This window comes from Callorhinchus milii, unplaced genomic scaffold (assembly GCF_018977255.1).
Source record: "Callorhinchus milii isolate IMCB2004 unplaced genomic scaffold, IMCB_Cmil_1.0 Scaffold14, whole genome shotgun sequence".
Classification (NCBI taxonomy): Eukaryota; Metazoa; Chordata; class Chondrichthyes; order Chimaeriformes; family Callorhinchidae; genus Callorhinchus; species Callorhinchus milii.
In genome coordinates this window covers 12172328-12274921 of record NW_024704755.1, presented here as the reverse complement: position 1 = coordinate 12274921, position 102594 = coordinate 12172328, and the positions used below count along the sequence as shown (strand labels likewise).

The 102594-nt window shown below is 41.5% G+C and overlaps 3 protein-coding genes and 1 non-coding gene across 4 annotated transcripts; 2 read left to right on the top strand and 2 right to left on the bottom strand.

Moving 5' to 3' along the window:
• Window positions 1-5151: 5151 nt before the first annotated feature.
• On the top strand, window positions 5152-18147 carry LOC103176126 (glucose-fructose oxidoreductase domain-containing protein 2). The gene is made up of 3 exons (XM_007889520.2): window positions 5152-5263; window positions 8336-8688; window positions 14675-18147. The coding sequence occupies exons 2-3, from the start codon at window positions 8436-8438 to the stop codon at window positions 15574-15576; spliced, it is 1155 nt and encodes a 384-aa protein (XP_007887711.1). The 5' UTR covers window positions 5152-5263; window positions 8336-8435; the 3' UTR covers window positions 15577-18147.
• A 7048-nt stretch (window positions 18148-25195) lies between these two features.
• LOC103176118 lies at window positions 25196-28420 on the bottom strand. Its single transcript, XM_007889508.2, has 2 exons — window positions 28226-28420; window positions 25196-25475 (listed from the first exon to the last, which is right to left on the bottom strand). Exons 1-2 carry the CDS (start codon window positions 28414-28416, stop codon window positions 25196-25198), a joined length of 471 nt encoding a protein of 156 aa, XP_007887699.2. The 5' UTR covers window positions 28417-28420.
• Window positions 28421-39356: 10936 nt separating this feature from the next.
• LOC121850172 lies at window positions 39357-39551 on the top strand. Its single transcript, XR_006085487.1, has one exon. It is a non-coding gene; the product is annotated as a U6atac minor spliceosomal RNA (small nuclear RNA).
• Window positions 39552-49640: 10089 nt separating this feature from the next.
• pard6a (par-6 family cell polarity regulator alpha) lies at window positions 49641-102348 on the bottom strand. Its single transcript, XM_007889510.2, is given in 4 exon segments — window positions 49641-50394; window positions 50397-50672; window positions 99643-99865; window positions 102124-102348. Coding segments are annotated over 4 exon segments (1128 nt in total). The 5' UTR covers window positions 102187-102348; the 3' UTR covers window positions 49641-49828.
• Window positions 102349-102594: the final 246 nt, after the last annotated feature.

The following is a 102594-nucleotide window of genomic DNA, read 5'->3' as shown; positions in this document are numbered from 1 at the left end:
AGTACAGGTTTATGGGGGAAGGGCAGGTAATGGGTCTGAACGGATTGTGCTTAAGGGAAACACAATGGACCAAGTGGCCTTTTTCTGTGCTGTAAATTTCTATGGTTCTGTGATTAATTTACTGCTTTGTCAACACAGTTTTCTTAATTCTTGAGCCCTGTAGCTCAGTGGTTGCCTTCGCTCCACCGGATCTGGCCTCCCTCCTTGTCCCCCGAATCCTCTGCTCCACCATCGGCGGCCGTGCCTTCAGCCACTACACCCCGAAGCTCTGGAACTCCCTTCCTCACTCCCTTCGCCTCGCCCCCTCTCTTCCTGTTTTCTGGTCTCGGTTAAAGACCTTTTTTTTCGACCGCGCCTTTGGTCACCTTCTTCCCCCTGGCTCAGCCCCGGGATCCATTATTTTGAAGCACTCTGAGATGCCGTTCGGTGTGGAGAGCGCTATATAAATCTAAGTTGTTGGTTAGAGCACTCGCCTCACAAGTGAGAGACCTGGGTTTGTTTCCTGGCAGAGCGAAACCTTGAGTGAGTTTCCTTACTGATAATAATCCCTCAAGAAATAAAACAATAATTTGGTCACTTCAATCCTCGATTGTTTGTGGATTTGCTGCCACATTTCACCCACAAAATATACAGTCAATTAACTTTACAGTATATTCTGTGAAGCTCTTTGAGACATCTAGAAGATGTGAAAAGCGCTGTATCAAATGCAAGCATTATTATTGTTGAGTTTTGTGTATAATTCTCACCCATAATTACCGAAGTAAAGGATTAGGAATAATATACGGAACATGTAAATAAAAACTGCAGAAAACACTTAATTAAAAATTTTACTTTATTTTCTTTAAAATTTAGTACAGTTTAAAATATTTTGATTATGGTCTTGAGGCTAAGCACGAGGAGAATAGCCTCTTGATATTTTACCACCCTCCTTAGCTCTGAAATCTTGAAGGTAAATTTTAGCACCACAGGTAGAAGAATTGAATATGGGTTTGGGACGGTGCATGTATAGGAAGTGATCATGAAATTTACAGAAGATCCTGCAATCTGATGAGTACAAGACTTGACCCTTATTATTCAAAGGAGTCTGTCTGGTCTGAACTGTATTGTAAAAGGCACCCTCTCTACAGATTAATCTTTAAATGTTTATTATCGAACAGTTGATTTGAGAGGGCTGTAAGGGCAGTTAATATAAAACAATTGTGCTTAAGTTTTTTTTTCTAATTGCCAACTTCTTAAATTGATAGTGGGTTAATACAGAAAATTGTCATGAGATTAAAATGATTTGAATGCGTTTTTACTATGTTTATACGCAGCCTGGGCAAAGGTGTAGGTGACCCGATGATGTGAGCTAACACAACGGATGCAGAACAATGCTGCATTGTATCAAGTTCAACTGATTCATTATTCATAATGCATATACATTTTACATTTTCATTCTGTCTTTTGTGTTGTTCTGTGACTTCTGTTTCTTCAACTGTGTTTTGCCCCAATTTATTATTTAAGTGCTATGCCTGTAGGGTTCTGTGATAATCAGGGATGATCTGCTCTTCTTTAGGACTGGAAAAACACGAATGATGTTGTCTGACAAGTGCTGGCTCCTGTTGCTGCAGCAATTAATTGGTTTGGATTAAAACTTTGTTTGGAGCAAAGTTCAACAATGCTCCTCCGTGTATCATAAAACAGAAGGGATATAAACAGTGATATGTATTCTTCAGCTAACTTCAATAGTAAGTCTTATACTGGAGTCCTGTAGCTCAGTGGTTAGAGCACTCGCTTTGCAAGCGAGACACTTGGGTTCAATCCCAGGCAGAGGGCGAAACCTTGGACAAGTTTCCTTACTCCACACAGAGCCTAATAATAATCCCTCCAAAACAAACGAAAACAATAATAAATTGGTCTTTTTCAATCCACGACTGTTTGTGGGACACTGCTGTGCGCAATTGCCGTATTTCACCCACAAATATACGGTCAATTCACTTTGCAGCATATTCTGTGAAGCGCTTTGAGACGTCTAGAAACTGTGAAAAGCGCTGTATCAAATGCAAGGATTATTATTATTACACTTGTTATAGTGCATTAGCACATCATCAAAAGGCCATGAAAGTACATAACAGGATTTACTATAAAGTGTATTGACTGTTCTGGAAGTGAACATAACTAGGAACTACTTAGAGAATAACACAACTGGAACTACTTGTAATCACTTTCCTCTACCTCCATTTAGTTTACTCTCCTGGAGACTTTGACACAAGCTAGGATATAGTTCAACAGTTGCCTCAATACCTCACTTGCAGCCAACACGCACATGTAAATTTTCCAACACGTTCTTTGATAACGATTGGGATAAGGCAACACTGTTGTGTTTTTAATTCAACACTGGAGCCCAGGGGTGTTAATTGTAGTGCTACATTAAAATTGCGTTAAGCCTTTAGGCCATCAGGGAACTTTTGCATCCCCTGCCCATCAACAAAACAACATTCATAAACCACTCAAACGTCACTTCTTGTATTATTGTGTGAAGAATTCGGAAGGTTTGCAGCCCTGTTGACTTTCGTGTGTAGCCTTGGATTGTGTATACAATGTACACATTTGCTTTCAAAATACACAGTTTGCTACGCTCTACAGTAATTCCTGTGAAGCAGTTGGAATCTCAAAGATCTGATGAGGTGTTATGTGAAATGCAACGATTATTTTCAGTGATTAAAGAATAACAATCTGTTGTGCCAGCATAAGACTTGTAAAGTATAACAAGAACTCGCATTTATCGAGCTTCCTTCATGTAGGATAATATCTGGAGTCCTATAGCTCAGTGGTTAGAGCACTCGCCTTGCAAGCGAGATACCTGGGTTCAATTCCAGGCAGGGCGAAACCTTGGACAAGTTTCCTTACTCTACACGCCTAATAATAATCCCTCGAAAAAAACAAAAACCAAAATAAATTAATCATTTTCAATCCACGACTGTTTGTGGGACACTGCTGTGCACAATTGGCTGCCGCGTTTCGCCCACAAATATACAGTCAATTCACTTTACAGTATATTCTGTGAAGCTCTTTGAAACGTTGAGAAGACGTGAAAAGCACTATATTAAATGCAAGGATTATTATTATTATCTTGGCGCACTGCACAGTGTTAGGGTTGAATTCTAAGCAAGAAGGGAGGGAGAGGTCATAATAGACGTGGATGAGAGGTAGACTTTCAGGTCAGATTTAAAGAGGATGAGGCGAAGGAAGTCAGAGGCAGGGAGTTCCAGAGATTAGGGGCATAATTGTAGTGCAGAGGGGTTTGGGCAAGCCTATGTTTGCTGAGTGAAGGGGTGGGCAGAGAAGTGAGGTATGAGGACATCAGAGAGATAGGGTTGTACTCGGGCTTGAAGGAATTTATATTTCAGGGTGAGGATTTTGGAAAAATGTCAATCCATTTGGAGTTAGTGGCGTCCAATGAGGATTGGGGCATGTAGAGTCTTGTAAGTGTTGTGCAAGAAGCCATTCCATAATAATGGGTGGGACATTGGCCATTTCTGTGCTTGATGTCAAAGCTTCTCTGACATCAGCAGGTATCTGTAAGCAGGACTGGTTTACCCAGGTTTTATGGCAGATCTATTCAGAGAATCCGACGAATAGCTTCACTGAGCATCATTTCTCAGTGTGACATTCCACATGTATGTCTGAGGATAGTGGGGTACACCAAATGTGAAATTATTCAAAAAGAGGCAATGGCAGCTCAGTTCACAATCCTGCAGTGAAAGATGTACCGCAGAATAGAACTCTAGGATATTTACATCGCAAGAAGTTTCATTGCATTTGTGCTGATATATGTATCGTTTCCTTGCTCTTTCCCCATTATGTTTTAAACTCATCTAAAAAATTATTTCTGGCTACACCTTAGGCCACCTCCCCTCACCCCCGTCCCCCGGCTTCCATACCGCAAATTATTTTGAGATGTTGTCCTATGTGAAAGGCAAGATGTTATGGCCTTGGCGTCAAGAATGATTTCAGATCAAGCATTCCATATTGTAGCAACCTTCCTAGAAGAAAAAAATCTAATTCCCCCTTTCCTGCTCTCTTGGTTCAACAATCAGTGGGAGTAATCTTTTTTTACACTTATTTTCGGTCTTGAGCATGTCATCTGTTCCGCATTCCTATAATAAATACATTACGAAACAAAATGTAATTTGTTTCAAGAACAACTTAGATAGATTTCTGCTCGAAAATAATATCTCAGGGTACAAATGTATAGTTTGGGACGTGACATGTCTCGCGACTGCCAGGATGGTGGAAGGCGAACGAGATGGATCTTGGTCTTTCTCCTGGCAAATCCGAATGTTCTTATGTAAATGGGCGGAAGACTGTAGCTCAGTGGTTAGAGCAGTCGCCTCGCAAGCGAGAGACCCGGGTTCGATTCCCGGCCGGGCCGAAACCTTGGGCGAGTGTCCTCACTCCACCCGCCCGATGACAGTCCCTCAAGAAAAGAAACAAACCACAGTAAAACCGGTCACTTCAATCCACGGCTGTTTGCGGGACACCGCTGTGCCCAAACCGTCTGCCGCGTTTCGCCCCTCAAAAGATACAGCCAATTCACTTCACGGTCAGGCGCTTCGAGGCGTCTGAGACGCTGCGCCCTGTCCAGCGCCGCGGGACGTCCTCCCGGCGTGAAGAGGCGCTGTACGAGATGTGAGCGTGTTGTTGTTGTTGTCGTTGTTGTATCACAGGCAAAGGATCATCACAGGAGCACAAAAGTCACGTGGTGCCACCCACCCTCCTGGAATGTTAATAGCCTTGAGGGCGGGGGGGGGCGGGGCGTGGTGTGGGCGGGGCTCCGCATGCTAATGAGGCGCGTCGCGCGCATGCTCATTCGCGGGCGAGCGGCGGCGGCGCATGCGCACCGCCTGCCAGGGACGGGAGTCGGCGGACCGGGTCGCAGGGCGCGTGCGCGGCCGGAGGGCGGTGCCGGCGCAAGTGGCGCGAGTGGGTGGGGAGGTGTCGCCGAGGCGCGTGTGCGCGGCGGCGGTTGGTGGGCGGGAGGGAGAGAGGGAGGAGAGAGGGAAAGGAGTCCAACAGCCGACCAACCGCCGCTTTTGTTTCGTGGCCTCAGCCTCTCTCCGGACGTCGGCAAAAGCAGCAGCGCGGCGGCGGCGGCGGCGATCTCTCTCCCTCTCCACATGGGGGGCAAGAGTGGGCGGGGGTTTCGGGGTCGAGTCTCTTGAACGTTGGGGCCGCGGCGCTCGGCGACTGACCGACCGACCGACCCGACCCGACCCGGACGGTAAGAGCTCCTTTTTTTGTGTGTTGTGTGTGTAAAAAAATAAGAAAACACCGACTCGCTCGGGGTGGGGGTGGGGGGGGGTTGGAGGGACGGTCCGGTCCGCCCGGCGGCTCACCCCACCCCAGGCCCCGGCTTGGCGTCACAGTGTCAGTGTTCCTACCTCAGGGCCGGTCTGTCTGCCGCCGGTGCCGCCGGTGCCGGTGAGGCTCAGGAGGAGGAGAAGCCGCCGCCGCCGCCTTCCCTGGACTCTCACCTCGGGAAAAAAAAAAGCCTTTCAAACCGGCGCCGGGGCTCTTTGCCGACCACCGGGGAGTGAGGGGGGAGGTGGTGGTGGGGGTTTGGTTACGGTTTGAACGCAAACAACCCCACATACTCCCGTTGCTATGGCAGCCCCCGGAGTGGGCTGGTGGTGCTGGTGGTGCTGGTGGTGGGAGTGGGGGTTTCGACGCACTGATCTTTTGTGGGAGTTATGGTTGTACGTCGTGTTTTTTTTAAAAAAAAGCCTTTCCAGGGTTTAAAAAAAATATATACTTTGTCCGTCTTTTTTTTGAAGGGTGACCATAAATAAAGGCACGTCGGTGGAGGGGAGGGTGCAGTTCCCATGGGTGCCGGGCACGTCGATTTAAGTGGCTGTTATTTTATTTTAATATATATGTGTATGTTCAGGTTATTTTGCACGAGTTCCTCAGGCGGTGAGTGCCCGGGACAGCACGACGTGACTTTGACTTGGGCCGAGGAAGGTGGACACAGCGGCCCAAACGGACCCCCCGGTTCTGCTTTCACCTGATTATCTGGTCAGTGGGTGACCCGGTCAGTCACCCTGTGGTGATTGCTTAACGTGTGTCCCCCCCCACTCTTCCCCCAAAGCCTGGGTTTGTGGAGACTATTTACATGTGGAGCCGCAGTTGGAAGTTTGGACGTGTTGGCTCTTTTTGTGTGTGTGTGTGTGTGTGGTTCGCTTTCTTTTTTTTTCGCGAGAGGTGAGTGTGGATTCTTCAGCAACTGTGGCGTTCAGGGAGTTATCAGACGGACTGAAGTCCACCACTTGCGATAGTAACAGGGATCGATGTTGTAACGCGACCACATTTATTCCGATTCAGTTGCTGGAGAAACAGGATGGGCAGTGCCCTGGGGCTTCTGTGCTTGAATGAAACCCCGAATCTCTCAGTTGTGCTTTTTTTTTGAATGTATGGGAGCTCACGGTGTGACATTTTATTTATTTGATGAGAGAGAGAGAGAGGGGGGGGGGGGTGGGGGGAGCCTGATTGTGTTTGGGCTTTGGAGTTTATGTGGGGGGGAAAAAGGTGCGAAATTCAGTTCATTCCAAAAGAATAAACCGTTTCACAGAATTAAGTCTGAGTAGTTCTGTCAGAAGCTTGACTATCGTATAACGTACAGTGATCTTTCCCCATCATTAAATCACTGGTTCAATTTGTGGAGAGCACTGCCTCCGGTCTAAATTATTTCTGTATCGTGATGCCTACTGTGTGCTGATGCAGTTTGGGCAGTAAATCTCCCACAGTGTACAATAAGTACTTTTTATCTGGGGCAGTTAATGTTTGTAAGCCAAGACTAACCTAAACAGTTTATTGAAATCAATTTTCAGGTGTATCAGAGAATGTAACTGAATAATAGTCCTTACACTTGATACAAGAATTTCCCCAGCACCACAGGGAATTGCTGTAAAGAGTAGTGAATTTGTACTTATAAGCCCTCAAAACTAATTGCTGAGCTCCACAATGTGAGGTAACTAAATAAATATGCCTATAACTGAAGCACCATGGGCTAACAAAAGCATCTCAATGCTAGTTTCCACGCTGTTGTGCTGTTTGGATTAATGGGTCCGATTGGCTAGTACACCATTAGGTATCATTATGATTTAGAGATTGAACAGTAATATAAAAAAAGGCAATAGGCATTATTCATAGTTTGTATTTTAGAGAATCATTGTCGTCTCTTGTTGAATATCATAGAATCATCATAGAATTATACAGCACATAAGGAGGCCATTCAGCCCATTGTGTCTGTACCGGTGCTTTGAAAAGAGCTATCCAAATCGATTCCACTCTCCCGCTCTCTCCCCATAGCCCTGCAAACTTGCTCTCCCCAAATAATTATCTACTTCTCTCTTAAAAATTGTTATCGAATCAGCTCCACCACCCTTTGAGGCAATGTATTCCAGATGCATTATGTGCCTGGGTTTTGTACAGTAATATATCCAGCTGGAATAAGTAGATTAATTTTTGGAAATTACTATATATGCTGGTACTATTTATCATGAGTGCAGGGTGATTGGAATTTTTTCCTCAACTTTCTCGAAGGTACTGTCTCTTGCTAGAGTACGCATGGTCTCACCTTTTGTACATAGTCCAAATGTTCATTTTTCATATGCAAGTTTATCCATTGTATATACTGGAAAGCAGCTTGCTCTCTAGTTTCTATGAATAACTGCTCTGTAACTTGGCCACCAGAAGTAGCATTTCTTGGGGAGGACTCTTCCAAGTTACTTGGCCTCCGCTCAGCATCTCCCTAGTGATATGCTCAAGATAGCAACATGTGAAGAATTAGAGATGCAAACATGTTTTCGTAATGCATTGAAGCATGAAAATGCTCAACTTCTCTTTCAAGTGTGTTGAAAGTACAGAATTGGGATTAGAGTAGTTCGCTGCAGTGGAGGAACCAGCACCATCTTGGGTTTGATGAGCTTGATGGGTTTTTGTGCTTTAATTCCTATGGTTCTTGGTAAACTAGAGTAAAACAGCTCTGTATAATGCTGTAAAAATGCATTGAAGTCATTTGAATCTGGTGGTAATCTTTTGGTACAGAAGGAGGCAAGAGTGATGTTACCTGAGACATTTAACATGCATGTAACATGAGGTTGTGAATGTTTCCCCGATCTAATTGTACCATTTGGAACCACACAAATTGTAATTTGCTCCAAGAATGAGATTTTTAAAAATCAATTTTGATATCTATTATTTTAGTTATATAATCCAAATATTGAAATTTGGGGCAAATACCAGTGTGTATCAGAATTCAGTCTCCTTAAAACCTTTTATTTTGTCTTTACAGCATGCACAGAATTACAGCCTGTTCTGAGTGTCTCCAGATGAGTTGCTGCTTCATTTTACCTATGAAGGCTGGTTGCTGATAGAAAGGGACTGTTTGGAAAATGCTCCCGGGTGTAGGTGTGTTTGGGACAGGTAGCACTGCGCGGGTCTTGGTACCTCTGTTGCGAGCAGAAGGCTTCACTATCGAGGCACTCTGGGGAAGAACAGAGGAAGAAGCCAAGCAGCTGGCAGAGGAAATGAACATTTCCTTCTACACAAGCCGGACTGATGATGTTTTGCTCCATCAGGATGTGGATCTTGTCTGCATCAATATACCACCCCCTCTCACACGCCAGATTGCTGTCAAAGCACTAGGTACGGTATTTCCTTTCTAATTACTGTAAGAAAGCTTTTGATGTAACAGTGATATACTTTTATGGTGAAGGCTTTAAGGGAACCTCACTGCAATGCTGCTCTTCTACCATTTTGTGTGTAAAGTGTTTGAAAAGAAATGCAGTAAATTATTTAAGTGGTTATATTTTTATAAAGAGTCTATTTTTCTCCATTCCTCTGATGGGATCTTACCCCTTTCTTGACCATTGTGACAAGCAAATGATATGGTACTTTGCTCTTGTCTTGGCAGAATTACATACTATCTTGTTCTTAGGATGTGTGTATAAGAAGCCTAGATAACTAACTTTTGATTTTCTCTATCTTTACTCCTTTTCCCCCCACCCCATCTATGGGTAAGAATCTGACATGCTATTCCTTTCCTGGTGAAATCTAATTTGCACAGTACAAGCAACCCCAAATTCTGCTGCTTTGATGGCACAAAACATTTGATAATTAGTGATCACCAATGGTCCAGATTATGGTAGGAAATGTTGCAATGTGCTTTCGCTTCTTCTGCAGTTCTTTTTAGTTGTGGTATATTGTTATCAAACAATTATCCATTAGGTTGTTGCTGCTCTAGGCATGATCATTCTTGCAAAGAAGCTGATTTGTGCTGGGTTACAGTTTCACAGTACTTTGCCCAATTGTTTTTATTCTTCCAGCCCAGGAGATGCTGAGTGCAGTTGCCGTGCTCCAATTAGTGCTCTGGCTAAAATCAGTAAATTCAGCACTGAATAAGACTCAAAGTTGCAGCCTTCTAATCTTTATTGTTTAGTACATTTACCCAGTACATCATTAGGGGAGTATAAAGTATCGTACGGTATATAGTAAAGTCTTATTACAAAGACTACTGTATACCGCAACAAGATTAGATTTTAATTCCTGGTGTGAAATTTGTTGCATTGCATAAACACCAGGATAATGTGCTTTAGCTCCCGACTGTCAAACTGCAATTCTTAGGTTTGTCCTGGATTATTGTAGTTTTCACAATCTATCTAAAAACAGTTCTGAATCATTAAATGTTTGCAAAGTTGGCATGTTCACTTGAATTGCTGGTGAACAATAGGGCATAAAAATGAGCATACATGCTTTTAGAGCCCAATGGAAAGTTAATTTTAAACAAATATGCTTTTAAAATAAATCACAGCTATGAAGTATTAGCTAAGAGGTGGTATAGCAGCTTGAAGTGTATTTAAACACTTTCCTGAGTCTCCAGCAGTAATTGTTTCCTTGATTAGACTCAGCAATAATTCAGCTTCCTTGAATAGGTTCCAGGAATGATTCCGTTTCTTTGAGTAGATTTTAAGTAGTTGCGTGCCTTTCATGTGTGCACATGAAGCTTTAATGGCAGCTAGTAAAATACTGTACCCTCAAAAGCTTTTTACTGATGGATTTCTGCCTGGCATTTTGTAAAAGTGAAATTTTATGAAGGGTCCAAAACACTGACTGTCCACTGCCTTGGGACGTCCTCCCGATTTAAAAGGTGCTATACAAATGTAATTTTGTTTTTGATATTGCATGCACTTGTACATAACTCAAACTCCCAGTTTGGAGATTAAAAAGACATGTATATAAGGCAATTCAATATCTGATTTTACTGCATTGATGTTCAAATTACCTTTTTTTTAAATTCAACATTCTAACCCCGCAGCACTGCTTTCGGCTTCACATTTTCTTTCTGGACCTTTGTCAAAATAAGCCTTTCCATGAGGTTATCACAATGAGGTTATTCTCGTGTTATCTTATGTATATTAATGCCTGGAACAGTATGGATGACTGCCTGCCAAGAACTAGCCTGTTTTGTGTGTTTTTTTAATCTTTGCCTTATTTTCAGATGGCATAACTGAGGAGCTTGACATTTTCCAGAAGGGTTAATAAAGATGTATCTGTTCTGCCTATTCTCCGGCTTCCGGTGGCCTTGCAGATTGAATAATTGAGGCAAATCTTTTGTGACAGTTTTGATGTCAAGTGGATGTTTAAACTACAAGAATCAAATTGAGTGGGGTTGGTTGTGGGAGACTTGTGCTCTGAAGAACTCCTATGGAGACCTAGATTCTCAAGAATGAAAACATTGTATTTTTTTGGCCATTTTCCTTTCCCATCTGCTCCTGAAATTGGTGACTCTTCAAGGGTGCTGGTATCCTGCTGGTTCAAATAGTTTTCTTTCATGTATAAGTATAGATACTGAGTTTCAGCTGGACCAGATTATGGTCTTTACCCAACAGGTATGCTTTCTAGGTAATGCTAGGAAACAATATCACCTCTGGTACAGTGTCAATTGTCAGTGTTGTCCTAGCTAAGATCAGCCAATAACACAGATTGGTATTTGTAACCTCCTGGGCTGCAAGATTGGTGATCATTTAATTTTGGAGGGATTGGAAGTGATATCTAAGGTTCTTCTGGGAGGAGTAGATATGCATGTGTGGGGTTCATACAGCTATGTATTCTCTCTTAGCCCTATTGAGGGTACCTGCAACCATAGAAACTCTGACCTAACTGCTGCCCTACTTTATAGCATCCAAACTGCAGATAAAATTATGGTGGGAGATGACAACTAAATGGTAAGTTTCAATATTCAGAAAAATAAAGTGAACCTGGAATATGTCAAACATAAGTCAAGTGTGATGTAAAAAGTTGTTGGATATGAACCTCATTCTGCATGTAGAATGCTATATAATTTGACTATTGCCTGTGCATTTTGAAATCTCCTTCGCTTTTGGAACAAAGATTACATTCAACAACTTGCTAAATCGTATCCACCACTTCCCCTGAATGTCTGGCTGGTATATTTTTGTAGAATTGTTGCTTGTTGAGGCAAAAGCAGTAAACTTTATATAGAATGGTAGCTTGTTAATCAGGCGAAGTGAAGCTATAGAGCTTACATTCTACTGCAAATGACCACACTTCTATTGTCTCCTCTCTGGGGCTCCCGTTGGAATGAAGTTAAGCAGTCTTGCTTCTTGGCCAACCTGTTGTGAGTTTACTGCTAAGTTGGGGCAATCACCAGGCACAAAACTGTAGTAACAAGGCACACCCTGAATATAAAAGAGCAGTACAGTCACATGAAAGCATAATGTTGTGCCCATGCATACTAAAAACAGGTGCTGAGCAGCGTGCAATGTTTTTAAATCTGATTTGTTCATGAATGGATTGAAAAACTCCAGTAAGTTAATCAGTTCTTTATTTGACATGGACTTTATTAATATTAACTATTAATATTTGTCTCTTCTGCTGCCACATCCAAATGATTAAATCTGTTATTTCCTTTTAAGATAAGTGTTCTAGCCAAGTTAATAGTTTTATGTAAAGTCTGAAGTAGAAGTGCAGCTGATGAGCACAGTTCAGAGGTGCTTTGGGATTTTTTTTGAAAAATGGTCTCCAGTGTTTGTTATGAAGATTAAAACTCGGGTGTGATAAATAATAAAAATACAAAAGTCCCAAGTAGGAGATCTGTGGGGAAAATGTATATTTGTATGGTCTGGGGAGAGCTTCAAATCAAATTTAGCTGTAGTGACTGTGGTGTTACAATAACTGCTACAACAGGTAAATCTCCACAAAGGACTGGGAATTAATCTTTCACAATTAATATGCATTAACATTAATCTGTGTTTATCCAAATGAGTAAGCTTTGCTAACTGTTCCCTTACACCCTCTAAAAATCTAGAGCATAGTTCTCTATGTTGAACTATCTAAGAATTTGATCCGGTTGCAGGCATTAGACTTGAACTCCTTGAACATATTCAAGACTGAGATAGATAGATTTCTTATTGCAAAAGGGATTAAGGGATATGGGGATAAGGCAGGGTCAGGTTATTAGCTGGAGTCAGATTAGAAGATCAGCCATAATTGAATGGTGGGGCAGGCTCGAAGGGCCGAATGGCCTACTCCCGCTCCTACCTGTTATGTTATCTCTGATGTCTGTTCTACCAGGACATGGTTCCTGTTCCAAAGGGTGGCGATCAACCATCTCATAAGCAAAAATGTCAAAGCCAGGGTTGCCAACAATTTTTTCAACTCTTCCTGGTTTTTCAAGTTTTTAATCAGATCACTTGGACCACTTTGGTAATGGGTAACAGTTGATATCTAAGTTGAAACCTTATTGTTGATCCCTCCAGGATAGGTGTAGTCTGAAGGCTTTTTCCTGTTGTTCAGCTATTGTCGGATGCACATCTGTGAGGAAGGAATGTGACGCTTGCTAACTTCTTGTGATAATTAACTCCAGTTTCCTGGCAGACCCAATTCCTGTACAAAGTGATGGTGGCATTTAAGTTTTCTAAATTCCCAAAGCTTGCCTCTCACTTGTCCATATAGACTTTTGGCTTGCAGTGTAATGGAGTCAGTAAATTGAAGGTAAATAATGTTGTGCAATTACAATATTGTAACCAGGAATAGAACCATCGGATTGAGCAACGTAGGTATATAGGAGTCCTGTAGCTCAGTGGTCAGAGCACTCGTCTCGCAAGCGAGAGACCTGGGTTCGATTCTTGGCAGGGTGAAATCTTGGGCAAGATTCCTTACTCCACACGCCTGATAATAATCCCTCAAGAAAAAAAAACAATAATAATTTGGTCACTTAATCCACAACTGTTTGTGGGACACTGCTGTGCGCAATTGGCTGCTGTGTTTCACCTACAAAATGTACAGTCAATTCACTTTACAGTATATTCTGTGAACTGCTTTGAGACATCTAGAAGATGTGAAAAGCACAATATCAGATGCAAGTATTATTATAATGGTATGTCTGATCTATCGCTAGCAAAAAAGTAATGACAAAAGAAAAATGGTGCTATAAATAAAATTGAATTAGACTGTACAGGAAATCTTTTAAAAGGTACTATGTGATTTCACTTATGTTTCTGTTCAGATTTGTTCGCAAAAACAATAATCCTGTTAGATTGATGGATTCATAGAATCATCATAGTATTATACAGCAAAGAAGGAAGGCCATTCGGCCCACTGTGTCTGTGCCGTCTCTTTGAAAAGAGCTATCCAATTGAATCCCATTCCCCCACTTTCTCCCCATAGCCCTGCAAACTTGTCCTCCCCAAATAATTATCTACTTCTCTCTTAAAAGTTGTTATCGAATCGGCTTCCACCACCCTTTCAGGCAATGCATTCCAGATCTGAACAACTTGAACAATTCTAATTTATTGTTAGGAATCAAGATCCTTGGTGAAGGGACACAGGCAGAAGTGCAGTACCAAAAATAAGACTAATCCTGACATTTGATTTAGTGTCTTATCACATCTTTGAGACATCTCAAAGCGCTTCACAGAATATACTGTAAAGTGAATTCAATGTATATTTTGTGTGGGTGAAACCAACATGAAGAGCAACAGTAAAATCACTTGTGTTGTGGTCAATTTAAGCAAGTTTAAGAAAATGTTTCAAATGTAGAGATCCTGGGATTGAGTGAGTTAGTAGAAGATGGGGGTAGTGAGTGTTAATTTCAATATAGGAGGAGAAAGATAATCTTGCCAACATACTTGAAAGGATCAAGAAATAAAACTTCAGAGGAGCAATGATCATAGCCTCAACCATAAAATCTACTATACATAAAGTGAGAGATTTGTTTTTACAAGAGATATGATGCTTTATAACATTTCAATGTTTCTGTTAAATTTTCTCCCCTCTCCTGAAGGTGTTTGCTCCTTTTACCACTTGGAGTACAATCCCAGGTGCTAGCTTGTTTCAGTACCTCATCAAAGTGGTCATTGCTTTAGTGTGAACCTGACGGTGAATGTTAACGGGCTCTTATACCGCAGGGATCTTATAGTGGAGTTCGATTCTATCCCCTGATGTTCACACTCGCACACCTTCCGGCAGGAAGACTGGCACCTGTGAACCCATAATCCCAACAGGAAGAAACAGGAATCTAAATGCCTTCGGGAGAAGAGAAAATTGACAGGGGAGAGAAAAACCTTGCTTTATTGTCTGTTTTATTTAATTAAGTTTTGTCCTCCCCCAGGTATTGGGAAGAATGTTATCTGTGAGAAAGCAGCTACTTCAGTCGATGCCTTTAAAATGGTGACAGCGGCTCGTTACTATCCCAAACTCATGAGCATTGTGGGTAATGTGCTGCGTTTCCTGCCTGCATTTATCAAGATGAAGCAGCTGATTGACGAAGGTTATATTGGCAATGTAATGATCTGTGACGTACGTGTATATTGGGGCAGCCTCCTCAGCAACAAGTACAACTGGATCTGTGATGAACTGATGGGCGGTGGTGGACTTCACACGATGGGCACCTATATTGTGGACCTCCTGACTCACTTGACCAATCGTCGGGCCGAGAAGGTCCACGGGCTCCTGCAAACCTTTGTCAAACAGAGCGATAACATCAACGGGATCCGACATGTCACCAGTGACGATTTCTGCTTCTTCCAGATGCTGATGAAAGGTGGTGTCTGTAGCACAGTTACGCTTAATTTTAACATGCCTGGCTCGTTTGTCCACGAGGTCATGGTTGTGGGATCATCCGGACGTCTGGTTGCTCGAGGCGCAGACCTGTACGGGCAGAAGAATACTTCCTTCCAAGAAGAATTGCTGCTTGTCGATACCATGGCAGTAAGCACCGCTGGGCTGCTGGAGAAAGCTTTCAGCGAGATCCCCCTCTTGTATTTGAAAGGAATCGTTTACATGGTGCAAGCCTTAAGCAAGTCCTTTCAGGATCAGGAGGACCGTCGCACGTGGGATGGCAATCCCGTCTCCATGGCTGCCTGTTTTGAAGACGGGCTGTACATGCAAAGCGTTGTGGATGCTATTAAGAGATCGAGCCGATCTGGAGAGTGGGAGGTTATTGCAGTAATGACGGAAGAACCCGATTCCAATCAGAATCTATGTGAGGCCTTGCACCGTAACAACCTGTGATGCAGGAAATATCTCACCAAAAACTGAACTTTTTATTTTTTTGGAAGTTGTTGTCCTTAAAGTACCAAAAAAGTTCAGGTTAATTTTGCAACTGCATCAGGGGTTTATTTAAGGTGTTTGTTCTTACTCTAGAATTCACTGATTTTTAGCTTCAGCACATAGAGCTGAAAAGATGAGATCAAGTGGGTCAGAGGACCTTATTTATCTGTACCTCTCTGTGAACTATGTGAAAATACCCCGTCCAGGCCTCTTGGCATTCGTTTTGAGATTTTTAATATGAATTATGTCTGCTGTTCACACAGCTGTTTTATTTTCAGCTTGTAGAATGTCCAATAGTAGCTGACACCAAGGTGAGAACAATGGAGGAGGCCTGAAAGTGGTGAGCACTTTGTTCCTAAAATAACTATGAATAAAGCTGGTCTATTCAGCACTTGCCCTTACCTTATGCATTGGTTGTAAGTGGAAATGCTGTTGAGACTGTAAGTCAAATTCCTGGTGGCTAGATTGGCCATTGAGTGTAAATCCTGTACTGCTCAGTCATACACTGTTGCCTTTATGTAGACTTCAATTCATTCAAACACAAAAGAATCCTAACATAGGTTGAGCTAATTTCTCTCATTCTATTGAAATCCAAATGCTGCATTAATTGACTTGTCTGAAATATTTATATAAACCTATGTTTAAATCCACTTGCCTGCATGCAAGTGATGACAGCCTTAGGTGAGTTGTGGGTTGTAATTGTGACTTGGCAGTCTGATTATGTAGTATGTTTGAGAGGGGCTGGCAATAGCCCAATTTTTTCCACTTTTAGAATAGCAGTTGTGTGAAAATTCTCATGCAATGAAATCTTTACATTTCCCAGGCTTTCTTTTGATAGCTTTGATTAGAGAAGGTGGGCTGTGTAATCTGTGGTAGCTGTGATGATCCACTGAGATAGAAAAAGGTAGCAATTTATGGGTACCAGACTCTTTGTGATGTCTCCTCGCTCCCTTTCCTTAATATATACCATGGATATCTATGCATATTCATACATGCATATCCATATCAAACCCTACTTTTCTTTTTTTAAAGTTCTGATGCTCTGTGTGGTCTTGCTCTCATGGCATAACTGAATGTGATTATTCACTACAGTCAATGATCTATGATACTATGTGAAATAATTTGCAATCATTGTTTTGAATGGCAAGCGCTTTGTTTAAGTCCTTTGCAAGTCAACTGTTGACTTGTTTGCTGAAAGTTGTTTTTATAAACCACATGAGTTGGTTTTACTTTGACACTTAATATGTCTTGAGCAGTCACACTAATAAGGTGGGGGAAGAAAGAAACACAGTTTTTCTTTTTTGTTTCATTTCAATGTTTACTAAATAGCAGATCACTTCAAGCAAAACTGCCCAGTATTTGCTTTATGTAGTAAAACTCATGATGAGGGCAGAACTGCACTGGGGGGAAGGGGGAGATTAGGCTCTTAGCAATTCCAGCCTAAGGTAACATGTTTGTGTGTTAATTTGCAAGAGGAATGCTGTGGTTTATGATTCATTAGAAATTATAAAGAAGCTATATTTTTTTTCTAGTTCCGTTAAGTCATTCAGTGTCCATTGTATTTGAAGTCGCATTGCAAAAATGGCTGGGATGTTTTTGTATTGTACTCCATTTGTTTTATGTTTTATAATGTTAGTAATGTGCTTAAAAACAAGTTAGGGTATTGTAATGATCATTCAAACAGTTTTATGGACCCACAGGTCTGTCTTGTTTTTAATATATCAAGTTGCATATTTTTCTGTAGTTGTTAAAAAAAGAAAAAAAAAATTCAATCTCTTTGTGTATGTTGACTGGAAGAATGGATATTTATTACAGTCTTGGGTGATTTTATTCAAACTGCTTTAATTTACATAAACAGTTTAAGTTGGGATGTTAGTGTTCAAATACACAGCTGGATTATTTCATTGAAAGTCACACAAACTGTATAAATAATTGATCAACAATAGATATTTATTTTTGGTTATAAATTCAGATCTATGGGTTATTTATATTGAGGCTCATTTGTTTTTTTCTTTTGATGGGAACTGAAGCATTAAATCTGAGGTAGATTTTATTTTGAGCATTTCAAACGGGGAATGTTTATTTAAAAATATTTTTCTGTAATTGTACTTGTAGTATTCTGGTAATATATACAGGGTTTGGGGAGATAGATTTGTGTCCGTATTACGTACTTTGTGTTTTACCTGTATAGATTTTCTATACAAAGAATAATAATACTTTGGTATTCTAATGGATAATGGAGGCACAGGCTAATTGTGCTTCGGACATAGACTTTTGATGTCCTTTTTAAAAAAAAAAACAAAAGGTAGTATTCAAGCAGTACAAACAAAATTTGGAACTAAACACTGAATTAATACCTATCAGCATCTCTAATGCTGTATTTTTCTGCATCTAAGAACCCTAGGCTCCACTGTACTTCAGAAATATTAAGTGCTCCAGGTTCTAGCATGTTGGTTAAAACTCTTGTTGGGAATGTTTCTGAGCCAGATTAATTATTGCTGTCAGAAATAAAACCATTGATGTATTTTTAAATTGTTTTCTGTGTGGTGGTTAATGTAACTGTCATGTGATAATTGCAAGAATGTGATGTGCAACCTATTTCCCGGCACTATTCATTTGATGATTTCATCATCCAATATGTGCTCATATGTGGTTTACCAATCATACGAAATGTGACCTCTAGAATACTGGGATACCCCAAAGGTCACCTATCACCAGTGAGATACCATTTTCATGACGTGTAACTGTCTCAAGTTGTTTCACATCACCTAGTTTTGTGCTGATGCTGCTGCTTTCTTCTACAGCCAAATCCGGAGGGCTAAACTCATCACAAAAAATTAAAAATCCTCAGAAATCGCAAACTACAGCCTCTGAAATCCCCACAATTAATCCTAAACAATTACACCAACCAAATAGCTACAACTTCATTATTACACAATACATTAGCAGTGGTTAAAGTTGGATTTTGAGAGAAATACTCCAACCCTGTTTATTCTGCTATTAATATTCTTTGAATATTATACTGTAATCTTCATTCAATGTTAATCTGTGCAAAGATATTCGCAGATGTTATTCCAAACATTTCTCTTCCTCACACACTGAGCAAATAAAAACTTCATATTTACACAGTGATGCAGCATGGAAACGGGTCATTCGTCCTAACCTGTGTATAAACCAGTGTTTATAAACCCTGCTATACCCAGATTTTCTCTTCTCCATATATGCATTGTGTTTTCTCTTAATTGATGCTATTTGGTTCCATGTTTGGATGTAAAATCCAAATTTCATATTTGTATAATCAAATGCTTACTTGAGTATAGTATTGTTTCAAAGTACTGTATCAAACGTTTGGTACTTTATCTTACACGTTTTCACAGCGAGTTTTGTTTTGTGGATACTTCACATCAAACTTTTTTAACAATGAGAAACCATCTGTTTGTGTGGCCAGTTTGAGTTGTTCACCATTTGTTTGCACATAATAGGGTGAGGACAGAATTGGGTTCAACTGTGATTTTTCTCTCACTCCTTTCTCCAGTTAACTAGCCTGCCAATGCTTGCTCACATGATAAATATGATTATTTGAGCCAGTGAGCAAACAGCATTGGATCTGTATCCAAGCAAGGACTTGGCACCCTTAAATAAGTGGCATAGAGGGGAGGAGATTTTTTTTTTTTGAACCTTTTTTTTGGTGGGGTGGTCCTGAACCTGCACATTTGTCTACACTCCTTACATAGGCACGCTAGACTTCACTGCCTGCAACAGTTTATAGTGGTCTCCCATAGAGCTTTTGAAATGAAAGTTAATATTACTGGGACCAGGATTGAACCTGCACAGCAACTAGATGTCAACCTGGCTCAATTATTAGCATTCTCATCTCTGAGTCAGAGGGTTGGTTGTTCAAGCTCCACGTCTGAACTATGAACTTGTGTAGTCTGGGCTGACACATCAATACAGTGCTGGTGAGGTGCCACGTTGTTGGAGGTGCTATTTTTGGATGAGGTGAACTAAGGCCCAGTGTTTGTGCCTGTTCGTGTAGGCGTTAAAGACCCCTTGGCACTACTCACCAAGAGAAGAGAGATTCTCTCGGTGTCCTGATCAACAGTCCCTCAAATAAAATGAGCAATTCACTTCATGGCTGTTTGTATATTTTGTAGGTAAATGAGGCAGCCAACTAGCAAACAGTAATGTCCCACAATCATTTTACAGTAATATCCCGTGAAGCGCTTTGATGCATCGTACTGAGCTAAAAAGCTCTATGTGAAACATGTAAGTATTATATCTAATATCCCAGATTAGGACTGCAAAGAAGAGCTGAAGCATTGGCTGTTTGGTTGTTTCAATAAAAGGTCTGAAGCCACTAAAAAATGTAACTGTCATCGCAAGCTACAATAGGAAATTTCTCAGTTCCTGTTTTGGGAAGCTCTTCCTCATTAACAATTTTTCTTTGTAGTTGAGTGGCCTGGAGTCAGCGGGACCTGACTGAGCAAGCAGATAACAAGAGGAAGTACAAAGTAGTGTATGAGGTAAAAAAACAGAAATGAGTACACACAGTGTTTATGGCTTTTAAATGGTTTGTGAGTGATATCACTGAAATCCACATTCCACATTGGATCATTTGGTTGCAGGCTTAGCTGCAATGGGTACAGCTAGTTTATAATAAATGAAACCGGCAGAGAAATGCAACCCTTCTCTGCAAAAAAAAATACACTAAGCAAGCGAACTGCCAATTTACTGCTGAAGGAAAAGGTCCTATGTTCACATCTCTTCATGCTGTGAGTGGAAGTGTGAAAGATGCATTCAGGTCTAATTGGCATATGGTTTCTGAATGCTATATTGTACCATTGAAACCTGCAGGCGTTGGTTCTCTATTGTGTCAATCAATGTAAAATCTTTTAACAGAGTTGTTTTCTCAATCTTTTTCCCCCATTCGCCCCAACTTTCATTCTATTGCAGTGCTCTCACTGGTGGAAGAAATCTTCCAACTCACTTCAAGGCTGTGTTTCCTTTGTGATTTGAAAGAAGAAGGTGAAAAATGTAATCTTGTTACATGCCCAAACCTAGGGAGACCTTGACTTCGACCTCCTTGACCTGCCTGCCTTCCAGGTGAAAAATGGAAATAAGAAATAGAATTTTAGTCGTTGGAAGAAATAAATGTTCTGAATTTCATTTGAGGACAAAAGCTTGTTTAAACATTAACCAGCATTCAGTGCCGGTTGGAAAAGTTCTGCTACTGTAACTAAACACAGGTGCAGAACTCTCTCAAGCCTGAAAGCACTATTCGGAGAGGACAATTTTCAGTATTCCTGTGCTTTGCTGCTGGTGTCACTATCACAGTGCAAATACTAGCTGGGTACAGTACAATATGTGCAACTTTTATCGACTTCTTGTTACAAACTATGGTGTTTCAAATCCCGAAGACAATGTCCGCATTGTGTTGCCATCAGAATGTCTCAAGGCAGCCAACTCACCTGAATGCTGGATAATAATAATCCTTGCAAAATTCATACCCTTTCTCAGTAAAATTATAGCAAGGCTATGTATGGTATGGTTTTATATGTATCTGAGCTTTGAGTTTCACTGAAAGCCAACATTTAAGATTGATGCATGTTCACTTTATTGCACCATTTGCAATAATATAGTTTATTGCGTTCTTCCCGTTACACTGGAGTCGGAGGGCAAAGATGCATTTTTGGTAGTCACAGAGGCTTACAATCAAAATCCTTAAGGTGGAGAAATAAGTAGAATCAACACTTCGCAACTGCTTAATAACATGCAAGTCAGCTGGCAACTTTGAACAAGAGTATGTACTTCATCTGAAACAGCACCACAATAATTGGCAAACTATACCGTTGCCCAGAAAACACTTATTTATGAGAACTCATTTCTTTGTAAGGGAATCTATTCTTGATTATAACTAAAGTTAGTAAGAAGAATTCTTAGTGACTGACCTAATCTTTACAACTAAAGTAATACTCCTCTCCTACTACTTGCAGTAAAATTTGCAATCAAGTACATTGAGAAGTTAATTTTATAGATGAATACCTTTTAAACAATGTAACTGATGTGCGTTTAAAGCTGTTCCATTATAATGACTCCTGGTCAGATAAACTATACACAATAGTGATCCTTTTCTACTTGAAGTGATGTGTATCTTTCTGTTGTTCTTGTATTTATTTTATTTAAAACCTTTCCCATCGCTTTCTCTATTTACTTATGCACAAATGTAAATTATGTGCAAATTTTGTATATCTTTGTGTTGCAATTACCTGGTGTTGCGTATTTTTAAAAAAAGTTAAATTGTAAACTCACACTAACTACTGAAAAAAATCTTGCAATGTTTTTACTATATCTGATTAATTAACATTTTGGCTGTGGAGACAGTGGAGGTACCAAAGGAGCTGCACAAATACTAAGCATCTTGTTTATATCCAGAGAGACTTGCGTTGACTTGTTGGGTTGTAGTTTCTCTGGTGTGCCTAAGGAAAGGCTTGGTGAAGTTCGCAAAAGGGAATCCTCTTTATTTTGATTACCTGTGTTAATAAAAAGATACTTATTAAATGGACGCCATTTGTCCAAGAACTTATTCTGTGATGACAAAGAGTTTGAGCAGAAATCCTTGCCTTTGTTTTTGCACAGATGCCACATGAATATTCCTTACATTTGCTTGCACAATTTCCAGCAGTGAACAGAGGAGTTGCACCATAAAAATATGGAATTTGTTGGCTACAGCAGCCAGTGAAATTTGGTCTGCTGCCAAGTTGTATAATGTGTCCAAATGACCTCCACAACGAATCTTGCCTTTTATACACAAGTATACTCATTTCAAAGGTCAGATTTCGTGGGGGCGTTTGATTTGATCTGCTGAAAAGCCATGGCAAAAGATTCAGTAACATAGAGGCAGATGTCTCAAATATCTTCTGGCTAAGGTCAGCACATGCAGAACTCACAGGCTGAGTGTAGGATTATTCTGCCTTGTGACTGTTCACACTGTGAGTGCTGGTGATCATGTAGAGCCAGGTGAGGGAGTGCTAACTGACAAGTCACCTCAAAGCACTTGTCCTGGCAGGAGAACAAGGCCAACTGGCCCCTGTCCTGTGTCTTCTATTGCGCTTGTGCTTGCAGCGGGCGTGTTACCTGGCTGTTGAACTGTTGGATGGCTCGGAACAGATGGCTTTGTTTTGTTCTCATTAATATTTTCTGATGTATCGTGTTCCTCCTTAACAATATCCGGGACAGGGAGTATATTAAATTCTGGGTTATCAAAATTGATGTAGTGGTATAACAATCTCCGCTGTTTACCTATAGGCACTATAAAACAAAGCACAGTACAACAAAAAGAGAAAACTAGAAAGTACTTGAGTTACGTTTAAAACTTGTGTAACAATTAATATAATATTAACCATAATTCAAGAGCAGGCAGCTCGGATGAAGAACCTTGGAACCACGGTAGTGATAGCTTTGTTATATAAACTTTGATAAACAAATGTTTCTCTTGATCCCAAGTCAAAGTCCATTACAATCATCAGGATAGCTCAAACTCTGCAAAATTACCCCTGATAAGAGTCAATTTGCTGAATGAATTGCAGGATGCAAGAATAAGCTTGCGCTGTGGAATTGCAGATCATGTGAAAGGCACAGAAATTAGATTTTGTTTTAATAGAAAGCACGAGTTTCTTATGTCTTTAAAAAGCAACAAAAAAAACCTTCAATGGAAACGTCTACATTTGCAGTGTTTTGAAAAGCACTTTTTAGTTGGAATTGTGAAAAACGTTAAGAAAATGAAGTTAGATATTTATTGAATAACTTCCCTAGTTGTCTGGTGGGTATCGCTTGGTGGACTGGAACAAAACCGTGGACTTCAGAAAGTCACACATGCAAATCCAGGTTTGTGCTGAGGCAGCAGTCGAGAGCTACAATCAGGGTTGGTGCCCTCTGGGTGAGATAAGGTAAAACAACAACAAACAACCACCTGCATTTATACAGCGCTCTTCTTGCGGAGCAGCATCCCGGAGAGCTTGGCAGTGTCAGAGTCTGACGCCAACCCAGGGGGAGAGGGATGTGAAAGGTGACCATAAGCACGATCAAAAAGGAACATCTTTAGGCGGGATTTGAAATTGGGGCGGGAGGGGGCAAGGTGAAGGGATTGTGGGAGAGTTCCAGAGCAGAGTGGCTGGGTCAGGGTTACCCCCTCATCGCCTCCATCAAGTGACCAGACGTTGAAAGTGTGCATGTGCTGAGGGCAAATTCAGTGATAAGCCTGTGGTAAAATGATGCACACTTTGGTTCCTGGTACACACTGAATTTACGTGTGAATTATAGCCACTTGGGTGGATACTGCACCTGATTTGTCTTGAAGAGGAAAAAGGAATAGAATGGCAAAGAATAATTCAACAATGGCTTTTCACGTCTACACAGCCACTATTTACACATCTGAGTTTGCTATCATTATATAGTAAACTATTATCTGACATTGCACAACCTTTGATTAGTCATTACTGCCTCTTTAAAGAACAAAACATGCTGGTCACTAAAATAGTAATAGTCCTTGCATTTGATATTATGCCTATTATGTCAAAATATTTCAAAGTACTTCATAATTACTGTACAGTAACTGTTTTTCCTAGAGAAGTTGTGCACTGCAAGGTCCCATAACAAACCATGAGGTAAATAATCAGTTAATGTGGAGGAATAGGGGCAAGACACCAGTAGAAACTATAATAAATAATAATCCTTGCATTTCATATAGTGTCTTATCAGGTCTTTGAGATATCTCAAAGCGCTTCACAGAATACACTGTAAAGTGTAGTGACTGTATATTTTGTGGGGGAAACGTGGCAGCCCATTGTGCACAACAGTGTCCCACAACAGTTATGGATTGAGTGATCAAATAACTTTTTAAAGGGATTATTACCCCCGGAAAAGCGATCCGCCAATCGACTAACAAACAGGTTGCTACCTACTGCTTGGTAAACAGGCGTGTGGAATAAGGAAACTTGCTCAACGTCTCGCCCTGCCTGAGGACTGAACCCAGGTGCTCACTGCTTGCGAAGGGAAGGCTCTAACCACTAAGCTCCAGGACTCGATAGCAATCAAAGCAAAAAGTGCATCATTCCCTTCGATCGCAGATATGTTTTAAATGGAGTCATAGAAAGCTGGAGCAACGAAAACAGGCTATTCTGCCTGTAGTGTTTACACCAGACACATTTATCTACTGTATCCATTTATACCTATTCTTGTTTCTATTGTATCTATTGTATCCAGTCTTCTACGTATTGTAGCATTATTGTATGTATTGTAGCATTATTGTATGTATTGTAGCTGTACTGTATGTATTGTAGCTATATCAGAATCATAGAATCTTACACACAAGATCCCAACTCTTCTCTCAATGTCAAATAGTCTATGTCTCATCTGAAGGACAACACCTCTGACAATACTGGAGTGTCAGCCTAGACTATCAGCTCAAGTCCCAACATGGGGTGTGAATCCACAGCCTTCCGTCTCCGAGGTGGGTGTGCTGTGAGCTGAGCCAAAATGATACCGAAAGTAGTTTGTCAGTGGCATAGGAGAGCATCAATGCTCATCTACAGCTTAGCCCAAGAAATACACAGGAATCCGTTCTTTTTTCTGTCTTACATATTTTGTTAGTGTTTTCGAGAGCTGTGGTGGAGGCCTTTGGAGAAATGGCTGGGTTATTTTGTACCACAACCCCATCGTTGCGTCTCTTTTTTTTAAGAGCTCTCTTCTGCTGTGGGGTAACGGGGAGAAGATCTGTTTTGCTGCAATCACAATCATTCCCTTTATTGCAGTGTTCTCTTGTGAAGTCCTGGTGTTGAAAAATATGAACCTCTGCACTGGCCCTGGAGATACAAACCACATGCAATTAATAATGACTAACCAAAATATTACAAAATGCAAGGATACTTGAAGGAAAGCATTGAATAATAATAATAACATATTATGGAATTGATCCCACAAACAAGGGTACTGAGGAACTCAGGCTTGTCGAGTTAAGACAGTTGTGTAGATCTCGCTCAAAAGTGTAATACATTCTGTCGTTAATGTTTTAGTATGTTTATTCATCCGCATTTCGGTTGCACTCGTCTAGTCAGCTGTAATTGCAGGAGCACCAATCCCACCCATGACTTTACGTGAAACCCATTTCATCTCTTCCAGAGGTAACCATCAACTGGGGAATCCCATTTGTTGAGATTAAAATTGGAATTCATGACCAGATACAATCCACACTTAACGTATTTTAATACCTTGTAATGAACTAGTTGTAATAATCCTTAAATTTGATATATACAGTCTTTCATGTTGGGAGGACATTACAAAGCATTTCACAGTATATCATAACAACAACTTCACTTCTATTTTGTAGGTGAACCCAGTAGCCAACTTGTGCACAACAATATCTTGTAAACAGTCATGAAGTGAACGACGATTTTATTTGGAGGATTGATTGTCGGCTAGGACACTGGTTGAAATTCCCTTTTCTTTTCAAAATTGTGCCATGGGATTTTTAACATCCAGCTGAAAAGGCAGACGGGACCTCAATTTATTGCCTCATCTAAAGGACAGCACGTACCACAATGCGGCATCCCGGCCCGCAAACTACCAGAGTGTCAAATTTATACTTTGATTTCAATGTCTCAATGTGAGGCTTGAACCACAGCCTTCTAACTGGGAGGCCAGGGTGCTATCAAATGAACCAGTCTGACATACACATTTCTGGCTCCCTTTTTTTGGCATTTATAAATGAACAAGAATATAAATACAACACGTCCTCCCGACGTGAAAAGCGCTATATCAAATGCAAGGATTATTATTATTATTATAAATAACCAGCCTGGCTCACTGCTAACCTCCGTGACAAGGCACAGTTCCCACATTTTGCAAATTTCTTTTAAAAATATGTCTAGAGGATTTACAATACCAGCGAGTCTCAGAAGTAGACATTTAGAAAATTATTAAAATCTACACTGGCATGAGACCTTGCATTGAGATCCCATCTTCCTGTTCAGTTGAACATTAAAGATCCCATGGCACTATTTGACAACAGAAGGGAGTTTCTCCCAGGGACCTGGCCAGCAATCCCCTAGAATAAATTTGGTTGCACATTTTATGGCTATTTATGGGATGTTGCTTTGTGCAAACTGGCTGCCACTTCCACCCATAAACAGTAAATCCTGTAAAGAGCTTTCAGGCTTTTCAAACAAGAGATAAAGCACTATATCAACAGCAAAGATTATTATTACCAGCTAAAAAGCAGCTGTAGGATTGAGTGATGATTGTTGCAGGAACTACACTGAAGGTAAGTAACACAAACAAGTCTGCTGAAAATCAATAATAGTGTTCAGTCGGGCTGACCTCTCATGAGCAGCATAATAAAGCTTACTTAGATTTAGGGATTTTGCGGTAAACAGACAAACTTGTGAAACGTAAATCTTATTAACCTTTCACATTTTAACTAAAAAATTAAATATGCTCAATAATTTTTTTTCAAAAGGGCAATTTGTTTAAATACCTAATATTACAAATACTATTGGGTTTCAGCGCCTTGGGACATCCTCCCGACATGAAAGGCGCTCTCTAAATGTAATTTGTTGTTGTTGTCAGCCCAGCTCCCTTTGTAGCACATTTGTTTCTGGATCTAACAATTCAAGGTTTAATACAACACAAATTTAAGGTTTAGATCGCATATACAACAACAACTTGCACTTATATAGTGCCCTCCGATGCAGGGTAGCGTCTCAGAGTGCTGAAAATATCAGGGTAACGGGCAGTGTAGGCTGGAAATCCAGTGCTTTACTAGCGGAGGGCTACACTGTTGGAATGCCAAACTTTGAACAAGAGATCTTGCCAACCTGTGAAGCGCTTTCGTACAATTTGACTGAATAACGTACTTTAAAAATCCAGGTTCTTTAGTTTCACCGCAAACGTAAAACACTTGCAAATTATGTTAATGCACTTTTGATAGACATCATGGTCGATCAGATCACTTGTAGCCCGTGAACTCTCTGCATCACACAGAACAGCAAAAAGAGCCTGAATTCTGTAGCTAATTCGCAATGATAATGAATCCTTAAAATACATTTATCATTTGAGAGTACACTGTAATTGCCTCCAACTTTATGATGTAATTCTTACCACTCTGACACAACATTCCTAACAGTAACAAGCCTATGCGCTGTTTGTTTGTTTGTTTATGCTATTTTTCAATGCTTTTGAGAATTTGTTATGTGATTTTGCAAATTACTATTAGTAATGTTTTCAAATATTCTCATGGTAAAACATTGTCTACCGCTTGCTCTACAGAAGTAAAAATCCTTTTTCTCCAACAACTTTATCTGATTATTCCTAAGCGTTCTTTCTGTGATATGCAGTTATTATTTTATAAAAATGTATCTGAAAGCAACAGTGGAAATTGGGTACCTTATGTGCTATGTATATCCTAATATCAATGCAAATCCTGGCAAGCCATTTGTTCCTCAAGATATTTGGTCCACAACAGCATTTGCAATGATTATTTAGTGTGTCCTCGCAATGCAAGATGTCAACTTTATTGATTCGGGTGGGGATAATACTTATGTTGTCAGCTACATACTTTGCCATCTTCTTTTTAAATCCATAAGTGCACAGTAAGCTGTGAAGCATTGAGATACTCTGGTAGTTCTTCAGTTCAGGCAGAAACTCCCCATACAGTTTCATTTCCTCTTCATAGACCTTGGCATTCACCAGAACTGCTTTCCCTTTCTCATCCCACTGAAATGGCAAGAACGCACCAGAAAGTGTCATTTCATCCCCCAAAAAGCAAGGGGAAAGTTACCTGCTCAGTGAGTGAGTGAGTGAGTGAGTGAGTTCAAACTGCAATGCAGCAGAATACACTCAAGTACATTACACCACTTCAAATGGTCGGCTGCAAACAAAGTGTGAAAACAAATTCGAAGTTTTTGCTTTTATAAATCGCTCGCCTTTTCACAGTAAAAGTTTTCATACAGATGGTTCAGTCAGTCTTGGAACTGAGCCAGGAATGAGAGCGTTGACTGCACTTGCTCACTCCCCTCGCTGCCAGCACCATGTAACAGGGATCAGCAGACAATCGGTTCACTAAACTGTACTCGTTTTCTCGTATCAACACCTGAAAGCGTGTGGAGTCCACCTGGACGTGACATTTCTGAGAATGACCAACACAAGCCCTGTGGGCCCTGAGCAATTCCAGTGGCATTTTCACCTTCTGGAACGTGGATTCAGAGGTGGTTCAGGCTGGTGGGGAGAGGACTTTTCAATCTGTCGGCTCAGAGCAAAAAAAAAATCAGTTTTGGATAGTTCTCACACAAAGCTCGTTCTGATTTTACAAATTAAAAAATTTAGAGCTGGCCATAGGATTGCTCCCCGGCTGGTTTCTCGCTGTGGCAGATATTTACCCCTGTAGGATTGCTGGTTGAAAGGTAGCACTGATAGATATGATATATATATAATATATTATATATATTTTAAAAATCCTTCCCCTCCCTCCTATATTACATGGCAGTAATATAGAAGAATCCTTATGTGTGAATACAGCACCAATAACTGAAGCCAAACGCACAGTTACTATCCTTTACAGGAAATCCTGTGAAGCACTTTGAAGCACTATAATAATGGAAGGACTCAAAGCACTTCACGGAGAACTGTTGTCAAGTATAGTGACTGCATATTTTCACATTGCAGTAATTTTGCCTACAAACATGGACACCGCACTCGACAGTAAACCCTATAAAGCTTTCAGATATTTCAATGATGTGATAAGGTGATATCAAATGCAAAATATTATTATTATATAGAGCAGTGGAGGCTGAATGGGAGGATTTAAAAGACATTGAGTCAGATTGGGTCAGCACTGAAGCCAATTGATTGAAGAGAGAGCTTGGATGAGTGTAATGTTATTGGAGGGTTGACTAACTGGACTGATGAGGGTTCCTTCTCAGCTGGTTATCTGCAGCTGAGAAAAGAGACGACAGACTGGCCAGAACCTACCTACCTTTACTGTCTGTTGGAGGTCGGTCGGGTGAGTAAATGGTTCAGAGCCACAGAAGGCTCAGGAAGAGGCGGAAGGAAGGAATAAGAGTAGAAATTGAAAGGACCCAGTGAGAGTGACAGAGGGGGAGCAGAGTAAAGGGGGGAAGAGTGGGGGCAGCTCCAATGGTGGGGTGGATAGAGCTGGGATTTATGGCCTGGGATCTTGCCAGGTGTGGGGGGAGGAGGTTAAATTGGCTTTGACACACCACCAAGGCTCACACATGAATAGTGGCCATGAGGAGGGAGGGGACCAGGAGTAGAGTCAACTGGTCAACTGGGAGAGGATTAGAAGCAGCTGTTGTGCTTGTGCTCTCTGGAACTCAGTCTCTCCTCCTTCTAAACCCACCTTAACACCTCCCCCACCCCCCCACCATGTGCTTTTTGTCCATCTCTTTTTTCCCCCATTTCCCCTCTGTCCTCCTGAGCTCAGTCTCCCAGTCAGTTACATGACAGGTACCACATTAATGTGAGTTGTTGTCATGTGTGGAGCTGCTCTCACTCTCACACCACCTGCTCCAGACAGACAGACAGACAGTCAGAGTGTATTTGTTCAAACGTGTTGGGGTTCTCTCTCTCTCTCTGTGTCTGTGTATCTGTCTTTTTGTCTCTCCCTCTGTGTCTGTCTCTATGTGTCTGTCTTTATCTCTGTGTCTCTCTCTCTATGTCTCTCTCTCTGTGTCTGTCTCTATGTGTGTGTCTCTGTGTCTCTGTCTCTCTGTGTCTCTGTCTGTATGTGTGTGTAGAGGGTGAAGGCTCTGGTGGTGTTGAGGTATCGCTATCGTTAGTGGGTGTGTGTGTGTGTAGAGGGTGTGGGTGTGTGTGAGTGAGTGTGTGGGGTGTGTGGTGTGGGTGTGTGTAGAGGTGTGTGTGTGGTGTGTGTGTGTGTGTGTGGGGTGAGTGTGTGTGTGTGGTGTGTGTGTGTGTGGAGTGTGTGTGTGTGTGTGGGTGAGTGTGTGTGTGTGTGGGGTGTGTGTGTGTGTGTGTGGGTGTGTGTGTGGGTGAGTGTGTGTGTGGTGTGTGTGTGGTGTGTGTGTGTGTGTGTGGGGTGAGTGTGAGTGTGTGGCAGAGACTCACAGTGAAGGCGCGCACCTCCGGCCTCTCCAGCATTGCCCAGAGTTTGGCCAGAAAGCGGGGGCTCAGGTCAGTCCTACTCTCCGGGGACGACATCACCACCAGGTGTGACTTCCAGAGAGGACCGAGGAGGGGAGAGAGAGAGAGAGAGAGCGAGAACTCTAGAGCGAGGCGTGTGGTCACCATCGTAACCATAGTTACAGGATGCGACCTGTACACACCCCCTGAACCCCTTCTCACCAAACATTGCCCCCCACCCCTCACCCCCCCTGTCTCCTGTTAACCGAGCAGTAAGTAAGGAAACGGTTCCGTTAGTCCATCGGCGGAACGCTTTCTGTCGATTTATAACCGCTCCGGGGGGGGGGAAATAATAATAATAATAATAATAATTTGGTCACTCGATCCACCCGGAGCACCGCCGGGCGCCATCGGCTGCCACGTTTCGTCCGCAGATTACGCAGTTACTGCACCTTTTGTGTCGGTATGTTCTGCGAAGCCCTTCGAGACGTCTCGCGGACGTGATAAGGCGCTCTGTCAAACGCGAGGAGTTGTTGTTGTTGTTGGTGTTGTTGATGATAATAATAATAAATGTTGCGTTGCCCCGAGTCCTGTCGATTCGAGTAACGAATCTGTCGCCCTGTGCCGGAAAGTGGGCGACGGTGGGGGGAGAACGCGCCGTTCAATTCATCTGCCATTTTATTCAACACGGGCGTCAGCCTTGCTCGGTCGTTGGCAATCTCTCTCTCACCTCTGAGTCAGAAGGTTATGGGTTCGAGTCCCTCCTCGGGACTTTGAACTCAGTCTAGGCTGACGCTCCAATACGGTTTGGGTTTCAAACTTCCTCCAAATGGAGAGAGAGAAAAAAAATTCAGATTTTAAGTTTTGTTTCTGTTTTTTTTTTAAAAAAAATTTCGATCTACTTTCAAATTCTAATGACGTTGTTTACAAGGTGCTGCGTGACCAGCTGACAGCACCGATACCTTCACTTCGCGAGCGCGCAGTTACTCAGGCGCAGGGCGTAGGAAATGACATCATTGGCGATCTCACGACCGAGACACGGCCTGGGATGGAAAGCGGGTAAATTCAGAACAAATCTGCGGAAACAGTGAGCGGGTAGTAAACTTACTCCCGAGGGAGGCAGACGGCGGAAGCAGAAAATGTTGTTTGTTTCGAGAACAAATTAGATAGATTTCTGCTAGAAAATAATATCTCGGAGAATGCAGTATATACAGTTTGGGACACGTGTCAAGCGACTGCCAAGATGGTGGTAGATGAACGAGACGGACCTTGGCCTTCTTTCGCCAGCAAATTCTTATGAAGTCGGCCATTCTTGCAGTGGAACCGATCAGTAAATCTCATTTAAAAAAAAGGTAAAATAAATATATTATCTGTTGTAATTTTTTTTGGAAAAATCAACTATAAAACAGCAGCCCTAAAACATAGAGGTAACCACCAGAGGGCAGTCACAGAAGCTTTGCCTCGGAAACTCAATGCTTATACGGTACTTAGAAATCACAATAAAATGTCTTATATAAGAAATGAACTGTATCTAAAATAGATTTATACCTCAGGCAGTGGCAGCAAAAATGAACATTTTGGTAAATTGTTCAGCACAATTTCTAAACCAGACTCATTGTCACGTTCTGTTTCCCACTGTTCCCCTCATCAAACACTTTGTATGTTCAGTTTCCTCAACAAGGTTAGATGTGAGGTCTCAAAATACCTGTTTGCTGATTCTAGGCTCTACTGTTATTAATCGTTCCAACACAAACTTGCCCCAATTGGAAGAGGTTGCAAGTGCACATGGTTCAGAAGTGCCCGGTTCAAAATGCCTCCCTGCCACCACACATGCCAATGGTGGAGCCCACCTCATCAAGATACCTGAACGCCTTTGGGTCCACCTGGAATACTGGCTTTCTGCAAGTTCTCCCATAATGGTTGCCTGAGAAATTCTCCAAGAGAATTGAAGCCAACCATGATCAAGAGTCAGGAGGATTTCCTGTCCATGTTTTTGTTGGCACTCACCCGTAACTGCTCCACTATATTAAATTTATCCTAAAATAACCTAGTGAAAACCTGTCTGCCCACGCATATATGTGAAGTTCTCACTCAGAGGTGCAATAAATTCTGTATCCTGCACCTTCCCATCAAGAACCCAATGTCTACACTACAAAGTGGTGTTAAAAAATACCCGAATGTATGTTTTATTTAGCAATAATGTACTAACAAGATCAGAAGAGGAGTTTGGATGAAAAAAAGCTCTATGGTTCACATCCTAGAGTAAGGAGGCAGTGCACAGAAGAGCAGTGTTGATGATTCTGAACCCGTTACCGATCTTGGTAACATTACAATCACTAATTAACCTTTTATTCTGTTCTCCTTATTAGTGAAGTCCCCTCCACAGGTCTATATCGGCTTCCTATGCCTTTATGTGAAAAGTCTGTCATGCCTTGTTGATCAGTTATGTTTGTAAAATTCCTATTAGCTAGGGTTGAAATTGCAAAAATATGAGGAAGTACAGCCTTGGCATATATTTAACTGAGTTCTTATTTATTTATGTGTCTTAAGCTATTTATGTCTCTGCTTCCCTGGCTGCTTGGGCCTCTAATCTTTAGAAGTATATTAATAAGTGTTGTTGATGTGTGCGTGCGTGTCCTTTCTCCTGCTCAACCACTGGTAACAAGAACTCTGTCACTGCCTGGGCTGCCAATTATATTTTAAAATGTATTTACAGAAGATGGTAAGTCAGAATACTGAATTAAATAAATTTAAATTAGCGCTGGGACTGATTATTAAAATCAATAGTTTCCAGAGTATTAACTGTGGCTGTTCAGGGACCGAGTAAGTGGTGTGAGAAATTAGCTCAACGTTCTGCATCGGAAATAAATGAGACAAGTGAAACATCTTCGAATAACGCACAAAGAAATGCAGTGGTGTGTGCACTCGCACAAAGTGTATCAATGAGAGTATTCCACAGGCCATTGGAAAGGCAAGACCAGACTAAGTCTGAGTAACCTATATTTAATAATTCATCTTTATTTAAAAACTTATTCTTTAACGCCCTCTGCCATGCTCTTGTAGATCTTCGGAAGTGTTACATGAAACCAATCAAGAATTGTGTTTGCGATTGCCCCATTGGGTCCGTTTTCACCAAATACAGGTGCAGTTTCCCAGCCAGTACATCCGCTATTATGTTCGTTTTTTTTCCTATGAGTTGAGTCGATGCTCTTAAATGGATCGTGGAATGAATCTGTTGAAAATCACTGTGTATTTGTTTGACCTACATCTATCCAGGCCAGTATGACTAGTAATGATCACTTTTAATTTATTTAGGGAGCTTTTGAAATTCCTTGAGCAGTGTAGTTTTTTGATAGGTTACTTAATAATGCAATATTGTTTCTGAAAGTGCAGAAATTTGGGAGTGATGCTAAACCATTTTTCAAGCCCGCTATTATAAACTCCTGCTTGGTTGGGCGTGACCTCTTGATTGTCATCAAGACTGGGGAGGAGAGGAATTTCAGAGCTCCAGTTCCTGTTTGTTTGGGGCTTCTCCAATATTTCCAGGCTGCTCGTTGTAATCCGTGTTCTGTTCCGCTGTGGTCTATGCTTATTCATCTGTGTCAACAACTTGGTCCTAATTCCTTGCAGTCATAGCTCTGCTTGCTCTTTGCTTAGGCTATCTACCAGCAGCGATTCTGATCTGAAGTCTCCTGGACCGTGTGCGTGCGTGAGCATGCGAGTCTGCGTGTGTCTGTGTATGCATTTCTCTGAATACTTAGAATAAACCTTTTTTTTGGTGCAGCTGTTGGGAGAACATCTTAAAGGCTCTTCACAGGATTTACTGCAAATTGTAGTGATTTTGCATTCTTTTTTGGCTTGCTTTTAGTCTGGTATACATTTTAAATTCGTCTTTATGTGCCTTAGCTTTTCATTTCACTGCATTTATACAGCGCCCTTCATGCAGGCCGGTGTCCGAGCACTATTTACACAGTAACATTTAGCTCAACTACAATTTTTACTGGGGGAGTAGATCGGTTTTATTCCAAACATTGACTGACAGCCGAGGGCTTCAAGGCCCACAACGGTGGCCACCAGAGAGACGGAAGAGTAGAGTCAAGCAGTGGTCAGGTACGTCTGAGTTTTATAAGTCTCTCGACTGGAGCGAGAAGGTAAGACATACTCATAAAGGTAATCAACCACTGGAACAGGTTGGCAGGAAAGGTCAGGCCACAGGACTCATTTAACAAGCAGCTGAATACTGTGATTGGGGTGGGGAAGGGTAAGGTGTGCGTTCTGAAGGATGAGATCAGAGAAGGCGAAGGATTATCCAAACCAATCTTGTGATTTTGTTTTTGTTTTGTAAAGCAAGGTGGCCGAACAACATTTGAGGCCCTGGACAATAAAGATTTAGAGGAGGAAGTTGAGCAATTTTACAAGGAAAGTAGAAGTTAATTACGTTAGAATATGGAATTGGGGGTGGGGTGGGGAGGAAACAGACTTTGCTGGAACAAAATAAAGTTTGGCTTCTGCGCTCTGCTCACTGCAGCAATGGAGGAGCAATGGAGCTGCAATGAGAGTGGAAGCCTTTAGAGGTCAGCACAGATCCATTGGTCAGGGGGAGCGAGGGAGCAATTCCGTCCTTCACAACATCAGCTGATTTATGGAATTTCCTCCTTCTAATTTGTCCTGTAGCTTTTCGCAGTGATACACGTGTGGCACTGACCTACAATAGTGACAATTCACAACAATAATAATTATAATAATATAAGGATTCTGATTATTACAACTCACAATAAAGCCAATTTACTCCCACAATTAATTGTAGTCGAGTTAAATGTTTAATGAGACCGTGTAAATGACTACGTGCCGTAACATGAAAAGCTAAGGCATGTAAAGAAGAATTTAAAATGTATATTGGACTAATATATAGTCTGATAGGCATTTAAATATCGGGTTGAAATGCACCTTTGGACCTTTGCGATCGATATGCTTCAGATTTCTTACGATCGAGGAAACCTTTGAAGCTGAGGTTCAAATTCAGCTTTGCGTCTTTTGGATTGGATCTTCAATATCGGATATTATCGATGTTAAAACCATTTTACAGCTGCTTAGGATGTCAGAAATATCTGGTTGCTGAATGACATTTTGTGATTTAAATCCTGGAGCTTGATGCCCCTGGGCTTGGGAGGGTAACCCGGACTAGCCCTGCTGGAATGTGAACATGAGTGGACATCTACTGTCCCCTGTCTCTCGCCACTTAAGTTGTTTGCGGATACATTGAGCTTTCTTTGTTGTTCATTTCGTCACAGCAAACGGATTGTTTTCGAAGTGTTTTCCTTGGTCTCTTCGAGGGAGGAGACAATTGAAACCTGTTCACAAATTTGCTCGCAGTCTGCCGGGTTGGGGGGGTGGAAATCCCTTTATATAACGACAATTTGCGGTTATATAGCACCCCTCACGCAGGGTAATGTCCCAGAGCGCTGTATGAACATTAATCAAGGGAAGAATCAGTTAGTTTACCAGGAGAGGTGACATTCACAGCAATCCCCAGCAGGGCAGATTGTGTTTTATCCCCAGTTTCCTGCCAGGCCAAGCCGGTGTGGTTGCCAAGACATTCCAGGTTGATCCTTGAAATTTCAGGGAACCTTGAAAACATTCTTGGGTGTGTGTTTTCTGAGGGAAAACACCATTGCATTTGAGGTGAACGTTTGCTATTGTCATTGATTTTAGCTGTGACAATAGCAGCAATCCACCGAACTAAAAATATCAGTGAACCTATAAATATAGACTACGTAAGACAGTCACACCTACATTGCTGGATTACTGGGTGGGGTGACTCTTTCATTATGTTATGACGCTGTACAACTAGGCAGAACAATAGCATTTTTCGCAAGCCTGTGTAGATTGTGAAGCTGAGGTGTGGTGTTCACTGTGCATAAGTTCAGAGCTAACTGACTGATTAAGCAAAGCTGCAATTTAAAACAACATTTCTTGGTTTATTGTCTAAGATCACAAGGCAGGGTAGGATGAAGAATTTGTTCTTGTCTTAACAGACTTTCCAACCTATAGTTCTCCCATTACACCTAGTTTATTTTTCGCGTTTCCAAGGGTAATAATCCCTTCATAAATAAATAATAATAATAATTTGGTCACTCAATCCACGACTGTTTGTGGAACACTTCTGTGCTCAATTGGCTGCTGCATTTCGCCCACAAAATATACAGTCAATTCACATTACAGTATATTCTGTGAAGCGCTTTGAGACGTCTCGAAGACGTGATAAGGCGCTATATCAAATGCAAGGATTATTATTATTAAATAAGATCAGTGTCCTCAGAGCAGGAAGCTGTGGTTGAAGCAAAAAGCATCAGTATATTTAAGAGAAAACTTGAGGGAGAAGGGAGTGTAGGAGAGGCTCACGATGAGTATAAATACCAGCACAGATTAGTTGGTCCAAATGGCCTGTTTCCATGCTGTATCAGTCTATGTAACTGTATGTAATCCTGTCTTCACTGGAACCCCATTCCAATCGTTGAGCTGGAGCAATAAATAACCTATTCAAAATATTTTATATCTAATTCATTTGCACTAAGTGGAGGTGCAGGTGATAAGCAAATGACTTACTGGCTCCAAAATGCAGATCCACAAATATTTACAGGCAAATTCTTAGGTGCAGCACATTCTTGCGTGTGACTTACGACCAAAACATGCCAACATCTCGTGACCTGCGTAAGTTTTTTCTCAATGTCACTGTTCAGCCAAGTTTGTTGTGTAGCAACATTTGCTCCAACTAGTTGTTTTGACTACCAGCTCCTAGAATTGATCCATTTAGTTACACATGGAACTTTAAATGCTAATTTATTGACAATTCCCGATACATCAATGAAGCTCGTCTTTAAATAGTTGTGGATAAAGGCCTGTAGAATTTGTCTACTTACCAATTGACCTGTCTGTTTGTGTTAGAGATTTGTTCCACAGATATTCTGTTTTGTTTGTAGACTTTCACAAGACCAGTGGACAAATGTGGACAATAATGTAAATAGACTCAAATTTCTTTGTTTATTTCCTTTGAGGTAACTATTTAATGAGCAAAGAAACAAACGTTAACTCATTATTCAAATAGTCTCAGTCGTGCACCTCCATATCATCTCCTGAAAGGTTTACACAGCCACCGCACTCCCATCCCCATTGTCAGACCCTATTTTACCATTGGGACAGGTATACATTCTGACTCAATGCCATTTGGTGAAACGGTATTTGCACCAGATTTGCACGTTCCATTCTATGCCTATCTCCTCGGAGGTGTTGAAAGGCTTCCTGTTTGCTGCCATTCTTTGCTGGTGTTATTGGGGTCAAGAACAGGGAGAGAGTTCAGATGCATTTGCTTTGCACGATCCATTCTTTGGATCACAATTAAAACCTATCTCCGTAGTAAGTGGTTTAAGCTGGGAACAATGTAAAGAGATACCAGGCATTTCCAATACTTGATTGCCTTGCAGGTCTGATTTTATTCACTCTCGTATTTTTGCAAAATATACAAATTTAAAAAAAGTTTAATGAATACCCTTTTCACAGCATCAGGAAAAGTGATAAATAAAAAAAAGTTACAGAATACTTAATATTAATAACAATCCCTACATGTGATACATAGCACCTCTCATGTTGGGAAGACATACCAAAGCACCTCACAGGATATACTGCGGAGTGGATTGATTTGTGGGTGAAGGTGGCAGCCAATTTTATCCACAGTAAATGCCCCTAACAAACTGCCATGAAGTGAGTGACCAATTGTATTTGGGGGATTGTTGGCCTGGACACAGGGGGAGAGAGAGAGAAACTCCCTTCGCTTTTCAAATAAAAAGGATGTTGGGTGCTGCTGGACGTTTCATCAATGCTATCTGTGTTGCTCTATGATTAGCCCAGCAGGAGGTACTCATCAAGCGGCCAAGATAGACTATGATCATGTTTTCTTTTGTCTCTCCAGGGGAATGTCTCAACTCACCTCAACGCGATGGTCTAACTAGCTTTCTGACCTTTGAATTAATACATCACACAGCTGAGGGAGTGACAGATCTCTGTGGTACATGAATCCATCACCTGGTCAGGAGGTAAGTACATTTCCCCTTATGCTAGTAGTTTTTGTTAGTTCGAATCAGTTGGGGACTTTACCTCCTTTGCCGCATGCTGCAGAAAAATGAGGTAATCTTTCATTCATGTTATTGAACTTCTGTCGGGGGAATAGTTATTGCGTTTGTCGTATCCTGCGAGTGACAAAACAATTACGGTTACAATTACATAGAGGATACTTACTGGGTCTTAAGTGTAGTATCAAGTTCATACAACAAATGGACCAATACATGAGTGGCAACAACATGAGCATCTTACAACTGGCCAGGTTCATAATTTGCATCAATTGTCACATCCCACGTGGAATATCCCATTTACACTCAGATTTGCTCCAGCAGGCAGGCCTGTCTTTATTTCTGAAATCCGAGGTGAAAAATCTATTTAACACATCTGTCAAGTTCTGACCTTCCATAAATACATTTTCTGGGCTTATCCTAGAAACAAACTCTGTGGTCTTTAACACACTGTCTCCCGCTAACGTGTTGTATGAAAGGAGAGAAAGGTTAGCCCCCCGCTCCCCCCCATAAGAACAGAACAACAACAAAAGAGGTCTCGAAGACATGATAAGGCCCTGTATCAAATAAATGATTATTATTATTATAACTCTGTGGCCTTCCACACACTAATGGTTAAGGCATTGCCAGCTACTTAGTGGCAATGTGCCATTTTTTTTCTCCTCCATGGATGAGTTGGGTCGAATGGCCTGTTTCCGTGTCATATCATTGTATGTAATGTAATCAAAACAGTTCTTTAGATCTCACTTCCTTGTGTCTCCAATCTGCTTTGACCTCTTACTTCCTTTAATATAGCTTTCAGTTAGCTTTATACAATTCTGAAAGTTTACTGCGTTTTATTTCCTTGTACATTATTGCTTAAGATATTTCTCTTTGGCTTTTTCAATTAGTTTTATCTCCTTATTTATTTATGCTAGTGTTGCTAACAACATCGCGGAGGTGGTGTATTCGATTAAAGGAACTACTGAGGCTTTGAATTAACAATAATGCACAGAGTGTCATGAATCCAGGGATGTTTCATCATCAATTCAGCTCCTTCGCACTTTCTGGCCCATTAACTCTTCCAAACCATTAGACCCGATGATATCATCAGCATATCCCGTTCAAACACACATTTTAAATTCTGACAGGTTTGGGCAGGACAAAGCAAAATAAATCATCGATGTTTCTCACAACCTTTTGTAACGGGGAGACAGACACCTCTGCCACTTTTTTTTCTTTTGTAAATATATTTGCGGTTTGTTTTTGCACAAGCTAAGTTTTCAATGGTGGTATTCCCTTCTGTGGGAGATGGATGTGATTGATACCTGATGGACTTGCTGCATTAAGGGTCTGATACACGGTTGCTATGGCAGTGTTTATTAATGGAGCTCCTGTGAGACTCGGAGTCATAGCCAGGCTACTTTTGTTGTATGAATTGCTAAAAGCTATTATAAATGGTGCCCCTGGGGGAGGTCTGGTAATCGTGTTTTCAGTGAATCCTTGTTGCGGCCAAACTGTATCTTAATCTGAGATTGAAGTTTCAACATTAATGGTAATAATAATCCTTGCGTATGATATAGCATTATCTTCACTTCTTCAAGACATCTCAAAGCGCTTCACAGAATATACTGTAAAGTGAATTGACTGTTTGTTTTGTGGGCGAAAGGAGTGCAGAGTCCTCTCAAATGCTATCTTCAGCAATGCTATGCCATCTTGAGATTCTACCCTTTGTGAAGAGCCCCATTTAAATGCAAGTTGTTGTTGATGTAATTGAACGATTTTCGATGAAGAATGTTCACTTCTGTCCGAAAATGAAACCAAAGTAATCCATTAAAATAAATGCAGTCATTACAAAAGGACCTCTTATAAATAATCAACAACAATAACAAACAGCTTGCATTTGTACAACGCAATTCATGCAGGATAGCGTCTCGGAGGCTTCACGCTGGTGGAGTTGGACACCAAGCAGAGGGGAAAGGGGAGGTGAATGTAGCAACAATCAAAGAGATAGGTCTTAAATGACAGATAAAGAGGGATCGAGGCAGAGGGAGTGAACCTCTCATGTACTAATAGATATAACTACAGTCATCAAACAGTCCCATATCTCCACTTCATCAGAAATAAATTAACATCTCATGGTAATGGATTTCATTGGGTGTCGGACACCTGGCTGAACAAAAAAAAGTCAGTTTCAACATTGCATTTCAATTGAAATTTAACGCTGATTAAGATTTCTCACGATAAGCCTAAAGAATACTCGAAACACAATCTTGGCTTTTAATTAGCAGTTATATTTGTTAGATAAAACAAATTGTGTGGATAGGATTCCAGTGGACAGGATTCCTGATCTCTCACTTGGGGTCCCCGGCTTTGTGGTTCTCCAGAAATAATTGAACGCCCAACTTTGAATTGCACTTCCCTTCCGAGATGTTGCGTGCCACGCAATTTAGGATTAAAAGTACGGTGCTTCCCTCCTGAGTTATCAGAAGCAGTTTAATAATATCTTCAGGGAGGCTTGGCCCTCTGAAATGCAACACTCAGAAGGTTTTTAATGAAGCAGTTTCCTTTCACATGAAGATGAAAGTTGCTTGGATGTGAAAGAGAAATTAATTTCCCCTGACAAGCCAGCCTGCGTTCTTGCAGAACCCAAATCATTGCTAATTCTTGAGCTTTATTGTTTTTTAACTTTGTGTTACATTCCGGTGAGTATCTTCGGGCCATGTTTCTTATCACTTTCTTCCTAAATGAGTATTTGTTTAGGAAAAAAAGGCTGTAGATACTGGATCCATTCAAATTTTCAAGACTGAGGTGGATAGATTTTTGTTAGGTAAGGCTATCCATGGCAAAGGCCGATTGGAGTTGATGTATAGGTCAGCCACGATCTTACTGAATGGTGGAACAGGCTTGAGGGGCTGAATGACCTTCTCCTGGTTCCTATGTTCCTAACCACATGTGTTATATGGCCAACTTGAAACCAAATGCTGAAGCCTGTGAAATTCCTCGCAGCTCACAAACACTTGTGTATTTTTCCTGCCTTATCTCAGCGCAGGCTGCTCCATACAGGAAAGAGTTAACACAGATTATGAGCCACCCATTGATTTTTTTTTTAGAACCCGAGCTTGTCCACTGGGGACTGTAAGAAATATTCGATATCAATAAAACACAAGCCTGTATTTACAGGAAAGTAGTTTAAAGGGACTGCAAATGCTTTTTCCAACAATTTGATAATGAAGCATTAAAGCAGTGGTAGAGTCTGATTAAAAGCCGTGTGGATTGTGGTGCAGAATGGGACGCTGATTGCTGCACCTCTCTGCCCTAACTCAGTTTTTCCATTAGTTGGAATGGCTGGTTCTCACCTTGTATCCCAAGCGGTTTAAGCTCAGCTTTAGATCGGAATGGGAAGAAAGATTAGCCCTTTCTCTTGGTAGGGCATAGGACCACAAGATCGGTTTGGATCAAGAAAACCCTTCTTAATTGATCTCATCGCTGTAGAATCATGTTGCGTCTTTTTTTTTAATAAATGCATCCAGTGTCCTAGCCTCGACCACCCTTCCTGGCAACCTGTTTAGGTCGTTAATTAGCCTCTGGGTAAAGAAAAACTTCCTGGTATCTGAGATTAATGTTTGGCAAATTCGGGACTGTTTTGAATGAAAATCTGCAATTTCAGATCCTGTCTCTATTTCAAATTTAGATTTGTTTTTAAAGGGGGATTGGGTTGGTTTTGTTGTAACAAAAATCTTTTTTTTTAACAACAAAACTGTTGTTTTGATCTGACTATTGTGAATACACTAGGATTGACCAGGTCTTTTTTTTCTAAGGTGGGTCCTGCTCTGGTTCACTTACCACTGATGACATGTGGCCACAAAATGCAGAAAGATGCATTTCTTTTTGTCTGTAACCAAACATGTGGGAGAATCTTTTATACACGATAAGTCAAAGCCAATGACACGATTGCTCAGACCCAATAGGGCTCTGTGATGGTACAGGGCTTTCGATTTGTCTGGTGAAACAGTTGCAATTTTGAAATTGTTGCAAAAACATGTTATCTCATAAGCAAAACAGACAGAACCTTTTGCATCTTTCAACAAACCATCCACAAATGTTCATAAAGATCCTGTAGCGCTATTCGGGGGGAAAAAAAGAAGCGGTTTCTCCCAGTGTCCCGGCCAACAATCTCCCAAATAAATTTAGTCGTTCATCCCATGGCTGTTTGTGGGACGTTGCTGACATTTGGCTGCTGCACTTTGCCCACAAAATACACAGTCAATCCACTTTACGAGGTGATAAAGCGCTATATCAAATGCAGGGATTATTATTATAATTAACAATATGAAAGTCATAACTTTTGTGTATTTTTAAATATCTCCACATATAATTATAATATTCCTTGCATTTGATATGGTGCCTTTCGCGTCAGGAAGAGTGCTTCATAGGATCGACTGTAAAGTGAGGTAACTGTGAATCTGTGTAAGGAACTATGAGATTATATGGAGATTCTGGTTAGATTTGTGCCCATAGCTGAATCTTCAGATCCAACTCAATAACAAGTAGGATAAACTACAAACACACAAATTATGAGAATAAGGAATATTTGCACAATATAACAATAGATACAGATGGCAATTCTATAATTCTGTGTATATAACACACAATTCTAGTATAAACTAGGAAAAAGGAGCAGAAGTGGAGGGGTTACAATAATCCTTCCGTTTGCTGTCGCGCCTTATCACAGCGGAAGGACAGCTCAAAGCGATTCACAGGATTATACGATGAAATGGAGCGACTGTATTTGTAGGCAAACACGGCAGCACACTTGCACACAGCAGCGTCCCACAAACAGCCATGAAACGAGTGACCAATTCTATATAGGGGGATTGTTGGCCGGGAAACAGGGAGAAACTCTTGGACCTTCTGACTCCAAGGCGAGAGCACTGAGCCAGGCTAACACAACAGGAGAAATATTGCTGAGGAGGGGGGGGGTGGGGGAAAGAAACAGGGAATTGTAATGGAAATCCAAATAGGAAAAAAAAACACACACAAAGGATAAAAGAAAATCTCTGCATTCTAAACCTTTTACAATTGGCAGCGAGTTCAATGTTGTAACACATTTGCAGATGTCCAGATGTCATGTGTGAAGCAGCGTGGCTACAATCTCACAGATTATTGATGTCAACAGAATCCCCTGGGTGTGTCGCAGCCTTTGTTGTGGATTCCTTCCACAGTGATGCTCTTTATCTGTGGCTGCCGTGTGATACAGATTCTCGTCCAGAGGACTCTGTTTATGAATTTTATTCAGGTTTTCAGAGATTAACATTTGTGTAGAAGGCTGTCAGCCCAGCTCCGCTGGTAACACTCTCGCCTCTGAATATATAGGTTGTGGGTTCAAGCATTATGTCAGGACTTTGAACTCACAGAGTCTAGGCTGACACACCAGTGCAATCCTGGGGGGAACAACGTGTTGTCAGAGGTGCAATCCATTGGATGAGCATCAAAACAAAGTCCCATCTACCTGTTGAGCTAGATGTTAAAGGTCCCATTGCACTATTCCAAAAGAGAAGGGAGCTTCTCCTGGTGTCGACTCCAAAATCTCCCAGGAACAAAAAGGTTACTCACTACCCTGCGTGACGGGCGCTATATAAATGCAAATTGTTGATAGCTGTTTGTGATTTGCTATGTGCAAATTAGTCACTGTGTTGTCTACAAAGTACACAGTCACCACACTTTACAGTAGAATCCTCTGTGGTGGTTTGAATCATCCTCCTGACATGAAAGTGCAATCTGAAACACAAGGCCTATTATCAGTGTTAGTGTTCTTCACACGGAACATTCTTAAGGCAGCGTCTAATGTACAAAATCTGATTTCATGTCAGTTTAATTATCGTGGTAGGATTGCACTTCAAATCAAGCCACTGGGTCACAGGTCTTTGGCATCACCTAATATTGCCTAAAAATGAAACTTTTGGATGGTTATGTGGCTTCTTATGCTAATTGGACCCTCCAGAGAAAGTGGCACAGATGTCACTTCCCAGAGGAAGAGAAATCAGCAAAGCTTCTTGTGCACAGCAAGTGATGTCAATGGCATTTACAATGCAGAGCGAGCGAGAGCGATACCTTACATAGGAAGTAACGTCAACTGTGACCCAATAATCTAGAAGTCAGGTCCAGCTGAGATATTGGACCCAGACGACTGTGGTAATGCGATTGCTCTGTAGCTTCTCCACAGAAGGGGGTGGGGAGAACACATTGCAGTATTTACAAAGATCCTTTGTGCGATGCAGCCAACACAAGCGGTTTAATATCAGGTCACAGTGATACAACCCCTCCTGTACTACTGATCGACCTTCTATTCTGGAGAAAAACAATGCTATCTTTGGAACGTTGCATTATCTGAGACAGTTTAGCACAAAACCTCCTTTGTCCCAACGCACCAGACTGGCTCAAAATAATTTCTGTAAGAGGACACTGTTTACTCATCGAAACCTTCCAATTCCCAGAGGACTGCCAGAGGTTAAAATAACTCGACGGTGATGTTTGAGCCAAAGGTACTTTACTCCTCCCAAAAGTGGAATTTTGATGGCAAATAAGAAAACTCTTCGGTTTACATTTCTACATATTTGTTTTATTTCCTGGCCAAGTTTAAAAGAGACACCTTGTATGGTTCTTTACTCAGAGAGCCAGGATCTGGGGTAGTGCAAATGGTGCAAACAGTAGTTAGAGGAATGCAAGTGAAATTTCACTGAATCAGACACGATCATCAGATCAGAAGCTTCCGTCAATACCCTGTGGCCAATCCCTATCCTGGCTGGGAACCTTTGTCTTGTACAGAATACTTTAATTAATAGATCTTAATGGTATTGTATACATTATACAGTGTGTGGTCAAACTTACAATGTAGGCAACCATTAACTTGAGTTTTATTCTGCAGTCTTCAGTTTCCAAGTCAATTTGAAGCTATGAAATATTGAGTCTGTTTCATCCCTTTATTTAAAGCCTAACATTTCTCTACACATCTAAATATTGAAATAAGAGTTGTGATGACATTGGAAAAATTGGCTGAAATGAATCACTGAACTCAGCGTGCAGGTCTGGAGTAATACACAGCTGAAATGGTGATCGGCGAAGCATACTGGATTAATGACCGTTTCTCTACTGATATTAATTAATTCAGTGCCCTTACTCTGTCAGACTTAATAACTCCACTGTCAGTTCTCCTAATGAGGTCATTAGCACTCAAGAGGTTAAATGTGTACAAAAAAAATTATTGGAATTTTTAGCAGAAAGGTTTGGAGTATGGAGATATGCAGGCTGTTCCCTTCCACATACACATCCTACCAGCAATTAATTGGTTGTCTGATCATTTGGTTTCATATACAGTGAATTCATTTTACAATATATTCTGTGAAGGGCTTTGAGACTTCTCGAAGACGTGATAAGGAGCTTTATCAAATGCAGGGATTATTAATATTATTCAAAAAACCACCTGAAGTAAAATAGTTTAACTGACCGAGAACATTTGAATTGGTTGACCAGCACTCAAGCAAAAACAAAATTACATTTGTATATCGCCTTTCACGTAGGGAGGACATCCCAAAGTGCTGGACAGTCAGTGTTTCAGACCCGAGTTGGGAGGGTGGAGGGCAGGAGGGGAAAGCAGGGTGATCGAAAGCACGGTTGAAGAGATGGGTCTTGAAGGAGGCAAGGGAGGGGGTGAGGCGGCGGGGACTGTGGGATGGAGTTCAGAGGGTGGGGGAGAGTGGCAAAAGGCCTGCCTGCCTGCCTGCCAATGGTGGGGCATGTGAAGGAGGGCAGAGCCACTGAGCAGAGGGAGCGGGCAGGATGGTAGGGTTTAGGAGGTCGCAGAGACAGGGAGAAGCAAGGCCATGGAGGGTTTTGAAGGTGAGAACCAGGATCTTGTACTATATCCTCTGTAACCCAGGCTGCAAAGTTCTGGATGATCTGTAAATTGGTTTTGGTGTCCTCACTTTGTTGGTTTTAATCTCATTCCTAGAGGTTCAATTTGCTTCATTACTTCCTTGCCTGTGATGGTTATAAATTGGAAACCTCTTCAATCTCAACCTCAGCGAGAAATTTTGTTCCATAACATCAGTAACAAAGGAAAAAAAACCTTCAGCAATGCTTAAAGACTTTTATTCAATAATCAGCATACATCTAACATTCACAATATTTCTACAACCTGAACCTTTTAGGACTGCTTATCTGTTAAATATTATAAATACCAAGGTTTGCAGAGTTTTGTAAGGGAAATAATGGATACAAGCTGCTAAAGGACACGAGCAGAGTCAAATACAAAAAGTACAATAGTAAGAAAAATACTGCCCTTCTCATAAAAAAATTTTATACAAAATTTCCCCATAGATAAAATTGCCCCTTCTCTTTACTAAACCGATTAGATGTGTATAGATTGACAAAATACATGTTTTTTTTAAAAAAAACACACCCCACCATTAAATCCTGCTGGTTCAGGAGGATTGCCAAAGTAAACATCAAATATGTAGCGTAAAAAAAAAAATCCCAAACCATTGTTTGTTGAATTAATGTGCCGTTATATACTGGTCAAAGTAAAATTGCATCAAACTCAACAATATGATCCACAGGACTGGGTGGGAAAGAGTTTGAAACCTAATAGACAACTTGTGGCTTGGACATGCACAAAAGTGCAACAATGGTGTCAGTGTTTAAATCCTCCCGAATGAGTTTGAAGAAAATGGAGGCACCCTCTTCATAACTTTACAATCCCTTTTGGGGGAAAGATGAGCAGTGATCCCAGAAGAGGGGCGCATGTATTCCACAAAACAGGTACATCACTTTAAAAACTGCTGACATTGTGCTGTACTTCTGAAGATGCTTTCCCAAGGGTCCAGTCATATAACCTTTTTGAACATTGCTTTCACCTCTGTGATTGACACAAAAGTTTTTCAGTGAATGGACTAAGTTTAAATGCACATTATTTTTTTTTAAAAAATTCAGCCTGGAATCCATTCTGACATTTTTAAGAATCCATCCCCGATTCTCGTTATTAAAGAGAGCTCATTTGCATGGTGGGTGGAGGGACTGAGAAGAGACAGTTGCTGGCAACGGAGCAGAGAGTTCTATGAAAGTGTCAATTGCATCAAGCTCAACATCTATAATTTCAGGCCAAGCACATTGGAAAGCTTTGTTCTCCAGCAGACTTCAGACCTTCGGGCTACAAACATTCCCAACAGTCAACAAGGTGACATTACTGCAGCAGGTTGTTACTGGAAGTTAGGGCAGACCCCCCCAAAAACAATTAACCAATACATTGCCCTTTCCCGGAAGGAAATTCCTGCTGGCTATCTGAGTACCTGGCAGGGACAGGGTCAGGCTTTGCAGGAGGCACCTGCTTGGTTGAATTGCCAGCCAACGCTGACTGTGTAGATTCAAGCGTGAAGAATGCCACTTGAATGAGGTAATGAAAAGGGTGCCAGCACCCATGGAAGCATACCCCAAACAAGAAAATGGGACAAAGTGGATATCCTCCTTTCAGACCACCCCCACCACACAATGCATTGCAACTCATTATTGCAAAGCAAGACTTAAAACGATCTAAAATCCAAGCTGGAAAAGAAAAGTCTTTAAAAAAGTAAAGCCAATACACATCTACGTGTCAATGCTACAGTTTCTCAGATGGATGTGCTGCTTAGTTTACTCTACGGCCAGTTTTGCCAGCTAACTGGAGAGGCTCCATGTTTCAACATGGTTAGCGAAGAAACTTAAGGGAATCAGTTCAGCTTTTAAACTAAGTTGTATTTTTTTTTACAAAAGGTTGCCAGCAATGTGCCAAGAATCAACTATAAAAATATTTTTTATTAAAAAGTTATTTGCTCTTCCTTTATAGCCTCTTTTTGGAAAAAAAAGTGCATGTTTTAAAAAAAAAGAATGAAGGGAGTACATTTGTAAATTCATCAGCAAACACTACCCCCCCCCCCCCCCCCCCCCACCCTCTCAGGTCTACAGCACTGTTTCCACTCGTATTTGCTCTCAACACAAGTGGGATTGCAAGTTGCAACTAAAATGAAACTTGCACTTGCCAAAGCAAATGGTTGAAGTCAGCAGGATTTGTTACTGGGGGATATAGGTAGTGTTTTAAGACAGCCAGCCAGCCATTCACGACACTCTCATAACCGCTTAAACTTACTTTTGAGCAACAATCTGCAAGTTTAAGGTTTCTGAAGCACGACAGTCAATGTTTTTTGTCCTCCTCGGGGATCAGGACAGCTTTACAGTCTGGTTTTGTGATCGTTAGGGGGAGAAAATGTCACAGGAACATTTGGTCAGTTTCACAACAGGTTTTCCATAGGAAAAAAGAAATCCGGTTTGTGTTCAGGGCTAAATGCTCTCAGAAACAGGTGGAGGAATATTTAGAACAAAAATCACTTGATGCTCCTAGTACTGAGGTCACTAATGGCAAGTCTGTGATATGAGGTTAAGACTCAAAATGTTACACGCTTGGTTATTGCAGTTTCACAAGGCGACATTCGTTTTCATTTGCTCGTCTTACTCTGACCACCAGCAAGAAACAGCCACTTGTAAAGGAAATATAAAAAAAAAACACGTCACTTTGTGAAGGGATTCATTCCAGTTTCATAAAATATGGGACCAGTTCAGTAAGTCAGCTCCCAGGCTAAGGCGATGCCCCTTTTAAACCGTGATCATTTTCCGTTAATGAACGAATTTGAAAAAAACAAAAGCTACATTTTGGAAATCTGTGTAAAAAAAAAAGCCCTCTGAAGGGTTAATTTTTTTTAAAAAAAATTGATGATTTTATAAAGTACTTTGATTCACAGCTGTACCACACTGTGCTGGGCGCCTTACCCCTCCGTCACAACCTCCTTAACAAAGACCTGTATTACACTGAGCAATGGATTGCCTGAGAAATATAAAACTGTCCGTATAAAAAGTAACGGAAGAGAAGCCTATAGTGTTATCACAGTTCCATCTTCCCGCATGTTTCCTTGGCTTGACGTGATCTTGCCGGGACTGTCACTGTGCGCGTTCAAAGAGTTTAACGAGTCCGTGTGTTGGCAGTCTTTGCCGTCGAGCAGCGAGCTGTTTAGCGAGAGGTTCTGCTGCAGTTTCCTGGTTAGGTCCCCGTTCACGCAGTTGTGGAACACTGTTTTGGGAATGTACGAGGGCAGGTCGTTCTCGATGATGATATCGCTCTCGTCCTCGCTCTCGCCCTCTGCCGTGCTGTAGTGGTTGATGTACTGCGACGTTGCAATGAGTGTCTGCTGGCTCGGGGTGCTATCCGTCGACACCCCAGAGCTTCCAGAGGTCCTGCTGCTGCGGATGACATTGTTTCGCTGATTTGCCGGCTTCACAGTGATGATTAAGTTGTGACTGTTTGCCACCATCATGTCGGTCACCTGGTCGAGAGATTTCCCGGCCACATCAATCCCGTTCACCTCCAGGATTTCGTCGTTCACTGCCAGCAGGCCCGTGCTCTCCGCCAAGCCACCCCGGACAAGCCTGGAGATAAAATCCCCGGAACCTTCTCTACCCCCTGAGGAGCCACTCGCACGCTCACCCCGTCTCGAATATAAAACCCAAGCGGCTTGTCAGACCCGTGTTTGTGCAGACGTACTCTCCGATGGGTCTCGGGAAGGATGTCGACGTCGATGATGGAGGAAATCTGCCTGAAATCCTGAGGCATTCCGATCAGGATGTGAGGCTTCTTGTGATGGACAGGACGCAGGACGTGAAGCCCTTTCTTCTTACGCAGTAGAGAGTTGGTTCCAAATGCTCCGGAATCCGCCTCAGCTGCAAGGGAGAAGGACAAGTTTAGTTTTCCGGCAGGCAGTGACCGTTCCACGCCTGCGCAGCAAACCGCAATCGGCAGTTAAGATTTATAACCCGTGCGATTGAACTGCAGTTAACACTAATCCTTGCATTTGATATTGCTGCTCTCACGTTGGGAGGTAATCTCAAAGCGCCTCACAAGATTTATTGTAACGTGCAGTGACTTATTTTTGCAGGCAAACGTAACAGCCAATTTGCACAGAGCGACAACATCTTGCAAAACAGTCGTGGAGTGAATGACCAATTTTAATCAGGGGGATTGTTGGCCAGGACCCCGGGTGAAACTCCATTTGCTCTGTGAATTGTGCCCCAGGATATTTAACGCCCACGCGAACAGGCAGTCGGGGCCTCATGTTAACTACATTTCTCGATTTTAATATCTCGGGTGTAGGACGGTACCTCCAACACTGCAGCCTGCAGTACACACACCCAGCTCTGCACTGGAATGCCACCGTATACTTTTGAGTTCAGAGTTCTGACCTGGAGCTTGAAGTCACAACCTTCTGACTCACAGGCAAGGGAGCTATCGACTGAGTCAGACTGACACCTAACCGTTGAAGAAATTACGAGTGAACTGAGAGGCACAGTGGGAATTGATAGATTGCTCCATCTCTTTTTCTGACAGAATGAATGCCTCTATTGGTCAGTTAGGATTTAGAAAGTAAATGTTTGGGGAGTCTCATTGCAGTGTGTTACCTTTAAATCTGGCATTCACACAGCCAGCCAGTCAGTCAGATAAATTGTGCAGAAAACACAAGTTGTACCCAAGCAATGAACGTTAGAGTTATTTAGGCACAAGGTCAGGGCAATGTAGGGAAAGCCTTGCATGGACTCAGGTAAATGCAGAAACTAGGGATTCCACAATCACCACAACAACTTGCATTTATATAGTGCCTCTCAATTTTAAAACACAAATTTAAATCTCTTCTTCCCCCTTACAGCGCACGTAATAAAAAACATGCGGCCCAATGATGGAACATCCACATGTCCTTAGTCAGAATGATAGTAATATTGATGTATATTCTTCAGAGCTTCTTTAGAGCAAATTAAACTGCTCTGTTAGTGTTTGTGAAGTGTTGACCTGCAGTAACGAGCACATAAGCATTGCTGCTACTATATTGACTGGAGCTTTCCAGTCTTTGCATCTTTTTTCTCCAGCCACATCTTTCCCCAGCTCTTTGCTTGGCATTTCTGCCTATACTTGTAAATCTTGTAAAACATCACGGATAACCAACGACATCCATTATTAAGAACAGCATTAGGCATTATTATTTTTTTTAAAAATGGGATTTATTTAAAAACGTATGGAGTGGCCCGTTTCTTTTCCATAGTGAAGTAATAATACTTGCATTTGATATAGCACTTTATCACATTTTCTAGATGTCTCGAAGGGCTTCACAAAATATACTGTAAAGTGAATTCACTGTGTATTTTGTGGGCGAAACATGGCAGAGAATTGCGCACGGCAGCGTCCCACAAACAGCCGTGGATTGAGGAACCAAATTTGTTTTTCCTTTTTGGAGGGATTACTACCCCTAGTCGGCAATCAAAACTAGTAGGAAAGATTCGATAGGTTTCTCAGAGGAAGTGGAGATGATGCTGGTATGGCCAGCAGTACAAGCAGAGGAGTGCATCACTCAACCTACCCTAATTTAACTACACTGGGATATAAGCATTCAGTCACACTGCACGGCTGAATGATGCCATTTCGCAGCTCTCCAGGGTAATAAACAATGTCAAATACATTACAATATTAAAAGGCATCACATTTTTAGTAGCGGATAATTTAAGAGGCTATTTTGATCAAAACTGAAATTAGACATGGATTTTCCCTGCCATTGCCTAGCCCTCCTCCACCTTTCTCCCTCCTCCCACATGCACGACCTCATCTCCAACGCATTTCTTTCCCTATGAAAAGGCTGTTAAAAAAACACACACAACTGCATGCAATAGCCATGAGCAGCTGGCAAAGGCAAGAATGGTAATATCTCTTCAAAGGGTCCTGTATTGTGCTGGTCCGGAAGGCGTTATCAAGAACTGAGAAAATCCATTCCAACTGGATTCGAGCAATAGAGCAGCAGTTATAGCAATAGCTTCTCATCCAGACAGACAGACAAGTCCCCAGGGTGGGTGACCATACCACTTAGAAAGATTCCATGACACAATGGAATTACCTTATCAAGTCTGATTACGTTGATCTACTGTCAGGCAAATGAAAGCAATAACATTTCACATTCAGGGGCCAAAACTATTTTCCATACCATTTTACCAAGCGTGCTTTAATACGGAAGGTGTGAATAGGTTAATCCTACTCGAAAGAAATTGAAAAATGTGTCGTCTTGTGTGCATTTTGTTTTACAAATCGCTTTGCAGCAGTTTTCATACAGCTCTTATCTGTCTGTGCCTTATTGTATAACTAACACACCTTTGACGCACTGTGGCATTAAAAAAAAACTTTTAAAAATCGTCAACGTGGCTCAATTGGCAAGTCAGACGATTGTGGCTTTCAGCCCCATATCAGGACTGAGCTCATATCTAGGGTTGATGCTTCAGTGAGGTGCTAGGGGATTGGTGTGTTGTCATTATCGTTGCATTGTTACCAACTGCCAAATTTAGACATGAAATTCAAAGAATATTCCATAATTCTGCACAATCTTGAATTTGAACGCAAAATGGCCTTACATGAGAGTACGAGGTGGCATTTCAGGCCACAGGAGTTGTGTTGCAGGATTTGAGCTCAAGGCAGGCTGGTTGACAGTTTGTAGAGCAACTATTCCATCCAAAGAGCACAGGGAATTCTCCCGGTCTCTTAGCCAACATTCCCTTGTGTGTGTATTCAAAGAGATGAAATCACTCATCTCATTGATCTTTATTGGGAGCCACTAGTGTGATCGGCTGTTCCTTTCAGTTGCTACATTTGAATGTAATTGATGTGCTTTCAGAGGTTGTGAGCCAATATGATATTGCATTGCATGCAAGTATCTATAATAAACACATCCAACGTTTAGGTATTTCATGCCATATAACTTTAGTGGGGCCACAGAAACTTCACAGCATAGAAGGTGGTCATCATGTCTGTGCAATCTATTCAGTACCATGTACTTGCTTTCTTCCCCCTACCCCTGCAAATTACTCTTGTTATCCCTGACCACCACTCCAGGCAGAGAATTTCACATCCTATCAACCTTCCATGTAAAATACTTCCAAATCTTCCCCTTTGCTGTTTAACTTAAATTGATGTCCTCCAGTCACTAATTCACCAGTTGATGGAAATAATTTCTCCCATTGGCTATCAAAAGTCTCTGCAGATGATGAGGTGGACAATATTTTTATTAAGTTCTAACTAATGATTTATGCACCTCTTTTCTCTTTATGTGTATATATGCAACAACCCGTAGGTCTCTGCTCTTCCACTCCTTTTAAAATTGTAAACTATTTAGCAGATAATTTCTTATTCTTCCTTTCAAAAATGTATAAGTACACAATTTTCTGTGTTAAATCTCATCTGCCATTTCTGCTCAATATTTTAATCTCCTAATGACATCTTGACGTTAATCTTTACTGCTAGCTATATTTTTTTTGTTATCTGCAAATTTTGACTTTGTGCCCCTATATCAGAATTCTGATCAGACTGTTATGCCATGAGTTAGCAGATACGCTTCGAATAAACTGCTTATCGACAGGGATATAATGGATGCTAATTAAAACATTTTTCATTTCAATGCTTTAACAAAGCAGCCGTCACAGATGCCTGCACACCCCGAGTGAGTCCAGACAGTGAAACAATAGCCAAATAGCCAAATCTATTCCCAAATACATTGACACCGTAATAACATTTTTTAAAAAAAACGCATTTTATACTCTTTCTCCCCCATCCCCACCTATACAAGGTGCAGTTTTCTTACAAAGCAAACAGGCTCCATTTCCACACTGCAAGAAGAAAAATATAGAAAGGCACAATATTTCTCTAATGTTTAAGGAAGCCTCTCAAATATTCTCCCACCAACCCTAACATATTGCGTGTTGGAATCCTAGAACTTCTGGCCACACAATCGAAACGGATGAGTTACGAATTTAATCAACATGTAACGTTTTGGATATTCTGCTGTTGAAACCTGAAATATCCAAATATCAACCCACAAATATTCACCCACAAAACACACAGTCACTACACTTTACAGTATATCCTGTGAAGCGTTTTTAGATGTCTCAAAGATGTGATAAGGTGCTATATCAAACACAAGCATTATTATTATCATCAGTGCACCGTGCAAATTGATTGCTGCCCTCACTTACAAAATACAGTCACTAAACTCCGAAGTACATCTCATGAAACTCTTTGAGACGTTCTCCTGATGTGAAAAGCGCTATACCAAATGTAAGGATTGTTATTTAGTTTCAGAAACCAAAAAGCAGACTTTTGAAAGCTATTCAGGTCAATATAACACCACTTCATTAACCATACTGCCATAATGCCAAAACATATTAAACATAATAAATACCTTAATAAAGCGTTAATACCTTAATAAAGTGTGAACCTGTTCTGCCTCCGTCTAGGCAGAAGGTTGAGTTGTACTGTACTTGGGTACAAATGTCATTTTTGTATGGTGGGTAAAATTGTCCACACCAACACTAATGTCAAGCCTCCTTAATGGAACCATTAGGGTTGTACTGCAACTTCAAATCAATACTGTTCACGTGCCCTTCCTGCTCAAGCAGTGCCTTTCTTTCCTTATACAGTTTTATTATTTGTGGTGAGTTGGACAGTTCATTCAAACCGAATACCTCGGATCAGTTACAGTTTTCCCCTTTGGTCAAGGGCCAGGATCAAGTTTGATATTACTTGCTTGGAAATGAGGAAGTGGGTCGAAATATACATTTTTACCAGAACATGTGGCTGAAAGGCCAATATTGCCACTTGGTCCTGTAACAAACATGATTTAATAGAATGGCGGAACAGGCCCGAGGGGCTGAATGGCCTATTTTTGTTCCTATGTTCCTAACACAAGCCGGGAACAATTAATATGTAATTACAATGAGTGTATACAGCTATAATACTTGAGAGACGTCTCAAAGCACTTCACAGGATACACTGTAAAACGGTGTGACTATTTGTGGATGAGAACAATGTGTTAATGCAAGTTTTACCTTAGGTCACATTACATCGATGCATTTTTTTAAAAAAAATTAAGTGCGAACGCACAAAGATAAATTTGAAACAAGAGCTTGTCCTAAAAGACTTCACAGAACTGAATATTCCAGCAAATAAGAACAGTGTAGCAAATGATAATTCTGGATTGTTTTCAACGCATTATCTGTCTGGTAGAACACGTAGACCGATCCTGTGTTGAAAGGCATTGCCAGCGAAACATTATAAGTACTGAGACGTGTTATTTGACACTTGTAAAGAAGCAGGGTTAAGTGATACGCCACTTGAAGCTGCAGTGGGCTGCCAAAAAAATGTCTAATACAATGAACTGATCAATGAGAATCACACACTCACTGCTGTGCTGCAGTTGTTTCAAGGTAGTACAGACTGTTCTACTGCAGATTAAGTTGTAAATACTTGGTTGCACATTTGCCAGTAGCCAAATCAGAACATCCAGAACGGTAACCCAGAATATTTCTAGAGCCCTGGTGAGAGTGTGACTTCCCATCAGGAAACAGCTTCACGTTTACTAGCCTCTGTTTACCTAGCAGTAAGTAGGAACCCAATTAGTCAATTGGCAGATCACTTTCCGGGGGTAATAATCCCATAAAAATTTGGTCACTCAATCCACGACTGTTTGTGGGACTCCCTGCTGTGCGCAATTGGCTGCTGCGTTTTGCCCACAAAATATACAGTCAATTCACTTTACAGTATATTCTGTGAAGCGCTTTGAGACACCTCAACAACGTGGTAAGGTGCTGTATCAAATGCAAGGATTATTATGATTATTATTATGATTCAGCGAGAGATTCATGGAATAACCGATGCAAGTCAGTCATTCAAGTTACTGTATTTCCCAGTATACGGTATCTATTACATAATGTACACCCAGACAGTTCCTCTTTCATTTGTTATACAACATGCTTCAATTCAAAACAAGCAAACATATTATCAACCTCCCTCACTTAAGATATCTGGGCATAGAAAGCTCACTGACATCAACTACAACGTGCAATGCCCAGCTCCAACAGCCTTGGATTTTTCAGTTATGCATCCAAACAATTCTCTACAGGAGCGAGGAGGAAGAAATGGAGAGTGGCATCATTTATATGCTGGACTAGATTGCTATCTCTGGGATAAATGCACGGTGTGGTATGGGACTAAACAGATTGGAAAGTTCCAGGTTCAATCCTGGAGTCAATTGAGGGAACAGCAGCACATCTAGCCTCAACTGCCTCCGAGCAAGAAAAAAAACCCTAAAGCTCCAAATCAGCCAAGGCTCCAGGTTCACACTTAGCCACATCTGTAAGTGCGGTCGGTCTGCACGAGAGAAGGACAGGGTGGTACTCGGCTCTGATAGCAACCCTCCCCTCTAATTTATTCACTGTATGAAGGAAGGCCACTGAAGAGGACACGGTTGTCCATTAGCAGCAGGTGCAACCTCCTCGTCTCCCAGCAACGACCACTTTAGGGTGGAATGTGTTACAGATCCATCTTCATTAGTTTCTCTCTGACAGCAGAGGTTCCAGCAGACAGTAGTCTGGCTTCATTAACCCAAGCACATCAAACGCTGTAGTATTTGGTATTTGGACAGCTCTATAGGTAGTCTTAACTAGCAAGCTGGCTCTTTGAATCATCAACTCAGAAATTAACATGTGTGTACACGGGGGAGGAGAACAGAGTAAGACAGAGGGAATGAGATGATTCTGGGGAGGTATGGTTGAAAGTCACTCTGATCTCACTCTTCAGCATACTCCGCCTTCCATTGATTACATCAATTAGGTCCTTAAAAGTCCAGTGTCCTGTACTCTAACTTCCTGGTAACCCTGTTCAAGCCATCAATTATCATCTGGGTAAAGAAATACTTCCCGATGTTGGTTTTCACATCAGACCTTCACTACCATTGAATTTTGTGCCCACGGGCCCTGGTACCTTGGCATGTCAGTCAGCACGATTCTGGGTTGAGTGTTTCACCATAGCGAGGACACGTGAGGAGAGGTTATGTTCAATCTGTTTCTTAACTTGATCAAAGAATCTGAACAGTAAGGCACGTTGAGATTTTTAAAAATCCTTGCACTTGACAGAGATCCACAGAACCATAAGGACCGCAGGTGCCTCGTAACAAGGTTCTATGTCACAATTTTAAGATCAGTAAGTGAAGTGATCCATCAGAAACCTGGAGGACACCACATCAAATATCCATTTTAGCAAATGCCTTTTCTGAGAAATTCCACAGCAAGAAACAAGATCCACAAAGGTCAAGTACTTGCAGACGTTGACCACAACGCAGGCGGCAAATACCCAAGTTTCATACCCACTTTACTACATACAACAGACAGACAGTAAACAGATTTATGGAAGTGATCTCATTACCGGGAGTCTAACTGTTCCCTCTTGCAAAGTGTCAACAGTCAGATTTGACAGGAAGCAAAATTGTTCCCATAAAACCACAAAGTTATAGCTTCAAACCAGAGTCCTTTGCCAGGTTACAAATACGTCTGTTGCGCTGCCAGCTGGGGCCTGGTCTGAGCTTGGCTAACGTTCTTTTTTAAAAAAGCAAAAAGCCTCTTGTTTAGAAGTGATAGGAGCAGCAAACTGGAGCCGACGCTGCTGGCAGGATGCAGCCAACAGCTTTGACACATGCTCGATCCAGCCACACGGGCGATCAGAGGCCAGTTTCTTTCCAGCTAAAGCGAGCAAGTCCCTCGTGTCTGTCACTGTAATAACTTTGGCTGTCGTCATGAAAACTGGAACAGTCTCGCCGCGAAACACTACAGTGAAAATTCGAAAAAAAAATCGCTTCACTGCAGCTATGCATCAACTCCAGGTTACATATTCTAACATATTTCCTTCCATTACTCCCGCCGGCCCAAAAACTATTTTCCCAGGGGTTTCACTTTTTTTTTTGCTTCACGCACTTTCTCGTGTAATGTGCCTGGTGGGTGCGCTGTTTGTTTCAGTGACTCAAACCGAAGCAGTTTTACTTGTGGTACATGTTGTACCTTTCCATTGCCAAGTGTAGCTGTTTTGTGTTGGGGAGTTACACTATTTGAAACCAAACAGAAGGCACAACACTGCCATACTGATGGTTGGGGAGGGGTGGGAGTTTGTGGCCATCTTCTTGGAAGTAGAGCTTGTTATCAGAGTTTAACGACAGGATCTGCTTTAATCAGGTTTTTCTTCACCCTCCTACAATGGGTGTGTGTGTGTGGCGGGCAGGGAAGAAGGCGATTGAGTAAGATTTGGCATTGTTTAAGGAACAATAAGCTGGACAATTTTTAAAAAATATTTAATTAATAAAAATAATCCTTATATTTGATATAGCGCCTGATCACGTCGTTGAGACGTCTCAAAGAGCTTCACAGAATATGCTGTAAAGTGACTGTATACTGTAAAATACTGTATATTTTGGTGGGCAAAACCCAGCAGCCAATTGCACACAGCAGTGTCCCACAAACAGTTGTGGATTGAGTGACCAAATTATCATTTTTTTTTAAAAAAAGGGAATATTACAAAAGATCAGATTTGGAGAAAACTCATCAGTTTTCCCACCTATTGGGCTGCAGCTCAAACCTGTTTCTTTGCTGATCTTTTGAGCACCGCATGCCGACAGGCAGCGTGCAAGCTGGCGAACCTTCGGTAAAGTGGTAACCACAGCAGCCTTAATGCTGTGTGCCCCAGAAGGAAATCACTAGTGCTGGGTTGGAAAATGTGCATGTGTGAATTTCAGGTGAAGACAGTATTAGACTCAGCTGTGATGAACCTCTGAAGTAACATGTAAAAAGGACAGGCAGCATGAGTCAGCTCCTTCAGGAAAGGAAGAGGGGAGAAAAACACACTGAAGTTTTCGCCCACAAAATACAGTCAATTCACTTTACAGTATATTCTGTGAAGCGCTTTGAGAAGTCTCGAAGTCGTGATAAGGCGCTATATCAAATGCAAAGATTATTATTATTATGTACAGAGGTACTTTACTGAAACTGAAACCAGCTGCAAACACTGTGAAGTAATTTAACATCAACCTGAGAACGGAGTTTCCTTGAGCCAGAATTAGAAAAGGATACTTTATATAGTCAGTGTTATTGGAGGAAGGGGTAAGCATTGTTCAAGAGAAGACCATCAAAACATCATGCCCTCTATCGAAACTGAAGCTAATATTCCACAGCAGAGTTGTATTACAACTTTCAAAGGTAAATATTCAGTGAGCAATAATCCTTGCATTTGATATAGTGCCTCTTCACATCAAAACATCTCAAAGCACTTTTACAGTAGAAGTGATTGGACACTATTCCACAATAACTCATTATGACAATGTTCCACCACCGTTCCCATCTATTTGGATGACGAGACATCCCCTTGAAGCACTTAGATTTTCCCATTAAACTTTATTTTCATGTCGGCTCTGATGTTGGAAGTGTAATTACCCCCCCAAGATGTTTCTGCATGTACTTCTAAATCGAGAAGGAACACTGCAGCCAATTTGCACACAGCAATGCCTCACAAACAGCCAGGAGGTGAATAACCAATTTATAATAATCCTTCCAGTTGATATAGAGCCTTATCATTGTCTGCCTTATCATGTCTCAAAGCGCTTCACAGAATATAATGTCAAATAAATTGAGTGAATATTTTGTGGGCGAAACACGGCAGCCAAATGTGCACAACAGTGACCTACGCGATTTATCTAAGGATTGTTGCCAGGACACCCAGGAGAACCCCCTCCCTTCTCTTGTTGACTAGTATCATGGGTTCTTTTAACATCCATTTGAACAGGTAAACAAGACCTTGGTTTAATATCTCATTTCAGAGAGACATAATAGGATCATTCCTCCCGTTCTTCCCCCTCCAACTTGTGCACCCTCATGGTGTCATTTACAGAGTTTCCTCTAAATAGCAACGCAAGGCATTGTTGCTCATTTCCTCCCTGGTGTCCTTTATTGCAAATTCAGCAGAATTATCCATTGTCCAGATTCCGCTGCTAAATTATAGCTAATGTTTAACTCCTTACCATAGCCAGGAAACGGCCTCCGACACTAATTGGTTTGATAAAATTGCTCTGATAATGCTATGCCTAGTTGCCTTACGACCTTTTGGCCCTTTATCTCAGTAGATACAGCTAATGATTTAGAAGTACATGCAGAAACATCTTGGTGGGGGGGGGGGGGGGGCGGGTAATTACACTTCCAACACCAGAGCCGACAAGAAAATGAAAGTTTAATGGGGAAACCGAAGTCCTTCAAGGGGATGTCTCATCATCCAAATAGACGGAAACGATGGTGGAACTTTATCATAATGAGTTATGTGGAATAGTGGCTAATCATTTCCCCTCTTATTATGGTATTAGATCCTATGTGGGCAGTTTGTGTGGAAGTAAATGTGAAGTTTCATCCAATTTAATTTGGGAAGTATTTGAGCACTTGGCAATATCTCCCTTCACCTCTTCATACAGTGGAAAAACATTCATCTGACCCTTTATATCCTCCACATTACTGCCATCCCAAGCACGTCAAGGAGCTCGCTTAGATATTTAGCTCCAAATCTCTACATCATGAAGAAATGGCTGGCCCTGGTGTAGAAACCAAACACTGTGCTCGCCACTTTATTTTGCATTTAAATATGCATTTCCACCCCAGAGCTGCCTTGCCTGAACACATTTACTATCAATCAATGTGAAATACTCTACGCCACACTGCAGCGAGGTAGCTAAACAATAGATATTGGAGAGTGATTACAAGGTAATTTCAAACCTAAAGGAGGGAAGTGGATTAGCCATCCGACTCCTAAAGGTAATTACTTCTTTGTTTCCAGCCTACAGTGTCTGGGATCATGCACATTGATGACTTAATCTATGCATTCTTATTGAGCTGTAATCATTTATTGACCAATAATCCACAGTTGACAACCAGGTATCCATACTTGCAATTCAAAACAGCTAATGTGGTCTATTGATACGTCAGCATCATTCTTTCCAGTATGGTTACTCCAAGCTTCTCTTGGCCGCAACCACCTAAGGATCGAACGTGCCAAAATGGAACCCAATCCACCTGGTGGTAATGGAACACAAATGCAGTCGAGCAAACGTCAAAAGACTGACAATGTTCTCGAACAGGAATGCTCCAAAAAAAAAGGGTTGCAAAACAAAACTTGAAAGTCTGAATGGTCAACAAAAATCCTCCCATTTTCTCTTTGAGAAATGAATAAAATAATAATAAATTTGGTCACTCAATCCACGACTGTTTGTGGGACACTGTTGTGCGCAATTGACTGCCGTGTTCTGCCCACAAAATACGCATTCAATTCATTGTACAGCATATTCTGCAAAGACGCGATAAGGTGTTATATCAAAATGCGAGGATTATTATTATTATTCTCAGTTGCACGTGCAAACCAGAAAGTAATTAGATAATTAAATGGCACAATGCAAATAAATTGCTGTGGCCTCCATGGCTGATCAAGCCAACAATGCAATTTTTTTTGAAAATCACAGTAATGAAATTCTGGTTAACGTTTACACAAGGTTGTGCTGTAACTGAATTATGAGGCAGAGTTGCCTGGATACCAGATCACAAACAGCTGCACCACCAGAGATGGCCTTTTAAAAGGAAAAAAGCAGTACACCCCGTCAACACATTACACCTGAGGTGTCAAATCCACTCGGCCTCATAGGACACTTATAGCCAACACTGTCGGGCAGTTTTTTTAAAAATTCAATGTAAAATGTATGGAATTTGCAGAAATTACTTTTATGGCTTTCGAGACTGTTTCAGCCATTTTTATGTGGGCTACACAACAAAAACAAGACTAGGTCAAAACACAGGGCATCTGATAGCCCCTGGGCATTGATGTACAAGTCAGGCTCTTACACGCCACATGTCAAACCAGGAATAGATTTTATAGGGTGTCACTTGAGGAAAACCAGCTTTTGAAGCAATGCAGTTAGAATGATGTGATACCCACGGTGATCTGTGACAGAACATCTCTCGTTTCCAGCACTGGCTGACTCGCAAATTATTGCCTGTAACGACCTCGGACCTGTCAGAGAGCAGTTTCCAGCAAACTTCCCTAAGGCAGATACCCACTAGTTTCAGCCCTACAATTGCTTGCCTGTGCCCAAGACAAAATCCAGCCCATAATCATACAGCACATTTGTATTAGATCATTGGTGATAGGAAAGCGATTCCCAAGTGGGTGATGAACAACGCACAGGGACTGCACTTTGCTTCCGCACGTCCATCTTCTGAGTGACTGTCTAATATTTACTGCACACTGAGTGACATGTTGCAGAAAAGAGACAGGAAGCGGTTCTGTTGCAAGTCTCTGGTCTCAGGTGTTACAGCAAATTACCCCCATTTTGCATAGTCCCAATGCAATCTCATTTACAATCTTGCAATTATTGTATCAAATGTCACCGTGAAGGAATCTCTCATTGCACACAATTAGGCATTTGATGGTATTGCAATCTTTAGAGCTCAAAGACTCAGCACCATATATATATATATATACACACACACACACACAGTTAAATCAGTTTACTGTCCAACATCCTAATCTAAAAGGGTAATGCCAGCAAGGTCTTCACACACCATTAAACCAGACTTAATGTAGTAAATTGTAATATAAAAAACAAAGACAGTTGATGTTTAGGTGATGATTTATATAGATAAAATAGCCAGGTGTGACATATCAACACAGGATGATGGAGATATCAGTTACGAAATGAGCTATCTTTTAAACAACGATGGTTATTATCCAAGTGTAAATACCTTTGATATTGTACTTTATCAAAACATTGCAAAGTGCTTCAGAGTTTTCTGTAAAGTATATTGACCTTAATGTGAATAATCCATAATCATCCAGATAAAAATGGTTCAGAATAATGAGAGGATCTCCCTCCTCTTTGCAAATAGTGCCATGGGATCTTTGACATCCACCTGAACAGGCAGAGAGGACCTTAGTTAAAGGTCTCATCCAAAGGACAGCACCTCCAACAATACAGCACTCCTGCATTGAATTGTCAACCTGGACCGAGCTCAAAAATCCCAGAATGGGGTTCGAACCCATAAACGTCTGCCACCAACGTGTGCTACCAACTGGGCCAGACTGACACAAACACTGCACGATATTGAATGATCTACCTCCGTGTCACACCTTTTGCCAAAAGCTAGTGCCTTTGACATACTGCTGGGATGTCTTTCTGACGTGAAGAGTGCTGTACAAGTGTAATTTGTTGTTGTTGGGCACTTGGGCTTTCTCCCCCTCCCCGTGAAGATCAATCATTCCTTCTGTGGAGGAAAGACTTCAAAACGTTCAGAATCATTTTCACTTCATCTTTTTCAAAGGAGTTTATTGCCAAGTGGAAAAAGGATTCAGCAGGAAGAGAACATAATATTTTCGTCAGAAGCATCGGGCACAGAGGATATTCAAAGACTTGAAACATTCCGACTGTGGTTAAAAAAAACTTTAATTTTCCAGCTAGCACTGCCTGCATTTACTAGAAAAAAAATGCATTTCAAAGCGATGATGATCAGCATTACGCTTGTCAACCTGAAAAGTTTGCTGCGTCTTAGCTCAGTTATTACTGAAAGCTCTAAAACAGGATTAGGCACTTCAAAAAAGCATATTAAGCAGCTTTTAAAATTGAATGCAAAAGATAGTTAGGAATAGGGTCGTCCATCTGTGTAATGACACGAGATGCCTGAAATAAGCAGCGAAATAATGCTACTGAGACAGGAATAGAAAAAAAAATTCCCTGGTGAGAACTCATTGCTTTACCGAAAGGGATTACGAAACTGGGCTACATATTTAGTCGGCCGCAAATTACTTTTCCTTCAATTCTATAGGATACAATTTATAGAATAGGATTTGGTTATGGAAAATAGTTGCACTTCGAGTGGTGACAAGATGAAACACTGCCTGTGTTTACTAGAAAAAAAACACATTTCAAAGCGATCGAGCACCGTTTAAAAAGAATTGTTAAAGGGAACAATAATATTTGCAATTGATATAGCGTCTTATCACGTCTTCTAGACGTCTCTAAGCACTTCACAGGATATACTGTAAAGTGAATTGACTGTATATTTTGTGGACGAAACAATAGACCAGATCTTCAAACACAGCCCAGATCATGTGTCAGCTGGACAAGGCTCAGACTGCACAGCCATCACCATTGGCCACGCTATAGGTAGCTGGGTTTTTCCATGCTTTGGAATGTGTTCCCGCTACTGAAAGTCCACAATCTTTAACATTAAATTTACTTCATTAATTGAACGGGTTGCAGAAAGGATGGTTGAGGCCAGGACACTAGACTCATTTTTAAAAAAAACAGCCTGATGCTGTGATGGGCGGGTGATCTGGAAGGATGAGATCAGATGGGCCGAAGGGCCTTCTGAATCCAAACCAGTCTTGTGATAATATTCTTAGACAAGTGAGCAATGTGCAATGCAGCGTGCTTATCACTGGATTCCAGAACGCAGTGAAAGTCGCAGCGCCTCAAAGGATCAAGCTAGAGTTCCCTTGATGAGCTTCCCTTAGTTTCCTGTCTGAAGCACACGTTAAACTGCGAAACTGCTCGGGGAACACTGCATTGCCGGAGGTGATGCTCTTTGGAGGGAGTGTTAAATTAGGTGTTCCTTCTGCCTGTTCAGGTGGACCTCAAAAGATCCCATGGCATTATTCGAAAAGAACGGAAGCTTCTCCTGATGCCCTGGCCAGCAATTCCCAGATACAACTGGTTGTTCACATCGTGGTCATTTGCGAGATATTGTTGTGGAAAGATTGGCTGTCGCATTCACTTACAAAATAGTTAGTACACTTTGGGATTCACCCTCAAAAAAACATTAAGTGTACTTCTGCACTCTTCCACCATCAGCTGCTTAAAACGGGGAGGAAGGGCGCAAAAAGAAAAGCATTTTTTTTTAAAAAAAACAACTTAACATTGCTATCAGGATTTACACCCAATATTCTGCTTCTGTTCAGTCACTTTTTCTTAAAAAGATCAGACAAGCAAAAGTCTCTCCATTACAATACACAAATAAGGTTCCTCTACCATGCTGTTAAATTCCTCAGATACCAGCGCTATATAGATTAAAATGGTGACGAACTAGTTAAAAGTCCAAGTGTAACAGTATTGAAATAGAAATAACGGAACGGCTGACGTAGAGGCTCACTTCACCTCACCCACTGGCCACTGACTCAGCACCATAGCCTGAATAACCGATAACACACACGCCTGCTCAGCCCCCCTCCCACTGAATTAATTGAACTGTTTTTGACGGCAGCAGCTCATTCCGTACCAGCCAACACCAAGCCGTGTGAACTTGTGCTGACAGCCAGAGTGATGCAGAGCTTGAACTGAGGGCCAGCACACACTCTGGTAACAGGAATTTTATCAAGAGCAGCAGCAGGTTTGTTTGTGCTCTTCAGCATATTTTTACAGCCAAAGCCACCACCAGCGGAATGTGCTAATCGGGGAAGGTTTTACACTGAGCAGATGCAACACTCTGACCTGAATGACGAATACTTGCACAGTATTTTTACATCAATCCTGCTTCTGGATGAAATTGAATTGGGATTTTTTTTTAATTTTAAAAACAGAGGAATAAACCAAAGGCAACACAAAGAAGCGAATTGCATTTATGTTATGATAAATCGCACTGGTGCTTTCCGTTTAGCCCGGCATTTTACCAGAAAAGGACAAATTTAAATGCCTGTGGGCTTCCCTCTCTCTCCTCCCTTAAATTGCACAGGATTCCTTAGGAAGGGTTTAGGAAGGGAAGGTGAATTTGAGACTGGCAGAAATCAGCTGGGATGTAACAGACAGTGGTAAAAAGAGACTGTGTTAGTAAAAGCTATGTTACTCAGAGGCTTCTCAGAATTGTACCCTGGTTTACTGGCACCTGCAATAACTGAGGTACAAGTCCAGACTTTGGCAATTGTAGGACACTAAGGACAGACTTTGCGCAGCGTGCTGCTATTATCCTTATTCCCAGTACAGAAACAGTGTCCTTCCTGTCTTTGCAATAGGGAACAGACACCCCATTTATTGTCCATTTAAAACCAACCACATACATCACTGTCACACCATCCCCACAACAAGTTCAACAAACTAGTAGGTAAATGCTTCAAACAGAGGATTTTGAATCTTGGTTAATTGATCTATTGCTAAAAAAAAAAATCGGTCACTCAATCCACGACTGTTAGTGGGAAAATACTGTGCGCAATTGGCTGCCGCGTTTCGCCCACAAGATATACAGTCAATTCACTTTACAGTGTATTCTGTTAAGCGCATTGAGACATCTCGAAGACGTCATAAGACGCTATATCAAATGCAGGGATTATTATTATTTATTATTAATAATAATAATAATGTTTGAGATACTGTTCTATGTTTGAGATGTTAATAATAATAATATTATTATTAATAATAATAATAAAAGAAAGTTGCATTAATGTCAGACATCAGGCTGGCTCAATTAGTTGCACTTTCACCTCTGAGTCAGAAGATTGTGTGCTCAAACCACATGTCGGGACTTTGAGACTCAGGCTGACCAACTGCATTCCAATGCAGTATTGGGAGAACCGTGCATCACAGAGGTCTGTTCTATGTTTGAGATGTTAAACCAAGGTCTCATCTGTCTGTTTCCCATCTGGACGTTACAATCCCATGGCACGATTCAAAATGAGAAGGGAGTTTCTTTTGGTGTCCTGGCCAAAAATCCACAGATAAATAATTGGTCATTCACTTCTGAACTGTTTGTGGGACATTGTGTGCAAATTGGCTGCTCTATTCACTTACAAATAGTCAGTATACTTTACAAAACTCAAGTGCACTGTGATATTTTTTACGTAGTAAGGTACTATATCAACTGCAAGGAATTTCGTTATTTCCAACACGCATCTAATATAAAGTGCAGTAAATAGAAGACGAGAATTAATCTCGTAAAAGCCAAATGTAATGTACGACTTGCCTACTCACAAATGGGAATGCATTTATTCCAGCTTCTGCATCACCCACACTCAAAGGAATTGTTGGAATGAATAATCCCATCCAGTCATTCCTCATTCTTCTACCTCAATGGCCTTTATATATATTCCTTTCACTGTATGCAAGCAACTCTGCCTGCTCACTGCCACAACAACTGACTTACATATATGGAATCAGGCAATGCATCACTGTGGAATGTGGTGCTGAATGCCACAAGGAATGCATCACCCGGTATGTAAGGTGAACAAGCACATCCAGCTATTTTGCCGTAGCTGCAGAGCATGTCGGACAACTGGTTTCACAAGTTAGAAACTATTCTCCTTCATTTCTTAATGGGTCATTTGGTTTTGGCAAACCACTGCACAAAACGTCCATCCCTCTCGCACACTTTCTGGTTTAATATTTACACCAATCTTATTTTAGACTCATTCTAAACGATGCGGTATTGTAGAGGGAATAAAGCAGGAACTCAAAAGCAAGTCTATGGTAGAGAGCTGGTTATCCACATTGATTGGGACCAGCACCACTGTGAATATCTGTGATTGAGCTTTGACAACTCCTCCCCACAGCTTTAGAAACACCTTTTACCCCATTGTTTGAGCCCTCCCCTCCTCCCGGTCTTTCAATCCTACTTAATAACCGACTTCCTACCTCCCCTTGTACTGTGTCCCACACCATCCCTATGAAGTGTTCTGAGAAGTTGTCACACCAAGCAGGTATAAAATGCAAACTGTTGATATTAAAGTGTAGATAAATTGACGTTGTGCAAAAACAGCGGGAACCACAAGGGTCATGTTAACTCAATGAAAATGTGCTAGCATAATAATAATAGTGTAATAAAATACACCATCATAGACTGAACGGCCAGTTTCTGAGTTGTAACATTCAAAGATTCTAATAAAACAAATCAATCTTCTGGCTAGTCAAAGTAGCTAGCCCCGAATTTCCCCATCATGGTCATGGGTGGTGGTGTGGAGGGGGGTAGACAAGGGGGGGGGGGGGGGGGGTTGGGGGGAAGAGGAAAGAAAGGTGAAGAGAAGGGAGGAAAATAGTGTTGGGTTTAACAATTTGTCCCAAGCCAAAACTAATCAAAAAAAATTAAATTGGAAGATAGAAAATTTAATGAATCTACATAGTGAGCACACTTTTGCTTTCCTTGCATTCTATTAAGAAATCCTTTGAATAAAAAGCTCTCAAGTGAGAATCAAAGTGATTAGACTGCATGTTGCAGTACTCCTGTACACATACACATGTGAAGTTAAATCAATTCCTTGCATTTGATGGAACCTATTACATCAAAAGGTTTCAAAGAGCTTCAGCCGAGACTATGAGCTCAAAGTGCTGACACTCGGCTTGAACTCACAATCTGACAGAGGTGAGGAGGGTGTTACCGCCTGAGCTAAGCTGACACCTCAAGTCACTTTAATAATAATCCTTGCATTTGATATAGTGCCTTATCACATCTTTGAGACGTCTCAAAGCGCTTCACAGAACATACTGTAAAGTGAATTGACGGTACATTTTGTGGGCGAAACATGGTAGCCAACTGCGCACGGCAGCGTCCCACAAACAGTCGTGGATTGACTGACCAAATTAGAATTATTATTATTTTTTGAGGGATTATTATCCCTAGTAAAGCGATCCACCAATCGACCAACAACCGAGTTCCTACTTACTGCTAGGTAAATGGAGACGTGTGGAATAAAGAAATTTGCCCAATGATTCGCCCTGCTGGGAATCAAACCCGGGGGCCTCTCGCTTGCGAGACAAGTTCTCTAACCGCTGAGCTACAGGCTCCACTTTTGACTCAATTCTCGCTGCAGCAAGCTCACGCACATACAGTTGTAAATAGGAGCCGACTTGGCCAGATTCCGCTTGTTACCTGCAACGTCCTAAAGTCAACGTTGAAAGTCATTGAGGACGGTTTAAATTCAAAGCTGCCCAAGTGAGACACGAGTAGGGTTAGGAATGTGCCCCCCACATTGGCCTATAAGCTCCCAACAACCGCTCACTCCACTCACTCCACTGGTGCACGCTTTGCCAGTTCTGCCGCAAGGAAAAACTTATTGGTTTGTTCTGCAGGAACAGTCTCCGAGCAAACATTTAATTAAGAGCTCTTAAGAGGGTAAGAAAACATTCAACTTAAATTAGTGGGTGGTTGGACCCTCAAGCAGTCAAACACTCTCTGCTGACTATCCTGTAGAATTTGACTGGGTTCCTACTCTCGCGTGTCTTCAAAGTCACTTCCCCACGCTTCTCTGGGTATGTTAAGCATTTCGGCCTGGGGTGGAGGGGCAGTTGCTTCAACCTATGCCCCATCGCAGCTTGTTCTCTTTTCTCTATAGCTCTTCATTAAATGCCATGGTAGAAATTACTTTACTAAATTCTATTTAGCTTGCGTTTCAACGCCCCGCTGTAGTACATTAAACTTTGGTTGCCTGCTGCATCTGCCTGCTGAGACAGAGGTGGTTTTGTAGACTCTCACAGAGGCAGTTCAAGCCATAGTTTACGGCTGACACCAGGCGTAATGTAGGAGCCAGGCCAGTGATGTGATTTTCCCCAGATGCTGACCTGTTCGGGACCTTTCTCAGCCACTGGGGAAAGTCTCGAGGTACAATTTACGAACTTTTCAAAAAGTGCCTCCACATGTGATCGTGGCAGTTTTGTATCTAAAGCGCTGTGGAAAAAGTAACACAAACAAGTTCGATTCCTCAGCACCAGAATATTACAGATTACATGTCTTCTTGAAGCACCTCTTGTAAATACAGCAAAACAAAGTAGGCAATTACATGGAAAGCAAAAGGAACCAATTCTGTCACAGCCCAAGCTTCATCTTCCTCTTGTACTAAATGTAATTACTGGGGAAAAGGACTGATGACAAATAGACATAGAGAAGAAAAGAAATTAAAATTAAACAGGAGAGAGAAAAATTAGTTTTGCTGTTCCATTGAACAGAATTTTGCAACTGCCAGAAGCACAGTATGTCTGGGAACCTGATAAAAAAAACCTTCAACTCTCGCTGCAAATAGCTGCATAGTTGATAATCATTCAACCATTGTTGATGCAACAAAGAGTTTACTCATATAACCATTAGATAAACCTGCTGGGCAAGTAATGATGCTGCAAAAAGAAAAGTCTCAAGTCTCTGGTTCTCCAGTTTCCTGCCAACGGCTGGTTCAGAAAAAGCTAGTTATTGAATTGCAAAAATACATCTATGGGACATGTATGCTCAATTCGAGTCACAGTAACGGGTTAAGCTGTATAAATTGATTTGTATGCACTTAGTATGATTAAGTGACCCCATTTGGGAACATTTCCTTTTTCATCAATAATGGCAATAAATCAGACTTTTATAATTCCCCGTTTACAATATTAAGTGCAAGATCTTACAGGAACAAAGGAGAGACCATTACAATCTGGGTTGGTTCATTTCAACACCATCTCTCGCTATCACATACCAGCTCTTCATCGAAATCCTACCCATCTCCTTCTTGCACTACTTTTGTGGGCAAAACTATGTCAATTCATTTTATAACGCATTCCGTGAAGCGCTTTGAAATGTCTCAACAACGGGATAAAGCGCTATATCAAATGCAAGGATTATTATTATTATTATTATTATTATTATCCATCCACTTCCACTCTGAGCCACATGTTGAACAGTTTTCAAGTCACCTTCTGCATAAATTTAAATGTGATTGCGAGTCAGGTGGACATTAAGATACTCTGTTTCAAAGAGCCTATTTTCCCAGCTGATATCCTTCGTGCAAAACATTCTGGACATTGCCTGCACAATGAGCTGATGGGTTCATAACATTCACTTCATTTCTCACTAAATTGGTTTGTGAATTCCTTAGATGCTTTACATTTTTAGGGGGTCAGCTGAGTGCAGAAACCCCATCATGCTTGTGGAATCTTGTAGCTTAGTGGTTAGAGCACTCGCCTTGCAAGTGAGAGGACCTGGGTTCAATTCTCGGGCAGGGCAAAAAATGTTGGGCAAGTTTCCTTATGCCTCCGTTTACCTACCCAGTTGTTAATCAACTGGTAGATTGCATTTCCAGGGCTAAATAATCCCATCAAAAATGCTTTTTAAAAATAACAATTTGGTCACTCAATCCACGACTGTTTGTGAGACACTGCTGCGCGCAATTAGATGGCGGGTTTCGCCCACAAAATATACAGTCAATTCACTTTACAGTATATTCTGTGAAGCGCTTTGAGACGTCTCGAAGACGTGATAAGGCACTGTATCAAATGAAATGGTTATTATTATTATTATTAATATGTTTGAGTTAAGTGCATGCACAAGAATACCTAAACTCTGCTTAAGAGTATCCAAACCAAACAAAGTTCCGTGTATCCCACCTATATACGGAAATTCCAGAGATGTTTATTGGAATGGAATGTACTCTCTTGCTGGAGGGACACATCCTGCTTACTCAATTCCAAAATGTGTAAGAGATTGGGTTGAAGTACTGCCGGAGTCTAACCAGCTAAGACCGTATAGATTGCCATTGAGGGCACTGTTTGGCCGCTCTCCCACTTGGCTTGCAGGGTTAACGGGAGCTGAGTGGGATGATTCCCTGCCCCCAGTGACTGGCCTGCCCTTCCAAGTCCTGCCGATGAGCCAGGCTGGCTCAGAAGCTGGGACTACCAAGACCCCCACAGAGGGTGCGCTCAATACTGACATTCTGTTTCCAAATATGTCACCTTGGAGCCAGTTAAGCTCTAAGGAGACGCTAAGGAGACTCTAAGGAGTCCTGTAGCTCAGTGGTTAGAGCACTCGCTTTGCAAGCGAGAGACCTGAGTTCAATTCCAGGCAGAGGGCAAAACCTTGGGCAAGTTTCCTTACTCCACACAGAGCCTAATAATAATCCCTCCAAAACAAAAAACAATAATAAACTGGTCATTTTCAATCTACGACTGTTTGTGGGACATTGCTGTGTGCAATTGGCTGCCGCGTTCGCCCACAAATATACAGTCAATTCATTTTCAGTGTGTTCTGTGAAGCGCTTTGGGACGTCCTCCCGACGTGAAAAGCGCTATATCAAATGCAAGGATTATTATTATTATTAGTCAATTCACTTTACAGTGTGTTCTGTGAAGCGCTTTGGGACATCCTCCCAACATGAAAAGCGCTATATCAAATGCAACGATTATTATTATTATTACTTACCTCCCCACAAGTGGGATAGACATTTGATATTAAAAAGGTGCAGATACAAAGTGGCTTGAGATACAACTCCTTGACTATAGTCGATTTAGGTTCTGAAGAATAAGCCCATCCGTCTTCTTTAAGATCTGGATTATTTCATTAAGACCATGCCTCCAAAATAGATTTCCCATCTCTACATTGTTCCTCAAAGCTGAAGGAGATGCCCAACCCCTTGTATTAAGGCAGCTTTCATTCCATTTATTTTAATGGGAGATGATACCACTTGCACCTCAAAACTGTACACAACACTGCAGGTGGTGGTGGTGGGGGGAATAAGTCACACAATTTGAGTGGCATTTAAGTGAAGTCTAGAAGCGGTCATGTTAAGATTTCATGTCCAAAAGACAAATACTGTACATGAAACAGATTGTTCCAAAAACCTTGATGGGTCATTTCACGGTTTATGAGAAACAATTAATAAGTATTCTCCACAAGTCAAAAACCTGCAGTGCTTGCGTTTGCTTCATCAGAGACCTCAACATATTGCTTTACATCATACAGTCAAGCAATAAAGGTCTGTAGATAAGAAACACTTGAACAGATCATGTTCTCAGTACAGTATGCAGATAAAGGAGTATAATAGCTAGATAAGAAATACAACACTATAGCTTAGTCTTACGGAGAGTCATTGTAAATGTGCAGAGTACAAAAATATTCTTTATAATAGGGTAATACTTATGATTAAATACTGAGTTCATGGCTGTACTGTGCTGCCATAGTTCTATATTGTAGGATTTTAGTATAAAATTTTGATTTTGATATAAAAAGAGAATTCTACAAGTTATTCCACTTGAACAGAAGTGTTCCAGTAAACCCTTCAAGTATGTTGTACAATGAGGAAAAAAAAGTACATGTTTTATTAATACCAGAAACCAAGGTTGAAAGTCTACTGCCAGGAACCTTATATGACCCAATGCTGCATTCCTCCTGTATGCTCTCTCTATCCATTTTTGATCACAGCAAAATCCATGGGTGAAAGCAAAGGCAAACATTCAATGCAGAATGACCTGTTGACGGTCCAATATGACAATAGACGACAATAATTTGCTTCACAAGTACATTGCCAAGTTTCCTATGAGTAGATAGGAAAAATACCTGCGTACTAACAGGAAGTCATTTCAGGTCTGGACACTTTGGCACAGTTATAACGACGCGGCACAAACAAAAGGATGCTATCGTTCTACCTGACACAAGGGAGGGGTTGCAACAAACATGTTTTGATTTGGCAGAGTGGCATTTTCCAGAACAGTGTTCAAATAAAATCCAATTCATGTAACTGCTATGTTAACTGTTTTTCAAATCATCATTTTGGTCACTTCTATCCTTCTTCCTCCATGTCCCACCGCTCCGATTATTAAACACCTGGACAATTGTCAAAAATAACCACAGTCTACATGGCAAAGTTGCTGATTACCTGTTACAGCAGGTAATCAGCAACAGGGATTGCTGGAGCATGTATTATGTTATAGGAATTCTCTGGCTTGGCCATCTCTAGTACAAAGTGTTCAGTTCTTTTCATGCTCTAAGCAACAACTAGTTTTCAGTGTTGATTTACAGGGGACAACAGTCTTTTAAAAAGGGAGGTTTCTCAGTGCAATATAAAAATCATTTCTGAAGCCTCCAAATGTACCTTATTATCTTGTCCAATGACGTCTTTCCAATGAATCTTTGCGTTTAGAGAGTGAATGCTTTGCCTGTAGTCCAATCATTACCCATTGATCCACATTGATCTGGTACCAAGTCACGTTACCTAACACCCGCATTGTGCATTGAAGCTGGCATTTTACAAACATGCACATTTCACAATACAACAGCAATAACGGGTGTATACTCGAGACAGCTCTGTAGGGTTTTGGCTACTGCGTGTGGGCAAAATTGCTGGCCCTCAACTCAGCACATAATTTCTCTGCTGGCTTGGATTCAGCAACAGAGTCCAGTAACGTCTCCAAGCACGTCTGAGGCAATAAATGCTCAACTGTACTTCAGGGTAGTGCTTCAGCCACTTTCAGAGCACAGGCCTGATTGTTATTGTAATGTAATGCACATGGTTTCCATGGAAGATGCACTTAACACAAGCCGCTTCATTTCATTACTATTGAAAAGATTTGCAGCAGAAAATAAAGTGCATTCACTCTTTTCACCAAAACCATCTGTGCCACTACATGCATCTTAACTCAGTTAGATCAGCCTTTGAAGTGCCCACACTACCGAGCTCAAAAAATGATTTGAAAATATTTTTGCATTCATAATAGCTTCAAACTGAAGAAATGTTAAGTTTATAAACAGGAGTAAATTGTTCAGAAAGTAACACTTCCAAGAAGCACAAGCACAACACGGCACTTAATTGCCACCTTCCATGATTTGAGAGTTACTAATCAATCCACTGCAGGAGGGAATTTTAATTTTTCTTATTAAAAAAACAGAAATAAAATTAAGCCGTGAAGCTACTTGCACTTGTCAGAACTTCGCAGAGCCACCCGTCCCTGAACAGAACGGAATGAGATAAAGAAAAGCACATGAGTCTTTTGCGGCGCACGCTTCACACTAATTGAATGACACCGAAATTTTTGTTAATCATTGTGCATACAGCGAAATCTTTCAAAACAAGCAAGTCCAAAGGCAAATGAAACTCCCTTTTATTTTCCATGTATCGTGGGATCTTTACGTCCACCTGAACAGACAGACAGGAACACACAGTTATGTGTCATCTGACAGGCGGCATCTCCATCAAGTTGCACTCCACCAATATTGCACTGCAGCGTCAGCCTGGACTATGAGCTCCATTCCCGAAATTGAGCTTGAACCCACAATCTTTTGAGAAGCAAAACATCCACCCAAATGAGCCAAGCAGTCACCCGAGGCACATCACCTACAGTGTAGGGAAATAAACCAGAAATGGCAGGCAATACACCAAATAGCTGGTGGAGTCTTGTAGCTCAGTGGTGAGAGCACTCGCTTTGCAAGTGAGAGACTTGGGATCAATTCCAGGCAGAGGGCGAAACCTTGGGCAAGTTTCCTTACTCCACACAGAGCCTAATAATAATCCCTCCAAAAAAACAAAACAATAATAAATTGTTCATTTTCAATCCATGACTGTTTGTGGGACATTGCTGTGCGCAATTGGCTGCCGCGTTCACCCACAAATATACAGTCAATTCACTTTACAGTATATTGTGTGAAGCGCTTTGGGACGTCCTCCCGACGTGAAAAGCGCTATATCAAACGCAAGGATTATTATTATTATTATTATATCCAGTTTCAGGTGAAACAGCAAACCAAGATTCCGAGGTTTGCTTCTTTAGGTGGACCTTAAAGATCCTGATTCCACTATTCAAAAAGAGTAAAAGAATTGTTTTTTTTTAAGGGGGTCTATCCTTAAAAAGAGTTTGTTCCAGAGTCCTGGCCAACAATCCCCCAGATAAAGTTATCATCAACTTCGTATTAATAATCCTTCCATTTGATATAACGCCTTATCACTTCTTTGAGACGTCTCAAAGCTCTTCGCAGAATATACTGTAAAGTGAATTGGCTGTATTTTTCGGGCAAAACGCAGCAGCCAATTGCGCACAGCAGTGTTCCACATACAGTTGTGGATTCAGTGACCAAATTATTATTATTTTATTCATTTCTCAAAGAGGAAATGGGAGGACATTCGTTGACCCACTCAGACCTTTTTTGAAGGGATCATTACCCCATTCCTTTTTGTGGAAAAACTGCAATTTGCAAATTGACTGTCATGTCCACCTACAAAATAGTCACTGCAAGTGATTCCTGTGAAAAGCTCAGAGTCATCCTCCTGATGTGAAAGGCACTGTCTTGAGGAATTACGTTTTTTTAAAATAAGTAAAAAACATGAAAATTACAAAAAAGTGGAAGTTACAAATACCTCCCTACATAAAACTATAAAAAGCAACAGTACCAGTTGGCACCTTAATCAAAGTTTTAAGATTTGTAACAAATGTTTGCACAGCGAGTTCGTGAATTGGTGCAACATTTATAATTCAAAACCTAGCGAATAAATATTAATGAAGTTTTTTTGTTGATACAATATAAAGGCAAGTGAGCTCTCCTCCAATAGCTCATGACTAATTTAATATAATTACAATCAGGATGCCGAAATGTCCCAGGTCCCATCCAAACAAAAGCCTCAAAAATTTTTAAAACACTATTATTATTATTATAGGTCCTGAATTCCTCAAGAGATTTTTTTTAAATGACTTTATAGAAAAATGTTAAGTTTTTGAATACATAGTACATCAAACCAAAAGCCTCGAAAAAAACTTTAAAGCAATGTTTAATTTATATACCATGATGCATAAACTAGAAGAATCATATTTGTAAAGTTTCAGTAAAATCTAAAATGTGCACTTGAATAATGTAGGGGTCTATAATGAAGAGTCCATTTAAAAGGGAGACCGACTCAAAAATAAATATTGTGCATGAGTTATCCCACAAGACAAGTAAAATAAACCATTTAAACACTTATCATGAGAGATAAGACAACAAGATCAGGTGAAATGAGGGGATGGGAGAATGGAAGGTCAAACAGGAATTTGGTTGTGCACATAGTTTACAGCATCGACAAAGGACAGGAAAGCCCTTTTATTTAACTTCTGATCTGCAACCATAGCTAGGGGAACAACTGATCTCAATCATGGGGAGAAACAGAAGAGAAGCGGATAGATCGCAAAGGTTCTCAATCTGATTGCCATCAGCGAGCCCAGTTGTAAACTTCTGTCTCAGGACACAAGGAAGGGATGCATTGGAATCTGTCCACTACGTTTTATGACCAGTCATTACCTGCAGTGACACACAGAATATCTAGTTGGAAATAAATATTGGAGGGGAGTGAGACACCAGGCATCTGACTTCGGCAGAGGGTATTCGGAAGATGAGGATAAATGTGTGGAAAGGCCTTCATCAGAACCTCGTGAATAAGAAAAATGTTTAAGAAAATAAATAAACATTTTTAGCCAGATGAAAAGCGAGTACAATCATTTGATGCAATAGCTTCTACTTTCATCAGCTCAGTTTACAAAGTCTCATTGCCAGGTTAGCCAAGTATCTTCTTGACCCCTTATAACAGTTACTATTCTCAGTAACAGAGACATCGATACTGAGCATTGTTCTCCTTCAACACACTTCTCTTTACCCCCTAAACCTCTCAGACTGAATACTCAGTTAATCAATCCAAAAGTATCATTTGGGCTGAATGAATAGAACTGCAGCAGAACAGGTGTTAAACATGACAATGTTATGACACCTCATCTTACAGATTGAACAGATGAAGCCCAAAGCATTGCTAATCTGAATCACGAAGAACTATGTGTCTATTATAGCTCTCTCCTCGTTCTTCACATATTGAAACGCATGCCCGATCCAGTGTTCCCCCATATTGAGGGGTTTCCTGCAAACACTTGTGTGTAAAAATGAATACGTTTCAAAAGGAGATCTGTTTTAGAAGCAACACAAAAAGTGCAGGGTTGAAGGTTTGTTGCCTGTGGGGACTGGGTGGGCAGCCAGTCAATTAAGATTGAGGTAGAATTTGAATTGGGGCTTCTACGGCCTGATATGCGTTTTAAACCTTCTGACACAGAGTCGAGAGTGCTACCAACACCTCATCTTCCCAGGATGGGAACAGCATAATGAATTGAAAGAGGATTTCTACTACTGTACTGAGAAAAATGATTATTGATTGGAGATCATCCACTTGGGGAAAAATATTGGCAGCTCTGCTGAGCAAGATTTTTAAAAATATAATCCATCCTTATTGAAAGCATTCAATCGTTTCTCTCCCGAACTCTCTCATTTACAATAAATCTGTGCCATTTGTTTTCGTTAGGTCCTGGCTTGTCTCTACGATCGTCTCATACATGGTTTGGTTTCTACGCAACCCATGCACAAGCAAAAAAGTTTTTTTTTATATGAAAGGGAAATTTAAAGGAACGCTTTCATTTCAAACTACTGTAGTTCTGCTGCATGCAGGAGAGGGAATTCACATAAAAATCATTAATTGGTGAAGTGTGCAATTGGCTTACAGTTAAAAACATCAAAGAAATGTTAATTACAGGTCTGAGCTTTGGTTTAGTTAGTTTAGGAGATCTGCATACCCCTTTCCTTTCTTCTGTCCACTTAATGCAAGAGCTGGAGGCAAGGTGTGAAAAGTTGCCAGCTCACATTTCTTTCCCCCCACCCCAAATAGTCTGACAAATCATGATTGCAACTGTCTATTTGGAGGGTTTTTTTGGGGGGGGAAGGGGGAAAAAGGAAGTGAAATAAGAACCCCGTGCCCTGTCTATCACTGAGATTGGGAAGGTAAATAATAATAATACTTGCATTTAATATAGCCCCTCATTACATCGTTGAGATGTTTCAAAGCGCTTCATGGAATATACTGTCAAGTGGACTGACTGTGTATCTTTGTGTGTGAAACGTGGCAGCCAATTGTGCACGGTAGTGTCCCACAAGCAGTCGTGGATTGAGTGACCAAAAGATCATCTCAGCAAAGGACAATTTCACACTGCATCAAGCATTACAAATGTTTGAAGTTGAAGCACATTGTATTGTTGTCCTGATTGGGAAAAGGTTACCCCTTTAGGTTAAATTTTAGTACAAGTACAATGCGTCTACATTCTTGTATATTGCGCAAGTCAGCAACATTACTGGAACGTGCTACGCAAGGATTCACTAATATTTCTGTCGGGAACTGAAGAGAACTATTTACAAAGGGCCAGCAGGCACCAACAAAATCAAAATAAGCAATCGATCAATTAATCAATTACCCCTGCACAAAATGAAATCAAAGGTAGACTCTTCTAGATTACAAACAAAAGTATTACATTTTACAAGAGGGATCAACAAGATTACAGGAATGAGTATCAAGATTTTCAAGTTGTAGCCATCTTAAAAGGTTAAAATCAGCGGTCCAAGTTCTGACGAAAGGTTATCGACCTGAAACGTGAACTCACTTTCCTCTCTCCGTAGATGCTGCCTGACCTGCTGCGTGTTCCCAGCGAGTTCTGTTTTATTTCAGATTTTCAGCAACACTGCAGTATTTTGCCTTTTATGGCTCCATAACAAATTGCTTTTACTCAGTGATGCATGACTTACTATTTTGGTTCTTGACTGACTGCAGAGTGAATGATGAGATAGCCTGTTCCAACACCGAGGTTTGTGGTCCAAATAACTTGTCCTACAATTCCCACTCTTGCCCATCCTGGAAAAGGCACCTTGGTGGCACTTTACTGCCTCACATGGATTCTCATTCTGAAAAGAACTCCCACAAGGAGAGCTAAAGTATCCAGTTACCCAGTGCATTGAATTGGTGTTTCAAATAGCCAGGTAAATGCATTAGACATTGCTTGATATGTCTTTCATCAATGGTCCCGTACCAGTTTTACTGCCCTATTTTCTATGGGATGCTTCCAATGCACTCAAAAAAAACAGTGGATTTTACTCTATTGAGGAATTAAATGAAGCCCATCACAGCTTCCCAGATTTAACTGGCGTCTGAACTTTAGCACCTTTGGAAGTGGAGTTGCTTTACTTTCCAAACATTTACATTTAGAAAAACAGTGGATTTTTTTTTGAAGTTTGAACGTTCCAATTGCAGGAAACGTTCAAGCTCTTTCCAGGGTGTGGAAGTTAAACACGGATGGTAACTCCAGGACTTGGACTAACAGCCTCTGGGATGTTGGCATAAAGTTGGACTCGCTCACCTTTGAAACATTCTGTACTTGGAACGAGAGGAGACGACTTCAATCGTTCAGTCATGAGGAGGAGCAGCTGTAAGCCAGATGAAGGGTTTATTATGTTTGTCAGAGGAGCCTCGTAACCTGGACCCAGCAGTCAACAGGAAAAGGCTTGAGACACAGATTGTCTGTAAAGGACAAAGCTACTCCCGACATTAAAACCCGCAAGAATAATGGTATTAGTTTTGTAACAGAGTTACACTGGTCAGGGGTTAAGCCTTAAGACCAAGTGGTTTCAAAGTGAAGAAATACATTACATAGTGAATATATAGAGTGAATTACATAGAGTGATACAGCATGGAAACAGGCCATTTGGCGTAACTAGTCTGTACCATTGTTTACACTCCACATGAGCTTCCAACCCTCCGAATCTCTTCTGCCTCATGTATACATCAGACTCCCTTTTGGAACAATGTCCATGGTCACAGAAATAACATCCATGGTTTAGGCTCCCAGCACTTGAAGAATTGCCAATAGTGTGAAGTGCCAGAGAACTGAAAGAGGCAAAATATTTCTCCCCCAATAACAGCTGTAGCCTGTCTGAATCACTCTCTAGACCATTGCTTTCACTCATAACATTTACTTGATGGGCATAGTTGGTGGATGGCTGTTAAAATCAATGCCTTGTATGATCTGTTAGTCTAATGTAAGTGCACTTTGGTCAATCAACTGAACCCTCATGAGATTTCAAAGCATTTCCCCTACAACAGGAGGAAATTGCGGTAATAGTTCCCACCTACTTTAACCTGAAAGCACCTTGGGACGTCCTCCCGACGTGAAAGGCGCTCTATAAATGTAATTTTGTTGTTGTTGTTGAAAGGATTCCCTTTTGAAGGACGTGTTGGACTCCTATTTCTTCATTGAAGTTATAAAAGTAATCGAGGGAAACTCGCATTGCACAGCGTGACCTGAAGTCACTTACCAGCTGTTCATGTGAATTCCTTGATCACCATCACCACAGACTGATCAATCAGTTTGGGAGCAGCAAGACACAATCTCCCCACATCCACTTCACGCACACCCATTCACCAAGTCTCTGCGTTTACGCCAGAAACCTGGACTCCTGTAATCCTGACGCTTCAAATTGGGAGGGAATTTCTGACACACATAAATTTTAAGTCTTTATAATGAATAGGTTTGAGATTTCCATCTGATGGTGTGGTCGTTCATTCTCTTCCTTAAACAAGGCACAAAGCCAGTTAATTCTAACCACAAATGGACATCATTACATCACGTTTAAAGTCAACAGCAGTTCTCAAATTGATAGAAAAGTGCTTAAATAAAAAGAAAACTTCCCCCACCCCCGACCGATACACCCACCCCGATACCCCCCAGCCACTCCCACCCACCTCCATTCATCCACCCACACCAAGGTTACATTCCATTTTGAATATCAAGGAACAAAACTCCCTCCATTACATTTTTATGGAGTCTATTTTCAGGTTTCAAGTGCCTGTGTTGTAGATACTGGATATATCTTTCTGGAAAAGGTGTCATTTTAATTCACCAACATTTCTTCAGGTTACGTTCCAATTCCCCATGGTTCTCCAAACACTTTGCAGTGAAGGCTCTGCTCATAGGCAATTCAATTGGATTGAAGTCTTGAGAGATCTGCCATATGTGGAGCCACACACACACACACACACACACACACACACAGTCAATGGAAACTATGATGAATTACATTCTAATTACATCCAAATTAATCAATGTGTCAGAGAGAGTCTGGGCGGTGACGAGTAAATATATTTTTCCTGCCTCTGTCTGCCCAATCAAAGCATGCAGGACATTTGAGGATTTCCTAAAACTAATAATAATCCTTGTATTTGACATGTCCTTATGTTCTCAAGATGTCTCAAAGTATTTCACATGATTACTTTGAAAAGTAGTGTCTCTCTCTCTCTCTCTATATATATATATATATATTTAAAGGCAGCCAATATATACACAGGAATGTTCCACAAATAGCCACAAAGTGAATGACCATTATATTTGGGTCTGGAAGATTGTTGGGCAGAGCATTAGGAGAAATTCTCTTGACTTCACATATGACTTTAATAGAATTCTTGTTGTATTAATTTATAATTTAATGTAAAATAACTCAAACTTGAAGAGCCCTTCCTAAAAGTGTGGCTAACCACTCTACGGGAAACTAGAGTGTGCTTTGAAGCCAAGCAGACACACCTCAACCAGACTGAAACAGGGACCATCTCCAATGACGCTGAGGCCAAATATTGAAGACCTTTGAGTGAACTCATGGCAATTACATGCTTTATAGTAACCTAGATGCTTTACCCTCTAAGGCAATACCATGTTCTCAGCCAACAGTATAATAATCCTTGCATTTGATAGAGCCTTATCACACACAAAAAAATTGGCTTCTCAATCCATGACTGTTTGAGGGACACTGTTGTGTGCAATTGGCTGTGCATTTTGCCCACAAAATATGCCATCAATTCACTTTATATTATATTCTGTGAAGCGCTTTGAGGAGTCTCAACGATGCGATAAGGCACTATATCAAATCAAATATCATTATTATTATAGACATCTCAGAGCGCTTCACAGGATTTACTGGAAAGTGGTGTGAATGTGGCAGCCAATTTTCACACAGCAATGTCCCACAAACAGCCAAAGGATTAATAGCTTTTCTGTTACCAGTGCTTTTACTGGAAGTCAGTGAGAAGGATGCTATTCAACCTCTTATTCAATCGGCTGTGAAACCACAGAGATAACGAGGCATAAAAATCTTAAAGCTCATAATGTGTTCTGGATTTAGTACAGTTAATCCCATTCACTGCAGGTTAAAAACTTTACAACCGAAGAACACTGCCACACCAAAACACAAGTTCATGTTTGAAGGCAGATGTCACATCTCGCACCAACAATATGCACTTCACAAGGCAAGACAGGCAGGGCATCAGTGCCTCAGCCACACAGACATCCCACCTGGATAATATTAGCTTCTATAAGCTTTTATTTATTAATAAAAGACAACATTCCCCATCACTTTGCCAACACCAACTGCAGGAGAACCTGAGACAGAAAGAGAAAAAGAACAGCTTCTTGGCTTCTACTGATGCCAGTCTGGAACACCCACAGGGAAGTGAACAGAATGTTCTAGTTAGGGGACCGTCAGTCCTTGATTTTTCCCTCCCCTTCCTATGGGGGAAGCACCTGGCCTCCAGCACATGTTTCCCACAGCAAGCAGCGTCTCTGCCAGGAGGGGGCAGGCAGGTTGAAAAGCAAAACAAGAACAGCAGTCGTAACCCACATTCCACCACTCCACAAATGCCATCCATTTGGTGATCCAACGCAGCCAACGCCCCATCAGCACCACAATACTACCCACTAGTTAGAAATAAACCCTGGGTTGACTTGTTGAGAATAAAGTAGAACGAGCTGTTGCTATTTAACCTTCATATTTACATGGAACCAAATTTTAAATGACTCAGTGAATATATGGCCGTTTGGAGAGAATTGCTGTGAGAAATTGATTTGGGAATCTATTTGTTTTGGTGGCGATGGGGCACTTGATCATCACCACTGCACTCGAGAACAGCGTTTCATCACAGCAACACATCTCAAAAATACAGTCAATGCACTTTACAATATACTCTGTGAACCGCTTTGAGATGTGGTAAGGCGTTATATCAAATGCAAGGATTATTAGATACAAAAATATTACAACCCAGAAGCAAAAGAAATTATAACCTACTCACTACCACAGAACATCACAGAAGAGTGGGAACCTGGGTCAAGTGGTTTAGAATAATGAGATAGTTTCACCTCCACCTCCCACCTAAAGTTCAGCTATTATTTACATTTCATCAAAGTACTAGAGAAAGCACTTCATGTGGGCTTCCCTTGCTGCTCTGCCTCTCCACCAACCAGCTCAAGCCTCGACAACTAATTAAGCATCACAAAACGGTCATAATCTGAATTGAACTGATGAATGGACAGGTTTGGTCCACTCCCGAGTTGCAATCAATGTACCAAAAGCTTGAAAAAAAGTTACTAAACAAGAGTCTATATCTGAACCGGCACCACTGGCAAGAAAAACTTGTTTTCTGGAATTCAGTTTGTTTAAACAACCATTCCTGCACATTTGCTCAATTACTTATTGGTTAAACCACAGGAGAATACCCATCATCCATCTAGAGCTAAATATATATGCGTTTCCTAGAACATGTTTGTACAACTCAGTGATCGCGAGTTTACTCCCAAGATTTCTTCCTTTAAGGTTCAAAAACAGATGACACCCATGTAAAAGGGACAGATTGATACTTGGAAAGTTATGTCTTAAGGTGAGCGGGCTGAATAGGTAGTTCGTGTTCATGACTTGGCCTCGAGTTACCCTGACCTACAGGATGCATGCTGAATTTTAGATCACGAGAAGATACCGTACAGACAGTAACAATATTTGGAGTGAGTTTTAAAAAAATGCTTGCTTTGCAAAGAAATGCAACGTTAAGCAACAAATGAGTTACGTTCAATAAATAGAACCACTATTTTTGAAACAATCACCTCCTGACACAATAAAGTAGAGATCTATAAAGGGAAACACAGCTTTGCCAACTGGATACTTGGAGCTCACCACACCCTACTGGTCCTCCGTCAGCACCTCTCCTTTTGCACTACAACAGGATTGGTCTATGAAATCTGACGTAATGGGCCAATTCATCAAGCAAGCTTCACTGCAGCTATACATAAAGAACATCTTCAATCATGAGTCAAGGTTCACACATCGGCCAGCACATTTGTTGCTGACGTTAGTCTAAACCGATCTAATAACTGGTAATGTGACCTGCTCAGACGCTAACCCCAAAACCACACCCACATACATCCACCAAGATGAGTCGCAGGACAGGTCACAAGCAATTCAAACTGAAAGGATTGCTCAACTTTATGGGAATGTTATTCACGATCGACAGTGGCTGGCGGTCAGATAAAAAGAGGAGCTACTCTGGCTTAACAGTGGCATTCAACACAAACTCAAGCCAGCCTGTACTCGATATTCTGCTGGCGCAGGTTGAAGACCACATTTTCAGTGTGTGGAGTCCTGTAGCGCATTGGTTAGAGCACTCGCCTCGCAAGCGAGAGGTCCTAGGTTCGATTCCCGGTTGGGGTAAAAACCTTAAGCAAGTTTCCTTACTCCATGCCATTGTTTACCTAGCAGTAAGTAGAAAACCGGTTGTTAGTCGATTGGCAGATCACTTTCCAGGGTAATAAACCCTTCCAAAAAAAATAATAATTTGGTCCCTCAATCCATGACTGTTTGTGGGACACTACTGTGTGAAAGTGGCTGCCGCATTTCGCCCACAAATTATACAGAATATACTTTACAGTATATTCTGTGAAGCGCTTTGAGACATCTCAATGACGTGATAAAATCCTATATCAAATGCAAGGATTACTATTATTATTATTACTACTGACAATTGCAAAAGGGACAAAGACTTTTTTTTAAAAAATGGTTTAGATTAGATCATTCCCTGCATTTTAAAACAAGGTTTTCACCACAACTCACAAAAACTCCACACTTGGGCAAGCTCGTGGCTTTGTTTTGGCTGCCACTGAATCAGAACGGAACACCACATTTTGCTTACTTTACCACCAAGTGGAAAATGAACAAGCTGGTGTATGCGAGGCTGGACCTCTCACTGCCTGATGCTGCCCTGGGGTCAAGTTGTTGCCATTTGCTGTAGTGCCCTCACTGCCTTCCCTGCCAAGCTAAGTGAACATCGTCGAATACAGCAATGTCACGCAAGGTTACACACCGCAGCCCACACACTTTCCAGCCAAGAACATGCGTGCAAAGAGATCACTGGCAGGACCCACATAAATAAGTAAATTATGGAGCAGGCAACCAATCCATCGTGCCAAGGCATCCTCCATTCCTCTTCACAGGCTCAGGAGGCACAAGCCAAACAAGCTCGACCCTGCAGTCATATGAACAGCACAGGCACTAAATGCTGTCTCATTGTTACAATTTCTTAAAGACCATGTAATATATCAGCTATTGTTCCGGTTGAGTGAGCTGTCAAATGGAAGTGTAAAGAGGGGTCAAATGCAGGCGGAATGAAGTCATGTGGGCTTCTCCGATTTAGAGACGGTGAATTTCCTTGCCTTCCCCACGGATAGCGCGGTGCCAATGCAAAGCCCACAATGAAATAATGACTTGCTGTAGGAGGACTTCCTATTTGGCGAGCCATAAATGTTACTAACAATTATAGATCAGACTGGATGCACTCCTCAGGTTCAAGATTAAATTATTACTCAGGAACTCTGAAGCAACTCAATATGTGCACGGAACATTTGATAGTTAGGAAGTCATTTTGGGAAGCACAATTCATCCCATTCTGACAGCAGAATGACTATTTAATTACCAGGAGATGATCAACCGGCACATAACAGCGTCTTGGGAAGAATCCATTTAAAAATGCTTCTTTCGGTTTTTCCACAGTTCACAAATTGCTTTTGTGTAAATTGTAACAAAGAAAAAAAAGCCATCTCAGGGAGCAGACAGTCGATCAGTTCCTTTGTCCGACAATCTTTTCTCTCCTTCTGAAGACAGATTTTAGTTTCTTTCTCTACAGTCTCCCTCCAGTATCTTGTCCCAATGACCATTATTCATATGCGAGCAATAAATAATGAGTGTGGGAGGATAGTCAAGATGGGATGGAGGTTAAAAGGCAAATGGAGGCAATCAAGCCAAGCCCGATCGAATCCTCACCCAAAGTCCACATGTACCTTCCAGCCAACAGGAGTAGTCACTGTGGCCAATTTGTACCCCCTCCCACTACTCCATAGTAAGTGAACTGTAACACTGACTGCTGCACTGAGTGAGACCAGCAACGATTCAAGCCTATAATTTTTCTGGCTTGTGTAGCTTGTGTCCCTCTGGGAAATGGAGGGAGGAAGAAGGTGGGTGGGGGGGAGGAAGGGAGAAAGGGAGTCCTTGAAATTATTACATGCTTTTGAAATTTAGCACAATTTTTTCCTCTCTAAAAATTAAGAATTACCCACTGCTGCAGCCAAACCCATTAGTAATCCCCAAGTGTTTACGCAAGTTAGGCCATCAGTGATATTTATTATAATTTATGGGGCCATATCTCTCTTGCCGCACCCCCCACCCCCCACCCAAGGAAAGAAACAAATTAATTTTAAAATACAAACCACAAGCTACAACAAAGGCATTTGTAATAGGATATTATTGCAAGAGGGTTTTTTTTTGGGTGGGGGGGGGGGGGTGAAGAGGAGATGACACCTTAAATGCTTTACCATGAAATTCCTCAGCTAACAGCTGCTATTTCTGGCAAAAAAACACTTTTTTTTTATTCCAAACTGTTGCTATGGGGGAGTGGAGGGAGGGAAATAAAATACACCAATGGAAATAAGAGCAGCTCGCAAGATTTCCTGCATTCCAAACCAGCCAGAAGAAAATCTTGGCTAACAGGAGTTTTGGAAAGCAAAGAGCACCTGCTGATTGGCACGGCAATGTCCCTGCTCAGTATCCTGTAGGCTGACTCCTTCCCATCCTGTCCTGTGAACCCCCTCTCTCTGTATCCCCTTTCCAGTTAAACAAAATAGACTCCAAATCGGTAGCTACAAGTACAGCAGTTCTCCGGAAAAATCCTCATGCTCAAGGGAAGATGCTATATATAGGACTGACAGGGCAGGTACTTTACATTGTAAAAGAATGAAAAAGACAGCTCTCAACAAGAGCCTTTTTTCCTTCAATTGAAAAGGGCTTTTAAACTCTGCAGTAGGTCATCTCTTGCAGCAATTCACATGAAGCAGAGTGAGGGCTATGCAAAGTTGCAGGTCTCAACCCTCAAGTGTACGCAGCAATGGGAGCGCTCTGCAGAAGCAAGACGCCACTTGCCGCACGTATCCACCCACCAAGTCTCATTTGAACAATATCATAGCAATCAGTGTTTCACCCACAAAATATGCAGTCAATTCACTTTACAGCTTATTCCGTGAAGCGCTTTGAGAAGTCTTGAAGACGTGATAAGACGCTATATCAAATGCAAGAATTATTATTATTATCAACCACTGCAGAAGTGGACAGGAATCCATCCACAACAGAGAATAGCAGTAAAGGAAGCAAGATTCCCCTTTGGACCTTCCTTGTGTTTGGCCAGAAAACCAAAAGGCCTAATATATCAACATGGACCAGAACATCAAATCATAATGAGATGCACTTTATACCACTGCAATCTTGAATTGCAAACCTGGATTTCACATGATGAATCAGTGGGGGAAACTGTAGCTAAATTACTTCATTAATAGGAAAGCCAGTGCTAACTGAGGACAAGCTCATCTGATAACCTGGCAGGAGATGGAAAGCTGCATTCACAAGAGCCCATTAGATCAGATTAAAACAACACTTTTACCTCACATTCAAATCAAATAGGATTGGATTCAATCAATTTGCATATTAAAGAAAAGTGGAATAGATTAGTTTGTTGAGGCAGAAACAATAAAACTAACAAACTATACCTTATGCACAAGTTATTTGCAGGAATAAAAAATGGTGTTCAACTGAATGACCATGAGACAGGCAACAGCCAGTTAATTATTCCATAAATAGACACTATACTGAGTTACTTATGAAGTGAGGCGTTGACATTATAGTCTCTATGTCATACACAAGGATTATTATCCAAGTAACCAGAGGAAAATTACCATAAGAAGGTGTGTGTGTGGGGGAGGGTGGGGGCAGGATGCATTGCGATCAGTACTTTGGGAAAAGTGTAAATTCACAATGGCACCTTGCGATAATGTGGCAATGTGAAATATGGAGTATTTTGCATTACCCTTAGTGAAGGCATTGTTGTGTCCTGGAGTATGGTACTATGGGTAGTGAGTGTTCTCTGGTACCTCATCTAAGTGGTTATTCGTCATCCGTGAAAAAAGGCATTGAACGTCAGAAGGCTATCTAACTAACTACATAGGCATCAGAGCCAAAACCAGTCCTGACCTTGATATCTACAAAAAATGCATTTTTTTCCCCCAGTCGTTGCAATTGGATATTGAAACGAAGCAGGAACCAAGTCAGAATTTTTCCTTTAGCTCAGGCACGCTGAACCCACCACCCCGGGTAAGATTACCTAACCACACATTAGGAACTTCCTGAACTGGGTGATTCTGCTAGAAAACAAAAAGGTAAATGCATTCAAAGCAAAACCTCTCAGTCTCGTACAGCAACAGCCTTTCAACTTCAGATCAGCTCCTGACACTGACAAAGTGGCAAAAAGTGAAACTGAATTTTGGATTCTCACAAATATACTATGTCAGGTTGTTAGCTGCTTGAGCAATCATGAGTTTAAAACTAATTAAACCCAAACCCATTCCAAATAATTATCCACCCTGCTTCCTCATCCTCCTGGAATATTTGTGGACTTTCCACACAAAAAAATTAACTACATGAATTCTCGAGCTAGCAATCTGAAACGGCACATCAGCATTTGTGCTTCCCAGCTGTCCATATAGGTCCCTGGATTCAATTATCACCGTGTCTCAATACGCATCAAACTCTCAGTTGATGGACATGTGAAAGTTAAAGGTGCTGAGATGCATCTGACAATGCAGCAAAAAACACATATTCTGTCAATACTGAGCTGACTTTCATTCAGAGCAATTTGATAGTGTTGCTGGCAAGGAAATGTGTTGATGACTTGCAAATCCAGGTCATAGCACATCTCAGCCTTGTTAAAATAAATTAATTCATTGTAAAATTACTGATTTGTAGACCCAATATAGTTCAATAAAAGGTTGTTTGCCCACTGTTGTTCACTTAAATATATACACACTATCGCTGCCAAACACCTAGGTTTTTTTTACATAAACAGCATCTAATGCTTTACAGTCACAAAACCAACTTTAAATCTGGGCAAGCAGCAGGAAAACTTGCCAGACAGCAACATGCAGTTTTAGCTGGTTAGACTCCAGCAGTTACCCCAACACACAATCTGGGGTCCCCAAGCCTTGGGTCTTGGCAACCTGCGCCTAACACATTCCAGAATTAGGGAAGCGGGAATACTGCCCTCCAGGGAGAGAGAGCGCATTCCATTCCAACAATCTGTCTCTGGAAATTCCATGTGTAGGTGGGATGCGTGGAAACCTCAGCTTGGTTTGGATTCTCTTAAGCTTGGGGATGTCAGACACCCAGCTGACCAAAAAATAAATATATCGAAACAAGTAGATGCTCTGGAGTCAGGAGAGTTACGCTCTCAGCTTGTTCTGGATCAAAATACCAATGATGCCAACAGACTCGTAAACAGACAAAGACCATTCTGTGCCAAGATTGGTCCCAGTTTAGTTTTTATTTTAAAAATCTTATCCTATTCACACAACCTAATTAGTAATACAATTTTAATTGTGCAAACTCCAGAGTTTTTGTAGAGTGGCTCAGCGATTGCAATTAACGCAAAACTAGTACTGAGGATGCCAAATTGCAATTGCACTGTATAGTGCAAATGCACTGATGAGAACCAACGGGAGGAGATTCAATTATACTGGCCTGATTGAGTCCGAGGGATTGCTGTGGCGCCAGTCCCTAAGGTTTAGTGTAGGGTCATTCAGAACAGTAGTCTCAAAGGAGAAGGTGCTATTCATTGCACTTCATTTATCCCTTATCTGTGTTTTTTATGGTCACATTCGGAAACCCATCACCACGCTGAGATTTCCACTCCAGATTTCAGGAGAAAAGAAGGGTAGCCAGTTCAAAAAATGTAAATGATATAAACTAGAAACAGTGTCAAATATAGAGAAACAGTACAAAGTGAGTTCATTTTCCCCAGAATGAACTTTTAAGAGGTCAGATTTTAAAACATGGCCATTTATTTAGCAGAGAACTTCAGCTAGGTTCAACACCCTCACCTCCAAGTTAGACGGGTTTGGGCTTCAAGCCCCACATCAGGACTTTATGCTCACAGCATCAAGGCTGACACACATTGTTGAAGATGTGTCCCACAGACGAGATGGTAAACCAGGATCTTAACTACCTGCTGAGGTGGATGTTAAAGATCCCATCGTACACTTCAAAAGGAAAAAGGAGTTTCTCCTGGTGTGCTGGCTAACAGTAACCCAGATAAAAGACTATGGTTCACTTCATGGGACACTGCAAATTGGCTGCCTCTTTCACCTACAAATACAGTCGTTAATCACATTTTACAGAAAGCTGAAGTTCTTCAAAACATTTTAACACAAGACACTTATTGCGTCATCCTGGCTCAGATAGTAATAATAATAATCCTTGCATTTGTTATAAAGCCTTATCAAGTCTTTGCGACACCTCAAAGCACATCACAGATTATAATATAAAGTAAATTGACTGTACAATTTGTGAGCAAAACATAGCAGCCAATTGTGCACAGCAGTATCCCACAAACAGTCGTGGATTGAGTGACCAAATTATTTTTTTTTTGAAGGAATTATCACTCCCAGAAAAGCGATCCATACAATTCACAAATGGTAGCACAATTCACAGCAAGACGTCTCGACAGCATGATATGAAACTCCGAAGGAACCTTATCGAGGTCTGTTGCATCACCACCGATACTTGATGCTATCTTTCCCTATATAGGCAAACTGCCGTGAATAGTTTCTAACAGTTTAGTTACATCATCAGTTGAAATCTGTTTTTAAACAGCTCAATTGGGAATGTTTGCTTCCACAAAGCGATATTGATTCAGGTCAGTGCCAGTGGACACAATGTGACCAAAATCTTTATACACACAGCTCAGAAGACACCTTCTAATTAACTGTTCAATAACAATGTACAACTTTGTGTAACCTCGAGTAAACAAGAGGTAAGGGAGCAAATCAATTTGAACGTGGAGGGGTCTGTACACCATATGTATGGCTACATTTATGTCCTTATGGATAATGCAGCGGCTACTATGTGGGGGCAAGATACGCAGATGATACTCAAATATTGGCTCTTCCAATATTTAAAGTATGGCAGGCATGTTAATCAATATCTGCCTTATAAATACCAGCATAATGTGAGAAGTGTAAATCGAGGACCATTACTTTCAGATTCCTATAAAAATTAGCCCTTGCAGAAGACTGGATTAGTGTCACCACATGCACAAAGCTAACTATTGTTTCACATTTTAAAAAACAGCATTTTCAATATCCCTGAACTGTTAAAAAAATTCAACCGATTCAAATCCCTTCAGGTCAGTCTGGAAAACTGTTACACTTTACAAGCCTCTCACACAGTCGCACTATATTGAGAAGCATTGACTTTGTTAATTTTACGATAGCAACAAATTTAACAGACTGTGCACAATGTTATGTGCAAAGCATTGATCGGCCTGAGAGGCTGTGCTTGTGGCCACAATGGAATCACAGTGTTGATAGCTAATTGTCGTTGACAGGTCTGCAAATCCAAATAAACCGGAATTAATTCAGTCAGACCTAGTTCTTGTACGGCAATTTCCCCATTCTGGAAATAATAATAATTGTTGCATTTGGTATAGCACCTTACCATGTCTTTGAGACATCTCAAAGTGCTTCAAAACAAATGCTGTGAAGAGTATTGACTGTATTTTGTGAAATGTGGGTGAAATTAGTCAAAAGCAACTGAACTGACATCTTCTGATGTCAATATATCATTTATTGCCAATGGAGTATGGTTGATGAAATCTTACAAATAACAGCTACTGTAATAACTAAAAGCTATATAGCAGCTCAGTTACTACAATGCTAGAATACTGATACTCAACCAGGCCACTAGATTTTGTATCTCAAATGATATCTGTACCTTTGGTTTCCAACCGGACAAAAAGTGCTATATCTAGGCGTTTTGCCCACAAAGTATACAGTCCATTCACTTTACAGTATATTGTGTGAAGCGCTTTGGGACATCAATGAAATATCAAATGCAAGGATTATTATTATTGTTATGAATAAAAAAATTGTAGATAGGAGGGAGAAGTTGGCTGAGGGCAAGTGGCAGGGAGGGAGGGGTCTGTAGATTGCTAGCTGGCTTAAAGCTCCAATTACCAATAAACCAACAAAAAACACAATAGGCACGTCTTACAAAGCGAACAACATGAAGCTGCTGAAAATTCACATACACTCGGAATATTGTTGCTGGTATTATAGAGCAGATTGGGCTCCAAGGGTTTCCCTGTTCTGCTGTTAATAAAACCCAGACAGTCCAGCAGGGAAATACCTGGAGGAAGTACTGAGTGGTGGAGCAATGGCAAGTCACAGTTCCAGGACGAAAATAGTGAATTAGAGGCCAAAGCAGCAGAGCTAGAGGAACAAGAGTAAATCACTGGAATTTCATAGAATCATAGAATTATACAGCGCCGAAGGACGCCATTTCACCCACCATGTCTGTGCCGGCTCTTTTAAAAGAGATATCCAATTCAATCCCACTCCCCCGCTCTCTCTCCATAGCCCTGCAAACTTGTCCTCCCCAAATAATTATCTAGTACTTAGCAAAAGGTGGCTGAGATTGGGCACAACAAATATAAAGATTGGAGAAACATTTAATTCCATAACAATGGAAATTAAAAGGCAACCAAACACAATAATGGATCCTTTATGCTGATCAGAGAAGATCAGCATCAACCTGCCAATTTGGCTTGCTCTAAGCTGGCAAACTAAACAATGCTGGACACGTACTTTAATAATCCACGTTTTAAAAGGTTAGAGGCTGCCAGGTTTGTGTGTATGTGTGTGTGAGGGGGGCGGGGTGGGGAGGGGAGGGGGAAAGTTATATCATCAGGAAGCCTTCAGCCTTGATCACCACATTTCATTCAAGCTGCAGATAATTGTTTCATCTCTGTGACTTACTGTTCATGCAAGTACTTCCTCAGCCCTGCAGTGGATCAATAATTACACAATTATTCTGGCCATTTCAGCTGAGTCAATACTTTTCCAATTCGCTAAATGGTGTCAATTAGTTTCAGACAAAATGAGAAAGTCCCAAGTAAACTATAATAGTATGAACAGAAGAAACAGAAAAGTGCTGCACGTACAGACCGATATTTTAAAAATTAAAATATTTTTAAGTTTAGTCACTCAGTATTGTCTGCAATTGATGCAATAGCACAGTAGCTAGAACTTTAGTGGACTACGATAACAGAGCTGGATGGAATACTCAACAAAGAAATATTGTTGACTGGTCAACTCAATTAGCACTTTATTGACAGAGGACGATATTCTCACTCAGCTCTCAGTAACCCAGCAAGCCAATAATAATAAAGGCTAGTTGGATAGTGACCTGTATTTCAGAAGGATCATCGATGCACAACTTGGGCTCCCTAATTACTTGGCTTTAGAAATCTGTGCCTGTTCTGTGTGCGCAGGCACGTCTGTTCAGAAAGAGACTGCACTCGCTCTCAAGAGCACTTCAGAATGTTACGTAGGTAAAAAGTGTCAGATAAATGCACGTTGTAGTTGGTGCAATCTTTGGCACTGGCAAACAGAGCAGGAATTGGAAACTCAAACACAGTGAAGGGTTTTTGCATGTGTCACCAATCCTTGCATGTGTCAGATACCCAGATTGATAAAGAGATTAACACCAAGAGCAGGGTGTAGCAATACGTTACCACTCACCTGGATGACTAAGTATAGCAGAGTAATGGACTGACTTTTGAAGGAATTCCTTCTAACCAGTTCCGCAACATTTTCAAGAGAGAATTCCTTGCCTCTCCGTCAGCTCACGTCACAGAAATAGACCTACTTTTTTAAAAAAAAATCTAATTAAGATCACCCTATTTGGGTGGGATAAGAGGTGTCCATTATTGCACCTATACTTTTAGCAAATGAGCTTCTTGAACATCTATCAATAAATAAATTGATTTAATTAATTAATTTATTTAATGAATGCCAGGATTATTATTATTATTAATCACTGTATTCCTAAATTTTGGCAACATGCCATTTGTTTAGCTACTAAAACCAGGGCAACATATACCCGCAGCAACAATGAAACGCTCAGTTAAAGGAAAATAAGCTTGTAAAATGTCAAAACAATTAAACGAGACTACATCAAGATATTAGCAACATACAGACTTGTGTTGGAAGGAAACTTTAATAATAATAATAATAATAATCCTTGCATTTGATATAGCGCTTTTCACGTCGGGAGGACGTCCCAAAGCGCTTCACAGAACACAATGTAAAGTGAATTGACTGTATATTTGTGGGCGAACGCGGCAGCCAATTGCGCACAGCAATGTCCCACAAACAGTTGTAGATTGAAAATGACCAATTTTTTTTATTATTGTTTTTTTTTTTGGAGGGATTATTATTAGGCTCTGTGTGGAGTAAGGAAACTTGCCCAAGGTTTCGTCCTCTGCCTGGAATTGAACTCAGATCTCTCGCTTGCAAAGCGAGTGCTCTAACCACTGAGCTACAGGACTCCACTTTACTTCAAATGTAATTTAACCCATTGAGGGACTCCACTGAGTCTCCTTCCCAGCTATCTGAAACCTATAGCACAACAGTGAGAGCTGATAAACCACACTATCTTTGGAAAGTATGGTTAGAACACAGAACAGCAATGGTACAAAACAATACATAACCTTCTCACTATATAGACACAAATTCCTACCCAAAATGACATTTGCTACATTTAAGCAAACATTAACACTTTTGGGAAACATACATTGCAGGGAATTGGTATTTATTCAAGACTTGTTTATCAACATTTAAACTTGTATAAAGCCGATTCAATAACAACTTTTAAGAGAGAGGTAGATAATTATTTGGGGAGAACAAGTTTGCAGGGCTATGGGGAGAGAGCGGGGCGTGGGATTGATTGGGATAGCTCTTTCCAAAGAGCCGGCACAAACATGATGAGCCGAATGGCCTCCTTCTGTGCTGTATAATTCTATGAAACCTGCCCAAGAGAGCGGCAAGCATGCCTTTCACAAGGTTATAGTCTGTCAAATTACCAGCTAGCGACTATCCTCGGGGAGGGTGGGGGGCGGGGGGGGAAGGGGAGGTCAGTGGATATAAAGCAGGATATCAGATATAAAGCATAAACCATGGAACAGCGCAGGGTTTCAACTCTACCTTCATAATGATAATCCTGCCTTAACCAGCAGCGTTTATTTAAAGTATCCATTCAAGTGATCAATAACCCTTGAGTATATATATATATACACACACACACATACACCACACTCAAGCAATCTGTTTCAGATCGCAACCACTATTTCCTGATGTGGAGTTTGGGGAGAAATACAATCCCAAAAGGCTATTTTAGGCTTCCCAGCAAAATTCTGATTTGTATTTGCGTCTTTTATCCCACTTAATTATTGCAAACCCCAGAAACTTTGGTGGGGGAGGGGGGTGGCGGTGGAAGGGAACTAGAATTGTAGAGCAGTGAGATACCTATCTTTAGGGAATGAACATTGAAACCTCAGGATGTGTTGAATATATCGAATGTTAGACTTATTTTATATGATGTAATTTGGGGATTGCTTTGTTACGAGGTTCGAAGACATAACTCAACCTAAGTGCAAATAGGAAATAGACACAAACACACCCCATATAGAAGAAATAGCAGGGATATCTATCAATGGTCACGTAATACAACTCATTTGAATTCCACTTTTACACAGGACATTGGTCATTTTCATCCTCTTCTTCAACTGCGCCTTCGGTCACCCTCCTACCCCTACCCTCCCTGTCTTCCACCCCTCATGATCCCAACCTCCAGCTCGAGTCCAAATCCCTGACTGATCCAATGTGAAAGGCACTATACAAATGTGATTTGTTGGTGGTGGTGGTATCCATTTACATGGGAAGGGTTACTATTGCTGTTATAAAGTGTGAGATTGCTGCAACAAGATGCCTTGGACAGACTGGCGAAAGATGGGTTTCTAATTCAGATTGTGCCCTCTCTCCCACCCCCAACCCACCACCCACCATCCCTCACCCTTAACCACTGGTCTCAACCCAACACTTCCCCACAGAGGGGGAAGATCAGTTGTTCCACATTTATCTTAACCGGTTAGTTAGTAAGTGAGTATTGAAGGATAACCTCTGCTATCTAAAAATCTCTGAGGGATACCAGTATATGCCAGGAATTTACACATTATTTAGATACCTTGTACAAGCAGAGAATCAATATTGAGATAATATTAGGCACATTGATTTGTGTGCTGGAAAGTTACAATCAGTACGCACACAAACCAGACCAGGATCAGTCGGATCTCCCCAAGTGATCGCATAGAAGAAGGTAGTTGGAGGGACAATTATTCTATTACTCACCAACGACAGCAAGAAAAAAAAGAAATATTGTAAATTTTCACAATAATCTCGGCTAGGCAGGACCCAGAAAGAGGCGAGTAAATGAGAGAGTAATTTCTCACACATCAACTTGTATTTATATAAAGCATCTCGGAGTGGTGGAGCCTGACACCGGGGTGGGAGAGAGGAGGTAATCGTAAGCACAGTGAGGAGGGGGAGGGGAGAGAGAGGGAAGCATCACCTCACCAGAAGATCACAGGTGGTAATTCCAGATCTGTGCTAACGTTAGCTGATGAAACAGGAGAGAAACAACAGAACTAATATTGTCACACCTGACACCTGTCCAGTGACCCCCTTGATGGAAATTACGTTTACGTTGATGCCTCCAGGTTGGAGAGCATCAGATTGGGAATGGTCACTTAGATAAGATATTGGAGACTATCTACACACAGTGGTTTAAGTGCTCTGGGACGTTACTGTGCATGAGAGGTGCCATATAATTGCAAGCTGTTGTTGTAGTAGTGACATGGAGAAGAGGGGGGCAGAGGAGAAAGATATATATAATATATATATATATAAAGATATATACAATATATATATATATAAAGTGTCCCTCTCTCCCTTCCCAGCATATAATACACCTTTACCCTGATCAATAGGATTGTGGTAAATCAGCACAACGTTAAACGCAGAACAAGTTCATTTGCAATTCCCAGTCCAAAAAAACCTCAATTGCAATAATCCCCTTTTCACCCAAACCTGATACTCGCGGTGCGCCTTTGCTGTGTACTCAATATATATAGCTGCACTCAAGGAGAGAGCGATCAGAAAACTTGTTTAGATTAGCATTGCCATTTAAAACTAACGCCTCTCGGTTTGACACTTGTGCTGTTCCCCCACCCCAACCCCCAACCCCCCCACACACATACACAGGTTTCATGCACTTCCACAGAATATAAATTTATATATGTTTTTAAAGGTAGAAAAACGGATCTGTGTGTGTTTGTGTGTGTGTGTGTGTATGTGTGTTTGTGTGTTTTTGTGTGTGTGTTTGTGTGTGTGTTTGTTTGTGTGTGTGTGTGTGTGTGTGTGTGTGTGTGTGTTTTTGTGTGTGTGTGTGTTTGTGTGTCGGTGTGTGTGTGTGTGTGTTTGTGTGTGTGTGTGTTTGTGTGTGTGTGTTTTTGCATTTGACTTAGGAACCGGAATAAATCTCATTAACAAACTTTACAAAATAAATTAATATCCCCAAACAACAAGACGCATACAGGGCCTGTGCACTTATAACATGTTGATGGCCATTTCAGCCAAATACTTGAGGAGGAGGAGGGGAGGAGGAGGGATGGGGTGGAGTGGTGGAGTGGACCTTATCATATTTCTCTCACGTATCATATCATATGTCTCCCACAGTACAAAAAAAAGTCTCGAACATGAAATATCCCACAAAACGCATTTCGCCCCAACTGGCAAAATAAATGATTGATTAAATGAAGGTTGAGAGTTTTTATGTCCCCCCCCCACCCCCCCACACAAAAAAAATGTGCGTATATACTGTTGTTGTAGTCGTGCTGATGCTGAGTTGATGCTGAGGGCTGACTTACCTCTCCTCTGGATGATAACCCTGAGTAGGGGGTTGGCGGAGGACACGGCTTTGTGGTAGTTGTCGTCGTTGTTGATGGGGAGCAAATCGCCGTGGATGTCGGTGTACCCCAACAGCACGTCCACACAGGGGATCTGGTGCACAGCCTGGAGCAGCTGGTAAAACTCCTCAAAGCCCCCCACCCTCGTGCGTTTGAGAGCAAACCTTCTGTATTCGGCGTCGAACTGTGTGGGGTTGGTGAGTGGGGAGGGGGGGGAGTGGTGGGGGGGATTGGGGGGGAGTGGTGGGGGGGGATTGGGGGAGGAGTGGTGGGGGGGATTGGGGGGAGTGGTGGGGGGGATTGGGGGGGAGTGGTGGGGGGGATTGGGGGGAAGTGGTGGGGGGGGATTGGGGGAGTGGTGGGGGGATTGGGGGGGAGTGGTGGGGGGGATTGGGGGAGAGTGGTGGGTGTGGTGGGGGGAGTGGGGGGAGTGGTGGGGGGGAGTGGGGGGAGTGGTGGGGGGGGATTGGGGGGAGTGGTGGGGGGGGGATTGGGGGATTGGGGGGGAGTGGTGGGGGATGGGGGGGGAGTGGTGGGGGATGGGGGGGGGAGTGGTGGGGGATTGGGGGGGGGGAGTGGTGGGGGATTTTGGACCAAAAAAAGAGAGAAAAGAATAGAGATAAATGAGTCGCAACACCTACAGGTTTTATACGTGAATGCAAACCAACTCCAAGCACCAGATGCATCATGATCATGTCCCCCCACTCCCCCTAAAAAAAAGATCACCGACTTCCCCCCCAACCCCACCCCCACACACACACACTCCAACCCCCTCCCCACACACTTCTCTCCCCCCCCCTCTCTCTCCCCATTTTTAAAAAAAAATGACACGTTTTTTTAATATAAAGAGCGTTTTATTTTCGCAAGTGCTCGGTTCAGACAAGAGAAGCGGCCAACTGTCTGTCACTCAGTCAGACAGACAGACAGACACACACACACAGACACACACACACACACACAGACACACACAGACACACACACACACAGACACACACAGACACAGACACACACACAGATACACACACACACAGACACACACACACACAGACACACACACACACAGACACACACAGATACACAAACACAGACACACAGAGAGACACACACAGAGAGACACACAGACAGACAGACACACACACAAACACACACAGACACACACACACACACAGACACACACACACACACACACAGACACAGACACACACACACACACACACACAGACACACACACACACACACACACAGACACACACACACACAGACAGACACACACAGACACACACAGACAGACACACACACACACAGACACACACACACACACAGACACACACACACACACACACAGACACACACACACACACAGACACACACACACAGACACACACAGACACACACACACACAGACACACACACACACAGATACACACACACACAGACACACACACACAGACACACACAGATACACAAACACAGACACACAGAGAGACACACACAGACACACAGACACAGACAGACAGACACAGACAGACACACACACACACAGACAAACACAGACACAGAGAGACACACACACAGAGACACACAGACAGACAGACACACACAGACACAGACAGACACACACAGACACACACACACACACTCCTCTCTGCCACCGCGTAACGTCGTTAAATATGGCTCCAATAATTCGCATCTTAATGATGTGAAATATGGCAATGTGGTGGCGTCAAAACTGACACCATCAGCGTTCAGTCTCCACACAGGACCCAAAGGGGAGAAATGATCGAAACACACACACACACACACACAGAGCATCCGCCACCGGTAATACCATCTCTCTCTCTCTCTCTCCTTCCTTCCCCTCTTTAACCCACAACATAAGATGCCTTCGATTTCTGGTAACGAAGGTGAGGTTTGTTGACACCAAAACAGCTGAACAATTTCAGTCCAAAGCTTCTGCGCGTCTTAGCTTTTGCTGTATGCGGTACCCACTCACCCCCCACACCCCCCACCCCCCCAAAAAAAAATAATACACATACCAGCCCGACGCAGAGGATTTTTAAAAAAAAAGGAGGACGAGGGGTGGAGGGGAAGAGAGAGAGGGAGAGAGAGAGAGAGAAAAAAAAAGAGATCGATTGAAACCAAGATTCGTTCTGTTGCAACGTTACATAACCCTAACACTGCTGCAAAAAAAAAACATCCCACGGCGGTCCGCACGAAAACCCATCCAAAAAGAATAAAGCTGCTCCAAAAAAAAATCAATCGAGAAATGCATAAGGACCAAATCAATCCAAGAAAGAAAGAAATCGCCGGACAACACACCAGCAGTGTGTGTGTGTGTGTGTGTGTATGTATATATATATAAAAAAAAGAGAACCAGAGAGAAAATGCACAAGACAGAAAGAGAAGAGGAGAAGCAGCAGCAGTGGGAATGATGAGCCTAACCTTGCTCTTCACTTCCACAACATTGTCCACAGTTCTGGCCGGCGTCCTGTGATGCTTGGACATGGTCTTCACTTGTGCTTGTGGGGGCTTGTGAGAGTGTGTGTGTGCTTTGCAGTGACTGGGACCATGCACTGATGCTGAGACTCCGCAGGCAGGTGGGTGGGTGGGTGGTAGCCCTCGTTGCCTCCCTGTAGCTGCTGTGACTGTGTGTGACTGTGTGTGTGTGGGGAGAAGCGAAGGGCTGAGGATAGTGAGCACTTACTCACTCACTCACTCACTCACTCACTCTCACTGCCTGCCCCGGCGTCTACGTCACGGCGCTGACGCCGCCCGCCTCCTGGAATTCATGAATGGCTGCGTGTGGCCGAGGGGGGGCGGGGCCGCCGCAGGTACCATTGTGCCGTCACCAGGAATGTTACTGTCAGGTAACCAGGGCAACAGCGCAACGCAACGTTCCGTGACTTGGCCCCG

Bases quoted from the DNA above. Each gene is read 5' to 3' on its own strand.
- LOC103176126 (XM_007889520.2), top strand. From the start codon at position 8,436: ATGCTCCCGGGTGTAGGTGTGTTTGGGACAGGTAGCACTGCGCGGGTC. The intron at 8,689-14,674 runs GTACGGTATTTC...GTCCTCCCCCAG, and splicing joins GATTGCTGTCAAAGCACTAG to GTATTGGGAAGAATGTTATC.
- LOC103176118 (XM_007889508.2), bottom strand. From the start codon at position 28,416: ATGACACTTTCTGGTGCGTTCTTGCCATTTCAGTGGGATGAGAAAGGG. The intron at 25,476-28,225 runs GTATGTAGCTGA...TTGTATCTCCAG, and splicing joins TTTAAAAAGAAGATGGCAAA to GGCCAGTGCAGAGGTTCATA.